This window comes from Falco cherrug, chromosome 6, assembly GCF_023634085.1.
Source record: "Falco cherrug isolate bFalChe1 chromosome 6, bFalChe1.pri, whole genome shotgun sequence".
Lineage (NCBI taxonomy): Eukaryota > Metazoa > Chordata > Aves > Falconiformes > Falconidae > Falco > Falco cherrug.
This window is the reverse complement of record NC_073702.1, coordinates 77,985,375-78,129,553: the sequence shown is the minus strand read 5'-3', so window position 1 is coordinate 78,129,553 and position 144,179 is coordinate 77,985,375. Positions and strand designations below refer to the sequence as shown.

General features: G+C 41.6%; 1 protein-coding gene across 3 annotated transcripts; it reads left to right on the top strand.

The window, feature by feature from the left end:
* The first annotated feature begins 29,424 nt into the window (after positions 1-29,424).
* Positions 29,425-121,994, top strand: PTCHD4 (patched domain containing 4). Of its 3 annotated transcripts, none has more exons than XM_027808676.2 (3): positions 29,425-29,850; positions 55,360-55,840; positions 120,361-121,994. In XM_027808676.2, the coding sequence occupies exons 1-3, from the start codon at positions 29,425-29,427 to the stop codon at positions 121,992-121,994; spliced, it is 2,541 nt and encodes an 846-aa protein (XP_027664477.1). The 3 variants fall into 3 exon arrangements, with proteins under 3 accessions (XP_027664477.1, XP_005441618.2, XP_055570432.1); XM_005441561.3 differs by having other exon boundaries at positions 29,425-30,024; XM_055714457.1 differs by lacking the exon at positions 120,361-121,994 and adding an exon at positions 89,523-89,614 and having other exon boundaries at positions 29,425-30,024.
* Positions 121,995-144,179: the final 22,185 nt, after the last annotated feature.

Sequence of the window (144,179 nt, the reverse complement as noted above, 5' to 3'; positions counted from 1 at the left end):
ACACTTCCTGAAGAAAGATGCAGATTTTCTAATCCATCCATCCAGTTAAATTGCATCCAGACTCTGAGCACCTGATGTCTCCAGCCTCAATAAACATAGTTTTGTCTTATTGACGCCTATCCAGAATTTGGGTGCAAAAGTAACTTTCCTACTGCATTGTTTTGATCATGTAATTTATTTCTGTGTATTTCTTTAATCGTGCGGTATCTTTTCTGTTGCACCAAATATAAGAAAATTCCCTTTTTCATGGTTTTACTTAGCTTTCTGTATCTAAACTTATCCTCTCTCACTTAACAGTGAGAGATCTGCTTTCAAGGCTCTGCTTCAGCCATAATGTCAACTTACAGCTTGATGTTTTATCCTTGTTTTGCTGCAGATTCTTGGGGTAAGTTCCACCAAAAAAAAAAATTAAATCTTTGGTTTAATACTAGTATTAGTATTAAATATTAGCTAATCATAGACTCATAGAACCATTTAGATTGGAAAAGACCCTTAAGATCATTGAGTCCGACTGCAAACTCAGCACTGCCAAGTCCACCTCTAAACCATATTCCTGTGTGCCACACCTACACATCTTTTGAATACCTCCAGGGATGGTGACTCAACCAGTTCCCTGGGCAGCCTGATCTAGTGCTTGACAACCCTTTTGGTGAAGAAATGTTTCCCCATACCCCAATCTAAACCTCCCCTGGTGCAATTTGAGGCTGTTTCCCCTTATCCTACATTTAAAAGAGCTAAATAGCATCATTTGTCAATAATTTGCAAGATCATGTCTTCTTTCTTCTTCATATCTTCTTGACCTTCTTTTCTGTCATGTCTAAAAACTTGATAACATTCAGATTAAGTGGGTGCTGCAAACCACTGCCTGTAACATCACCCATTTCTTTATGACTGCCTTTTTTGCTCACCTATTAGAAATTATGTGTTTAAGAAGTTTTGAAGAAGGAATTACTTTTTCTTTTATATTTGTACAGTAAGTGTAGGGACTAAAGTAAGATTTTTTTTTTAAAAAAGCATAGCTACTTAAATGCAGTCACTCAAACAATTTATAAAAGTGAACAGCTTTAAAAAAAATGTTTTGAAATAGCTAGCTCAATTCTAGCCAAGTATCAGAGTAATCTTGGGAGAGCTATCCCCTTCTTTATTGAAGATAATGACCTTCAAATAAAGGTAAATCTGAAAACTTTTGCAGTCATCCTTCTCTATAAGACTCCAAGACACACATTTTAAATGGGATCAGTGTTTACCTCTCATCTTTACTGAACTGGTAATTTACTTTATTCTAGCTTGGTTACTCTACAAAATGAAACTAATGCCTTCTAATAATGGTTGACATCGAATACTGTGCTACTTGGACATGTTTACATGATTTTTACATAAATGAATAAGTAAAGTAATGATGGCTATTAGTGCAATATTTATCATTACTTGCTGAATTGCAACTGCATAGTTTAAAGGCCATAACTTACTAGCAATGAGAATCTACACAGGTTGCACTAGCAAATATAATTTTTTCTGTGATTTTAGCTTCAGCTGCAACCTAGTGGTCAGCTGTAGTAGCTATAATTCAGTTGCCAGTAAAAGAGAGTTTTGTTAGTAGAAAACATCTGCAGCCTCACTGCTCTTCAGGGCTGTGATATTGTGATCCTGTGCCAAAACCACTCAGGCAGGGACAACTGAGTAAGGACCTATGGACCCCTCCTGCAGAGAGGTGCAGGAAGGCACAAGTGTCCCATAGGATCCCTGTCACATCTGCCAGGGCCAGGTGGGTGTTTCAGATGCACTGGTGCATCTCTAAAGGTATTAAAGCCTGATGGATGAACAGTTGTATTGAGTCTCTGGGTCATATGTGAATGTTCTTGTAGACATCTGTAATTAGATGTGAATCTAGACTGGAATACCATCCAAAATGTCTGGGCTATGTTAATGTACACTGACTGACAGGCAACAGAAAGAGGGGTATTTCCTGAAAGTGAACAAGTTCTTGTTAAGACACAGGGAATGAAATGACCTCTGGACATGCCTTGAAGGTGTTTGCTTCTAGTTGACCAGACTAAAGACATAACAGACATAAAATCTGGGGAAATTATTCCTGCCCCACCCCCCACCCCCCACCCCAAAAAAAAAACAAAACAAAAAACCAAAAACAACAAAACAAAACCAAGGAAACGGAGCTCATGATTTTTATCTAATAATATCTGACTGCTGACACAGAAAATGGATGGAAATGGGGGTCATCAGCACTGAAAGCACATGACCCTATCAGATGAGCTGCAGAAATATCTCTTAAGGGTCAGTACAGGCCAGTCTGAATAGCCTGGAGGCTGTGTTTTAGGAACATGTCTGCGTATACTGGAACCCAACATAATACACCTATGTTTGCTTCATATTGTTGAATTTCTGATATTCATGAACTGGGACTGAGCTTGAAGAGAAGCTCTTATATCCCTTCACAAGTCATTCCTGACAGATTGAAAAGGTGAAAAATCAACCTTAAGGAGCTTATTTCTGAATGTACTGTGCAGAATTGGAGGATGAGTGTGATAGCGACCCACAAGGGTGAACCTGCCAAGAGACGATAGGAACTGATACCTGAACCAACCTCCAGGAAGACAGTAAAGCTCACTTCAGAGGACAAAGTTCTTACAAAGTATAACCAACCATCCATGGTTTGTACATTTTCAATTTTCTCATTTAGTGCTTCGCAACTAGAATAAGAGAGGTGGCGCATCACCCAGATCCCAGAGTACATGCTTTCAGGACACAAATCATTCTGCTAGATTTCTGCTGTCCAAGTTAGACAGATAGTCTAAGGTGGTTGTCTGAATTTCTGCTGCAGTTAGCTCACCTTTGGGGATGGATTTATCAAAGTTGTTTTGGCACCTGCCTTCGCATGGGATGAACTCATTTCAGGAGGTGCCCATCTCTCCCCAGTGACCACGAGTGTTTCAGACCGGACATCCATTGTGTGATGGCCAAAGTCAGACTGGATGGACCATACCAGCCATGTAGAAAATTGTAGCAGCAATTGAAGTAGAGCTAAACAGCACCCTGCAGCTCCACTTTAATGAATATAGCTTGAGTTAGGAAGTGACAGGTGAGGGTAGATTCATAGTAATAAGATTTCTTCTGGCATATTTTAAACTGCACAGCCTGGCGTGGTGTAGGATCCCAGCCTTATGATGGAAGAAGGTCCCCTGTTGAGTTACTTTTCCCATTCCCAACACCCTGTACAACACCACTGCATCTGCATTCAGCCTTATTGCTCAGGCTTAAATTGGCTTTACTTAGCGACATTGATTTGAAGTGAGAATCGTGGGGGCGGGGGGAACATCCATCATCATTTTTCAAGACTTTTTGCTAATTAAATTCTGAGTTGCCAAACAGTGGGAGGGTAGTCATGGATTCTCAAGCAAAATGGAGTGGATATTGTATTGAAGCTTGGCCTGAGTTCTACCCTATCCCAAGCTACTTTTAATATTAGCTTAGGTCAGGGGTCCTCAAACTTTTTAAACAGGGGGCCGGTGCACAGACGAAGTGGCAGGCAGTCATCTGTGGCTGCTTGGTTTCTCCCCGCAACCCCCGGCGTGGGGGGTCTGTAAACACCAGGGGCCAGATTGAGGACTCTGGGGGCTGTATCTGGCCCGTGGGCCATAGTTTGAAGACCCCTGGCTTAGGTAGTCAATAAAACAGGAGTGGTATTTTCAAACAGTCTTACCTGAGCAGCCTGTTGTGATGCATGTGAGCAATTTCTTATGCCTGCCTGAACTGGAGCCATCCTGGCTGTAAGTCAGTGGCACACTGGGTGCTGGGCTGTTCCCAGCTGGTCTCTGGGAAGATGTTTGAACCCATTCAGGGCTTGTCCCATCGAACACAACCACAGCCGCCTCTTCTCTAGAAGAACTGATATGACTCAGACTGGATAAGGTTTTAGCAGATGCTTCCCTTGTTTCAATAGATTTCACAGTGTCACCTCTTATCTATGAACAAAACTGTCACAACGATTTGTTTTTGAGTAGTTAGGTTTCCACCTTCAGTTCACACAAGAAATGTGCCTGGGGCAAGATCTAGGTTTGTCACAATTTTCAGAGAGAAGAGGAGATGCTAAAAAGGACTGACCCATCAACCAGCCCTCTGTAATTTTCCTTGCATGCAGAATTATCTGTTCTAAGTTATTTTAGCTGAGAGATCACATTCAACGTGCAGAGCCAACGTTTGATTACACAGTTTATCACACCCCTGCGTTTAAATCATGAGTAACACTCCCCAGTGCTTATCATGGCCACTGTGCTGCATATAAAACCTACCAAAGCTCTTCTTCCATGAAGTGAAGAAAATCCACGTAAACATCAGCAATCAAGGTGGCAGGCCCAGCTGTGCCACTGCGCCTACCTTATATATATAATTATAGCTATAATATAGTTATAATTGCATATAACATTATACATGAAATAAGCATAATATAATATAATATGTACTTATAGCTATAATATATTTATATTATATGTGTGATCTTGTATTTATCTATGCAAGAAAGAACGTAAGCTATGAACAAAGATATAAAACTCATAGCTGTACTCTTTCTTGCATAGATAAGTACTAAGTCAGGTCTTGCTATGTATGTAGTTGAATGCAAAGAGTGTCTGCACCAGTTTTTCTATTGACTTACCTACGTAGTTCCCATATGCTCTGTTCCTGGAGGGGCAGCGTTCTGCGTTCAGTGTAATTTGCACAGGATATATGGCACGCACTGCTGTGTGCAGCAGTTCTCTCCCACAGGGATTGCATTTTGGTTATGATTTTCCCTCCAGATAGCACAGAAAACACCCTCTTTGAGATTCTCTGACTACTGCTTGTACATGGAACAGTACTGCAATGTCTATATTTTTCCCAGTGACCTCTCAGGCAGCTGCAGTCCCTTATACACCTGGATGTTCCACATTATGCAGTGTTCTCTGTAAATGGCTGGGATAAATGATAAGACTCAACTGCTTGGGGAGTAACCTAATCAACACACAAGGTCACATTCAAAAGCTTGAATGTTACTTCACAGTTAGAGCTAGGTATCAGATGGAAGGCAAGATATTAAAATATTGATGATTTTCTTCACTGGCTAGTGATCTTTTTCAGGGAAGCAGTTGCAATTGCTCAGCCAGTGTCCACGTACAAGATGCATTCTTCCACTATGTATTTTTTCTTCCCTTAAGTCAGTAAAATAAATCACAAATAAAATTTGGAAAAGTACCCTGCAGCAAAGACAAACTCAGAAGTGGTTTTTTTTCCATTATTCACGTTGTGGATTGAAATCACAAAGATAATTGGCTGCATTCTGTTTCCAACTTCCCCTATTTCCTCTCCACTGATGTCATTACGGACTGCCTAGATGCTGCAGAGCAGAATTAAGTTCACATCTCTTTAAGGCAGTAGGTACTTCCATGTGGTGGGTAGGTTGCTCAACAGGAGAGGATGAGGCTGCTTAGCAGGGTTTCAGAGGGCTGGTGATGGAAGGAGGTCCTTTCTGTCTCCTTACTGTGAAGGGCCTCATAATAAACAGAGCAAGTTTGGCAAGCTCACTTCTCCTGGGAGCTTCAGCAAATACCCTTTTTTTTTCCTTGGATCATAACACTCCAGTCTCACGCCTTATTGTGCCTTTGCTTTGAATTTTGATACTCACAAAGCTTGCATTTTCTTCACAGGTCGGTTGCTTCTCAAAGACAGACTTAATCCCAATACCTTAATACCCAATACAGTCTTAATTTTGCAGAAAGAAACTATCTGCATTCTTACCTCGCTTATTAGTTGGTTTCCCCCTGTTTGTAGTGCAGGATCAAACAAATCAAAGGTAGGGCAACATTTTTTATTATTTTTTTTTCTTTGTTACTGTTATTAAGTAAATAGTTTTTTGATACACCTTTGGCTTTTGAAAATGGAATGTGAACCTAAACTTTTTGTCTTGGACAGGAGTTATGCCGGTGTTATATAGAGGGGACTTTTTATACTCCTTAAGTGGGCACAGTTACTTGAGGTAGATCCTCTGCATAGTCTCTTAGAAGAATTTCTTAAGTGCCCTTGTGACGTGCGGAATTAGACTCTATAACTCGAAAGTTATAAAGTAGGTATGTTTATTGCGTGCAGATGCACGGGGGATCGCTCCTCCACAAGCGTGCATACCCGAAGTGACGAACCATCTCACATTTATACAATGAAACAAATGAATATTCAATTAACGCCTATACATATTCGTTACCTAAACCCCGCTTCGTATGTTAATTAGCTGATCAGTCCTTTGCCTGGAATGTGGTGGTCTTGCAGGTTTGTAGGTGATTCATGTCCTTGTGACCATCCGATCTTCTCCAGCAAGGAGACTTAGCACTTCCTCCCTCTAGATAGCATTGGAATATCTCTCATCCTTTTCTCATTCTTTTTTAAATAGCCCCTTTGTTAGAGGAAGAGGGGCAGGCGTCTCCCCGTCTCCCCTTTGTTAGTGGAAGAAGGGCAGGCGTCTCCTCAAAACTGTAGTCGTCTCCTCAGAGCTGTGTGCCTATGTGACCAGACACCGCACCCATGACCAGTCACCATACCCGCATTCCTGAGTAGACATATACAATCACAATCGATGTCCATTGTCCCCATTTCACACTATTTCGCCATATCACTTGCATGTTTATAGGTTTGTGAATTTGCTTTGGCAAATATGTTTTATTTCCCTAAAGCTCACTGTATTCCAAGAAAAATTTCTGCCACAAAGCTTCGTTACTCCAACGGTTGTCTAAAGAAGACGAATAAAAGAAAACTCAAAAAGTTAGAGCAGCTTTATTAGTTGACTCTTTTGCTCAGTCCAAAGGGCACAGTCCAAACTTTCCTGATGACTTTATTTGCCTTTGGATTAATTTCTGCCTGCAAAGTTTGGTTTTCAGGCACATTTCTGAAGCACAAGACACTGATTAAGTCACCAGCCCCAAAGAGATCTGTGCTTCAGGGGAAAGCAGTCAGAGCACAATTAAAAGATGATGTCTGGATTTGTCAAGCTTATGGAGACTTTTTGTATCAGAGTCAAGCTCCCATCTTATTATGTCAGGGCTCATCTACCTCAAATAGTCCATGATATTCCAGATATTAGGTTCTAAGTTGCTCATCTGAAATATTCTTAGTAACCATCGTCAGAAAAATAATACACTATTTGGGGATTAATCCAAATATCACTGGAGTTGCTAGGAGCTTTACTTTAAATACATTGGATTGGAGATATGCCCGATTAATCTGCTTTTAATCAGCTTGTTTTGTAGCTGATTTCATGGCCTTTTTCAGGCTGGTATGGGTTCATTCAGCCAACAATCTGCAATGGCTAGAAATTATTAATAATGGCAGCATGACAGTGACTTTGAATTACAATATCTTTTTTTCTCCATATAGCATCAGAGCTGGTTTCTCTCTGACCGTGACTATGCAGCTTCTTGTCAGCTTGAGATGTGGACACTGAACGAGCTCAGATCTGCTCACAGAAGGTGCTGCGGCATGTTGTCCTCCATCAGTATTGACTTTTAACACCAGTGGGAAAGCAAATGTTTCCACCTCAGCCTCATCCTTGGAAAGGCTCTGGAAGGACAGCCTCGTGCCATTTGCAGAGTACAACAGCCTGGGCACTTGGGCCTATTGGAGGCACAAACCCTTTGCTGTTGAAGTTCCTTATGCAGGCACAGCACATCAGGATCAGCACATTAGATGGAATCAAGATGCTCAGAAAGTCTGCCCTTGCTTATCCCTCATTAAAATAAGATGTAACATGAACTTTATTTGAATGTATTAGCATACATATATTACCGTTATTCCTTAATACTTTATCATGAGAACAGATTAATATCACTATATAGGGGGACTGAGTCTCTGTGGGATGAAATTTGCCTGTATAACACATTTACACAGGGTTGAAGCTTTCCTTGATTCTTGCTAGCATAAGGTATTTTTAATAACATTAAAATAATCTTTTTTAAAAAAATGGGTGAAGACAGAGGTGTAGTAGCACATGGTTCCTTGCCATGAAAACAGGAATAAAATTTGCAGTTTGAGAAAGTTTAATTAAAAAAAAAAAAAAGGGGGGGAGGGGGGGAAGGAAAAAGTCATTTAGGTTTAACATTTCTCAATGAAGTGACAATTCCACATTGAAAAAGTTATGAGTTACATGACAATTTATTTAAAATTTTTATCCTGCTTTTGGATCAAAACATTTGGAAAAAGAGTTTCCAAATGTGTAAATCTCAGTATTTCCCTCAGGATGGAACCTCATGATTGCTATTCAGTCACAGAGTCCAAAAAGCTATTACAAATGCTTGCAAAGACTATGTCCTCCACCAAAAAAAAAGAGAAAATGTTCTCACTTGGCTAAACTTCTTGCTCCAGGCTCAATGAATACTTGCAACAGATCCGATTTCCCAGCATTTCTTGCTTCTTTCTCCTGCAATGACCTGTATCCATGGCCCATGGTCTCAGCCTATATCCCTGATGAAGGTGTCTCCTGTGAACCTACTTTATTCTGTGAACCAGTAATGGTATTAATTCTGATTATTAAAACCAAACCCTGGTAGTTTTCTGGTAGCAACCTAATCATGCAGATTAAATATGTGTAAACTATGCTTTCCGTAGTGTTTTAGAGAGGCCTTTCAATGAGATTGAAACTATAGATTATTGCACTTGAGAAACTCATCTCAGCTTTAATCGGAGTGCTGTGCAGAGTTTATATGCTCAACCATCTTTGTCATCAGAGCTATTAACTTCTGCAGTTGCTGCTGCAGAGTTTATAGGTTCTATAGATTCATTCTTTCTTAGCCTATAGAGGTGACTATCTTTGGATAAATTTTCCTCCTCTAAGGAAACTTGTATTTTCCTCAGCAGTTTTGAAGCCATGTAAGTTCTTCAAGAGAATGTGATTTTCAATAAAGAATTAGTTTCTTCAGAGAAAGAGATTCCTGTGGCAGTCTGTATTAACAGTGATTCAATATGATTATATGTTAATTTTAGCAAAGCCACATATGCCACAGAAAAAAGTAGTTTTCGGTCAAAAATGTTAACCAGCTTTGGTATTAGCTGCAGAAATCTATCTTTCTTTTAATTTCTGAATGGTTTTCAGGTTAAACTGCTCATTCTTCCTACCATTCAAACACACTGAATCTAGGAACAGTATCTGTGCCTCCAAGAATATCAAAACACATCCCTTCTTCGTTATAAAAAAAACCCCCAAAAAACAAAACCAAAACCTCACACCTATTTATCTCTCGCTTTAGTTCCCTTTCATTTTAATAGAGCTTATTAAGCTCATTTTTTAGCAGTTGTAAAAAAAAATAATAAATCTTTCACATTCTTTGTGCCTTTTCCCAACACTTATTTCAAGCGGTGATGTTCTCTTCCCTTGGTTTTGTTTCTGTCTTACATCTTCCTGATCTTCACTTGCCATTACAAGACAAACTCATGTGATTTGTTACAGTTATGCTCATCACTAAGGTATGAAAACATATCACAGTTTAAGTTTTTGGCTAAAATACCCATATAATTTTGCATCTGATGTTTTTTGACATGTATTGATCTGTGAGATTTGGTGTTAATATGACTGTCATGCAAAAAAGTTTAGAAGAAAGCAGAGATGGTGGCCTAAAGCTAAATTGCTTTCTTGCACACCCTCCTCCACCAGCTGTGTTTTGCATTATGTATTAGGCTTCTTTTTTTTTCTTTTCTTTTTTTTAAGTGCACATAATCTTTAATGCCACTGGAAAGTTAAGGAGGAAGGAAAGGGAATATGTTTCAGTGTTGGATGGCAGCCAGCGTTTTTTTGGCAGGTCTGAGTTAAGAAAGCAAGAGTGAAGTTTTCAGAATCCTCTTTTGAAGATAGACATTTACCAAAAGGGAAAAAAAATATAAAAAATCAGATTGCCTCAGCATATTCAAAAATACCCAACATTTTTGAAGTAAAATCCTGACTCTGTTGAAATCCCTGGTGAAACTCCGACTCATTTCAATGAGGCAAAGGTATTTGTTGTAAATTCTCTGGTCTTGGAGAATTTTGGCTGATGGAAGTAATTGCAGATGATCTATTAATTTGGACAAAGGATAATCGATTAAAGAATGAAGGATTGCATAATGTTCAGCAGCCCACTGAAGGAAAAAAAAGTCTTAGCCTGAAAAAAACCAAGTATCAAGTCAGGCAGGGTTTGCTGTGCAGAGCAGGATTATCCTCACCCACCTTTGCTCTTTAAAAGTCAGGGCTCTTCTTAGAGCTTGTCACAGAGGCTGCTACTCAGCTCCAGCTTCAGACATCTACGTGTTGGCCCCCACACCTAGGTGGATTCATGAAAGCCTTTAAATTGCCATTATGCTCAGTGGGAACCTAGTCGATACTGTCAAGCAACTTGCAGAGTGATTTGACTCATGCTACACTCAATGTCATGATGCTCTTTCCAGTCCCAGGGAGGAAAATGTTACCTCTGGAGGATAATTTATTTATCCCACTGATTTTGAGACGAGATGGACTGTGCTCCCCCATGGGCCATTTGCCTCTCCCGTGACCACAGAGGGAGCCCAGAAAAACCAACTGAGATTCTGAACTGTCACGCAAAATGAAAGTATCTTGTAACAGGAGGGCTTTTGCAAATGCTTGTGGCAGGCTAACGTATCAATCAAATTGATTCCTAATCATTACAGATGTGCTACTTGACTTCACCAGCTTCTTGGCAGATAAAGGATGGTGATGGGATGATTGCCTGGGGCAAAATTTCTGGCTGGGGAAAAAAGAAAAAATATCGGAAAACCACTGGAATTGAAACTTTGAGATCAATAAAATGCTTGAGATTTCTGTGGATGAAATATAGATGAATGCATATAGCAGCCTTGAGCACCATGGTCATGTAGCATTTTGCCTTCTCCATGGAAATATGTTTTGGAGCCTTTTCCTCCCTTGGCATGGGATGTTTTTTTGACATCTGACTCCTACATTAGCATGACTCCTTAGTGTGCTTCAGAAGGGAAGGAAAACAGAAGGAATACTGTCTTAAAAATAGGAAAGCTATGAAAAATAGGACACTACAGCTTGAAAAAAGGGTTGTTTTTATATGAAATGGCTATTTGTAAAAAGACAATTCCATGAGTCTAACATTCAAAACTCTACCAGTCCCAAACTTAGGAAATGACAGGGATGTTGTTTAGAAAGCTTATGGACTTAGAACTGGAGATTAGGGGGAAAAATAAATTACCTTGTAATTGAAAAACAGGATTTTTATGTCTGTTACGGTGGCTATACCGAAGTGTTATCTGATATCCCTCACGAACTGTGCACGTTTCAGAGCTAGGCAGTACCACAAAGCCCTTTGTGCCAAACTTTCCCCTTCTGGAGCTACAGATAAGCAATTTTTAGGTGGTCAAACAAAATCTGAGGTATTGGAAACTAGAAATGGCGGAGGCAAGCATGGCAAGATTGCCATCTTTGCAGGCAGGAAGGAACATGAAACTAAAGAGAAGAGACTGTAAAGCTGCCAGATTAATACCTATAGCCTCCTTACCATGGTTGCACATTACACTAGAATTTCAGTCCCTCAGTAGGAAGCAGCTTTCTAACTAAAACTAAAAATATTGCCTCTGCTTCTAACGAACATCAAAATCCCAAAGGTAGGACTTCTGTTCTCCGGGTGAAGGCTCACAGGAAGCCTCTATGCTTGGATTATGGAGGGTGACAGGAGCAGGAAACCTAGGCTGCAGGTAAAGACTAAATAAAAGTGGTAAAACTAGAGAGGGAACAGTCTTGCAAAGCTACATGTCAGATTATGAAGAAGGTGGGAGTTGCTGTATGGGAGCTATGGTGCGTTTTATAAATTAAGTTGAACTAGTTGGTCAAAATGCTGCTACAGGCTCTTAGCATTGGAACATTTTGATCAGCTCTCTATCCTGGGAAGTAAGTCTGTGAATTTTATTAATTGACTGCAAAAGTCTCTGCGTTTCATAGGTTGTTTTTTATTATAATGTGAGAAATCATTAGTTAGGCTAACAAGAGGAGTGGTTCTTACAGGTTCTTTAAGTAGAGGAGTTATCACTACCCCTAAAACAATATGTTTGAGACATTGAGAAACCGTAGTTTCTTCCAGGAAGCACATATTTCTTGAGGTGTCAGCAAACTATAAACAGTGGCTTTTCGCTCAATCCAAAATTTGATAAGTGCATTTGAAAGATTTTTTGTTTGTTTGTTTGTCACTGGAAACACTACAAAACACTATGGCAGAATGAACATAATTTTCACGTGGGGTTGGTTTTGTCAGTAACCTTATCTAGCCACTCTTAGAGTCTTTACTTCATGAGAAGTAAATTGATACAAATTAATGCTGGGTTTTGTTTACGTTCTATTTAAAAATTTCATTACTGGGCATATGCTTAGGGTGATAATGTCCCATAAGGTGCATGGTATAACCAGGTTAGTCTCTTACTTTGTTTCCAGGCACAGTAAAATAATTACCAGCACCCACTGGGAGGCTGTGATTCTGCAGTGACAGCTTGTCCCGTGTTCTTTGCGTATGTACCAAGCCCTGCTCCAGTACCAGGAGGGAAACAGGCCTCCTGTTTATCCCGTTGCCAAGACTTTTCCCTCCAGCACCCACTCTTCTTTACCAGGTACGTGAGCTGGTGCATCCTACGAATCACCACCTGTGTGTTCCAAGATCTGCCCTACCTTGCTTCAAGCCTTCAGTGGTGTAAGGCTGGAAATACCCACAGAACTGTAAATTCAATGCCAAAATTTGCCTAAGAGATAATGTCAGTGCAGTACAGTACTGTGACAGGATAATGGTCTCCTGACACAATAAAACTGCCAAAAAGAAGCCAAGCAGTTTATAGATAATAAATGTCAAGACGGAGGTAGATGTTTATTTTCAAAGCATCACAAGCCTATTATCCTGTCAGACCATCCTGTTTCAATTTCTTTATTTCCATTATACTAAATGAATAAAGAACAGTCAGGAATGAGCTGTCTACAAGGCCAATCACAAGCCTGTTCAGCCTGACGGCTCCAGCAACTCATTAGCTCACCTCAACATATGTCCGTATTGTGGAGCTGCATTGCTCTGCATCACTGATACGTGTGCTTCAGATGAACAGAAATCCATCCGTCTCTTCCAGTAGGTGTTTGCCTCCCAGCCATAAAGTTCTCCTTGGTGTTAAATCATCTTCACTTCCATGAAGGGGGGCACAGATGGAGGAACCAAGGGGAAAAAAATTGATCCCTGCTGGCATCTGTATCAGCTTGGCAGAGATGAGCATTAAATGGGTCTTTAGAGGGGGCACATGAGGGTTGTGGTCAGTCAGGCAGGTATGTATTTGTGCAGGTACAATGGCCACAAGCTTCTAGAAGAGGATAACAGGTATCTTCATTTATGTCCGCATTGCTAATAGAGGTGGGCTGTGTAAATCCAGTGTCACCTCTTACCTTGACTTCTGTTTCCTCAGATGAGCATTATGCATTGTTCACTCATCTTTTGTTGTTGGTTGTTGTTGTTATTCAGCAGTAACTATGTGTTTTATGGAATGGACCAGTAAAAACAATCTCTGCCCCAAAAGATGTCACCGTCTGGAATTAGAAGAAATCTTTCACATTTCTGAACAGAAAAGAGACATGGAAAAGGAGTTGCTTGTGCTTTTATTTGCTGCTGCATATAACAAAATTCAGAACTGCTAGTGGGTAAGATATCATGAACAAGCCACACTGGCATGGGTCTGGAGAATGTATCTGAAAGGAAACAAGCTGGAGTATCTGAAATGGGGTGAAAACGGGGTTTCCAAAGGAGAATACACTGAGAAGTCAAGACCATCATGCAAGAAGAATGCTGTGGCGACATTTGGTCTCGCAAACATTATTTATTTTGTGTGCAGAGTTCCATTCACCAACTAAGTGAAGTCAAAAGGCCTCCAGAAAAAGAAGCATGACAAAGGAAACTCTTGGCAGCTTTCACGTGCAGAGAATACCAAGGGCACAGTATTAACCTTCACACTTCCCACTGGTCCCTTTCTTTCTCCTCCTTTACTGGTTTTCTTGAGGCTGCTCCACCTTCTCCTGAGGCAATAGCATTGCATTAACAGTTTTTACTCCTTCTTTCTTTAGGACTGAAAGAAAAACACCCAAGATAAAGATAAACTCACCAAGAGGAGAGCTCATTTGAAGATGAGCCCTAATAGCCCCTGGACAGCAGCCTGGGCTTTAACTCGTGTATTGCCTAGGAATGCCAGAACATCCAATGGTCGGTGTGTGAAAAATGCACTTCCAGGGGAAAGATTGATCTGGGAACCAAGGGAAAGTGCCAGGCTGTCCTGATGAGGCTGTTTCAGGATTATTTCATGGTAGATAGATGTAGCCCTTTGTGCCTGCTGTGAATTGCAATTGCATCTGTCCACAGAGTCTTGTTAATTAACATCAATACAGAATGGGGACAGACTTACCCAAACATTCCACAGTTCCTGCCCAGAGGGAAGCTCCCATGCCCTTCCTGACAGGGTTTTCAGCCCCATTGCAAGGAATGATGTCTTTGGTAGATGATCTGGAGGCATGATGGTAGCTGACAATGCAAATGAGCCTCATAGTCTCTAAGAAAACATTCACCTTACCTGACTTCAGCCATCTGAAGGTTAGGGATCTGGTCTGAACTGACCATCAAGGAGCCATCAATAGTCCCTGGAGACAGATAGTCACATCCAAAGGTTATTTCATCCCCATCTAACAAAAAGTTCTAAGATAAGTCTGAGACGAATCTCCTGGTGAAGACATCTTTTTGATGATTATTAAGGGACCGACCTAACTAGATGAGACTAGGCACATCTTTAAATAGCTAATGCTAGGTGAGTTGTAACCTGTCCCATAAATGAATTCCATGACTTCTTATTGCATATTATTTCAATATTGCAATACAAAATACACTGTGTAAACTGAAATCACAGGAAAAATTGATAGATAATAAAATGCTAAAAATCAATTATATCAGATGAAATGGTGGGATTTAAAATTATGTTTTTCTTTCAATAATAAGTGTCCTTAATATTTAATTTTAAATTCTGACACCTCTGTTAATCTACTTAGGATAAGCTAGAAGTGGAATATATAGCTACTGCCATTTATATAAATCATTTAAATTAAAACAATTTCAAGCAGTTCAGGGTACTTACCAAAGTTATAAAAATGTGAAACCATTTAACCTGTAAAAACCATTGAGCAAGCAGCAGGAAGTGGAATTTGTTAAAGAGCTAAATTCATGTGATTTGTCACTAAGCCCTGTGTCAGTGCCGAGTATTTTCTGTTTATACCCCTCATATAGTCAGCTTGTTTAGGTGCTGGCATGTTCAAAGTGAAGAAATCGACTGGGAATCAGAAAAGTGGGAAAATTCTTTATTCCTGTCTGGAAGGATGAGATCTGCTACTGTACTGCTATGGTAATGTCTTGTGGAGCTCTGAAGCGATCTTTTAAATTTGTTTGTACAGATTATAGTTTAACTTCATCCTAGATGCAAAACTTGTTGTTAAAAGCTCTCCAACTCCACTTATGCATCTTGGACATTTAAAAAAAAATTATTTAACTAATAAAAAAGATTTTTAAAAACCTTGGTTTCTGTACTTTAATTAAATTCCTGGATCCATGTGAAAGCCTTTTGGCACTTACTGTGTAGGGGGAGCGGAAGTTAATTACATCTTTAGAAAATAAGAAATTTGTCATTCACGCTTTTTCAGCAAAACAGAAATTAAAAAATACAGAACCTAAATAAGGTTGGACAAGAGGAAATGGCCTCAAGTTGTGCCAGGGGAGGTTTAGATTGGATAATAGGAAACATTTCTTCACTGAAAGGGTTGTCAAGCGTTGGAACAGGCTGCCCAGGGAGGTGGCTGAGTCACCATCCCTGGAGGTATTTAAGAGACACATAGATGTGGCACGTATGGACATGGTTTAGTGGTGGACTTGGCAGTGTTAACAGCTGGACTTGATGGAAGTCCAAGATGGAAAGGTCTTTTCCAACTTAAACTATTCTATGATTTTATGAGTCTGTTTTGGGTTATTCTGTGTATTTTCTTATGTAAATGCACATAAATAAAGAATATCCAATATTTGCAAAAGAGTGTCCCAGATTCTGCCAACCACTGAAGAACTGAAGACAACTATAAGAGCATATATATATATTATGAATGTTTTTTCTTTCTCTTTCTTTTTTTTTTTTTTTTTTAGGAAAAAAAGTACCATCTGGGATTTCCTTTTTTTTGGTGGTTTTTTTTTGTTTGTTTGTTTGTTAGTTTGTTTTGTGGTTTTTTTGTTGTTGTTTGTTTTGGGTTTTTTGGTTTTGTCTCTGAGGAGGGTGAGACTGGAGAAATAGGATCTGCTTCACAGCTGATGACTTTTGCATTTTGCAACCACACTCCTCCATTAGGAGGAACTTCATATCAGGGACTACTAGGAAACTTGTAGCAGACTCACAAAACCTTCCCGTGTTGGAGACTGGACCACTTCTCTAGTCAGTAAGTGCTTGTCTGTTCTCTGTGTTAGAAGGTTTCAGTGCAATATCCCACAACCTGCTTGCTGAAGTTTATTACATGCTACCCTAGTTACCAAGGACATGCAAAACACATTATTTTTTCCTTTTTTATATTTTTTTATATCTGCTTTCCATATATTTGCAGAAGACCATTACGTGCCCTTTGTTCTTTGCCTTTGCACGTGCCTACTGCAAGGAATATTTTCCTTAAAGAGAGCAGTACTGTCTGAGAAGGAAAGTAAATAAGTTAAACATGAAGGACTGAGAAGTGTGAAGAGGGAAGACAGTTTTGGATTGTGAAGGAATGTCATAAATACTTGGGAAGGGGAAGGAGTGTCATATTCTCAGAGTATCACATAACATTCCGTAAGTTGTCCTAATATGCAAAATACTTCATGATCTTGGCATGGGATTCCTAAAAGACAACCTATTTTTCTCCTTTTGGCAAGAGAAAGCCATTCACAGCAAAGAGAGGGCAATCAGGTCAGCTTATAGCAGAGCCCTGTGCAATTAGTTTACTGAAATTCTACTTCATAGTCTTTCACCATGGCACAGTGTGTAACTGGAACAGCTCAGCAAAGGTGAAAGAGGCACCTAATGGGTTGCACAGCCACTGACATTTCAGCTGGGCAACTTGACTTCACAGGAGGTAGAACCAGAAATATTTAAACAGAGATGAATTTTCTTTTGAAAAGTTTTAATTGTTGCAACTTAATTAAAAGCCATTAATACCAAACTATGAGGTTTCTGACGTAGTGAGTTGCTCAGACACTCATTTTCATTCTGATGATGACAGAATCTTGAAGTCAAATCCAACAATTACATTCAGCAAAGAACACAGGCGGAAAAATACTGATCGAAGCATCAATTCATGGTTTGTTGAGGTATTGTAGTGGAATGAAGCTGGGTTAATTAGCATTGATAATATACAGCTGTGGGCTGGCTTCAGGGGCAGTGGGTTGGCTGATGTAGATAAGGTGCAGCTGTGGCTGGTTCTGTTAAGTGGTTGAGAGCCAATGAAGACAGAGCAGATGAGGGAGAGGTGGAGAGAGGAAGAAGCAAGAGCAGAGAGAGTGTGGGGTCTGGATGAGGTGAGGAGAAGGCAGCAGAGGGATTGTATGAAGAGTATTGCTGGTATGAGATGGTAAACGTCCTTGTTGTAGCTTGATAGTTTGAAGAGTGCTGCGATAAGGTATGCTATCTCACCCTTTGCAGCGGAACCTGCTTGTCATGAAGTCAGTCTGATGTGTTTTGCAGCTGTTTCTTGGGTAAATGGTATGAGAGAAGTGGGCACTGATTCCTGAAACTTGCTATTGTATGGATCTGAATTCGCAAGGCAGAGAGGAAGAGGGCCCTATTGCAATGGCAGGGGTTTCTGCAACTTGAGGGGTACAGAGACAGTGATGATTGATGTCTGCTTTGGGGTGGGAGAAAAGGGATGGCCACACTATGAAAACACAGGACTTACCTTGTCTCCTTATGGTTTCTCATGTTGAAGGACCATTTCTGTTGCTTATACAACTGAAACAGAGGTGACCTTTCTTGGCCAATAGGTAGAAATTAAGGCTGAGGGTAGACTGGATATCATGAAACAACACTGAGATACGATCTTTAGCATCTGGTCCTTGAATCATGTTCTCTGAATTAAAACTTCAAGTATGGACCATACATTACACTGGCCAAATCAAGTTATATTTCTGGTTCATCTCTATAACTTGCGGCAACACTGAGGCTGAACTGTGTCAGGCCTTAAAGTGTAAGTTGAAGGTTTATGTGACGTCTGTCAGTGACACATCCCTTACGACATTTGGCTGTTTTGGAAACTGCCTGATTTTGTTGAAACATATCCAGATTGTGATACAGTAAACACCCTCTTTTATTAAAAAATACCTATTAATCCAGACATTCCATGTCTTAAGACACCCTCTCTTAAGGTGATTATTATCTGAGTGTACAAATGTGCATTTAGTTGAACTGCATGCATGTCTTCCTATTTCTATTATATTCTCCGGTCTCTTCAGCCCTCGCCCCGTTTGATCCCATGTGCAAGTGTAACGCTCATACTCCCTGTTTCATCACTGGCATAATACAAAATATTCAGCAATACCCGATCAAAGAAAGTATTGAAAAATCTGTCACGGTACATCCATTTGGAAAATGAACCAATCATAGTTGTTTTCAGGCAGTCATTTTCTAACCAGTTTTTCACCCGCCTTACTTCAGTTTTATCAGGATCATCTTTCTCCAATTTCTGAGAAAACAGTACGAAACAGCGTCAGCAGACATCCTAGAGTCAAATATTTAACTACTGCTTCCTACCTGTCTTGAAGCCCGCTGAAGAAGGAATTGACACTTTTATTTCCTTAACAAAATGACACCTCTGCTCATCTCTCTCTGTGAGCTTTCAGGTAGCCATTGTTTCATTATGCCTGGTTGGCTGGCTGGTCAGTATCCTTTGGCTTCCTATTCCTCCTACTCCCTTTTCTAAAATGTCCACTGTATTAGTTGTTTCCTGTCTTCCAGGACCTCATCTGACTTCTAGGAGTTCACAGACACCTGATGATAACACAGAGAAATTTTCCCATAAATTGTCCGAGAATCCAATTTAATATGTGTTCTCTACAACCTCTTCTATTTTTCGTTCTACTTTGATTTTTATTCCTTTGTTTCCGACATTCATTTTTTAGCCATCTGATTTAATTACACTTAACCTTCTTGCTGGAAATGGAAGCAAAAATGCTATTAAATATTCAAGCCTTGTTAAGGCTTTCAACAAGTAAGGCAGAGAAGCGGTTTATTAAGATACGCATCTTGGTAAAGGATGAAGATGATCCAGTCTAAGAAAATGTTAATGAGTTTGATGTATAGCAGTGTCCACTTCCTCAGGGGATGATCTGAACCATCAGAGGTTTCCCTTCCCCTGGCCAATAGGACTAGATTCTTGCGAGTGATGTGGGCTGTGAGGGAGGACTGTCCTCGTGCACAGCAGCTCTTAGAAACCCGAGGTCTTTGGCAAGGGCTAGGATTCACCACAGGCAGAAAAATCTGGTTAAAGCAGATGATTTCAGAGAACCACTAGATGCACAGGTGGAAGGGAAGAGAAGGAGGAGAGGTGGGAAGCATGTGTGTAGCAAGGTGGTCTAAGTCTGAAGCAAGAGTGTTAAAATTCCTGTGTGTAGGTGCTGTTCAGGTCAGGTCATAATTGCCTGTCGAACTTCCCACTATTCTAGCTCTCTGTGCTAGTTCTCCCATTTCAAAACTAACAGGCTCATTTGCGACTGGAGCATTTTTTCTGCAGGTGCTAACTCTCTCCTTTCCTCTGTATTCCTCTTCTCCTGTAGAAGTTGTCTGAAATTACACCCCTGGGTTTGACAAAGCTACTTAACACAATCACAAAAAAACCTAGAGAGGCTAAGTCTTAAAACACAGGGAGGTTTGCAGGCCGAGGCAACTTTCATGCCCAAGAGTATCTAGAAAGTATTTTCCAAAGGAACAGAATCCAGGGGATGTTCCAAAGGGTGGGAAGCCTGCTGATGTGTGCCAATAATTACAAATGATGAACGAGATCTCCTGAGAAAGCCAGTATAACATCAATAGCACAACCAATACAGGGGAAAAAAAGCAAAATCAATACAGAATTAATAAAGAATAAATAATAGGGAATATCATTAATTAATACAAGTCACCAAAATTTTACAGACAACATGTCTTATAAAACAAATGCAATTTAAATAGTTGATGATTTTCCAAGGCTGGCTAATTAAGGTAACAACAAAGGTATAATCTATTTAGACTTCTGCATGGCGTTTGACTTTCTTCTGCATAACATTTTGACTAAAAGATTAGCTCCACATAATATCAATAAGGCACATGTTAAGGAGATTAAGAACAGGATCATTCTCAAGCCTGCAAAAGGGTTTGTCAATGGGAAACGGTGATGGAAAGAGGATGCTCTTAGTAGGGTTCTGCATAGACTGTTGCTAGGTCTGTTGCTATCCCATATTTCTGGAAGGCAGTTTGCAGTCACCATTGGTAATATTTGCAGATAACACAGAGGCTGTCAGCATGCTAAATAATGCAGGGAATGGAGCAGCAGTGCACAGCCGTACACATCGCTCAGTGAGTGGATCCCAGACAAGGTTATGTCTCTGATGACGAGGAGGAGTGGGGAGGAGGATTCTCGGGGTTTAGCACGTGAATGGCTCAACGCGAGCAGAGGTGTGTCAGGAAGGGAACTGCAACCTCTGCAGAGAGCAAGCTAGCAAATAGGGCAGGGAGATGAGTTTTCATTGAAGGACACAATTTTTTGCCTTTCGCTGCCACCCCAACACTTGCATGTGGTTTTCCTAATGTATCTTTTCCTTAGGAGGGATCCTGCCTGCCTGAGTTGACCTCTAAGCAACACGGGGATTTTTGGCTCCTGTCAGAGCAGTCCTACAGTAAGTACCTAAGTTCCCAGGCAAGCAGTGATGACAGATGCCCAGCAGGCCTTGAAAGGAAGATCTGCTTTATCTAATTTAGGTGATTAAATGTAGGCAGGCAAGATCTCTCCTTGGAGGCCTCCAGAGTACCCTGCCTATCTCCACTGACCACCCTGGGAAATGCAGCTTATCTTTTGGAAGGAACTTGACACCGAGTCAGATAAACTGGATCGCATCCCCTGTGAAGCCACTTGGCCTATATAAATCTATAGTCTCTACTGATAACGGAATGTCTACTGTTCCCTCACAGATGTTGGCTAAGCAGCCTTTCTTGCTATTAAGTTCATTAAATTAGTGCAACAAAAATCTGATACTACACACAAGAACCATCTTTATATAGTGTGTACTACTGTGTCAAAAGTTAAGAGCGTGCAGAGTTTTCATTAAGGCCAAGACATGTCCTGAATTAAAATCACATTTTGCCAGGAATTTACGGCATGAAAACTGAATTTCCAGCTGGTGTAAATGGGGACAAAATCACTGAGTTCCTGATTTTATGGAGAAATAATGGTCCTTCTATTTTCTAAGAGTATGCTTTGCTTTTCTCTTTGCCTGTCTCTCAGTTCCAGTCATTCATAATCCACTCATCTATTTTTCTATTTTATAGCCATCCCACAGGAGTAATGTGAGACATAATCAATCAGTATTTGTAAAGCACTCGGAGGCTATCAGGTGGAAGGAAGTGTATAAATGCAAATTGTTATGATTGCTCTTACATTGCTGCCAAGGGACCTGCAAACAGAATCAGGCCCCCATATATTCAGATATACACAGACTTAGTCACATCTTGTGAAAGCAGCCAGAAGATAAAGGTGAGGTGCTGAGGAAGCGTAGGAAGATAGAAGCTTAATAAAATATAGGAAAAGATCGTTCAGGGATTGTTTATGGGTTTAAGATTGGATCTTTGCTCTGCCACAGATTTTTGCCCGGTTTTGCTTCTAGCACTGTCTACAATACTTAATTTTGGAGAATAATTAATTTGCATTGTCTATACCGGTCTACGTTGCTCATAATGTAATGACCTAGTCTTTCTGGGTTCTTCTTACAGTTAGTGTATTCTAATATAGCTTTTTATGGTACAATCCATGTGACCATTATTAGGCATCCACTTAATGATAAGTAGATCTCACATGGTAAGAGAAATCATGCCCAAGCATTTCTCTTTGCTGGTTATACATTGTCTGGGATAGACCCAGACAGCTGCCTCAGACGTAGGCACCTACATTTGATTAGGCAAATCCTATCCTATAATTCCTTCAGTCAGTAGATTGAATGGTGCCAGGGAACATTCCCAAACAATGGAATGCAATCATCTGTGTTCTTCAGTTTTTAGCATGGTGCCTGGAATGATTTGGCCCAAAACAATCAGCACTTTCCCAGCACATTCCTGAGTGTGGGTCGGGACCCAGCACCAGCCAGGGACCGTTCCGAGCCGTCGGTCTGGATGCAGCTACCCTGCTCCACAGGCTGAGATACTTTAACGCTATAGACACAGCCAGGCTGGGCCAGGTGGCCCCAGGGCTAGAACATGGGCCCTGGCACTGCTTGGTTTAGTAGGACAGTCACATCCACACCTCAACACCCACCACAACTGTGGCTGGGACCATTCAGTCATTCGCCATAATTATTTTTTTCGGGATCACCTGGTGATCCCGAGTGGACAGGAGACTTACAGCCTTGCTGGGTCTGAGCCATTTGAGTATTATCCTACAGGAACAATGTGGCAGAGACAGGAACGGCACCAGATCCCCTGCAGGTAACATTCAAATGCTTCACCCTCCTGCAGCCACTGTCCCACTGGTTTTCAGTTTATTTTTAGGGATGTTTTTTTGTTTTGTTGGTGGTGGGGTTTTGGGGGGTTTGGTCGTGGTTTGTGTGTGTGTGTGTTTTTCTTTTAAAATTCATTTTTTTCATTTTTTTTAATACTCTTTAAAAGACAGAAAGAAAGAATCTGGACTGAGACAACTTGCAGAGGCACATAACCATGTAGGTTTTACCTTCGTGAAACAGGTTTTCTGGGTCCCTATTATAAATATCTTAAGGCAATGCAGCTTTTAAGAATAATAAAGTACTTTATATTGAGACTTTTCCTATGTAATAAGTTAATAAGTTTTCATGCTCCTTTTTACCTGTTTTCGAAACCACCATGCCTTTCACGTCATGAAACAACCAACTAAACTGCTAGGTGAGATTTATTGCATACCTCTTGATTTCATGTCAGTCTAAAGAAATAAAATCTGGAAGCTGACTGCACTTTGCTCCTTCTTATCTGTTTCTGTAGCAGCTTCTCTTCCTGCATTCAGCCCTGTCCTCAGAGGACTCGCAGCAAAGGCCATCTCAGGCCATCTCTGAGAAGGCAGCCTAAGGCTGGCAAAATTATCAGAGGCGGCCTGTGATAAAGGAGAAGCAGGAAGCCTCTTTGGAGGACATCTTATGAAGGTGGTCTCTTCTACAAGACCTGTAATAATGCCTTTCTGTTCTGGACCCGCCTTTCAAAACAGAAAATAATGCTGCTGTATGGCACCACCCTCTGACTTGGGCTAAATAACACTGCTACCCTCCGTTCCCAATGAGAAGGTGAAATAACATAAGGCAAGTATCCAAGACGTTGTCAGACCAAAGACCATTTCTTTGCTTACTGGGATTCCTGTATTTAGGAGTGTCTTTTCCAGCTTCCTTTAGATCCCTAGCATTAAAAATACATTGTAGTAGCTTCCCCAGTCAGCTTGAAAACCCACAGGACAGATAAGGTCTTGGTATCAAGCCCTTAAGGGAGGACCCGGGTAGCAGGTATAATTCACAGTTCCAGAGATCTCCACCTAGAGATGGGTTGTAGCAGACAACTTTGTTTTCAAAGTACTTTTCCAAATAGGCAGGGACATGAAAATAAAGACATATGGTGATGGAAGAAACAAATATTCATTGTTAGCCTTTTACGATAGCAGGAAGCACAGTAACAAGAGCTGAAAAGACAGGGTTTAATTTTTGCAGAAGTAATAAGGAGAAACACATATGGGAGCATATTTGTTTGATTTTTTTTCACTCATCTGAGGTAGCTTCCTCAGTCATTTCCATTTTCTCCAGCTGAATCAATATTTTCTCTCTCACAAAAGAAAACAAAACCACAACTTAACCTCCCTACCCACACAAAACATATTACTTAACTGCCTGCTGCTCCCAGTTATCTTTGCAAGCTGTCTTCTTTCAGCAGTTTAATTTTTCAGTCCTTTCAAGAAATATCATACATTAGCATTACGCATTTTATGGTGCTTTTACTTGTCACGGATCTCACAGCTCCTTGCTAACACTGGAGGCTTTTATCACATAATAGTGTGAATTAGCTATATTTGCTTAGAAAATGGCAAGTATATTTTTCCAACAAAAATAAAACCACCTAAACAGCAGCAAAACATGCTTATTTCTTTCTAATAAATTTCCAAGAAGGTTTCCAATTTTTGCTGAGAAACTGGAATTTAGAAAGATTTGCAGAATTAATCACAAAAAAGGTATTTAAAATGTGTTCCTAAAAGCTTGATTTTTGAACTGACTGTTTTTGCTTTTCAAAACTAAAAAAAACTTGTTTGTTGTGCAAGAGACGAAACAATCTGCTAAATATAGAATAAAACAGTGGGTTTATGCCAAATATTTTTCAAAATCTGTTTTTCATATGTGAAAATATCAATTAATTTTATTCAACAAATATTAACCCTTTGAAAACTCTGGCTCGGCAGTCTTTACTTGTGTGAGCAGTATTTTAGCAACTTCACCAACTGCCCTGCAGCTACCTAAGGAAACAACACCTAGTTGGGAGAATAAATCTTATATAATAAAGCCGGACATTTGAAAATATAGCAATACGTAAAGGATCTGATACTTGCTTCCTCCCATGCAAGAGTTCCAAAGGCTCTTTAACATTTAATAAGATACTTTATATACTTTAATAAGATAATAAAATACTCTTTAGTATCTACTCCTTTTGTTATTACCACTGCAACACACTTGGTCTTTTCTAGCAGCCTGACTGCCCATGCTTTTCTTCAGTCTGTCTAAGGTTTTTCTGTTTAAAATCTCCAAAGTCAATGGGTGCAGGTTTCTGCTCCTACTGCACCTGACACCCTCCCTTGAAGGCACAAGGTGCCTCAGTGTTTCACACCCTCCATTTCTGCAGCTGGCAGGGTTTACTCATCTGTTTTCAAAACCACCACATAGCACAAGAACAAAACAGCAAATACAGCCACAGTAACGAGAGTCTGGGGTGTTTTTCCCCTGAAGGGTCACCCCAGGTCTTACACCCTTTCTCCGTTGCTCTCATCCCCCAGCACCATGCACAGATCCTGTCTGTCTCCACCTTTCCACCCCTGCCCTCCGTGCCTGGCTCCTGTGTAGTGCTAGCTCTGCAGTTTGAGGAAGTTCAGAACTTAAACGAGAGCTGCTAAGGGAGTTTCTCTTAAAATCCACATTTCTAAAAAACAAACTATCACACCAGAGTTTTTCTTTCCCAATTTGAAGTACAAAATCTTCTAAGTGTGTGAACGTGAACCGCTAGTTGGTCTGAAGTCTGTTTTATTTACCCTTATATTCACAGCCCCTGTGGCTATTCTGAGTTATTCCTCTGCTTTTTCACTACTTAATGTCTTTTTGTACCATTAATTTTTACTATATCCACCCAGCTATTAAACCGTAACAACTTAAAATCACTGTGTCAATAGGACTGTTTGTAGCTTCACTTTCTTGTGAATAAGCGTATGGCCATCTGTCTCTTGGGCACCCAGCTCTACCTTCAGTACCTAATCAGTGCACCTATGCCAACACCTCAAGCCCATTAATAATTCTTATTTAAGCAATCAACAGGTTTACCTGAGCTGAACACAGTCCCCAGTCCAACCACACCAGGGTAACACAGAGGGACCATTCCCTACCTGCTTTAAGGTATCTCTGCAAGTCAATGTGTATTGCTTTGACTTTCTGCTATGTGATGTTTTTTTTCCAAAACCACATCTACATTTTCCTGTGCTGTAATCCCTTTTTTTTTTTTTTTTTTTTTGTGCCAGAACATTTTTTCCCAAAGCTGTCTCTCCTTTTGTGAGTAGGCAAGAGGCAAGTCCAATTATTTTCTCCAGATACAGTTGCATTTTTTCCAAGCTGAATCTTTTTCAAATATTTGAGTGTTTCAAATCTCTCTGTGTTGTGTTATTTCTCTGGGCTCCAGGCTCTGTGAACCATCATTCAGTTCCCCCAGCTAGCATCCCTGACACGTTGGTTATTCCCCTTTAAAGAGGATTCATTGGATGACACCAGGGAGGATATATATAACAGCATATCCCAACACTGTTCTCAGAAAAGGTGCTGATGCCCTGCTTGTTTCTGAGATGTACTTCAAACTGACTCTTTACATCCTCCATGGATTTTGCCATTTGAGATGACCAACCTAATGCATTGATCACTTCATCATCCACGTTACCTGCAGGGGCACTAATGCTGAATTGCACTTTGTTACTGGGTACTCCAAGGGACAGGCAAGACCAACCGCCAGTGCCCTTTGGCAATATTGCTTTATTTTCCTGCTCAGGAAGGAGGCAGCGTGTGCTCAGTCACACCTGTCATTGTACATATTTATTTGCCCTCTCTTTGCATGGTCTGTGCTTCAGGAATGCTGTGACTGAATGCTCCACTGCAGCATCCTGGGCAGACAGAAGTTTTCCAAGCCTGGGAAAAGCTGCAGAAAAAACTGATCCTTTGCCATATATTATTCAGGCACTAGAGAAACCTGTTCCTTCTAGGGACGTACAGACTTCTTGTTCTGTGTCCTGAACAATTCCTGTGGTCAACAGGAAGATCTGGCCGGCTTCCTGGGTAATGATCAGCTCTGTTGAAGGCTTACTGGGCAAGGCCACAGCAACCAAGAGAAGTGATTGCAGCTGCCAGGCCAGGTACCAACACCATATAAGCCAGAGAAACAGTAAGTACCAAGGACACAAAGGCTCCAGGCAGAGCTTCTGCAGCCTGTGTTGAAGCCCACAGTGACAAGGTATCCCTGCCAGCACCACCCATAGCTTAGGTACGGTGACACACTCTGTCAAAGGCTATTACAAGCCTGCGTGTGTAGAAATGAGGAATCAGGTTCCGACTTCCCACTCAAGGTCTCATGTGTGTAAGTACAAAGGCTCAATAAAGCCTGTGCATTTAGACTTTATTCACTGGGAGTACTCAACCATTGGCATAAGTGCACCATAAAATAGACAAAGAGCTGTAATTTGTACCAATGGAGCTTAGCATTTCTGGGGGTTGTTGAGGCAGATTTCCACCATGGGCAATGCTTTAAAGATGAGCAAATAGGAGGCTGATGGGACCTTTTCTACTGAATTTCCCACCTTCGACCTCTCTTTCTTGTTGCCTGTAAAAGCTCCAGCTCATTTGCAAGCACCTCCAGATCAGCAGTATCTAGGCCACTAAATAGAAGCAGTCTGAGTTTGAAAGGTGTGCTGTGCTTGCAGCAGCCATTCAAATACCTAAAAATTAAACTAGTTTTACCAGGGTGGTTGTGAACCTTAGCCACTGATTTCAGTCAGGTTAGGTTTCCAACGCAATGCTCCCAGCCTCCCTGTTGCATCCCTTAGAAGAATTTCACATTTCCCCACTTCAGCAGGACCTCAGCTTCCCAGTCGGAATTGCTGTCCCTGCGACCTAACACAAGCCCTCCAAAGCCCTCAGAGAACGGGGCTGCTTCCCTGCATGTCCCCTTCAAACACGCAGGGATGTCGGAACAAAAGGGATTGCCGAATATGCTGGTTTTCTCCAAAACACTACTAATTAGTTCAAGCTGACCATAGCCAGCTCTTTGCCTAGTCCTGGATCGGACAGAGTGTGCTAACGGACAGCCTTGAGCTCCCCAGTTTCCACTCTCCTTCCTCCCGTTTTGTGAGAGTTTATTATGGAAGAACCTTGCTCTCAGGCTTTGCACAATGTCCTTGGTCCTGTCCCAAATAAATCAATTTCTGCTTGACAAAACTAGCTAAAATACAGTAGGAGTTTGGTGGAGGGGGGGGACACAGAGCAGAGATCTACATTTTTGGGGGTTTGTTTTGTGAGTTAGACTGAAGGGTTAAGTCCAAAGCTCCTGCAAAGCAAGCCTGCCTTTTCTCCTGCCTTGCCGACAAGGGGCTGTCAGGTCTGCTAGGGCTGGACGTGCTGTCCCAAGCAGTCCTGGCCGAAGCTCCTGGAGGAGCGGAGCTTGCTGCCTGGAGAGCTGGCGGGCAGCTCTCCTGCTGCAAATGCATGCATTTCTCTGCTGCTCTCCTTTGGTCCGGGGAGCTGCAGATTTTTTCTCCTCTTATGTAATGGTCTGCTGGTGTCTTTGCTTGGAAAAGCTGTTTTTCAGCTGGAGGTGTCAGGAGCCCCTGGAGTCCCCCTTCTCTTGGGTCACTGCTCAGGGAGGTGCTGGCGGCGGGGGGGAGAGGTGCCGCGCTGCCGGGCGGCAGGGGGGAGCAGTTCCGTCCCCCTTCCCTCCCCTTACCCCCAGCCTTTCCCGGAGTCACTGTCCCCCTCGTAGGAGCACGGGGCAGCTCCGCCTGGGCGACCGCGGGCTGCAGATGGAGGAAAGGGGAGAGGTGGCCATCTGGGCTGGCAGCGGTGCGGGTCCCCGGCCCCGCCATCAGCCACGGCGCGGCCGGGGCAGGGCTGGGTGCGGCGGGGGGATGCAGCAGCCGCGGGACCGGGGCACCCAGAGCGGAGCGCGGCTGCTGCCGCTGCTGCTGCTGCTGTGGGAAAGCGCTTCGCAAAGTCTCCGAGCAAAGCTCTCCCTCCTCCGGCAGCCGGCGGGGAGCAGGGCGGGGGGGGGGGGGGGGGACGACGCGGCGAGGGAGAGGCACGGTGGGGTCGGGGGGATGTTAAAATGCAGCATCATCCTCCCGCCCCGGCAAATTCCGGGCGCGTGTGTGTGTGTGTGTAGGGCGGAAAGGAGCAGCGGTGCTTTGCGGGGGGGGTGTGGGTGGGTGGGCGCTGCCGGCGCTCGGTGCACCGCCCCGAGAACCGGTGCCCGCCGCGGGGCTGCGCGGAGCGGGCACTGCAGAGCCGGCAGCGCTCCCCGTGCAACGCCTGAGCCTCGCCGCCGAAAGGGGGGCACCGGGAGGGGGGGATGCTAGTTGGCTGGGGGGGAGGGTGGAAAGAAGCGGGGGGAAGGAAAAAAAAAAAAAGCAAGGCAAGGACCCCCCCCCCTCCCCCCCTCCCTCCTCTGCCCCGTCCCTTCCACCCCCGACACACACACACACGCACACACACGCGCACACACACCCCATTGATCAATATTTGGCTGTCTTGCTGCAACTTGCTGCAGTCTTTTAAAGGAGTAGTAGAGAGAGAGGGAGAGAGAAAGGGAAACTGACAGGAAGGGGTAAGGAGCTACACATGTCACATGTGCTTTCTAAGACGGCCAGGAGCATCTGCAGGCTGGATCTGGTGGAGGATGCTGCGGCAGGTGATACACAGAGGGCTCCAGTCGTTTTTCTACAAGCTGGGCTTATTCGTGAGCAGGCATCCGGTGTTTTTCCTCACTGTGCCCGCAGTCCTGACCATCATCTTCGGCTTCAGCCTGCTCAACCGCTTCCAGCCTGACACTGACCTGGAGAGCCTGGTAGCCCCCAGCCACAGCCTGGCCAAGATCGAGAGGAGCTTAGCCAGCAGCCTTTTCTCCCTCGATCAATCCAAAAGCCAGCTGTATTCGGACTTGCACACCCCGGGGAGGTATGGCAGGGTGATTCTCCTCTCCAAACCCGGAGGCAATATTTTGCATCAGGCTGATGTGATCCTGCAGATCCACCGAGCCGTGCTGGAAATGAAGGTGAACTACAAAGGCTATAATTATACTTTTTCCCATCTGTGTGTGTTGAGAAATCAGGATAAGAAATGCGTGCTGGATGATATTATTTCAGTGCTAGAGGATCTGAGGCAGGCTGCACTCTCCAATAAGACAACAGCCAGGGTGCAAGTGAGCTATCCCAACACTAAATTAAAGGTATGCTCTTACTGCATGCTTTTGCCAATTAAAGAGGCAGCACTTCATTTCTTGTCCTAAACAGCAAAGAGAAATATAATCCTATCTATCTCTCTATATCTAAATGTGTGTGATCTGGGCTTTCCTCGGGAAGCAGCTGAAACCGGTGCCTTGCTATTGTTCTGTACGAGAAGGGAGGGTGGGGGGACTGTACGCTAACGGACCAGGAGAAGCAGGGAGTGGAGGACAGCCTCCGGACCGGGAGACCTTGCAATGCCTTGGAGGGTTCATACATCGGGGAAAAGGGACAGGAAGTCGGCGAGGGGCTGGGAGCTGGGCTTTCACGATCACCTTTTCCAGCCCCGCTGCCGTGCTGGGACAATTGATCTCCAATGTGGCCAGAAAAGGCTTTCCTCAAATGCACAGTGAGCTCCTGTATCTCCCTGCCTCTGCGAGTGCCATAGGAGCAGCAGGAGGTTTGGGCCAGGAGCGATTTCAGGTGTCCTGCTTTTTTTCCTTTACCTGCATGCAAGAAGGGGAAGGGAGGTGGAATTTTTTTTCTCTGTGTGAACATAATTAACTCTGCCACTGATGGATGAGCTGGAGTTCTGGGACAGATCCCATCAGCTAGAGGCTTCAAGAAAAGGGGAAACAAGGTAAAAGGTGAGAGAAGTTTCAGTCCTTCCAATTAAAAAAAATAAACAATTTGGCACAAATGATCCCAGGAGTATTTCCCTGGCACAAAAGCATTCATCTGCTTTCCCTCTCATCTAGAGCAATCCAGTTCACCAGGACTAACCTGCTATGGGCAAATAAAGTGCAAAGTTTGCAGGTGGCTGCTGAAAGAAGTTTCTGTGAATTACTATATCTGCTTGCTCCCCCGGGCATTGCACCAGAGGCAGGATTTATTTAACAGATTGTAACAAACTCCCCAGTGTACTAGTTACTCACGGCTCGGGTCATAAGGAAGAGGGTACGGTCCTGCTTGTAAACCAGAGAGGGTCTTTGGGGTTCCCCCTCCCCCTTTTTTCACAGAGATCCTCAAGGATGAGGGAGGTAGTGCTCTCACAAGTACCAGCCAGATCCTGAAGTTACCATTTGTTTCTTGCTGTTCATTTGCCAGGAAAAAGAAGTAAAGCCAGTCTCTGCCCCAGAAACTGAAGAGAAAACACAGATTGATTTTTATTGGTCTTTTTGCTTCAGTAAAAGGGCCAGGTGGGACAGCTGGGGGTTGGTTCTGTTGCTCTAGGTGTTAACAGTAATTGCTTTGTGCAGAGTTGTGGCTGTTTGAGTGTGTGGAAAGGAAAAGGTGTCCTTGCTGCACCTGAGTCCCGAGTGCAAGGCATGCTCAGAAACATGGGTTAGTCTGGATTAAATATCCCTGAACAGCTTCTATCTTCTAGTTCACTGTGAAGACCATCCTGCTGTTGCAGAATTAAACTGCTTTCTTCGCCTTTTGCTTATTTCTAAAGTCAAGATTCAGCTAGTGCAGTGGAAAACACTGATAAACTAGACTAACATCATTATAAACCATCTTTATACAGAAAGAGTCATTCTACTCTTTCAATCCAGATTGATTTTCTTGTGTAGAGAAACCCTAACTGATCTTGGCGAAACTAGGATGGGGTCACTTGCAATGTGTTGGTTTTTTGTTTGGTTTTTTTTTTTTTTACTAGGAAAGTGCCTATAGCTCCTCCTTTATTAGAGACAAAAGCAAAGGAAAAAAATAATATGGTCTGATTAGTGATTTATTGGAATAAAGTGATGGGTAGATAATTCACACAGAGAAAGGTTTTCCCAAAGCACTGATGTCTGATTCTCAGCACTGCCGAATACCAGCCTGGCACCTCCAATCCCCCAAGTAGCTGTTGTGTATCATCTTCTGGATGAAGGAATAAACGCTCTGAAGTATCTAGGTTTAAAGTTGGACAGAGCAGGCAGCTTTCTACCCACTTCTCAGTGAAGGGAGGCAAAGTCGCCAAAATCTGTGACTACACTTAAGAGAAAAGCTAACATTTACAACCCATTTCTGTGGATAGGGAGAGGACCTGGTGTCACTGAGAAAGAGAAACATGCTTTGCCACAATTTTTCTTTTTCTGGTACAGTAAAGACTTTTGTATGACCACGGTCAGCCCTCAACCTGGCCAGCCTTCAGCTATGGTGTGTTCTTAGAAACTCACCTCCTCTGGTCTCTTTGGCTTCAGCTGCTGGGAGTAAATTACTACTTGGTTTAGATTAATTCATTAGGTCATCTCTGCCATCTCTGTTGTCCCATCTACCAAGGGTTAGGAAGCTGTGAGCAAACATTTCTTGCTCTCCCTCAAGCTATGGCCAAAATCTTGGTTTAATGCAGGCTCCCAGGCTATTTTCTGACCTCCCTCTCTGCACATCTGAGCAAAGGCTGTAGAAACCCAGGCCTGTGTTGCATGTTTTGGGGTGTCTAGATGTGTTCAACCAAAAATATCCCAGACACTGCACCCACCAGGGTAGATCAGTTTCTGGATGTTCAGCAAAGGGACACAATTCCTGTGGCTGTAGGCTTGAGGTTTTTAAATTTCTTTTTACTTGAGTCATGGCAGAAAGGAGCTAGACCTCATGGGAATGCAAACAAGAGGGACAAATCTGCCTGCCCTTATTCCATGTGGGCCAATGTTCATCACGCTCACCAGTCCTTGACCTTGGGAGCTTCCTCAGTTAAACCATAAAGACCCTTCAGTATCTTTTAGGTTGCCTCACTTTCTCAAAGGACCCATTGCTTGACCAATACTGGTAGATTTTTCTCTGTCTTGGTCTTTTAATAATGGCCTCAGATTGAATAAAGTTCTTCTATGAACAATACGGTGGGTTGACAAGCCATGAGTTTCCAAACTGTGAAGGTGTCCCAGATGTGTTTAGTTCACAGCTGACACGAGTCAAGTGTCAACTTGTACTGGTTTGGGAACCACAGTGACAATGTTGAGCTGTCCCAACCTATCTTCTGCTCCATCATTGACAAAAACATCTTGTAGTTTTTTCTTTCCTTCAATCCTGGTGAACTGCTCTCACTTTGTCCCTCTTCTCATCTCCCGCTAGAGATCAAATTGGTTCACTCCTCTCGGGTGAGGCTGGCTGAAGCCTGGGTGTGGGTGAGCTTTTGCCAGGTCTTTCATGGGAACTTCATGGGAACCGTGCGAGCAGGCTTCAGCAAATGCTCCAATTTTGAGACAGCTGTTATTGGGCTGCAAAATGTACTGAAACTGCTTGGCTTTTGCTTAGAAAATCTGGCTGTGAAGGGTAATGACTGTTTAATCATAACTTGCTGTTGTTTTGGGAAAGCTTACAGCCTTGGATACATCTATCTTCACTGCCCCTCTAAGTCAGAAAGTCTTGGTTTCTCCGCTCATCGGAGAAGGAGCAGAGAGATGGCACTTACACTCAGAGTGCAGACTGCAGTGGGGTTTCAAATGCCTGGACTGGTTTAAAATTCACTCTGGCAACACAGGGGTCATTGTAGGCTAGTTTACTCTTCTGAAAGGCCAGGTGAACCAGGCTGTAGGAAAATGCCTTGCTCCCAATGCTTTGGGGACACTGTCTAGCCTGTTCACGGTTATTGCTATGCTACGCTGCAGTCTGCAGCCCAGCCAGAAGAGTGACTTGCCCAAGGTCATGCAGATAGACCGTGGTGGAGCAGGAAAACAATGCTGGATGTGTGAAGTCTTGATGAAGTCTTTTGAGATACGTCCTAGAGCAAGATTGCTTATGCTTTCCCTAGCCCAGGACAAAAAAGCAATATTCCTGTGCTTGGGGTCTGGACTGCACCCTAACTGTAAAGACTGGGCAAGTCTACACTGAGCACTGACCTTTAGTCATCATACTGTTAAATTGCAAGTTTTGACAAATCCCAGCATCATTTTTGTCCAAACTTCCAGGACAGTGCCTGTGCATGACTCCGCAGATAGCATGGGCACGGGTTCATTCCTTGTTGGTCTATCTGCTCCGTTCTGGGGATAGCAGTGTATCTGCTTGGATATATTGTACCTCTGCCCCCAGAGCCAGAGTATGGTCTAAGGCACATTTTTTAATTGGTATAGACAGTATTATTGATTACACGGGGTTTATTTCTTGTGTATGATCAGATATGAGGAAGGAGATTGGGTTTTGACCCTGATTTACCAATAACCCCAGCAAATTTGCTGTCCTTATCAGGAAAAAAAAATCACTACGAAGAAGGAAAATTATTTTTGGACACAGTCCTTACCTGGAGGGAAAAAAAAAGGCATGAAAGCATTTTTTTCAGGTATTTCACCTTTACTGTTTGTTTTCCTGTTTATTTACAAGTTTGTCTAAGAAAAGATAATAATTTAGAACAGATCTCTCTGAGAACAGAATGAATACAACAGTGCTTAAAATGAGCTTTTGAAAGCAGACTGCATTTTGTAATACTGCTTTCGATTAATTAAATATCAGTCATTTATGAACACTAGGCTAAATAGCAGCCAATAAAAGAGACATCTCTATTACCACATTTGTGATAAACACATCAGCTAGATATTGAATCCTTTCTTGCTTAAGTAGAAAAGTTGCTTGTATTCACTTAGCATCTTGAAACCTGTAACTGCAGATTTGCTAGGGGCCAGATTCTCAACTTTTCTCACACTAACAGAGGTACTTTTAGAGTCCTGCTCCATTTGCATTTATGAAGTCTTTCCCACTGCTCTAAGACTAATCCCTCTTTATATGCCCCTGAGGCATGGGTCAGCTCCATAGGGCAGAGAGGATAGAAAACCACAGCCCACCTACATCAGAGTAGGCATCTGCTTATCAATAATATCCACAAACTAATTATTCCTTCAGTAAAGCTGGTCCAAGTACAAGAGTTCTCTGACTCCAAGGACCAGACGCTTCCTTGGAGGCAATGTGGCTTTGCACCCATTTGGGATACCACCCGTCCCAATCCAAGCCTGTGGCTCAGGTCCTGTGAAGTGCTCTGTGGCTGGCAAAAGCTGCTAAGTTTTTGCTAAGATAAAGCAAAATAATAAAATATGAGCAGGGAGAAGATCAGAAGAAGAAGGCTGGAGACTGCAGATAGTTTTCATCTCAGCCTTCCGGATCAAGACAGGATTGGGCAGGCTGAGCTCAGAGTAGCTGCTCCATAGCACAAAAGCAAGCATAAAATGTTTGAAAGCAAGTAGCCTGTTCTGACTCACAGGTTAGAAAACTTATTTTTTGGGGAAAAAAATAATGAAAAGACCCTCTTGCTGTTCCAGCTGTGTTTCTGTGCTGTCTGACAGGACTAGGAAGGGCTCCTGAAGGGGCTGGTGGAGCTGGTGCCTGTGACCGGTTAGCTGTGCCCTTGCTAGGAGATGTCCCTGAAGCTGTCAGCTCCTGCAGACATGATTAGACAGCCTGTCTGCTCCACGTGGGCAAGAAATGAAGTGTTTCCTTGCATTTTTAGGAAAAATTCTCTGCTCCTTCCTCTGCTTAGTACATTAGGAAAGATCTTTTTCTTAGCTGTGCTAGACCAAGCATTAAGACACTCCTAGGAGGAAGGCCAGGCTATGAGCCCTGACTGCACCAGGGACAAGAAACCAGGTTAACCTGTACCAGGACAAGGTATCCCAACATAAACAAAGAGCACGAAGACTGCGGAAACCTATCAAAGCAGAAAGACAGCAGAAACCAGTCAAAGCCGGGATGAGGTTTAGGGTGCTTTTTTTGCATTGCTTCAGGCATGAACTTAACTCTCCTTATCAGTCATTGGGGTAAATTCCACTTTCACCCTACCATGGCTGTAGACAGCAGGTTCCTTGAGTGTGGGGCTCATTCCTTCACATCTAGCAGTGGAGAGCAGTGGCCATGTAGAAGACTGCAAAGAAAATATTCTCGACTGACCTCTCAGATGGCCTTGGTCAGCTGCTTCATGCCTCTTCCTTGCACCTATTCTGCTTTTTAGGTAGTCAGCACTTGCTGGAGGACATGGCCTTTTATGCAGTGCTAGGTCTTCTGGAGACCTTGCTGTGATCTGAATAATAATAAAGAAGTAACTGGAAGGTTGTTTGGGCAGAGAGAAAAGGAAGACACAACTGCAAGCCCCTTCAGTTAGTAGTGACTGCTCAAACTGCGGATATCAACCGCTTGCTAAAGGTAGAAAGTCCAGTAGCACTTTGCCATCTTCCTATAATAGCTAATTTCTGGACAGAAAATGTTTTTTTATTTCCTTTACTAAATATTTGGTGTTTCTATGTTGACATAACTTCTAATTTCAGCCATCCCTATACCTTTACAAAATGTCTTTGGAGCCCCTTACTGTACTGGCTGTGTGAGCTGTTGGAAGGCTCTGAACTTCTCTCTCTGGGTTTACAATGGATGCGTATTCTTGCTATCTGTAGCAAGAATTAAAACAAATTCAGATACCACCATGCTAGCGAGGCAAGAGGATACAACTGACAAGCCTTAGTAAAGAGGACGTGTCATCTTCCCAGCCAGAGGAAGATGCTTTTACAGAGAGGAGATCTTTAAACCAACATTAACTGATTAAATATATGTTCTGTGGCAGAAGTGAGAGGAACTTTAAGACACAATTAGATTAATAAATATGTCCAGAAAGTTCTTAATTTATTTAATGTCCTTTATGTATATGTGATTATGTATATTACATACATATCTATCTTTGTTGGTAAGCAGTGATGTAGGTAAGATTGTGCTAGACATTTTGAAAACAGTAATCTAAGAACAAAACCTGTATTAAACCTTTTCAGCCATTAAGAAATAAAAGACCCTGGTGAGGAGCTCTGCACAGTTGTTATTACAGAAGTCACGGTGGAAAAACCTGCTGACTGGTTTTCCAAGAGGAGTGAATTGAGTTAGTAAAATCACGATCTTGCATTTATACAGAAATCTTTTAATTTATGCAGACCCCACATCCATTGCACCCTCCTAGTGCAAACAGCGAGACATGCCGTGCATGGCTGGCGCTGGCGCTGAAAAGCAGCTTCAGACACAGATGAAACAAAGTCTTCAACAATGTAGGAAAGCAGGAGCTGTGTGTGATGGAAAAGAGAAGGGAAGGCAATGGGAGGCAGAAAAGGCAAGCTATAAAGTCTTTTATACCTCTGTCGCTCACTGTATTAGTCCTGTTCTCTGTTTTCCTACCTACCAAGGTGTAAGATGCTCACGTGGAGAACAGATAGTAAAGGAAGTTCTCAGCAGCGGGGCTGTGAGGCATCTGACAAAGGCAGAGAGCAGTGACAAAGCTCCTGAGCACTGCAGAGACGATCACGTGCAGTGGCACGTGCCGTTGCCCTAGGCCTGGGATTCACGGGGTGCGATTCAGCCTCACTTTTACACTGGTGAGGCCATGTGGGAGCAGGAGCTTTGCGTGAAGTGCTTGGAGATCTTTGATGACACTAGCAAGTAGTGGCAGTGGGAGGATTTCCAGCTGAAAAGAATTACTGTGGAATCAGCTCAAGGGCAAAGAGAATAATTTGTTGGTGGGCAGCTCTGGTATGGCACAGAAATTTTGTTTCTGAAGCTTTTTTTTCTCCTTAACCCTGCTCACACATCGGTGGCTAATTCCTCCACAATGCCAGTTCTACATGCCCAGCAGTGGCCTGGCACACATCAGACAGCCCTCCCACAGTCATGAGTCAGCCAGCTCAGCTCTTCTCTCTGTTTTTTGTGTTTTGGCACCAAACATGCCCTCCTCCAGTCCACTCTTGCTAGCAAACTGGTACCACAGCCAGGGAGCTGCTGGGGGGATCGTGAGCTGTGAGGCTGGCATGTAACTACTTGGCTAATATTGCAGAAAGGTTTTGGTCTGATAATGATCTATAACCAAGATGGAAAAAGTCCTTTGGCACCACAGGTGTATAATGTTTCCTGAATACATATGATGGCAAATGTTTTGGCATCTCCCAGAATAATTCTTCTTTAAAAATACCAATTGCACAAGTATTAAAGCCTGCTTGTCTGCTCTGAGGGCATCTGAGAAGGCAAAGGGCTGTTCTTCTGACCCGTCCCATGCCTCTGAGGGCAATGCACGTGGTAGAGACTTTAAGTGTAATGCAGCCCATCTACTTAGGGTACACAAGTTGGGATTAAAGATCAAGCTCCTCGTGGGCCAGTCTGCCACAATAAATGTCCTAGTGCAGTCCGTGGGACACCTGGGAGGTGCCATTGAATACCACCACAGGGATGCCCAAACACCTAACATGTATCCTCTTGCAACATATAGGGAGCGTAAACATCACCTATAGGACTGGTTTAGCGGGCACGTAAAACTTATGCCCAAGTAGGTGCCTAAGCATGACGGAAAAGTTGCCCTTGGGTAAGACAGGGTCTTGCTTTTCTTACACCTTGCATAGCTGTTTCCACCAGTGTTACACAAGTGTTGTCAGTCTGATGTTATTCTTACCACATACATGGTGCATTTTTGCGCTTGTGTCAACAGCTTCATAAAGGGTGCTACGATTCAGAGGTGGCCATGGAGCATTTTGCTGCTTCTGCGCTTAATCACATACTACCTGTGCAAAATCACGCGCTAACTGTGCTCTGTGTAGGGCCAGCCCATAAAATTTCAACTGAATCTTTTCCTATCAGAAGTTGAAATCAAAAGCATATGTGAAACAGCGTATATCCTGGCCTTAATTTTGTCTTGGAGGAAGACAAGAGGAGGGTAGATTCCCACAGTTTCATTATAACAGGACCTTAAGAAAATGCTTCCATTTTTTGTTGTTGAAATGGTTCTGTCAAAGTATTCTTTCAAAATTATTTCCAAAATATTTTGCTCTCGCAGTATACTTTATATTGGAAAATAAAGGAGAATTTTAAGAGTTACTTTAAAAGGAAATATTTTGCCATGTTCAAATTTTGGAGAAGGAGAAGTCACTCGGGTTTGAAAATCACAAAGAAATGAAGCCATCCCACCAGCTCTGCTGGGCAGGATCCTGCCTGGCTGAGGACACTACCCAGTCTCTGTGGACACAAATGTATGTATCCCCCAAACAGGGTGCTCTGGCTCTTGTTAATGCTGTTTTTCAGTGGAGACCAAGGCAGCGTTTTGATAGGCAAGGGATCCTCACTTCCAGTCTTCCAAGCAGGTTTAGTTTGTAAAACAATTTGCAGTTCATTAAGAAGAAAGATGCTGTTAGCAGTACTTCATTATGCAATGCAATCTCTTGTTTGATGGGACCTGTGACTGAAACATAAATCACCCTTTCCCTAACCATTTTCCAGGATGGTGTCTCAGAGTAGATTTTGATTCATTAACAAAATACATTAACAAATCCAGTGCTGAGCAGATGCAACATGGAAATATTCATGTGCATTTTTCTCCTTAAAAATCCATAACTCAGTTTGCTCATGTTCTTGACTCCGATCCTACTGACTAAGGTTTTATTTGCAGATAAGTACAAAACACCCTCCAAAAGAGATTGCACTAGGTAGACTTTTGGATCCAGCAGGCAAACCCACTTCTCTTCAGGATTGACTGGAAGGTGTGGCAGTAAATGCTCTACCAGCGGTGTTTCTTTGTGAACTAGCATTATTTTCCTGTCCAAAACCAATTTTCCACCTGCACATAAAAACCACGGGTCACCCAGTTGATGCACAACAGATTTATTATTGTAAATTGCACAGAAATTTGGGACACCAGCAAAGAAACGTGAATGTTTCTGTATATTTACAAACATCTCTCTGACCTTTTCTTTCCCCAGGCTTCAAGATTAGCACAAGTATTATGCTTTAAATATACACCCTAAATTAAATTTCACAAGCTCGATAAGCGTAAGAGCTCCCTTGCTCTCGTAAAGTATTGGTTGTTTTGTTTTTGAGAAGAATTTAAAGAAAAGGTATTTTTTTCTCCTAAAAGAATAAAGCTTGTATCCTTACAACTTTTACCATCTTCTTGCTCCTAGTACAAGATTTTGGAGGTGGGAGAAAGAGGAGGACATCCTTGAAGGGAAATTTGTGTTATATAAATGCCAAATACTGTAATTGCATATGTTCAGTGGTTTTTCATCAGAATAATCAACTCAAAAGGAAGGTTAAAACAGGCCATTTGTCACCACTTAACAGATCTGAACAAAGCTCCTTTAGGAATGATTCTGATACTTTTCTTGTGGAAAACCCAATTACTCTTTAAAGTAGCAAAAATTACAAGGAAAAATAAGGCAGAATAGGATATTTTTTCACTTGCATTAGAGCAGCTAAGTAAAAGGGAACCAGGACAGAGGATAGCCCAGAATGAAACTCAAAGGAACTCACATGCACCCTTCAACCGTTTGAACTGGGTCTTTCCTATAGCATCTTCAATGAGGATACAGCGGACAGAAAGAGCAACATTTCAGATGCTGTTTTGTGAATGAGCAGTTTGGGGGGTGGGATGGTGGTTTTGGTGCAGGACCACGTATTCCAGAATTCATATTCTGCTGCGACTTGGATCCTTCTCTCCCTTACATTGATTTTCCCATCACAAAGAAGTGCTGCGGTGCTGCTGGAGAATTCAGTCAGGGAGCTGTTGGAGCTTTAGGAGCAACCTCGTGCCTCTTACATGTAACATCAAGAGGTCAAAGATGCAAAAGGTTTATAAGGTCAGTCTAGCCCATTCCCTGGCCTGTGCAGGATTATGAGGAAATCCTACTAGAAAAATTAATTCAGATTGGCTTGGATGGGAAATCAGTCATGCGGGTTGGAAACCGGCTGAAAGATTTTAAACGATGATTCGTGGCAAATGATAATGTAACAAGTTTATGGAAGGCATATGGAGAATTTGTGTTAGGTCTGGTCTCATCTAACATCTCCATTAATTATTGGGAAGTAGAATTGAATTGCACAGGAATTAAATTCACAGATAATATTAAACAAGGCAGCAGCTGAGTCAGAGAATTTACACAGGCAAAACTAGAGCAGTTAGAAACCCAAACAGAAAATAAAACTATTTTCTGGAGTTTTGGTTGCATTCTGGTCTCCAAAGGGAGACCTAGGTACCTCCCTTGGAACAGATTTCTGTTAGCTGAGTTTTGCCGATGTTGAATTGAAGATGTAGTGCTGCTTAAATGATATGACCAAGGTCAAAGAGAATGTTGTTATTAAAGTTGAGATTTTGCAACCCCCCAGAAATGGCGCTTAGTTTTACTTCTGATTCTGACACTGCTTTGCAAGTATGGACATCTCACTACTCAATGTTGTCCTTCATCCTTCACCTTCTTGCGGGTCAAGTTCTGCAGGACAAAGACAGCTCTGTATGTTGAGTTTGAACAGTGCTTTGGAGGCTGTAGGTGATCAGTTAAATAATCAGTGAAGCCTTGATAGATTGCTGTTTTTTCTTAGTCCTTTCATTGCCTTTCTAGAACAAAACTGGTTGTCTTCTAGAGTCTTGAGCTGACTGTGTGGGTCTTGGATGGGCCAGCCTTGAAGTTGTTTGGCCATGTTGTGCATCACCTGATTGTTCCCTAGCACTTCAAATTCAAGTATCCTCATAACCCTAATGTCAAAAATTGGCTCCACTTTGTCCCTGTCGAATTTTGTCATTCATTAATTATATTCTGGTTGTGCCAGGGAAAAATTTTCATATCCGATAGTCCTAACAACTCAGTTGAGCTGGATAGTTACAAAATATTCAGCTGGATCATTTCTACTTTTTTTTTTTTTTTTTGTCCAACCTGAGTGTGATTGCAGACCAAGCCTCTAGGCACAGGCTGGTGATGTTTGTAATGGATTGTGAAGTCGGGCCATTTCTTCTCCCCTTCTTGACAAACATCCACAACGTCAGGGCATGTACTGCTGTGAATGGTACCTGATCTGGTCTGCAGTCAGGCTGTGACCCTGCCCTGCCACCAAGGGTCCGTGACGTAGCAGTTTGTGGATGTTCATACAGAGTCATGATGGGAATATTCATCCCACAGATGGATTTAGATGGATTTATTTTTTCTAATTTGAGCCCTTTTAGTGTTTAACATCTAATCTGAACCGGCCCCAATATGCAATCAAAGGAGAGAAGGGTGAACCTCCAGAAGCAATGTATTTCACTTTTTCTAAGCAACTGCATTAGGAGGGGATGAACTCACCCTTCAGAGGCATCATGAATAAGAGAAAGAATGTTTATATTATGCATTTACCTTTCAAATGGTTAAAATTGGGTGAGCTGAATCCCACCATGCATTTATTTCAAACCACCAAAAAAACCCCCCAACAAAACAAAAAACCAACCCAAAGTTCCATGAAACTTCCACAAGGATGGAAATACACTAAATCTGGAGGTCTTTATAGAAAAGACCTGTCAGGTGAAGCATTTCCAAATGACCTAGGGTATAACCCGCTTTTGCACTGACATGAGAAGAAACTTCTCGTAATAATTTCACAGGGAAAATCAAGGCTTTTTCTTGAGTCCACTGCAGCTGTGTCTCACACCAAATCTCTGACAGGGTTTTGGAAAACTTTTTTTGGAAATTATTATTAGGCAGTTGCAAAAGAACTAAAATACATTAATCTGAATAAGGAATTATCTTCCACTGAAGGAACCGGAATTAAATGCCATCCTCCTGCAAAATAGATTGCCAGATATTGACAGTTTATTGCAGCAGGGAGACTGAGATTTTACAGAGTACTCAGGAGACAAATGCTGAGTTTCTATCATCTGGAAGTGGTTTACCATCAGATACTCTTTGGCTTGATTTATCAGAATTTTTCCCTAAATATTTTTTTTGTTTGATATCCAAAGGTGGTTAGATACCACAAGGTCCCATCACCTACAGCACTTTTATTTTAAAACTAAAAGTCCAATCCTTCCTGTCTGCCAGAACCAAAATCTTTTCAAATAGGTTATACTTACATAAATTGAAAGATCACTTTGCACTCCAGGGGACTTTGAAAAGCCTTCTTTTTTAAACCATGTATTACATTAAAGTAACTGTAAAATGTCTATTTGGGGGGGGGGGGGGGGGAAATGTTGATGTCTTGCAGGGAAATATCTCAGATAAGTTGAAAAGGTGGTGGTTGTTGTTATTATTATTATTCTTTACAACGAATATACTACATTTCTTCAGAAGTTCTTATACACAGCAACTAAATATCCACCTTACCTAGCATCTTGAACTCATTCTTCATAATAGCACATTAACTTATAAATCTAAGCACATCTATAACCTAACTTTATGCATTTAATGAAGGTACTTAAATCAGGGTTTGTGTCACTGTGGGCTCTAGGAGGACTAAAAACCCTAAGAATGAGATTCAATCCATTGGAGATCAAATTGCCCTCCGGAGGTGCCCCCCTTTTTCTCTCCTCCTGGAGCAGGCAGCCTGGTACTCCTGGCAGTTCCACCCTGTCGAGTTTGGTTAGGCAGCCTGGGCTCAGGACCTCAGAGTTTAAATTCTGACTTTTCATGTTTTGAGCCTTGTTCTGGCTGAAAAGGCACATCCAAATCAGAAACTCTGCTTGAAGTTAATAGCTGCTGTGTACTCACACGAAAGGACAAATACTCAGCCGTGAAATACAGCCACCTTGAGGATGAAGCTGTTCAGGTGTTGCATAGCTCACACCACCACCTGACTATGGGGCTTGAGCACAGGAATTAGAGAAACCCTCTGCCAGCTGGCGGCAAGGAAGGGATTACATCTTTTTTTTTTCTTTTTTTTTTTCTTTTTTGCTTCCCATTGAGTTTGCATAAACCTGGATTATAACTCCAATCCATTTCACCACATGCCGCATGAACTGCTGCTCCTGAGCTTGGCAGGGAGGAGGTGCGGGCTGAGGAAGGAGAGGGAAGGGACCTCTCCTTTGGCAGCATCCCCAGTTCATACTGTGAAATAAAGTGACTAAAGAAACTCCAGCATCAGATGGGAAGATCTCTGGAACGTGGGCAGCTTCTCCAGTTGTGTGTTTGCACAGCACCTTGCGCAGTGGGATCCTGAGCCATGCCAGAACCTCACTGGTGACCAGTGATTATGGTCTGAACAGAGACCTCAGTGTCTGCCATACCTTGTGTGGGTTCTCCCAGGTCTCGGCAGCACAAAGGCTGCATCAAGATGAATTGATCCCAGCGTGGGATCTCTCACATGTTCATCTCTAGATGGAGGGTTTGGGCTGATGCAAAATTTTCAGGCTGTCGCACGCTATTGTTTAACACTTGTTTATCATTGCAAATATGCTCTGTGCCAGCTGAGGCAGCATGAGACATGCTCTCCCACAGTGGATGGCTAAAATAATAAAGAAACGCCAGCCTTTGTAATGATAGCAAACTTCCAGTGGAAGAGCTCTCCAGCAGTGGGAGATAATGAGAAGCCCAAAGCAGAGATGCTGCCAAGAGTTTTACTTTTTTGACTGGCATAAGAATTACCAAAAAGCTGTTAGAGAATCCCATGTGACAGCATCTTCATCTCTGTGGGCTACTGAGAACATAAGATTTTGTCATGAAGGGCACATGTTACAAGGTGATCTCGAGACAGGTTTTACAAATGCAAAAACTACCTGCTGATGGTTCATATAAGGGGGTGAAAAATCCCTTTGAACCTACTGAATTCAAAAGTACCTTCAGTGGGAGTTAGCTTTCTCATATGCAGATCCAGAACCCCAGTTTCAGTTATATTTTAATGCATAAATATAGGCCAACTTAAATGCCTCATTCCCACTCCCCCTTTCCAGATTCTGGTCCATTGTTACAATAAAAAAGGAAAAACATCTGAAATCAGACATTTTTTTGGCTCTCTCCAGCTCACAAATGGCCAAACTCATTAAAAACCAACGTATGCTGGAGGGAAGGGGGGGATGCTTCGGGGCAGAGAAATTGCTTCACGATGCCAAATTTGAGATTAAAAAAAAAAAGGTGGGAAATCTGATTATCTCTTAAAAAGGAGGAATTTTCAGCTGGAAGTGTTAAGTGTTCTTAAGTGTATCTGTTTTGCTCAGTGCCTTGTTATGTCTTATTGAGCACCACGAGAGTGGGAGCTCCTGACAGGACTTGGGTAAGAGCACAACAGTGCCTTGCGTTTGAAGGCTGGGCTTAGTTAAGCCTGCAAACTGCTTAGCTGGAACTTAGCCTTCAAACCACGCCAGCCCCCAAAATCTTGCCATGTCATGCGTGGCTCTGTCTGATTCTCCATTATTTCTTTCCTTCTTGCCTTTGAAAAAACATTATTGCAGCATTTCAGTAGTTTGGCTGCTGGTCCCTAGAGAGACCAGGAAGAGCGGAGACAAGAGAAAATTAAAGAGATGCTTGCCAAAATAAAACATAATTTAAAAAGAAAAAAGCACCCTTTTCTGTGTCATTATTGAAACTTTAGATTGTTAGAGCTTAAATGATTCCTGTGGATCCGCTTTACTCCTTGCTTTTTATTCTCTGCTGTTTATTTTTTAACATTTCCTTTAGATGGAGTAATAAAACCAGGCAAATCCAATTCCTTCTTCTTCTTGGCAGGTTTTCTTCCTTTTTTGTGTGTGTGTGAATTGGACTTCAAGCAGTGTAGGTGAAACAATTAGAAGAGGTACACAGTGGGATCCACACAAAGCAAGAGGGACTACAAACCTGTCAGTGAAAATGTGTGCTCCCTTTTTAGGATCTCCTCTTAGGGAAAATCCTTGGGTCCCATCCTCGTCCCCCCCAAACCCTTCAGCTTGCGCATTTGAAGTGCATGGGGAGGTTTTTCAAACAGTTTTATGGCTTTTTAATTCTGTTGATATGGAAAGAAGAAAAGAAAGGAGGTTTTCTTGATTTTTAGCATTTTCTGCTTTTTATTTTACTTAAGGAATTAGGTCCTTGTTTAGCCTATAGCTCCATGGACTTCAAGAAAGCTTTAAGATTAGACATTCACAAGAGGCAGAAAACATTCTGGTGCAATATTGTCTTGTTTACTTCCATCTGGAGAAAGCCATGACCCTCTTGAGATAATAAACTCTCTTGGATTTCACTAGGACACCAGAGAGCTTTAATTCATTAATCTTGCTTCCTTCTTTTTGCCAATTTCATTCAAATCCCGGCATTTGGGAGAAGGATTTCTTTGTTAAAAAATGAACAGTTGCATTCTTTCTCCCACTTCACAGCAGCTGGTTTCACTTTTTTTTTTTTTTTTTTTTTTTGTTGAAGAGCTGGAAAATCCACAATGAGACTCCCAAAGGTGTCTTCCAGCTATGTTATGGAAGACAGTGTCTTGATGTGTGATGCTTTAGAAATGCAGAGAGACTGGAAATTGGGCTAGATGGAGCACTGGCCTGCAGTGAAAAACCATTTCTTGTCTTTTTATGCTGGTTTTCATTTTATTCCTTTTCTTTGAACAGTTTTAACACTGAGCTTGAGCTGTGGATGGATTCAGAATTAATATGGAGTATTCATTAATATAAAGTATTCGTGCTAGAGTTTTCTAGAGTTTGCCAAATACGAGAGATGGTACATGTGTTCTCCATACACATGCCTGCATACGTGAGTGTGAGTGTTTAAATGCATATATCCATACATTGGGGTTCGGTGCATCTCCCTTGAGGCACTGCTGTCTCCTTAGTGATTCATTCCTACGTTTCCTTTTGGCACAAACAAAATCCTTCAGGATGTATAGTAGCTGTGCACAAGACCATGGAGACAAGCACAACTTTTTTTAGTTGAAACTGGGTATTCTTCATGGTTTAGCACCTGACAGAGCTCTAGATGGTGTCCCAGTTTGCACAGGTGAGGGGCCACAACTGTACCATGCAATGCAGGAGTGTGGATTTCCCCTCCTAAAGCCCTGTGGCACCTCCTTACAAAAGTCTTGTATAAAGCAGGATTTGAATAGATGAAAAATATAAACTCTGTTCTCCTTGGTGATGTGAAACATAGAGGTCCTGGGATAGAAAACCAGTTTTTGAGGAAATCCCCATGCCTTAGTGTGAAGCTCTTGGTTAGCAGGATCAAACTGCCAGGATCTGGAGCTGGCCTGCAAACACTGCAGGTGGGGAAATATAGCCCCATTCAAAAACCTCCAGTAATCAGGGCACTGGGGAGACCCCCAGTGCTGGGGATGGGGTTTTAATCCTCTTGAGCTGTACAGATCCCTACACACAGGTCTAGGGAAACACAGTATTGCCGTGCAGGGCTGGCAAGCCAAATGCCCAGGAGCAAAGAGATGCCAGCAGGAAGAAATAACCCATGTTCCCAGCCCGAAGTGTGACTTTTGGGGTGGAAATGCTTGAAATTTCTTGTTCTTCTGTTGGTCTGTTGCGGGGGGGCGGAGGAGGTCAGTTTAGGGTGGCTAAGCCCAGCCCTGAGTTAATGCTACTTTGCTCGATGTTACGGTGGGGCCTGGGGTCCTGCGGAGGGGCGGGAAGGAGGGATGCTGGAGGGGGATGGGAAAGCAGCAAGCGCTGAAGCAGGGACTGCAGTGCAGTGGCTCCCGAGCAGGGCTGTGTTCATCTGCTGCCACTGGCACGGCAGCACAGGGCACGGGAGACACAGCTCTGCTGTTTGCAGGAGGATGTCAAAGCAACTTTGCTCCTACCTGCCTTCTCCTGCCCTCTTTCTGGGTTGTCAGGGTGCAATAAGAACTGCTGTTTCATTACCCCTTTCCCTGTACTTTCTCCCTCCCACATCCCTCCTTTTCACATTTCCAGTCTCTTTAGGGCACCCCACTCCATTGCTCCAATTTATTTTTTTTTTTACAGTCACAACAAACTCCACTTCTATTGTATCATTGACCACTTCCTTGTCACACAACCCACCCCCCCACCCCCCAAGCACACTTCCCACCTGCTTGCTTTGTCCACAGCCATCACTCGGACAGGAACTCATTATGGATGGGCAGGGGAAACTGTTCTCATCCGCGGTGATTATTTTTACCATCATCCTTCATCCTGTGGGATTTAGGGGCCAGATGCAGCCTGATGTTTTGCCCTATGATACCAGGGCAGAGGCAGGCTGCGGAAAGCAGAGGGCTGAACCCAAGGTGACTGCCTCGAGGGCTTTTGGTCCTGGTTAGGGCAGAGCACGAACTCAGAAGACAGTATATGGTGGGGAGAGAGCTGTGGTTCTGTGCCTTCTGGAAACAAAAGGACAGAGATATTTTAAGACCTGACCTGGTAGATTTACACACCCAGGCTTGCCTATGACTTGAGAAACCCTGCTGACACAAGTCTCCTGTGGAAGGTGAACCTGTGCCACTAAACAGCAAGTTATGCTGAGCTACCGACCTCCCTGTCCTCCTGAGTAAAACCATCCCAGCAGTCCCCAGGCTGCTAGGCATCCAAAGCAAGCTGCACCCTTCGCCCCTGGATCCATCTCGTGGGGCTGGGCTGCAGCCACCACTTCACCTGTCTGAACCATCTGTGCTAAAGCCATTTCACTGCTGTGCCTGTGACCCTGCTCCTGATGGAGAGGAGAGAAGAAGGTGGCAGATAGGCTAGCCATACTGCAAAGTGACCTCCCCAGTGCTTGCAGTCCCCTTTGTGCTGTCTTTAACCCCAACGATAACATCTTCCCGCAACACCCTTCCCCACCTAGGGCAGGTGTGTAACCACAGCCAATATGGGTATTGCTCAGCAGCTTCAGGGACACCACTGTGTCCTTGGGCACACAGGTCCTGCTTAGGACAACTGAGGACAAAGCTGTGCTGGGAGTAAACTGGGCAGCAAATCTATCCCTCTTTTCTCAGAAGAACTGGGATGGGATCTGAGATAGAACAATTAGGAATATGACCTTGAGAATGAAGGGGTCAGTTGAGCAATGAGGAGCTTGAAGATAGGACAAAGAATAAAGGAGGCTTGAAAAGATGTAAAGGTGAAAGATAATCTAGGAGGGAAGGTTTGGTGTGGAGTAAGCTGGTCTGGGATGGAGAGGGTTTATCTTGTATTTTCATTCCTGAGGGATGTGCAGGGGAAGCAGAAGGCAAAGGTATGGCCTTTTCTACTTTCCTTCTGTCCTTGCTCTCTCTTGACAGAGATGCCCAGCTGAGGGTGGTGAAACACTGGCACAGGTTGCCCAGGAGAGGTGGTAGATGCCCCATCCCTGGAAACATTCAAGGTCAGCTTGGATGGGGCTCTAAGCAACCTGATCTGGTTGAAGATGTCCCTGCCCATGGCAGGGGGGTGGACTAGATGACCTTTAAAGGTCCCCCAAACCATTCTGTGATTCTGCGAAAACTGTGAAAATCAGAGTGATACTGAAGACACAAAGTAGGAAGGACCACTCAGAAATACAGCATGTCCAGCACCAGAAGCTCCTCCTCAAAGAGCTCTCTAATAACAATCACATTTTGCTATTGCACCCTTATGAATTCCTCCAAAATTTGATTTATTTGGAAGGAATAAATCTGTGTTAGGAACATTTCTCTCATTCTCTGTTATTAATCCTAGAGTATTTGAGTCTCTTGAAATACTTTTCTTCTGTTCTTGTCTCTTTTCGAATTACCAGATCAAAAACTAGAAACCCAAAGCAATAAGGGCAAGGATCACAGGCCTGGACTCATCAGAATGAGGTGCCAGGTGGTTCTGGCTGCCTTTCAGGTGTTCTGGGTATAGATCTCCCTTACTTAAAAATCACACTAGTGATCCTTGATTTTACTGGGAGGCAGCTCAAGGTCTGTATGTTTGTTAACCTGCAGGACATGCCTGTGAAGGGACTAATGTGAGCCAGGAAGGACAAGACAGCTCGGCTAGTTTTGTGTTTGCACCTGTCACTGAAGGTGGGTTAATATATCCTAACTTTTTTAGCCTGATAAAAGCTAGGAACAAGTCTTCAGTAATATTGTGGCTCTGCTGTAAACAGGGAGACAGGCAACTGCAGGGGTCATGTCTGGGTTTGACCTGTACCTTAGGATGGGGAAGGTTGTCCTATGGGTGTGCCTCGCTCTTCCCAGTGACTATAAAACAAATTTGCTTGACTGACTGGTGAGCTGAACCTCATCATTGCCAGACAGCTGGAAATAACTGAATTGGTCTTTATTGCAAGAGAGCTACAGGATTATTTCCTGGATAGCTTCTTATGGCCACCTTCATACCTTTTATTTTTGCTGAGTGAACAGACCACGTGGCCATTGCTGTGTCCCTGATCCCAGCGAACCCTCCCCCCCTCCCCCCCCCCCCCCCCCCCCCCGTGCAGTTTTACCTCAAATGCATTGCACTGGGGGCTTGCTTGCCCTGGGCTCCCTCTCCATTGCTGAGCCATACGGAATGGCTGCACCGGGACAAGCACAGCAAACAGTCTGGTGGGTGTGCAAGAGCACCTACGCAGCTCTGAGGGCAGGAGAACTGCTGTGCTGACATAAATCAGCGATACATGGGACCATTTGAAAGGCATGCTTCAGGAATTCTTGCTAATTGGTAGCTGTGCAGTAGGGAGTGACTGATATAAGGTCTCCATGGATAACTATATGAGGGACAGGGAAATCGCGGTGGTTTGGGGAGAGAAAGATCCCTCCAGAGTTTTACAGTGAGGTTGAAGGCAGGCAGGAACAACTCTATATGTTAAACCTTAAAGGAAAAGGGATTTAATTTTGTTTTTATTTTATTTTTTTTACCTTGAAAACCTTAGGTGAATTAAAGCAACTGACTTCATCCTAACCTTTGTGGATTTTAGTGTAATACTTTATTTAACCTACGTTTGGTAGAGTAGGAATGTCCTTACCACGAGGACAAACAACTGCATTGATCTTATTAAGATGTTTATCACACAATATATTTTTGATAGGCATTCCTGGTTGCCCTCTGTTGAACATTTTTAAGCTTTTAAGACAAAATAGAGTTTAACCAGGATTGCATGCTTTATCCTAACATTTCTATAATGTAGCTTGATAATTATCCATCACTCCAGTTGATAAGATGTAGCAGTTAAAGAAAAATAAAAATAGAGATGAATTTGCTGGCAAAGGTCCTGCGAATGTACTTGAATTAAAATGATCTCGCAGTAGGGCACAAGGGCTCCTCTCCTCCTTGCCAGTGATCTGAAATGACTTCTAAACCTCTCACCAGCCCTAACCTCTACTGAGCAGGGCGCTGGGAAGGCAGAAGCCATGACATCTCAAAAATATTTTAAACCCTCTGTTTTTCCCATGAGAGAGAAGTCAGTGGAGGATGGTGCCATTGGAAGCAGGGAGGAGAAGGTGTCCTGCCCAGGGCTGGCATGGCAGTGGGCAGTGACACACGGAACCCCTGGGATGGGAGCTGGGGCTGCAGCAGCCACGCTGAAATTATTAAGGAAACAGAAAAGGTCCCAGGTAATTTAGCAGTAAGGGAGTATTGCTAGTATCCCTCTGGGCTGCATGCAGAGAGATCTATGCCTACATTAGCACCAGCAAAAGATATTTAGCTCAGCAGGAGCAGCTGGTTTTGTTTAACCTGAGAGATCCCGCACTCAGCTCTGGAGCAAGCCAAACATCCCCATGACATTTACACGTCTTTTTAAGATATTAATGGTCCCAGCATCCTTCACTGACAAGCTGCTAGCCTGAAATATGGGAGGGGTTTATTCTGCACCCATCCATTCACCATTAGTGATTTTTACTGTTGAATGGACAAGGAGTTTGGGTTTTCAATCACATGCAAGGCCAGGTTTGCATAAGCACAGGCAGCAAAGTCCATCATGCTGGAGGAAAAGAAGAATAACGCTGCCCACATCTGTCATCTCTCACTCCTCTGAGAACCCTTAGTTCTCATCCTTCTCCCTTTCAAACTCTAAATCTATCAAATGACTTTAAGGCATCTAGAAAAGAGAGGGGAGTACACAAAAAACAATTTAATAATATCCATCAAATCAAAGATTTTTGCTTTGGCCCGTGTTTAAGATCAAATATCACAGGCCCCAGCCAGCAGTCTATATTTCACACCACTTTTAAAGATGCTCAGATCTGGAGAGAATTAGCTGCCATCGGGATGGGCCACGACCCTTTTTGTCCTCTGGGAGAACAGACACTGTGAAGTTTTCATTAGACATTTAAAAAAAAAAGAAAAGAGAAAAGCACATAGACACAGCCTGGGAATCTGAAGTTCAGGCTCCAGCCATGCTAGTGACCTTGCTAAAGACAGTTATCATCTTATGTTGTAGATCCTGTGGTTACACGTGGGTGTACAACCAATAACTATTGTTATTACTCGATTTTCCTGGTTTGTTTATCTGTGTATAAGGTCAAAGAGTGGTGACATATGTAGGTAAATCTGTAAAGGGATGTGTAGTCTGAAGCATGAAACCATTGTTGTGAAATTAAAAATGACATCATGTAGGTGTATACCAGGAAGGATGTGCTAATTAATAGCAGAAAGTGCTTTTTTTCATTGAAGAACTAGGCAGAATGAGAGATCTTGTTCAAAATCTGCCTGGTCTTTAGGCCTTATTTGTGCAAGTCATTGTGGCTTCATTTTGTTTCCCAAAGCTTAGGCTTAGCCCAGGAGTTTAGCTGTTCACATCTTCTTTCACCAAGGTGGTCCTGGATGACAACAGAGAACATGGGAAGGCAAATAACTCCCTGAAGCACCCATGAGACATCCAGAGGTAGTTAGGTCCCTGGCTTGGGGGCCTCTGGGAGATGCTGAAAGTCATGTTGGCAGCACTCGATCTTCATTTTCCCACACATCAGCCTCCACCTGCAAAAAGGAGGTGAAAGGCACTCTTTTTCCCCGTCTTTCTTCTGTCTATCTTGCTGAGATTGTAAGCATTGCTGTGACAGCCCTGCCTAGCACAACAGGGCCATTATCTCTCTAGAGTGTTTGGCAAAAAGTACGAGCTGTATTAGAAAAACGCCCCATTTCCCCAAATGCTGTGGTGGCAGGTTTGTGTTTGCGTGCTATAAAAGCAGTCGAGGCAAAACCTTGGGCAGATAGGAAGCAATCTGCCTTTGGAAGGAAAGGGATGGACAAAATGACCTCAAAGCAATTCAGCATCTTTGATTTCCTCGATGCCATCTGAAAGCTCGCTATTTTGCTGACATATGAGCTGGGTGCCCTATTGTACATCAGTGTAACAAATAGCCGTTATCTTCGGTTTCATGGGAGATATGGCAGAACATGATTTATTTGTGCCTGATCTGTTGCCTCTTTTGAAATGCTGCCATCGTTCGGTGCACCTTTCCAAGAGGAAGGCAGATGGTCATCACAAAGTTTCCCGTAACCTTGCCTTGTGTGCTGCATAGTGAATCAATGAAACCTGAATTACAGTCCATTGTCTGGGTCTGGAGCTGTGCTGCTAAAGTATCCTGCAGTGGCTGAAAATGTTTGAATGTCAACACTACATATATACTGAGGAGATAGGACATTTCTCCCTAAAATTTCAAAGCAGTGCCAAAGGGGATTTTTACCAAGAAGTTGCACCTGATGTGAGCAGGGACTGCATTGCTCAACCTTAATTACCAGATTGGTAACGTACCTTTTGTGTGTGTTAGCTGTGACCCCCTCCTCGGAAAGAAAAAAAAAATAAATTGGAATAATAACTCTAAACAGGATTCTAACATGAAATGCCAAAGACAAGGATTTTTTGGAGCCAGACGGCACCAGCTGCCCCTCTGCGCTTGCTGTCTCTGCTTCTATGACATTTGCAATGAGGCTTCAGGTGATTTGAGAAGCTGGCATTAGACTGCAAATCACCTTTCATGTCAGCTTGTGCCAGGATACCTTGCCAGAAGTCGTTATTTCTGTGGGAAATAACAACTGGGAATAGGGAAAAAATGAACTTCTGAAAAGCACTTTGTCACGTTCCCTGGACTGTGGCAGGCAAACGCTGAAAACAGCGTGAGCTCCTCCCCTGAAAGCGGGCCATGGGCAGAAATTTCTGTGGGGGGATTACCCCCTTTGCATACCGGAGACAAGCAAGGTGAGTATAAAAAAACATTTTCAGTGCTGTTGCTCAATTTCTGGTATTTATTTATTCTATGAGCAGACATGCCAGAAGACATCTATGTTTTGTAAAGCCTGGTACCTTGCTTCATTGATTTTTCCTTAGGATGGGATCATTACGATGAACAGATCTGACAATTTCAGATAACAACCTGTGTGCAGCACAAGTGTTTCTAGAAATGGTTAATGTTGGATGTAATAGATGTTAAAAGTGTCCCCCCTCTTCTGGCCTTTCACAGATGACTGCTTCCAAGGGTGTGTAGGGCAGAGCATCTCCCAAATTCAGGCTATAAGTCAGCTCATTCCCACAGCGGATGCATTATTTCATGTGAACTCACTGCTGCAACATGTTTTATACATTAACTGGTTGAGAATGTTCTGTTTTTATTAAATAGAAGAGGAAAGAAATCTAAAAACTTATAACCTAATTTACGGGACGGGGCAAAGTAAAATGTTATTTGGTGTGCAACAGACATTTAATCCCCAGGTTTAGAGTTTTTTGATCAAAGAGATTACTTGTGCTAGGACATTTTTATCCAATCTACTGAGTCTTCTTCCTCAGTTTGCAACTGGGTTTGATCTTCTAAATCCACACAAGCTTCCCCTGTCTTGAAAGGGGCACATCAAAGTTATTCTAGAGAACTAGAATAACCAGTGGCTTAAAAGCAAGGACCTTCCTTACAGGACCTTTCTTTCAAAATCTTTCTTAAACAACAACAACAACAACAAAACAAAAAAACCCCCAACCCAACAAAACCAAAAAAAACCCTCCACCATCTAAATGAGACCAGATAACCCTACCCCCAAAAAAATGCTCTGGTCTTGTAAACAGACACGGGCTGATCCTGAATGCACCTGATGTGTCCTTTACTAATTGTCATGGAGTTTTGTATGTCCTAGCCCATACCAAAAAAATAAGTGAGACCAGAGAAAGGTCTATGTTCTTGAAATATAAAAAACAAATCCTGAGGTGTAAGGTAGGTTCTTTTCTCTGTGCCACTGATATAAATTAATGAAATCTCAAATAAACAAATCAAAAAGTCCAATTTCAATTATATTTTTCTAGAGCCAGAGCAGCTATTAAACTTGGTGGATCGTCTACGTTGACATCTGTATACTGAGGAACCAGGCCTCATTTTCTGTACATTTTCCAACTTCTTTAAAAACATTTCCAAAGTGTCAGGAAAATCACAATTCTTCCAGAAATTGATCCTAATCTCAAACAGCTCGTAATTCAGTAGCTGGAGATTTGTCACAGTTAGAAGGCAGGGAAGCGACCCCTGCCGTGGGGTGAGGAGCCTGCATGCTACACTTCGGTCCCCGAACATCTGGGACCACAATGAGTATCTAAGCAGTCCCTGAGCTGCAACACAGCATTGCAAATGAGTCTCTAATGAGTAAGCAGTAGAGTTGTGGCAGGCAACAGGGATGCATCCCAAAGCCCACCGAAGTGAATGGCACTACTCCCGTTGACTGCAGTGGCCTTTGAGTGGAGCTCGGCATGCCTTGTGAGAGGAAGGTGGAGTTGAACGATAGCACTGTATCACCTCTTACACAACATAACCGCATGCTCGTCTTTTTTTACTTTCTCTCTCAGGATGGCAGGAGCAGTTTTATTGGCCACCAGCTCGGAGGGGTCATGGAAGTGCCAAACAGCAAGGACCAGAGAGTCAAGTCAGCCAGAGCCATCCAAATCACTTACTACCTCCAAACGTATGGCTCTGTCACCCAGGACCTCATTGGGGAGAAATGGGAGAGCGAATTCTGTAAACTGATGCACAAGATGCAGCTGGATCACCAAGATCTACAGCTCTACTCATTGGCATCCTTCAGCCTCTGGAAGGACTTCCACCAGACCAGTCTCTTGGCCAGGGGCAAGATTTTGGTGAGCCTGATGCTGATTCTCCTGACTGCTACCCTCTCGAGCTCCATGAAGGACTGCCTTCGTAGCAAACCTTTCCTGGGACTCTTGGGAGTACTCACTATCTGTATTTCCAGTGTCACTGCGGCAGGGATATTTTTCATTACTGATGGAAAATATAATTCTACTCTGTTGGGAATCCCTTTCTTCGCTATGGGTAATTATTTATCTTCATAATAATAGGATTAACAGAGTTTAATGACAGGATTGTGAATTATATCCTGGTTATAAAAGTGCAGATTTTACCTTGAGTGAAAGTAAGTCTAAGTCATTTTCATCTTGTTAAATTGATCTGTGCCTTGCCATAAAAAAAAAGAAAAAAAAAGAAAAAAAAGGAAAAAAAAAAAAGGAAAAGGAAAAAACCCAAAGCAGTAGCAACAATAAAGAGCAAATGATGCTGCTGGAATCTCAGCCAGAGTGAGAGAGGGGCAGTTTTATTGATCTCTGTTACGAAATGAAGGAGAAATTGTTATTGAAAACTAGTCAGCTCAGCACAGAAAATGGATATGTGTTGACCCGACTTTGATGGGAGGCCAGCGGAAAGAGTACGTTAAAACAGGAGGGCACTGGGGAAGGAAAGATTTTAGCATCCTTCCCGGCGAGGGCTTCTCCTCCAGCTCTGTGTGAGGGGCAGAGGGGAGCAGCTTGGTGTAAGAGTAAGATTGATGGTCCTTATCTCAGAGAGGAGATTACTGTTGTGGTGTTTGCCAGGCTGTAAGCAAAGGGGCCTGTCAGTATCTGTAGCGCATAATCCCTCGGTTTGCGGAGTCCCAGATCAGCTGCAGAGATTTCCTTTGTGTCACACCCAGGCAGGGGAAGGTGCAGAATAAGAACAAACACAAAATCCAGCTCTTTTAGCAGAATTGCTTTCATTCCTTCTGTTCCCATTTCTGTTCCAAACACTTTTTAGTGCCTCTTGTGTGGTTCATGAGTTTGCTGGGAAGGTACGTTGGAAAGAAAGAGGGAAGCACGCCTAAAACGGCTTGCTGAGGCAGCGCTGCTGGGTGCAATCACATCCCAGTTTGTCAGAGTTTCACCATATTGTGAGTCTGAACCCCAGCAATGCCTCGATGCAAAATCTCAGCAGTGGCGGGCCAAACCCAAACCCCTGTTTTTTTGATGGCAGAAAAACTTATCTGTGGACAGAACTCTGCATTTTTATGGTTAATTTCTTAAATCTCATTCATGCTTCTAGTGCTCAAACTCAAGTCCTGTGCTACAGTGAGAGATACCTAAATATGCAAAGCCATGAGCTAGAGTCAAGGTTTGGAGAAGGGTCTTGTATTTTTCTTAAAAACCTCAGCTTCTTAAGAAATGACATTTTCTTGCTCTTCCCCTTAAGAAAATTCCTGTAGGTATATGCACACACCCCCAGCTCCCTGCCTCCTGTGGTGTCTGTCCCCTGATAATGTGTTCGTGTCACTAACCAAGGGGGCTGAGCCGTAGCCTCGTCAGTCCTGCACCTCTGGAGCAGCTGGCTAAGGTGGGAAGGAGTGGCATGGGGTAGATGGTCAAGACTCCAGAAGGGAAAGGGGAGAGTGAGGTAAAAGACCCCAGGGAATTCCATGATTGGTTCAGCCTCTTTCATGCCGGTAAACAAAGCCGTGCCGAAGCCTCTAGTTCTGTCACCTGCGCTGTGAAATTGTGGCAATGGCCCCTGTCGCAGTCTGTCCCATGCCAACTCTTCAGATGCTCTGCAGGCTTTGCAGTGTAAGAGGACTTGATGGAAAGAAAGTGCTGAGAGGGGGAAGAATGCCAGCAGGAGGAGCAGAGGACATGCTGGGTTGTGACAGGGATGGATCCCAACCTGAGCAAAGTGTGCGGGCTTAGGAAAAAAAGAGATCTGTGGGGCTGAACGGAGGAAAGGATGACAGCAGGGAAAAGGAGGCTCCTGTGTGTTATCAGATCGCGGCAACCTTTTTCTTGGGTGTCAGGAGGTGTGTATCAAAGGGTAGGGGCAAACAGCACTGCCTTGCTTGTGCAGCAAGTTGAGAAAAAAGCACAAAAAATACTGACATGATGAAAGCACCTTCCCTCAATTGTTTATTCCTCTGCTAGTGTCTCTTTTTAGATGGTTGTAGGCATTGGTAGCCCATACTCTTTGCTTGGGAGTGGCAAATTTGAGACCTGTCGAGGAGCCCTAGACAGTGCCTGTAGGTGAAGCTCATCTTTGGGCTGACCTCAAAAAGCACCAGCATCCATACGGGCCAGGAGCATCAGTCCAAATGGCAGTAACACTGCGCTCAGTTTATACAATCCCTGCAGCCCCAGGGTGAGACAGGGGTGGGAGTCTGAAGGCAGAGAGGCTCGGTTTCCCGTCAGGATGGTGGTAAGCCAGGACTTTGTGTGCTGTCTCAGGAAAGTGATGTTTCTAACTTTCTGTTGTGTTTTGTGCTGTCATTCTTGTCACAGCCACTTCCAAGAGCAAAAGAAAAGAAAAAAAAAACAAAAACAAAAAAACCAAAACAAAACACCACAAAACCTCTATTAAAGTGAGATATTTGCAAGGATTGCTTCTATAACACTATACTGAATGAACTTCAAGTTGAAAAAGAAAACATTTAAGTAACCCTTCCACAGAAATTTCAGTCAAGGATCTCAGATCAAATTGGATATACCATCAGGGAACAGCTTGCAGTGCCTGGGAAGTGCTGCTGCTCAACATTAGGCAAGAGTTTTACAGTTGGGAGAACTAAAAGCCAGGGTGTGTGTCTTGCCAAAGCCATCCTGCAAAGTGCCACGTGCCTTTAGTCCCTGCAATTACCATGCCAGCTAACAAGACCTTGCTCTGCCCGTGATATACTTAGGGCCTTACAGACCCGGGCTGTGCACAGCACAGCGTTTTCTGTTAAACCTGATTTACGGCCAACAGATCTGACACCTTAGAGTAGATCCATTGAAAATCCCAAGACCGTCCTGTGGGTCAGTCCATAACTCTGGCCCATGTTGTGCCAGTGTCCCATGCTGCTAGCACAGCAGAAAGCAAATAATATATCAAACAATAATTAAGCAAATATAGATGAAAAAGTGTGCAAGATGGGGTTTCCCAGAATTACAAATGCCAGATTTGCAATTCAGCCTTCTAAAGTCAAGTTATTTAGACTAAAAAAAAAAAAGCAAAAAATAGCCAATAACAGCCAGAAGGTGCCTGCAAGTGCAATACTACGCAGAATGCACAGGCAACCTTAATTCCAGCAGCTTCTAACTTTGGAACACTTCAACCTGACATTTGCAAACTGTCCATTTAAAGTATATTTGTCTGGTCAAAATATACAGTGTCTTCTGACATTCACTTTTCAAAGGATTAATTTTAATGGAAATTCTGTGATGTTCTTCTGCAGTTTGTCCTTTTTCCTGCAGAGATGGCAGGATGCTGCTGTCTGGATGAAAGGAGTAACCCCAGACTTGAATGAATGTTTAGGTCTATCACTCCTCTTGCAGTGCAGAGCTTCTGGGGGTTTCAGTAGGTGATAAAAGACTATCTAAAAGTGAAATGTTTTATATTTTTTCTAAATTTGGACTGAATGACCTAGACATTAATTATTTACTGTAGTCCTGCTGTGAGGGAACACTCTGCTGGAATAAAGCATCTCTGATATACTGGGGGAAGAGTACTAGCTCAGATTGGCTTTTCTCTTCTTTATCCTTGAAGGTGAAAAGCTTCAGTCTTAAGGCAGGGATGAGGGCAGTGGTGAAAAATTCTGCTTGCTCTGACTCCCTCTTCATGATACCACAGTCTTCCTCTGCCTCAGGAATTTCAGTTTCCCCAGTACAGCGTCTACCACTGTGTTTTTGGATTCAGTGAGGAGCAACTCTTCAGAAAGGTCCTGTGCAAATAACGCTCTGGCTGCCAGAAGCTCCTGCAAACAGGAGCAAGAGGTGCTGATTTTTAGCTGTTCATACCCCAGACAAATGGCCAAATGTGGTGAGTTAGAGAAAAGGTGCTTCTTAGTTTCAGGGCTTCCTCCTTTAGGGACTGGACTGGACCTAGGTGTTTTGTTTGTCTTTTTTTTTTTTTTTTTTTTAAGTCAGTTTTTAGTAACCACTGTGTGAAATCAGGCTGTGGGACAGTTCTACCTTCTACCTTGCATGACTCTTCTGAGACAAATGCAAACTGCAATTTCTTCTGCACGTTTGACAACATCAGAGCTGTCACCACCAGATGAGTTTCAGATAGGGGCTAGAGGGTCCAATAATTGAGTTTCAGATTTGTTCTAGACATCAGAAATGGATACGGGTAGATGTTCACACCTGCCTTTTGTGTTTAGATTCACGATGCAATTTCAAAGGGATGTTATGTACGTGACATAATTACAGTTTCCCATGCCTAATCATCACTAATTAATACAACCAGAAGGTTAACTACATAATTGAGATATTATTGCTCCCATGATTTGCTTTTTAATGCACAGAAACCACACTGATGTCATCTGAGAGATTATGATTTAACTCAGCTGAGGATCTGACTCTATATTTTTAAATACAGGTATATTAGTTATGTCATTTTACACTGTAATTATTTTTTGCCAGTCCATGAAGTACCTCATTATACAGATTAGTGAAAATCTTATGTTAAAAATGTAACTACAGTGTAATTAGAGTCTAATCATGCTTTTTGTATCATAAAGTGTATGTGTTTCTTAGAAGGCTGGATTCGCAGTAGACATAAGAGATATTTCCTGCCCTTTTTAAGTCCAGACCATGGAGACCCCAAAATCTTCATGGGAACAATTATTTGTCATTGAGTCTTTAAAGAACGCTCAGCTCAACGGATGCCCTACAACACATTGCAATATCATTACTACTAGGACTAATAACTATACTGCTAGTAGTGGTCTGGTTAAAAGATACAAAAATGTTAGGAAGCAATAGGCTACCTGTTTCCAGCAGTAACCCCGTGCCTGATGTAAGACTGCAAGATGGATGGCAGAGTTTGTAACAGTGCAGGCTTTTCTGTTAAAATTCCCATTATCCCTTCCCCCGAGTTATTCAAATGGAAGGAGGAAGCAAGGCAAAAGCAGACAGGACTCCAGGCAGTTATTAGCATTTCAGACAGAAGCCATCTAACCTCCTTCGGATGGCAGTTGTTAAACTAATGGCTGGTGATCACCTTTAAGCAAATTTGAGATGTCACAGTATTACCATTAGTGGTAGAGCTGTGGGAAATTACAGAAAAAAGTCCTAGTGCAGATGAGGAAGTTCGGGTTTTTTTAAACCTCAGAAGGCAAATGTGAGCACTAAAGTGCATGCTATCACTAGTTCACCTGTACATGAAGTATCACAGCATTTCTAATCTTTGCTTCAAGCATTAGACTTTCTGATTACAGCTGCAACTTAGAAATATTTCTGCAGTGACTCTGGCTTTGGTTTTGGACTTTTGATGCAGCCATAAAGCAAATCCCATATGAATCTCAAGTTCTATGATCATACCCTATCTGTACGAGAAGCAGGAGAACGACCCTTTAGAGTAAAGAGACCTGCCGACATAAAATTCCACCACTCCATGCCTTAAACATAGAGCAAATCTGTCATTTTAGATGTTATGGCAGTTCATGTCCTCACTAACTCAGCAGATCACTAAGGACTTAGAAGTATCTTTGCCTTAATTAGATGGTGGCCATTCTTGACTTTTACAGTGGGAATAGCAAAAAAAAACCAAACAAAAAAACCCCCATCAACAAATAACCCCCCAAAAAACCCCAAACGAAAAAAAAAATCCACAAGACAGCAGAAGAAAAAAATGGAAATATATAAAAATGTTTAAAGTGACCTATTTCGACGGGCACACAACATAAATAATTCATATGAATGGGCCTAGGCGTTCTCCATATTTGTAAGGTTGATTTCCCCATAACCTGGTATACTCTCTAACAAGTCTATTCCCAGTTGCAGAGAGTTGTTTTTTTCATTTCTATAGGAAAGGTTAACTTCCCCAAAACAGTCTTTCCTGAATTTTGAGTAGAAGACCAAAGCCTTTCTGGGATGGTTTGCTACACTTACAACTGTGTCCTGGAGCTGTCATGCTTAGGTAGAGACAACAGGACTAGGGCTGCCCTTCTCAAACACAGGTGAGATGCAGGTATCTCTGCCTGGGTCCTTTGGGCCTTCTCGTGTCCAGCAGAAAAGGATGCATGAAGAAACACAGCAGTCTCGGTCCTAACAGGGTTTGTAGCACCTAATTTCAGATGTCCTGAGTGTTCCTCCCTTAAGTCACACAATCTGAATTTCCTTTGCAGCTAATAGAGAGAAATACACAACTCCAAAGTAATTTGGACCATCATTTAGCACATATTTGGGATGAGCTGCATTAATCTCTGCAAGGTTCTATCCATCTCTGACAAATTTAAGGTGACTCCTTAGACTTTCAACACCTATGGTTATATATATACGCTCCAAGTTTTATATATGTATGTATGCATATACACAGCATATATGCATAAACAGACCTGAATCCCTTACAGATTGAATTCTAGCACTTTTTTTCCCATAGAGAGTTACCAGAAGGTCTCTTATCAGTGCCAATCCCTTGGGGCAGTTGCTCCACCCCAGGAGGTGGGTCTGCAGGTCTGCCACTCAGTCAGTGATTCTGAGGTTCAGCTCAGGCTGAAGCATTCATCCTTGGACCATTGCCCAAGCACAGACCATCACTACCAGATCCTCCATAATGACAGAGCAAATGCAAAAGGCACTGGCTGGGTTTGTAGCTTGAGAACAGTCAGCTAACCTGTTCCTCCTTCTGACTCTAGCAGGAACTCTATTAACTCATTTATCCAAAGTGAAGTTTTGAAATACAGTTGTCTTTTATTGTTGTTGTTATTGTTATTATTATTATTAAAACAGCTTCCTCAGCTCTCCAGCTGCAGCTTACAGACTGGTAGCTGTCATTTGAGCTGCTTCTAACTTGCTGCAAGCATTTCTACAATCCTTTGAAAAAAGTGGTTTGATAAGAGAAGAGAGTATGTTTTGAGCTAAGAAGTCTAAGGCTGAAAGGAATGGTTTCTTTTGCACTTAAAAATGTATGTTTAGTATCCTTAATATACAAATTCTTCACAGATAGTAACAGACGTTTCCTTTTCTGATGCCTCACTCATTTGTCTGAACACCTCTTCCTTTCATTTTTCTGCTCTTTCATGGCAGTGCTCATTCCTATGACTGAGTTATTGAAGGTTCTTTATTGGATGCTCCTTTTCTGCGTGTTGATCTCATTTAGCAGGAGTTTCATTCTTCGTATTTAGTATGTTTTGATACACATCACATTTACATTTGGCTTATTTGGGCTGGAAAGGAGCTGCATCATGGTAGAAATGATTTAGCTCCACGTACATCATCCCTAATAGGGCAGTGACAAATCCAGCCTTGAACAGCACCATTGCTAGCAATTCCATAACCTGCCTCGACAGCTTGTTCCAGTGTTTAAACAGCCATACATTTATAAAGGTATTTCTTAATATTTTTGCTGCTGCAGGTTATGCCTATAACTTCAGAGTCTGCCTGGCCTGCCTGTGGAGTGTAATTTTTCACAGTATCTATGTATTTCCAAATACTTTTAGGATATTTCCTATGTAGGGTTGTGCTTAATTCAGCTTGGATATAATTTCCTACCAGATCTTTTTTCCCCAGATATTTTACTGTAGTTCACACGTTCCTGTGAGCTTCATCTGTACGGGAAGATTGATGGTGGCTTCTGGTCTCTGCTGGAGCACTGTGGATCTGCAGGAAAAAACGGATGTGGAATAGGCTGAAGATGTTTTTGGCATGTGGTGGGAAAATGCAATCTTGCATTGTCCTTTATTTCCTGCTGGGCAGGAAAGGTGGGCTCTGCTAGCTGGGGAAGCACAGAGCAAATGATCCAATGCTCTGTCAAGCATGCTGTCTGCTCACCTTATAGACTGTGTTCCTCTCTAGGGAAATCCAAACTTGTGCCTCTGTTTTTTAGGCAAAAATGAAAGGCAGCAAATGCATTTACTTTCTCCTATAATACATTTTGTGTGCAAACAGCCCCTGGAACTCACTGTTGCAAGATATGGTTGTGGCTCAAAATTCAGCCTGACTCAGAAAGGGTTGGATTTTCACACAGCTAGCTAAAACATCTTCATTATTTTGAATAACATTGCAACACTAAAACATAATAGTAGGGAAGAAGTATAAAAATTAATGACCATGTTCAAAAGCCCAGTTCAAAAATGAGTACAAAGAAATTTCACTTGTGAAGAATTTCTCCCGTAGCAGCCTTCTTTCAGTCTGATAATTTTCCCCTGAAGAGTTAGGGAAAGAATACAGAACTCAGTAGACCATTTGCCAAATGTTCTAAATCAATATTTATCTGATATATTCATCTGCAATATAACAAATTTTGAATAGAATTAAAGTCTTAAAGAGCCTATTGCAAATACAAAACCAACTAAAAAGACCATACTTGATATTGTATCATTTGCACATCCTTTGTGCATCTGCTAGCCAGTTGAGGTTTTAATAATTCAGTTTGATCCTTCCATTTTCAATCCTCTTTTTTCACTTCATTTCTTTCCCACGAAGGGACTTCTCTCTGGTGGGATAACTGCCTGCAATAACGTGCAGCATGCTGAAGCCACACGGGCTCAGGGCTTATCTCTCCATGGGTAGCAAATAGTAGTGGCAGCCTGTGTTATTCCAGAAGTATCTTCCATGTCCTTGAGATACACCTGTGTCACTGGCCTTCGGACAAAGGTATACTTGGGTATTACAGCTGTGACTTGCCATGCTGGACATAGCAGAGCAGGTCATGTTTCATCCACACCTGTATGACCACAAGAAGAAGCAGGACATATTATTTTGGTTGCTCAGAGCAGTAGCGAGAGCTGCAGCAGCAATAGATGTAGGCACAGGGCGGCAAGTGGTACCACCAACTGAATGAAATGGAAACCTCAGGCCCTTGCAGCTTTGGATCATTAAAGATGCTCTTTTTTTCTGGTTTTGTCCTTTAGATGCAGCCGTAAAGCAAAACCCTTATGAATCTCCTGTTCTATGATCATATTCTACCTGTACGAGGAGCAGGAGATACCCTTTGTATCTTTACCACTCTTGTACCCTTTAGAGCAACAGTGGCTATACTGTCCTCACTGTCTTGGCTGAATTTCAGCGTGGATAATTGCATTTCTATCTTTTTCAAATTCCCCCTGCTATGCAGGTTAGATACAGCACTGGCGAGCACTGGTGGCTCAGAGCACTGAGCAGGTGGTGCTCTGTTAAACAGATGCTGGTTTTTACCCAGACGTGGTTGTTTCACTGGTGGATGCACTGGCCACGTTATGTGGCTCAGCAGCTTCTAAAATCATTCTGTATTCCCCGAGAACATGTAGCTGCGTCTTGGCATGTTGTCATTGCATTTTCTTGCAGTAATCTATGGTATTTCAGCAGCAGAAAACTTTTTGCTCATACTCTATATTCTTAAAGCCCAAGGAAGAAAACTGTTTCTTTACAGCCTGATGTGACACACGCCTGCCCAACCCATACATCCCAACCCACATTCAAATGCAAATTTGCCACAGAACTTTTACACAGTAGCTCTCCCTGGCGGTACGAACCCCATTGCTGTTGATACCCTGAACATAAAGAAAACTATTTTGCTAGCATAGCCACGAAACCAATCAATACTATATCATTTTACAAACTTACCTAAATTCAGAAACTGCAGGTATGATCTACTAGAGGGAGCACTTGCATTGCTTTATAAAGAGGACCAAAAGGCAGATTACTGCACACCCGGTGAGACCCTAGTGGCTGAAAATTTCTGGGTTTCGTTAAGTTTCTAGTTGATATTTTTACTGTTACTGTTGAGAAACTATTATCCTCCACAGAGGATACAGAGCTGCAGAAGCCGAAGGCAAAGAGGTGTTCTGCATGGTGAGTGCAGAGCAACAAAACCTGTTGTCCTTCTACAGTAACTCAAACCAGTTTAGCATGCAGTTTTCATTACAGCAATTTAAACCTTCTGAAACTAGACTGGGAGCCCTGGCAATAAAAGCCTGTTTGTGCTTTTGTCTGCCAGTAGATACCACAGCAAAAAGAAACTGTGCAAAGAGCTAAATCAAAACCCTTCTAATGCACAGTCTTCTCATGGGAGCAGCTGAAAGAGAAGAGGACCCTACAGGAGAGATGCTAGCTACACTACTGAAAGCATTACCAGAAAGTGCAGTGTAGGGGCTGTACAAGAGCTGAATATAATAGGCAAAAGAAAAAAAAAAAAAAAAAAAAGTGTAAATACCTCTCCCATCACACTTCCAGTCAAATTCAAGGCATTACTTTAAGGAGTGAGAGCTGCTGGACTCACCTAGACTTCAGCTCTCTGCCAAAGCACAGCTCAGCACCTTTTGTAATCCCTTATGTGGGCCTTCAACATCTCTCCTGTCAGAGCTAAGAAACGGTAAGAACTTTATCATGCGGTTAGCCTGCTTTTAAATTAATAACCTTGGTAGGGTGTTGAGGGAGAGAAGGCTTTACTAATCATAGATACAGATGTTCTACCTCTTTCTTAGGTTATTTGAACTCAGGCTCTGAACAACACAGTTAATGAAGCAAGTCTCAAAAGATCTCTCTTACGTGGATTTTGACCTTTAATACACTTATTCTTTCCCTGAGGGGAAAGTAATAGAATCTCTTTAGGGACTATTTAAAAAAAAAGAAATTTATTATGATTGAATTCTTCTGCTCTGCCGCAATTCTTGAAACTGGCCAGGATGTGCAATCGCAATTGGTGGTCAAGGACAGACAAACAAACCCAAATGCATACATAAACATAGAACACTGGACAAAACAAGGAAAAAACAATCCATTTTCCTTATGTACAGCATAAAAGTAAAAAAACTGTGTATGTAGTAAAGAGTCATGGTTCAGTTTTCAGAGCAATGAAATCATCAAACCTCATCCACTCAGGAGCTTTGCTCACAAATTGGAAAAGATGCTTTGTCAGCTTTTAGATTGCAAGAATATTGTCAGTGGTCCAGGAGACCTTTCCTTGTCTTTCGTGACCTCTTCTACCCGACCCTGTCACATTTGCATGCTGCTTCCGTGGGACCTGACACTGTATTGCAAAACACACAGCAAACAATGCATTCCTTACAAAACTTTTTATTTTAGCTATTGATACATTTTCCTTGGAGTTTATTCAATGGTTACTTGAAAATATAAGTATCCTTAGTTTCATTAGTCAGTGACACAAATGTCCCATTTAATGTCTTTATTGGAATGCATTGCAAGGTTTTTAACTCTTAGAGGGGATGGTTTGACTTGACTTTAATAAGGAAATGTGAAGGCATCACAGAAATGTTGAAAACCAGATTTTTTTTAACCCATAAATCAGGTTCTTCCATGACTTTTCCCTTAACAGTGTGTGTAACTGGGTCCACTGATAACTTGAAGAGGCAAATGGAGTGCACAGGTCATATTGAAGGTCCCTTATCAACAAATCTATTACGAAGTTGTTAGGAACTCTTTCTGTTTTCTCATAGAGAGGACTGGTTTAACTTTACATGACAAAACAAAGATGATATTCTTCATGATGATAAACTTAGCCTAGTACCCCTCTACTGAGCTTGGTGTATTGAGAAATGGGTGAAATTAAAAGGATTTTTTAGGTCATTGAATCCAACTTCTTGTGACTGCAAAATCTTAGTCTTAGGATATTTTAAATGTGAAGCTCAGTAGGCAAGTGTCATCTCAGCTAACTTTAACCATCTAAAATTTGGGTACCTGTTCTAAATTTTAGAGTAATTTCTCATATCATTAGGACAAGGAATCTAAAAATGTCTCTGGCAAATCAGGCCAAGGCATCATCTAACTGAATACCCTATCTCTGCTAATGCCTGGTAACAGATACGTTGGAAAGAACAGCAGGACAGGTCAAGTGCCCCATTCCTAGACTATCCCTCTGGTTCATGGAGTCACAGATAATGTCTCTGCACTTAGCAACTCCTCCAGGATTTTGCTTTTTTGCCATGTGAACTCATAGTACCCAAAAGTTCAGCTTAACTCCATGTTGTGCAAAAAGTAACCTTTTTAAGATTCTCATAATTATCATTAGTTCCACTGATGACCTTAGTTCTTGTGTAGGAAGAGAGAGTGAATGTGTCTTCCCTAGAGATCTTCCTCCTATCATTCATAATTTTATAATTGCCTCCTCCATAAGGTGATCAGGTCCTATCCATTTAATCATCTGTCATATGAAGCCATGCTATATGGGTTTGGCCATGTTAGATTCCCTTTTAATGACACCTGGAACACAAATTCTCTGAAAACTCTTTGAAAAGCTGAACCCAAATACTTATAGGAATATCAAGTTCACAGAGAGAAAAACTACTACCTTGAAGACTTTACAGTTTAGGGAAAGGTAAATCTGCTCAAAGCCATGGCACCCAGCTCATGTACAACTTTTGGTATCCAACAATGTACAGAGAAATATCAATTTCTCTCTTGGAGTTCCTTAAAAAGAAGAGGAATTTTACAGAAGAAGAGGTAAACCGACGCTGTAATCTAGAAATGTAGCTGGAAGTAAATTGTTACAGCCAAGTTAAAACTTGGTTGCCGCTGTCTAGGTAGCCAAAGGCATCAAGGAGCTTAATCACAAGGAAATTGCTCAAGTCCCTCAAAGACCTTAGATTTTGTAGCCCCTGGTTAGCTTCCATAGTCAGAAAATCCAGATTGACCCTTGCTGGCATCTGGATTGGTGTGAAGTTACTGAGCCTTACCTGACCTTTACCCACTCACCTAGATTGCTGAGGAGGGACAATTAACAATTAAAAGTATCCCTCTATTGTTCTGTGACTCTGTCAGGAATTTGGGATTTGTATTTCAAAGAGTCCTCAGAGAATTGGAATGGAACGGTACAGAACTGAACAGAACAGGATAGAGCAGAACAGAACAGAATAGAGAAAATTTTCAGTTGGAAGGGACTTACAACAATGATTGAGTCCTACTGTCTGACATCAGGGCTGACCAAAAATTAAATCATGTTATTCAGGACATTTTCCAGATCCCTCTCAAACACTGACAGGTTTGGGGCCTTGACAACCTCTCTGGTAAATTTATTTCAGAGTTGGATGAATCTCTCAGGAAAGAATTGTTTCCTAATATCCAGTCTAAATCTCTTCTGGTGCAGCTTTGAACCATTCCATCAAGTCCTATCAATGGATCCCAGGGAGAAGAGCTCAGCACCTCCCTCCCCACTTCCCCCCTCGGGAAGCTGTGGGGAGCAATGAGGTCGCCTCTCTCCTTTTCTCCAAACCAGATAAACCCAGAGTCCTCAGCCACTCCTCACAGGACACTCCTTCCAGCCCTTTCACCAGCTTCATTGCCTTCCTCTGGATACGTTCAAGTACCTTCCAGTTTTCAATTCAGGTTTCACCAAAAGTCAGCAAAATTAGACAGTTATTTCTCATACATTCATTTGAAAAAGAAATAGTCTAAAAATTATGTTATCAGTCCAAATGTAGGAAACTTTTTATTTCCTGGGAAATAGAAGTGAAAACTGTTTCTAGTTTTCATAATTTTCAAGTTCTTTATTTTCCACTCTAAAACCTCATTTTATTTTTCCTCAAGAGAAATAGAGAAAAAGGGGAAGAAAAAATTCAGGTCTGAGGAAATGAAAAAAGGAGAACATCCAGGAGTTCCTTTCGCTTTTTAAATTGTAAACATGCAGGAAAGAAAATAACATTTTAGTAGATGAAAGATTTAAGTATAAAAGTTCCAATAACTTGATCTTCTAAAACCTTTATGTTAAATATGATGGCAACAGGCATTTTAACACTCTACCTAGATCAAATATTTATCTGGAAAATAATCAGTAAATATTACCCAATAAAGTGACTTTTTAAATGTTGCAATAATTATTTCCATGACATCATAGAAAATAGGTCTTATTCAATAAACCTGGTTTTTTTTCAAATTAATTTCAGGTTTACACAAGAAAAGAAATCATGTTGGTGTAGAATACTCAGACAATCGTAATTTGATTTACTCCTGCACAACTTTGTGATTAATCCCTGTATTCATACTACATTAAATCACTGTAGCTTATATTAAATGTAATAATGAAATGTTAATTTGTAAATGCACACTCCTCTTGCTGGAAAGACATAAATAATCAGGCCAAAAAAAAATATATTCTATACTATCCAATACCTTTCCCCATGTTCTGGAGTGAAAAAGAAATCAACAGTAGTAAAATTCTCTGATAATGCGAGATTTGGCAGATAAAAATAATGAAAATTCCACCCAAGCACATCGTCTAGCAGGCTTATTTTGTCAACATGTGCTTCATCACAGTTAAGTGCTAGATTATGCATCTAGAAACAAGGATTGTATTCACTTTTGCAAGATGAGCAACTGCATCCCCTGAAAGCAAAAACAATGATATCACAGGAGATAATGCACTGAATACGAATTCCCAGTGTGCTGGTGTTAACACCGGAGGATGAAATTGCAAATGCATGTTAGAGAAAGAGTAGGAAGTTGACATCGGTTAGATGAATGACTTTAGGAAGATGTTAATTGGCATTTTGAGTAGGATTCATCTGATAAAATGTAGATGACTCTTGTGTACGCAGTATCTCTGTGGCACTGTTAAGCCCTTCCTAGACTACAAAACCAGAGTCCTTCATTGGGAGAAATACAGTGTTCATGTCGTTTTCAACAGCAGCCAGTTAGTTGTATAGGGCAGGTGGAGATGGCATAACAAGATCCAGTGTCTGGAAGCTGAAGTTAAAACCACTTCATACATACCAGAATGAAGATGGAATTCTTTTACACCGAAAGCAATTAACCACTGGGACAATTTTTCACGGCTTGATGGCTTCTGCATGACTAAAAGTTTTCAGACTAGGACTGTATTTCTTTGCTTACAAGCTATACCTCAAAAACTGTGATTTTGATGCAGAAATGATAGGTTACAATGTTTTGGCGTGTGCCTATAATAGTTTTCCCTAGTCTTAAAACCTATGAAGTTTCTGTTATGGAAGAACATATTTTTTTTCCTTCTGTCTGCATGACAATCAACTTTCATCTTCTCAGCTTTATCCCACTGTTCCTATTCTATGTCCACCTTCAGGGAACTTCATATAAATGTCTTCACTCACCAAATAGTCCTACAGAATAATCTTATGTTCATATCTGTTACATATCTTTTATTTTGCAAGACCTTCATAATAAATACATCCACCCTGTTATTTTTGCATATTACACAATAGTATTTTGTAAGACTGTCACATTACAACCATCACGTCAAAAATCCAAAATCACCTCCAAAAAACTTCCTTATTAGTACATTTTGACTAGTGTCCAAGCTCCATTGACCCATTTGATATACACAAAGGTTTTCCTTTTTTCTTCATTTGTTCCAGAACATTTCTAGCTTTTAGGTTTTTCAGAGCAGCTGTGACTCATCTGGCAAACTCTTCCAGGCCCGCATGTCTTTTTACTCACACAAATCCAACAAGTGTGAAAAATACTGGAAAGCTATTATCGTTCTCATGGTTCGCTGGCTTTTGGTCACATTTTGCTTGAACTTACCTAACAGTACGACTGTGTGAAATGTTGCATCACGAGGATTTTCTCTAATCAAGCCTTACTGCATCTCTTTGCTTAGTTTCTGTTTTCCTATTACTTAACAACACTGCTTTTCCACAAACCCACCCAGTGTTTCTACCTTGGGACTAGTATAGAGTCCCAACAGAGAGCCAGAAAAATGCTCATCTCTCTATTAAACCAAGTGTTGCCTCTCAGCATAGAGATTAATTTCACCTAGTTCCCTTATCTGGTACCTTGTTAACAGTATTCCTCTTTACACTTATCTTGCCATTTGCCTAGACATAAAAGCTCGTTTCAGTGGTTAGCAACTGCTGTACTCTATCTCCTAAGATCAGCATCATGATTAGCTCTTCACATCCCGAGTCCCTTGGCACCCCTTTGATGTCTTTCCAATACAACCTGGCAGCAATTCAGTGAAGATGGTCAGAACCGTCACACTGGTACAGTCATGAGGAGGCTGAGGAGGTTTGCTTTATGAAATCCAGTGAAGGAAGAAGTCTCACTAAGAGCTGAAATTCAAACTCTTCTTGATCCCAGTTGTAGCACAAGATTTTTAACATCCTCCCTGGTTCTGTGCTAATCACAGTCTGGATTTCACAACAGTGTAAAGCCCATATGTGGTATCTCAGATTGTAACACAGGTCAGAAATAGACTAAAAGTTTTCTCCCACTGCAGCTGTCCCTTTATGGCTTTCTTTTGGTAGCTTGCATTCCTCAGATTACTGCCGGATGCTGAATTTCCAGTATAACAGATCAAGGCAATATCCAAATCATTTGGGAACCTAGCATTTTCTGGAAATCAGAAACTGCTGCTTTACACAGTCTATGTTTAGAATTACTAGCAGAAGGGAGCAATTTTTAAGGGAAATAGAAATAAAGCAGTTATGTTGCTTTTTCCTTTTTATCCCTATTATGCCAGTTTTTTACTTCTGCTGACAGTGTCCTAGAGATATTGCTGTATCATTTCCCTGCTTCTGCAGATTCATCTAATCATACATTTTTCTTCCACTTTTTTTTGCCTCCTATACCCCTGGATTCTTGTGGTCCATGTAGTTCATCAAATGTTCTTTCTTCATCCTTTCTTCCCACAACCTTACATGCCCTTGGCTCTTCGGCATCAAACTGTGGTCTTTCTTGTTTTCTCTATTTCCAGCTACAGCATTTGATTCCTATTTGCATCAAGCATATGACATGTGACCATGAGGCTCCTCTAACCTCTTTGGACATCTCTTCCTTGGTTCCCACATAATTAGGATAGCAGTGTTTCCTCACTACCTCTTCTTAGAGTCAGTAGCCTTGTAAATCCCTCTGTGCCACCTGCATGCCGCATGCACCGATAATCCCCAGGCAAGGTGACCTTGTCGAACCATAATCCATAGTCTCCTTGTTGCCTCTTTGACTATTAAAAGAACACAGTTAACAAACACAAACACAATAATCTTCCAAGTGACAACTAAGGCTTAAGCTTACCGGCATAGAATGGCAGAGGATCCAAGCAGTGAATAAGGCTAGAAGGAGAATTTGCTTCCAGTGCCATCCCAGCAACCCTGCATACGTGCTGCCCACTCACCCACATGCTAGTTTGTAGTGTCTCCCCACACCAGCTCTCAGGATCTTGGAAAACACAGCTTCTTGTGGGGGGCTGGGAGTGGTACCATGGTGAGGAGCACTGAAGGACCCGACTAGAAGGTACTTGGCTCTCAGCATCTCGGCACCTTTTCCTACATCTTTAGAAATTAACTTATTGCTCTTCAGAAAAAGTATTGGTGAAATGAGCTAGGCTACACTGCTCATCTGCCCTTTACTTTTTGGATTTCAATGGGTGAAAATCTGCCATGGGCTGCAGTAGTTATGTTGCTAATTGCCTAAGTGGGGTCTGTTCATGCTTCTTCAGGCAGAGTCCAGCTCTTATGTGTTACTTGTCTTTAAGACCTCCATCTTCACAGAATCATAGAATGCTTTGTATTAGAGGGACCTTAAAAACCATCTAGTTCCAACCCCCCTGCCATGGGCAGGGACACCTTCCAGCAGCCCAGGTTGCTCAAAGCCCTCTCCAGCCTGGCCTTGAACACTGCCAGGGATGGGGCATCCACAGCTGCTCTGGGCACCACTCTCACAGTAAAGAATTTCTTCCTAATATCTAATCTAAATCTGCCCTCTTTCACTTTAAAGCCATTGCCCCTTGTCCTGTCAGTACAGACCCTTATAAAAAGTCCCTCTGCAGTTTTCTTGTCAGCCCCCTTTAAGTATTGAAAGGCTGCAACAAGGTCTCCCCAGAGCCTGCTCTACTGCAGGCTGAACAATCCCAGCTCTTCAGTCTGCCTTCGTAGGAGAGGCACTCATGGCCCTCCTCTGGTCTTGCTCCAACAGGTCCATGCTCTTCTTATGCTGGGGCCCCAGAGCTGAACACAGTACTCCAGGTGGGGTCTCACAAAAGCTGAGTAAAGGGGGAGAATCACCTCCCTTGACCTGCTGGCCACCCTGCTTTTGGTGCAGCCCAGGACACAATTGGCCTTTTGGGCTGCCAGCACACATTGCTGGGCCATGTTGACTTTCTCATCGACCGACACCCCCAACTCCTTCTCCTCAGGGCTGCTTCATATCCATCCTCCACCCAGCCTGTATTTGTGCTTGAACTTGCCCCAACCCACACACAGGACCCTTGAAGCTGGCCTTGCTGAACTTCATGAAGGTTGCACAGGCCCACCTCTCAAGCCTGTCAAGGTGCCTCTGGATGGCATCCCTTCCCTCCAGTGTGCCAACTGCACCACCCAGCTTGGTGTTATCAGAAAACTTGCTGAGGATGCACTCAATCCCACCATCTGCATTGCCAGCACAGGTCCCAATACCAACCTGAGGAACACCACTCATCATTGGTCTCCGCTTTGACATGGAGCCATTGACCACAACTCTTTGAGTGCGACCATTGAGCCAGTTCCTTATCCACTGAGTGGTCCATCTGTCACATCCATGTCTCTCCAGTTTAGAGACAAGGATGTTGCATGGGACAATGTCAAATGTTTTGTAAGTCCAGGTAGGTGACATCAGTTGCTCTTCCCTTATCCACCAATGCTGTAACACTGTCATAGAAAGCCACCAAATTTGTCAGGCACAAATTTGCCCTCAGTGAAGCCATGTTGGCTGTCACCAATCACCTCCTTATTTCCCATGTGCCTTAGCACAGTTTCCAGGAGGATCTGCTCCATGATCTTGCCGGGCACTGGGGTGAGACTGACTGGCCTGTAGTTCCCCAAGTCTTCCTTATTTCCCTTTTTAAAAATGGGGGCTATATTTCCCCTTTTCCAGTCCATGGGAACTTCACTGGACTGCCAAGATTTCTCAGATATGATGGACAGTGGCTTAGCAACTTCATCTGCCAGCTTCCTCAGGACCTGCAGATGCACCTCACCACGTCCCGTGGACTTGTGTACCTTCAGGTTCCTTAGATGGTCTCAAACCTGATCTTCTACAGCGAGTGTTCTTCATTCTTCCAGTCCCTGCCTTTGCCTTCTGTGACTTGGGCGGTGTGGCTGGAGCACTTGGTGGTGAAGACTGAGGTAAAAATGCTGTTGAGTACCTCAGGTTTCTACATGTCCCAGGTAACCAGGTCTCCTGTTGCCTTCTGGAGAGGGCCTACATTTTTCCTAGTCTTCTTCTTATCACTGATGTACCTATAGAAGCTTTTCTTGTTGCCCTTGACATCCCTGGCCAGATTTAATTATATCAGGGCTTTAGTTTTATAATCTGATCTCTGCCTGCTTGGAAATTTTCTCTGTATTTCTCCCAGGCTACCTATCCTTGTTCCACCCTCTGTAGGCTTCCTTTCTGTGTTTGAACTTGTCCAGGAGTTCCTTGTTCATCCATGCAGGCTTCCTGGTGGTTTTGCCCCACTTCCTCTTTGTTGGAACACGTCACTCCTGAGGTCAGAGGAGGTGATCTTGAATATTAAGCAGCTTTCTTGGGCACCTCTTCCCTCCAGGGTTTTATCCCATGGTACTGTACCAAGCCTATACCTGGAGAGACCAAAGTCCAGTATCCTGAAGTGCAGAGCAGCGAGCTTGCTGTGTGCTCTCCTCACTGCTCTAAGTATCTTGTCTGGTCACAGGCAGCCAGACGCCTACAGTCAGGACCTCCATTGACTGGAAGGAGCTCTGAGGAGATCCGTGATGCCTCTACCAGGAAAGACTTGCTGGTTTAATCCTGATATGCACAGAGAAATAAAAGCATCATGAAACAGGAGAGATCTGTGTGTCAGATACTTCCAAATACTTGACTAAGATGTTTTTGTATTTTTCTGTTAGGAAAAAAAATACTGTTGGCTTTGCAGCAAGACAAAATATGTATGTGGTGTGTTGGAGAAGGGACGTTTCTACTTTACTCTCCATCAGTCTTCCCCTTTTCCAAAACTCTCCTCAATAAATCAGTGTGGAAATGGCAGAAATCATGCCCTTTTCTCCCTGGCTTCTCATTGTCATGGCTGAATTCACAGGATGAGTCTGTCAAAGTCAATGGAATTGCCTCAGAAATTAATTTGTCTGGAATAGCTTGCACCACATGTGCTGTTGGCTTCTGCTTTTATTATTTCTGTGCTCGTAGCGTGGCCCTGTTGCGTTTGATCTATTCCAGGCCCCGAGGACCCTGCAACACAAACTCACTCTGGAGACTGAGAGAAGGGAAAACAGAAAGATTCGACCAATGTCACACAGGAGACCTGGTTTTAGAAATTTAACATGGACCTTGTGTCTTCCTTGCATGGTCTGACTTTGGACTATGCCACCCAGCTGCCAGATGTCTGTTTGGGAAGGTAGCCAGGGCTTGCCATCAGCACATGATGAGAGAAGAACAAGCCACTGAAACTACTTTCTAACTTGATCCTTGCAATTGAAATAATTTATCTCACTAGAAAGCATGTATCTGTGATAGACAGATGCAACTGAACTCAGCTGAAGTCAGGCCACAAGTTCCTTGGCTAAGGAGGAATTGCTGCAGAGGTAAATGTGCACTGCACCACTGGGGTGTAGCCGTTTGCTTCATGTTTTGCCATGAACCACCACCAAAACTCTGTCAAGAGGTCTGAGACAGCTACACTAATGCTGTATATGTCTGTGCACTCTGGGACCTCCATTCAAGTGCAGCTCAGCATTTAAGGTGAAAGAGGATAAAGAAGGGAAGCAGCTTGTTCATCTGCTGGATTGCACCCAGACATGCCCACCCGATGAGCTACAAGCAAGGATATACATATCCTCTTAGGAGAGCCATAATGATATTGGGAAGGTCAGTCTTGCGGGAAATACCTCAGACACACCAGACATTGGCTGATAAAGGAGAAAAAGAGGAAAACTCCTGCTCAATGAAAAAGTAAACAAACAAGAGTATCAGCCATGGTGCCAACAGAATTGCTACAGGCTCCAGCTTCACTGGACATGCAGCAACAGCAATGGCAAATAATTTTAATAAACCCTAGCTGATACCAGCATCCTTCTGTTCAAGCAGCTAGCTGAAGTCACAGGATAATTAACCTTGTCTGGGTTATATGACCAGCAACATCCTGAAGAGGCTTGCACTGAAAGAATATATACTGTCACATATGTGAGCAGGAAAATCATATAAAAACCTTACCAGAAATTTTGCATATGGCATTTTGCAGCTAAATATGAGCATTTATAGGAATGAAATATGCCAAGGGTGAGATATAAGGCCTGAACCTTTGTAAGCGAACACTTCTGCAGTCAGAAGTGTATCCAGTGTCACAAGCAGGATAAGGCTCAGGTACATACTTTCATGGTTACCAAAGTACTAGTATACTATATAACTAACTACGGTTATCAAAGTACTATTGATTTGGTGTTTTCCTCCTTAATATACAGTTCAGATGTGATGTGCTTTCACACCAGCGAAGATGACACTAACTTCCCAGAAAACACCACAGGCAGCTTTGCACAGCTGTTCCTGTGTTATGTAGTGATTTTATGAAAAGACTCTAATTTTTTGTCTTAGTGGCTGCCAGCCCATCTGGGATGGCAAACAGCAGCCATCGTTGCAAGACTGTCAATAAGGCTTTATCCCGTTTCATCCTCCAGCATTGTAATGTATTTAGGTAAGAAAAAGCCCCAAAATTACCACCTAAATATGGATTGAAGCCAGATTTTCTCCTTTAAACATATTTTGAGTAGATAAGAAGGTTAACACCTGGAAAATTACTGACTAAGTTTTTGATCTGAGAACTGAACCTGGAACAGAATGAGCAACCATAAGCACCTTTATGCTCTTCTGCTGGTAACACCTACTTCACAGAACCATTTAGGTTGGAAAAAACATTTAAGATCAACTTAACATTTAGGTTGGAAAAAACATTTAAGGTCAACTATTAAGCCAGGACTGCCGAGTCCACCACTAAACCATGTCCCTAAGCACCACATCTACATATTTTTTTAAACACTTCCAGGAATGGTGATTCTACCACCTCCCTGGGCAGCCTGTTGCAATGCTTGACCACCCTTTCAGCAAAGACGTTTTTCCTAAGCTCCAACCTAAACCTCCCCTGGTGCAACTTGAGGCCATTTCCTCTTGTGCTATCACTTGTAGAAAACGGAACATCTATCTAATAAGGAGAAAATGTGGGGAGAAGTCATTCAGATGAAAGGGTGTCCTTGAGTGAGTGAAGAAGTTAAAGACGAGGTTAAGGAGAGAAGAAAAAAAAGAAAAAGAAAAAAATCCACCCCAAAAGAAATAACCACACATCCTGAACCTGTTATCTATTCTGGTGAAATTTTAATGACTTAAGTTTCTTCTTTATGTTAGTTAAAATATTTTTTAATATCTTTCCATAAAAATAAATTGCTACTCTGGCAGAAGAAGAGGCATTAGTGATGTATTCTCAGGAACAGCTACTACAATTACACTGTAGTTATGGTGAGACCTAACATTGCAGTTAACTTTGGGATACTTTTCATGCCTATTTTTCACCTTACTGACAGTTCACCTACGTGATGGAGTTATGGATTATTTTTTTCCTTTCTTTCATGTTCAATAAGCATAGTCTGTGGCATAGAAGCAGTAACGAAAGCAGTTTAGCCTAAAATATAATTATACAGAAAGAACTTCAAAATTACAAAATAGTTGAAATGCTATTGCCCTCTACAAGCAGTTTTATGTCATTAAGTATACAACCACAAATGTATAACTGGCAAATTTTAAGTGATCTGATACTGTACTGGTAGATCTGGTAGGAAACTGAAGCCAGATGTCTTACAAAATATTACTGGGTCTTTCTTCATCTGGCCTATCAGCCCCATGGAAGGTCTACGCTCAAAAGCTGAGGTTCACTCATCCTTATTAGTTTTAAATAGAATATTAAAAAATACAGATTAGTATTCAGTATATATTAAAATACTCAGATGAGCAAAGAGGCCATAATTTCAGCTTTAGCTTTCTGTCCTTCCAACATACCCTTAACTCCAGTATAACTAAGAACAAGCTGAAAGTAGGAATCTTTGACTTATGAATTAAAATGTGAGCCTGATAATTAATGAATTACAATAGTAGCTTTGCTATTTTGAGCCAAATGAAATAAAGAGGCTAGGGGGATTCTTTAATAACAATAAACACTGAACTAATTCCTTTTTATGCTCTGTGATCACATACAAAAGATCTAATAAAAATAATTGCATTAGATGTCCTATTTTTGGAGAACTGCATAGCTAGTGTTTAGGAAGATTCTTATTGCTCTGATTTATCTATTAATGAAGCAAAACCTAGTTAATTACCTCATTTGCATGATATTTTGCATCCACATAGATGCTGGAATGAGCACTGGGGAAAGGTTTTGCATCAATCCATTTTTAATAAGGTAATGAAGTTGGCTGGGCTGACTGCAGATCACACCAGCAGATGTTTTTCTCCTGTTGAACAGAGAGCTTTTAAACCAAGGTATGGATCAAACAGTCTTGTGACCTGAGGAAGGTAAAACCTTTCTTCCTCCACTGCCAAGGTCCTGTTACTGTACCAGAGCTGCAATGCAGCAACCTGCTTGAGGTCCCACATCATTGTCCCATGGCCATGAGTAGAGACGGTGAGCATGATATTGGAGTTTCCTATCTTTTACCTTCTTCCCTGCTTGCTCTGCTGCACCGTTGCTCTAAGGGAGGATATAACCTTGAAAACCACCAGCCAGAACTGGGTCAGTAATATTGAGGCAGAAAGCAGCAGGTGTACTGCTGCTTTTGCCTCTGTTTTACATCACACCTTCTGTGCTCCATGGTGTTTCTTCCCACTTTTTGTCTGTCACTCCTTTGTCCCCTTGTGTTAGGATGCCTTTTTTCAACCTACCTATCCTCCTGTCAGTGTGCACGTGGTGTTTCTGCACCCATGTATCTGTCAGGAGATACTGCCTCAAGAAAAAAAAAAACAAAACCCAAAAAACTTAGACAATTTTCCCTAAGGTCTTCCCAAGCCCTGTGCAGCAGAGGATCTGATTTGCCATGTAAAGATGTATACAGAAATGCATATTCCATAACATTAGCGATTTAAAACCAAGGCATCCAGTTTAAGCCAGTCAGTTGTCCAGACTGAGCCTGAGGTGGCCAGACAGGGCAGGGATTGCTTCTTCCCATCCCAAGGTGGTAGTTGGAAATAGTTTCAAATCCCCATTGATGTTCTGCTCTCTCTTTGTTGAGAGGAGAGGGAGCCAAGGACAGCGAATTTAGATTATACACCAAACTCCACATGACTGAAGTTAGGAGAGATTAATTTAATCCTTAGGGTCTTCTGTAAAACTCCCACATGCTCCATGCAAGCACAGAAAGTTCCATTAAATGCAAAACCCATGAAACAAACTAGGTCTTAAAATGCAGACATCTGCCATTGCAGAAATGAGATTTGGCAGGAAAAAGCTTTCCAAAGAACAGTCTATAGTCTTCCAGCCTCTGCTGCTTCAAGTAGCAGCTACAACATATGAGCCATTTATTACTGAAAAGAGGGAAACCTCATCTCTGGAGATAAATTACTAGTTCTGGAGACTCAGCTACAGCATAAAAGTAACAACCAGCTTAAAAAAATATTGTCCTAATTACACTGGGTCATATATTGAAATATGATAATTTGAGTGCTGAGTCACCACAAGCACTAAGGAAAGTTTCTGCTATAAAATAAAATTGTTAAAGTCTAGGTTTTGTTTTTAAAGCCATCATTGGGAGTAAGATATATAAAAACACGTGGGCATTTGATCTAATCCATGCAATTGTGCTTGATTTTAATCCACTGTTTAATACATTTGCAGTTTTCTTAAGATTATTTACCTTGGTGTCTAAAATGACTTTTAACAACTAGCATGATATTAAAGCTCAAAGAGCAAACTGAGCAGGGCAGAAAAGCTGTGGCTATCTCTGGACCTGGCAGAGAGAGGTAGATGCTTAATAAAAAGCTCATTCTGTGTATGTTAGCTATTCAAAACTTAGGCTTACCACCTAATAAGCCGTCTTGTCTCTTCATAATTGCTGGTGACAAGCAGGTACCCTAGAAAGCGATCAAGCTCACATATTTTAACTACTTAGTACAGTGAGGTGCTTATCTCTCTCCACTGACTGTTGATGGACTCTGACAACTAGTTTAGACTGGATGCATAATCAGTCCTTCAGACCTCTAAAGCCGGTGAGATGAGTCCCACCTGTGCAGTAGTTGATCTTCCATTTGCCTCCAAATTTAAAAATGCATTGTGTTTATAGCAGGCAAAGGATGTATTTTTACATCCCTTTTACCTGACATCCTACAGCACTCCATTCAAAGCTGGGGGGAAGAGGAGGGGTGGGACTTGTTTGATCCATTGTTGAGGGGGGAGTAATGAAACCACAAATCACCAAGACACTGAAATTTCTAACTTGTTGGACAAAGATAAGTGTCATTAAAAGATAGTATCTGCCTGAAAGAGCTTGCAAAAAGTATAGTTTAGTTTAATACCAACAGAAGCCAGTAGGAATCCTATTAACTTCAATTAGTATCTGCATCAAGATAGCCATAATTCAAGGAATTGTCTGTTTATGAAAAGATTTAATATTGATGTTAAATATGAAAAATTTAAAACACTCATGAACAAGAATGTGTTCAACACATACTTAATGGCTGTGCTGAATTAAGGAGTTTTGGACAGCACCGTGAAATGATCATTCCCCTGAAACAGTGTTAGAGTGTACCAGGGATATGCCTGAATTATTTACTGTTCATGCAGACTTGCTTTTATAGTCAGTGGGGAGGAGGTGGCAGCTACAAAGGGCAATTGGCCCTTTTATGGTCTCAGGAGGATACAGGGCATCTGCTGTTCCTTTGCTGCAAAGGAGAAGACTGTCCTCAGCTTAGACATCTCACCCAGGGGTACCTGTGAGGGCAGAGAATTGCCACCTCCAGCACTAAGTGCTTGTGATGACATCCAGATCATAAACATCTGACCACATTTTCCTGTTTGGATGGAGAGAGCTTCCCTCAGTGTTTTTACCTGGACATCTTCTCTGATTTTTGGCTCTGGCATAGTGTGGGCTAGATTACCCGGTGTGCCACACTATCATTCTTCTGTGACTATGCCAAGAATAGAATGAGATGTGTTTAGCTCATGCTCATGAGAATCCTCTCATGAGATGTCATGTAAACCTGATGGTACGTAATTCATAAGAGATAAAGAGACTTCCAAACATAGGCTTTAAAAAGTATTTGGCTTCATTGAAAGATGTCCTGGTAGCCTCAGTTTCCCTTGCATTGTGCAAGGGAGGACAGATGCCAACTCATAACCCAAAGAGAAATCAGATGATAGAAGTCTCAACTCAATTCTAAGGGTAATCACCAACATTCTCTTGTTTTCTGAGTGCCTCCCTGAGCTTAGTCCAATAATTGCCTGTGGGCACCGTTGAGATTTTGATCTAAATTGCCTAGTTTCCAGAAAGACTATAAAGTAGGGCTAGATCAGGGTAAAAAAAAAAAAGGAAAGTGTAACCCAGTGGATTTTGGTATGATATTAGGTTGATAATAACACAGAAACCATAATACAACATTGGGACCCAAAGTTCTGCAGCAACATTTCCATTCTCCCCACTTTAAATTCTGATGCTCTTAAGAAGCAATATAAAAATTTCCAGTTCCAAGTATCACACAAATGTGTGTTAGAGCAAGCATAAATCAGTCTCAGTCCAGTGAAGCTTACAATTAATTGAGTTCCGCTGTTTTACCCAAATATTTTTCCCTAAGCATTTTTTTTTAGCCCTGGGTGATGCACCAATGGAGTCCATTGCTTCACACAGAACAGGCTCACAGACACAAGCACATATCAACACTGTCTGTATTTGAAGCAGGTAGCATCACTACCAGGTATTGGTGACCTCCATCTTCTAACCACAATGCAGGAAAATTATACAGAAAAAACAGGCAGTAGAACAAACTGTCGGTTCCAGAATTGAATAAGGAATCAGCTGGTAACTTAAGAAACTTACTTTCAGGAAACAGATGTATAAGAACAAAAAAAAAAGCAGAAATTTATCACTTGAATCCTCCTTTTTTTTTTTTTTTAGAATATCTTCCTCTGACATCTTAAAGTTATTCTAAAAGTCACCTCTTGGAATAATAGTCCAGGCATCCCTGAGCTTAAGCTCTGCTCAAGAGCAAAGTAACGTGATTCCTCTCTAATTGCCATAAACTTAACACACTTACTGCAGCTAGATGCCAGAAGTTCTCTAATCAGGCTGGCATTCAGTTACTTTACCCAATGAGATGAGAGAATGATCTTAAAATAGAAGTAAGTATATATTTATATGTTTGTATTTCTGAGGAGAGAATTCAAGTGTCTCTTTTCATTTGCAAAAGCCTTGCGATTTTTTCTGCAGCTGAATCCGAGGTCTGGCAAAGTAGGAAAACATGCTCTCTGGGCTGATTAAACCAAGAGAATTTCACAGCCTCAGCAGATGAGAGTCGAAGGTCTGGTACAGTATTGGTGCACACTCCACTCCCAGGAGGTGGGAGAGTATTATTTCAGGTTTGCCGAGGACTGGGGTTTTTCATGAAGGGTTGGTTTGTTGCCACATTGCATTGGTCTGTGCTAAGATTTCCTTCCTCCACGAGGAAAAGCAGCTGACACCGGCAGTTTTCATTGTAGGACAGTAACAAAAGGCACCACTGGGTTTTTCTGGTGTGACCTCCCTTCCAGGGCTGACAATAGAAATTCTTACGTTTCTGGAACCAAGTAAATAAAGCAAGAAAAGAATGAAAGACAACACTTTTGTCCTCCTCATGCTGTTACTTACCTTAACTCCACTGAATTTGGTGTAAGCCCTAGATTCATGGCTCTTGTGGAAAGTGCAGCTGGAGATTTTTTTTTTTGAGATGGTACTCCCAAGTGAGTGAAAACTTCTGAAAACTGTAGGTTGAAATCTTGTTGTTCAAGTCCACTACACTGGGTCACACAGAAGGAAAATAAGCAACAGGTGGAGGAGCAGCTGGAAGTAATATGACCATGGGGAGTCAAAACAGTCATGAGGAGGGTATAGGAGCAGGGAGAAGCCCTCAGCAGCAGGTACAGTTTCTGTAAGTTCATCAGTAATTGCAGCTCTAAGGAAACCTGGCTTTTGCCAAGGGAAGAAAAAAAACCAAAACAAAACAGAGAAGGAACATGCCTAAAGAGGAAAAGGACTAAGCCAAAGGGAAAGAGAAAGTTTAAGAACTGGCCACGTTGCTCAGACAGAGATAGAAACATCTTCTAGTGATCTGGAGGTGATGACAACCAGGAACACATGTACCAGGCTCCTCACCCACCTCATAGCTTGTAACACTGACAAATAATAACCACTTGTGTAAAGAAAAAAAACTCCAAACACTTCAGTCATCACTGTTTGGATGTTTCCCTATTTCCAGCACCTGCTGGTGCAAGCGTCTCCCCTGCAGTCCTTGGGCTGTAAGAGAGCATGCCTGAGGATGCACGACATCCTAATCATATGCTGGGAAGTTTCTTTCTTTTTTCTGTTACAAGTTCATTTCTCATTCATCTCTGCTGGCACAGCATTGCACCCTGCTCCTTCAATGATTACACAGTCCTTAAACAGAAAAGCACCTCTTAAATACTTTATCACAGCATAGGGAAAAAAGAATGTGACGTTAATTACAAGCCTGAAGTTGGTATGACCAGATATTATTCCCTCCCTACTCTTCTGATATTATTTTACTTCCTTTGCTTTATTTTTCATTTTCCTCAGCGTACATTATAGAAAAATTCTTCCTTGACTGGGCTTTGAAGACAGAAGGTTGTCAGGAACTGTCTCTGAATTAGACCACCTTCAGCTCATGGTTATGTTCCTGGAAACGCATCATGCCGTCCATTAGACACCTTTCACTGAAGCGCCCTAAGGCTCCCCCAGCTCTCTCCTAACTTCATCCAAGATGCCTGCTTGCCCAAGGCATTCTCTACAGGCAAAGGGAAGGAGGGATCTCCAGCAGGTATTTCTGATCTCAGCAATCTATCTCTTCCTGTAGCATATGAAGGCGCAGACCTCAAGTGAGATCCTTTATTGCATACATAAGTGCCAGTTATATACAATCGCTCATCCACCCAAGCTCTGCCCTGGAATACACCTACATGCAGCAAAGCACCCTTGCAGCCAGTTCACACTCCACTGAGCTGTTTACTCCCTCCATGCTCAGCTGAGGAGGTCTCTTCTTCCTTGTGGGAAGCTGTGGGAGGCTTTGGGCTCCCCTCATTGCAGACAGGTGGGCACAGAACTGATGTGCAGGTGAGCTCAGAGCACCAGATTTAGTGCTAGTGGCTTCCTCACCACATTTTAAGGCACAATCACTGCAGCCTGGCACCCAGGCAATGAACAAAGCCTTTTCTCAGGAAAGGCCCTTACATCTTCCCAGTGATTATAAGGAGCACCGGTCCAACTGACTGCTAGTGTAGGCATCTCTTTATAGGTGGGACAAAGCCAAGAAGCAGAATCTAAAACTGCATGCCATATTTCATGCAGAAGCTATACAGACATTGCACCTTCCTCATCCCTTAGACTAGTGCTGATCTAAACTGCATGAGCCTTTCTTTGAAACCATGCAATGCACGAAGTTCTTGCTTGATCTGTTTTTTTTCAACATTAGCCATCACTAGTTGTCACAGCACTATCCAAACTAGCTGGCTGCAACAAGGCTTTTACCATCACATACCAGGTTGACTTCAATGAGTAGCTCCCACACCTTGCCCTGGCACAGCCACCCACCCCCCACAAGGTTTCAAAAGTTCACCTACTGTCCGTGCTTTTTCTTCAACCTCTTCAGGCCAGTCCACCCTGCTTCTTGCATCTGCTGCATCCAGATTCTTCCTTCTCAGGGCTAATCTTCCAGCCATCCTCTCCTCATCTGGGCACTCTTCTTCTCTCAGAGCCTCTCCTACATCTGAAGTGCTTTTCCTCCCTCTGCTTCTTCCAGGTCCCTCTTCATCCATGCTCCTCTTCCCTACCCCATAGACCTATTTAACTACTTTCCAGGAACCAGCCACAGCTGCACATTATCCACATCAGCCAACCCACCTCCCCTGAAGCCAGCCCACAGCTGTATATTATCAATGCTAATTAACCTGCTTTCATTCCTCCACAGTTCTACAACTAGTTACTCCATTACTAGTCACACAATATCTGGATCTTGTCTTCCTTTTTGTTACTGGAGTCTTCTTTTCATAACAATTTTCATTGTGACTTCTTCTGTCTATGATAATAATTCCGTTGAGTTTTGCTGATGGCGTTTTTGAGAGACAGTCAGATCAAGCTGAGAGAAAACAAGTTGAAAAGAGATGATCTCCTTGACAAAGAGACAGTGCCCCCACCATGCCTGGGAAACTGAAGGTGATCTCTTATTCTTCAGTCTATCCAAAACTTTATTTGCTCTATTTTTGAATTACTGAATCTTGTGTACAACTGTGAGCAATGAAGCCGAACCCTGGGAGTCTAAAATATGAGAGTAAAAACTCATCTAAGCTTTGCAGTAGACTTCTGTGATAATTGCATCCAGCATCATTCGCTACCACCAGGGAATATTCCATGATTTATCACTTTAATCTATTTCTTTGTTGCCAGTTTTTGCCAAAAGGAAAAAAAAATCTATGGATTAGCTATTTGACTGATGACAATAGGAATACTTCCAGTTAACTTTGTAGGTTTATGTTCTCTAAGATCCTGTGGTGGATCTGGTGCTATTTATCTCCCATGGAAGAATGTATAAATGCAATGGAATATACTTTGACACATCTGGTCTTGCAAGAACCATGCTTCTGCAAAATGTCTTCCTTAGTGCAAAACTGCACAAGCCTTTGGCTGTCGTATAATCAAATAACAATATTAGTAAAGGTGCAGTCTTTTATACAGTTGAGAATATTTATGTCTTTTTTTTTTTTTTTTTTTTTTTTTTTTTTTTAATTTATGCCATACTGGATACTCTGAGGAGCCAAGCAAAACTGTCACTTTTTCTGGAATGGAAAGTGGGTTGGGACTAATCATATAATCTTAGCTGGCCTTGCAATAGGAATTAATTTCTCTCTATTTAGTACTAGTGAGAATTTGCCTCATTTTTACATTGTGTTAATTGAGGAAAGAAAATTTAAGAAAACTGGTTTGCAAAAGCATGTTACTTTCTTTAAACTTCAAGATATTGGTGTTTCTCCTAAGAATAAAGCAGGCACATAAATTTATGTTGTAATTTTATAACAGATGTCTCTAGCAGATGGCACATTTTAACGAGGTTGAAAAATCCCTATGCGCTCAAAAGAAGAACAGGGAACATAACAAATATTTCGTAAGGAAGCTAAATCTACTATATTTAAAAACCAAAGGAATACTTTTCCCAGTATATACTACAAAAATATATAGACCAGTGTAGAGAGATATATACATAGGCCAACTTATCTACTGAATGTTTTTATTTTCAGGGGTCTTTAAAGCAAAATAAACCCCAGCCATTTTATATGTGCTTGAAAATAGTTTTGGGCTCCTCTAGGATGTTTCGCATGAATGTTTTATGTCCAGTTTCCACCATAGGCATGCTTGAAGAATACTGTAGAGAATTACTAAAAATGACAGTGTATTTATATTTCCTGAGAGCTGTGACAGAAAAAAAATCACCCCTTCCTGAATTTCCTTCAGGATAACCCCACCCTCGGTGCAACTTCTTTGATGACTGGAGATTTACTTTGAATAAAATGAAGCTGAACCAATGGAGCTTATTCATACCGGAGTGAATCCAAAGTAATTTAAGAAATTTTAACATATGTACTTGGGTTTAAGACAGTATAATTGAGATGGCAATTCAGAAAAGTATTTAAGCACAGACATAACTCCATCTCTGTTCACGCTTAGCTTTAAACATGCATTTAAATCCAATCACGTCAGTACATGCCCAAGTATTTTCCTGAATGGGATGCTTTCCTGAATCACAGCCTAGAGTCTAGAGTGATGTTCACATTTTATGATGTGCAGTATATTTAGGCAATGTCACACTTCACAGGCACTGAGAAATGGGAAACTTAAAGTGGTAGAGATGTTTGAGAACAACCTTACCATTTATTATATGGACTTGGCTTGTGGCTCTGTGTTTAGGGCCGTTTTGACTTCTTTTTCTAGTAAAAAAATAATTTTAATTCTTTATTTTTTTTCCAGAGAGCTTCATTTAGTTCACTAATGTATTTTGAACTCTCAGTCAGCAGATCTAGACAGCCCTGTGAAACATGGTGAGGAAAATCTTGTAGATACATGCTGTACGGCGAACAATGTACAGGGAGTTTCAAAGCTCTGTGGAATACTTTGACAATTCAAAAATGTTAACTATTGATATAGCCACTTTTGTTTCACATCCAAACATTTACAAAGCTCTCTTGAAGCCCACACTATGCCTATTCATTTTTTCTCAGGCTCTGAACTGCAAGATTTCTAATGATTAAAAATTTCAGATCTCACCCACACATCAGTCTTCATAAAGAGTCTTTTGGGAGATTAATCTCTCTAAGAAGACCAGTCATTACAGGGAACAGGATGGGGAACTTGAGATAAAAAAATCTCTTTATATCCTGTGTATTGTCTAGCATGATTAAGTCTTTGGATACTATTTTAAAATAAGTAACGCATAATTATTAACATCAAATCACTTCTCAATATTTCTCAATAGAAAGAAGTACCTATCTTAGGTACCTGGAGGGTCTCCTTTCTCTCTCCAGTGACCACAGAGAAGTGATCACTTTGAACTAGATTTCTTTCCCTTGATCATCCAGGGAAGATGACTCCCAAACACCCTTGGTGTCTATAACGTTATCTCCACTAGGAACTGATCCATTACTGCAGTAGAGGCATCTCCATTTCCAGACGCTTCTAGATTCTCTGAGACCACAAGGCAGTAGCTGAGGAAGTGTGACATAAAGTCATGCTTCGTTATGACATTTGCAAGCCAGTTTTGGGGATTTGCATTTACATTTCCTCACTTTTTCTTTCTAAAGCATAGCTGATCAGAAAATAATTTCTTGGAAGCATTCTTAGCTGAAGAATTTCTAAATGAAAGCACATGCTTTCCCCCTGGGGTAACACTTGTTTGACAAAAGCAAAAGAAAACCATTGACTCTGCTTTTCAGCAAACACTTGTTTTTATGCAAAAAACCAACACATTTTGACTGCTAGACATCTGGTGGTTTCTAGTTATCTGGAAACAGTAAAACAATTAAGACATCCCTTGAAAAACTTAACCAAAAAATGAGCTTTCTGATAGAAAATAACTTTTTCTCACTGACTCTGATATTCTAGCCTGTTCTTTATAAGCACAGCTTCTTGAAATACTGTGCAGTCTTATTCCCAATGAGATTTGCTGTGGGTGTGCAGATAATTTTGTGGAAACATATCTGCTGTGTTCACCTACATCTGTTTAGGTGCATAAGAAAAGAAAGTGGGCTGATATTTTTTCATGCTTCAGGCTCTTCGTGTTCTCTACGCCCTCACATTTCTGAACCAGTGACATTACTGGTGTCACTACCACAGCATCGCAGCTGAATACTCCTGGCTATTTTGCAATTAGATTTTTGTTTAGATCAAGGTCATAGAAGATAACTTCTTCTTTCCCCCACATTTGAATCTCTTCAAATAATGTATATTATAGTCTTTGAGTTACAAAGAACTTATGTTAATGCATTTCTAATCCTGACAGATGTCTCTGGACAATATTTTATGGCTTTTGAGAGTTAATGGTCATTGTTAAAAATTGTATCTCATGGTAATTTGAGTTCTTTCTGAATTTAGAATACTTCAGTGTGCAAGAATGTAACCTCAACAGAAAGAAAAATGAATTTATGTGAGTGGCATCCTGCCTTAGTTTCCAGTATAAACCTTCTCACCCAATACAACTAGATCTGTTTTGCAAGAGGAACACATAGTGAAATAAAAATACCTTTAAATCCAAAAAGCATGTTTTCCAAACCCATTTTTATTAAAGCTTGCGATATGTTTTGCTGACGTTATATCTGAAAGATAAATGCTTTGGGGCTTTCTTATCCCCTCTTTTAAGAAAATGCTGGCAATCCGATCCAACAGAGTGGGAAAAGGGAAAAGCACAAGAGAGGCTGCAAAAAGTTGCCTGCCTTGTGTGACAAATTGCATACAGCAGGTGGTACCATGGTATTGGTAGGACCTCCATTATCACCTCTCCTTCTCTCACACTCCAACCGCTCCAGTAAATCTGTGACCTTTTGTGATTGGAACTCATGTTGAAGCACACAACCACTATAAGATGCTGTAAAATTGTCTCCAAGCTCAACTACAGGTTTGGATCAAAGTAAATGTTTGCAGAAGATGTGAAAAATGGTGTTCCTTTGTATCTCCACCTCATCTTAGGAAAGACAGGAATGAGAAAAATAACATTCTTTCATCTCTTCTTTTCCATAGTTGCAAATCAAGCAAAGCCTGAGTTTTCTGAATTAAATTTTTCCATTTATATTTACTCTTTCTGTTCTTCTTGATGTGTGCAAGACTCTGCCGATGTTTGCTGCCCTAACAGAAAATGCCTGCTGAACATTGATTGAAAGACTTCACTTCCAGACATCTTAGTTAAGATAGATGCTGGGTTTACTACAAGGTGTACAATATTATTTTAAAGTCACCTTGGGAGAAAGTCATGTTGCACTAAGAACTTATTCTTGCACTGACAGCTTATCCTAATTCTATTTTATTTAAGAATGTATTGCAGTAAGGAAATTAATTATGCAAGCTGAAGGGGAACACCCAGGGGAAATGAAATAGAGGAGGACATTCTTTCTTAGCTTTTGAGGAAAAAAAAATGGTCCAAATGTATTAATTTTCCCTGAGCTGCAATGGTAGAGAAAAGCAGGTAGCAGTGGGGAACATTACCTATGAGTGGATAGGCTAAAGAATAATCACTTATGAAACCTGGTACCTGCTAGTGCTTTGAAAGCGACTTCCAAACATGTTCAGCTAGTGCCCATAAACCACTGAATCACTGGATCATTCCAGTCTTCTGGAAACAAAAGATCTAGTTCTTGCCTCCACAGTTGTTCAATATGTCATAAAACGGAGCATGGCAAGATAAACAAACCAGCCAACCACACTTACTTGTATTTCCTTCTTGACAACTACTGATGTAAATATTAACTTTTTATCTACTTTATCTGCTTCAGTTCTTGGTACTTTCTCAAGTCATTGTCATATATTCATCATAAATATTTTCCTCTTCTTAAGTATTACATTTACACATGGAGGATTCCCTCTCCAACATCAAGCCCATACTTCAAGTGTGATCTTCCAGGAAGAAGGATTTTATTTCTGTGAATGCTTCCTGATGGCCAAAGAATCCCCACAATTCAAGAACTGTTGAAACAATTCACTCTGGTTCCAGGTCTGGGACTGTAAACATTCCAGGACTCTTAATGCTAATCTGATAAATGTTGGAATACAATGATGTGTAAATTGGAAAGTTTCACCTGAAAGGGAAAGAATTTTATATGAGGCTTCTCCTCTAGAGGTTTACCTGATGTTGGAGAACTGGAGAGGGGCTGTGGGGTTGTATGGCACCCTGTGCAGGAGTTAGTTACACAGAATTCCATTGCCCGACAACGATAGCTGTATGAGAGCAATCACAAAGACCATTTCTTGACATTGAAGGAGAATCATGGCCCACAAGGGAGAAGAAGGTGAGAAAATGGGAAAAATTCGCCAAGGGAAGCAAAGTCAGGTATTAGATGAGATTTGCATCTTCCCCCTCTATTTTAAAGGATAACTGACAACTTTATCCATTGCAGAATACTGCAGTCTCTTTGCAGAAGAATTCACGTTTTTCAGATTCTGCCAAGGGGCCTTGTCTAAGCTTGTAAAGCTGTTAACTGTTTACCCACCCAGCAACATGCAAGCAAAACACATGAATAAAAGAAACATTTTCTCTAGGCCTTCAAGTCAGAGAGGAAATGTCACTTAGTCCAGGAAAGGTAAGTGAATATGACAAAACCCCAGAACCTCAAAAGTATTTGGATATTTTATCCCACTGATACAGTCAGGGTTTAGTTCCTGTACACCCTAGAAGTTTATGAAAGTTCAGAGGCTTTTTTATTCATAAGACACCTCTACCAATCAGTTACAAGGAGAAAAAGCATAGAATTACTGTTAATTATTTATTCTGACAGTCTGAACAAGCAACTGAATTGAGATAGTCTGGGAGTCTCTGTTGACTAATAGGGAAGAAATATTCAAGGGCTTAAAGGCAAGGAGTGAGTTGAGAGTGAGTGCTTATTAATACATGATTGAATTTACTACTCCCAGGAGAAGTTTATTAGTATCTTATAGCTCTTTGCTCTTCATCTACAGAAAAGCATGATTTGGAAAGGCCTTAGAATTGTTAGGCAGACTCAGAAACACAAAATCATTAAGACAGTAAAAAATTAGACGGAAAATCCTGAAGGAGAGCAGATAAGATGTACATCGATCATCATTCCTGCACAAAGTGTAAGCTAGAAAAACAGGAAAGAAATAAGGTAACTAAATGAAAGCCATTTTTTTAAATGAAAGGTAAAAAAGGAATTGCACAGAAGAAAATATTTATTGTCACAGAAAACCAGAAAGGCAGGAGGCTGATCTTGAGCTTGTTTTATTTGGTTTAAGTCTCTTGGTTTCAGTATTATGATGCTAACTAACTCTTGCTGAGCAGTAAAAGCTTTGTAAAAACCAAATTAGAAGGCAAAATTGAAATCATGAAACTCCCTGAAGCTGAAACTCCCCGAAGTCAGAAGAAATAAAGAGTAAGCTTTGCACGGTACAGCTGTCTGAGCTCGTTCCCTGAGCCAGTTGTTGTAGGTTCCCTTTATAATTAATGGGATGAAATATGCACTCTTGGGTCATAATTCATCTGTCCTGACTTAGAAGCCTTGCTAGGCCGAAATGAATCGTCCCCTAAAAACATTCCTCTTTCATGGACTAAAAAGACTGTCTAAACAGCTAGCTCAGCATTAGACATGTTCAGATGAACCTCACTCCTGATGTTTTGTAAAGACATTTCAAGGAAGAAAATGGTCTGTTTTATTTTAACTAGAACCTATATGTAGCATGAAAGAAAAAAAAAATTGTGTCTTGAATTCCCATTCTCTGAAGTATTTACGCATCTATTAACTACTGGAAGCAACGGCTGTATCCATACCAGTTACCAGTACCGTGCCACTGTTTATTTTTCATTCTGGAGGCCAGCTGGCATTACCTGACAACACCCATATGTTTCAGTTCTCCTAGCTTTCAAAAGAGCGTCCCTATCCAAATTTCCTATTGGGAATGGTTCCTGGCCTGTAGTACATCCTAAACTGTGCCTGGGAACTATTTGTGAGAATGCTATCTGGTCCAGACCAAACCTGTGCCAGGGACCTCTCTGACAGTCAGAAATATGGCAAATAGATTTGCAGTGCCCATGCCAGGGTGCCGTTTAATGTACTGATACAGAGGTACCCACTGAAAATTACTTTATAGCACAGATTTAAGAATTTGGGCTTCAATAACATGTAGCACACTTAGGTAATGACAGGGCCAAAAGAATACCTCAGCGCAGCATGGAACCAGCTCAGAATTATCTTGTCTCTATTTTCAATAAAATATAAAAAGATTTGTAAGCTGCAAAAGGAGGTGATAATATAGTGAGAATGAGTGACAGCTAGCACTGATAAAGGGGAATATTTGCTGGGTAACCTAAATATACATGAATATAGGAGATACAATCAATGGGAAATAGGCGTTGAAGTGATCATTGGCAAATAACTGAAGTCAAAGCAGACCAAAAGAACAGAAAATGACTACATGGCTTATTTCTGATCACTTTATGTAATGACATAAAGTAATCACAACTTAGAGTTAAGCTTACAGCTTATCTCTTAAGTCAAGAGGAAAATAAATCTGGAGTTACACAATAGTACACATTGGTACATGAGTCGTGAATGGTCCAGCCTAACAACATGTATTTCTTGACAACCCATGCTTGATCTCAGTGGGAATAAGTGGAGTAAGAATGTCACCAACCATAACACTAATAAAATATCTAGATCAATCTGAAAATACAGACTTTCAAAGAGAGTGCCAAGGTGATTGATTAAAATCAGGTTTTGGGCTCTTGGGGGACGACAGACAAGACCTGGATGCTTGGATGGTACGACCAGGCTTTCCTAGCATCACTGTAACTGTAAGTGGTACAGTAGGATTATTGGAAAAGATAAGCTTCCTCTATGGAGGAATAGTATTAGAGTAAAAATGATACTGGAAAATGAAAAAAAAAAAAAAAAAAAGATAAAAGAATTTTACTCAGGAAGAGTAGATGTTTCTGTATCTTGTGCAACATAAGTTGATTCAGCTATTTAAGCAATGTCTACTGCTGTTTGAATCATGCTAGGGGACATTACTTTGGAGACCTATGGGAAACTCATGCTTTTCTTTGATCACAGGTAGAAACCCACTAGGCCAGCTGCCCTAGGACATCTTTAATGGCATAAGACACCTACTTCTTGGTTCCCATTGTATCAACAGAGGTCAAAGGTGGGATTCAGCTGCTTACATGCAGGTATCTTGTGCTATTTAAGAAGCTCTGGGATATATCCTGTCTAGCCTCCAGCTGCCAAATCAAAAGGATGTGGAGAGTGGATATCCATGTTTCTACAACTTGATTTCATCACTAGTAAACAAACTAGTAAACTAGTTAAGAGAGCTTTTCACTTGATCAGATATATTTGTTCACTTCAGGCTGTGCTGAATACTTTTACAGATTTCACTGACTATTGAAAGGGTTTCCACAACTATGATGAGATCGTTAACACTTACCTCCCAGGTGTGTACCTACACAGCAGATACTGAAATTTAGGTACCTGAATCTGCATCTGAATCCTTCCCCTTTCTGTGAGTGTCTGAATCAACAAATGAACTCCACTTTCAGCACTCAGCTCAATTTACTAAAAGTGTGTAGCCTGTCAGACATGTTTGGATATCTTGAACACTCATGACCTGGGCACCTATGTTTAGGTGTCTGAATGGAGTCCCTAGTGATTTTGGGTAACTGTATATTGTCAGGTAAGATAAATGACTCCAAGCCATCAGTGTCTCATGAAATTTATTTTCCAAAGGTACAAAAAACCTATCTGAGATCTTGTAAACTTTAGCAAAAAATAGAACTTGCAAAGGCCAGGGCAGGCCCCAGAGGAAAAGTAGGGAAACATAATGCTTATCTTTAAATAGCAAAAAAAAAAAAAAAGAGGGATCCAGAAGCTTATAGACCAGGCAACCTGCCTGTGAAAGTCACAAAGACAGAGAAGAAGATCGCTGATCAATCAACTGCAAACACTGGCAGGATAATAAGGTGATAAGAAACCGCTAACGTTTATTTTTCAAGAACAGGTCACATCCAACCAATCTGATATCCTACTCTGATGGAGTAGAAGCATAAAATTTAATGTAAAGACATATAAAGTGATTTATTTTAGTGATTCCTGTATTCATTTTCATTTTCCCATAAATAACGGATGCCAGATCATTAGTCCCTCTTCATGAGCTTTTTATATCTTGCATGTGGCAAATGCCTCTGTTTAATGTGTAGTACATTTCCTAGGAAAATGTCATATTGTTAATTGATACCCGGCAGTAATTGTCGTACCTTGGCAAGAATGATATGAGGCATACGTACCAGAATTTGTGATGGAAGTATTGCCACCATGAGAAATTACTCATGCCCTTGAGGAATTCCCCTTTCTCAAATCACATTTCTGTATCTGTGCCTATCATGGCCAGTATTTCCCAGTTAACCACATTTTGCACTGATGCTATGAACCTGATTTCCCCGACACTTACATGGGTACTCAGAATGCCGTGATCATGAAACTACACTATTGTAAAACCGATATGGATCAGGCTCTTGATTTACAGAAACAACACTAAATTCAAAAGACCTTTTAGAGCAAAAAGAAGCTTTCAGTAAAATGACTTGCAAAGATCCAAAGTCCTTAGGATTTAATAGGAAAATCACTGACCAGTACTTTTGAAAGCCCAAGGTTTCACTCTTAATGCTTTTCTGCTAAAGGTGTGATAAGGTAAATGTCTACAGTGTTCAAGTTCCCCCCTCCCCGCCCCCCTACTATCATGGTGGACTTTTCAGTATGGACTCCTAGTCATAATATTTCATTACATGAAACCTGCACTGGGCTATAAGTTGGCTTCCAGTAAAGATTTCAGCAGCTAGGAAGATGTATAAATACTAAACTGGTGCACTCATTTTTCTCAGTATATAGATTGTCAATACTTCCTCAGCTGTTTTAGTTCTCAGGAAAATTGGTGGGGTGACATTTGTGAGGTTGAGCATAAATCTAATTTCCAAAGTGTCTAAGGGAAAACTGACAAGTGTTAATACATCTACACATGCTTACATAGCGAGATTTTAAAAAATTACTTTGAGGTAGATGGAGAAATGACTTAGATGTCTATCAGCCAGTTTAGATGTCTACATACATTTTAAATTGCCTTTTAATGTTATGAGTGCCTAAAATCTCTATGTTCTCTCCCTTACAGTTAGCAGTCTGAAAATTAAATTTCTTGACTCCCTCAACAGTCAGTGATGTGAAGCAGGTGTCCCCAGAGGACAATCTATCCCACCTATTTTAAGATCCAATTAATTATTTCTTTTTGTTCAATTAATTATTTCTTTTTGTCTAAAGAGGAAGTTCAGGTGCTTATCTTTGGCTTGGTGTCTTTGAAGAATAAACAAGAAATATCAGGTTGTACCATGTACCACCTTGCCGAGAAAACAGCTGGAGGTGGGAACTAAGGGAACATCAGGCTCATTGTTTCCAGTTTTACTTAATTATGGAATGAAAAATAAATGTGGAAAAGCTGAGCATGTAACATGTTAGAGTAGGACTGCATGTATTAAAACATTTACAATTCATGTGAAAGTTAGTGTTTACTGAGGCTTCTCTCTGACAGAGAAATATCTGTCATCTTCTTATAGTCTTCTCTCTAAATATTTCTTTGAACTTCTTTTCAAAGTTTCTTTGAAGACTATCAACTTACATTTAAGCACCTAAGGATTTTCTATAGGACAACTTCTTAATGGATTTGTAAAATTCAGGTCCAAGGTGGGAGTCTCAGTCTGAAAACCTTGCATCTAACTCTCCATCCCTTTCTTGCCAAAATGCTGAAAAAATTACTTTGACATAAAATGTTCAATTCAGCCAGAAACAAAGCACTTTTTTAGACCCTTGGGGAAAAGAGCAAAGGAAAAAAACTCCAGTATTAGCAAATGATGAAAAGTATCCCCTTCCTGTCAGCAAATCAATGGAAAAAGCATCTATACTTGCTTAAATCCAGATTCAGGGTTAATTCCCCTGTCTCCCTGAAAGCATCAATGCCCACATGATTCACAGTCCAGCAGTCTTTGCATCACCCTGCAATAGTAGCACTGGGAGTAAAGATGGTGCCTAGATAGGCACCATTAGTCTGCCCTGACAATATTTGTTGAATCAGTGATCGAATTGTCACTGGATTCAGTCCCAGATGAGTGACATAATCCCCAAACAAGACAGTCATTCTCTGTTCTCTCACTTTTTCTCATCTCACTTGGTTTCTGCATTTAAAAGGCACTTTTAAAGCCAGCTCCTAAGAGCAGCGATGGAAAGAATTATGTGTTTCTACAAAAAAAAAAAAAAAAAAAAAAAAACCCAAAACAACAACAAAAAAACCAACCCAACCATTAGCTGGTTACATTTTTACTCCATAAATTTATAGCAAACCAAAACCAAACTTTATAATAAAAGACAGCAAATACAGTGAGATATAATGGCAACAATTCAGTCCTGGATTAAAAAGGATAGAAGAAATTTCTCATTGTCCCAAATCTACTTTCAAATAAGCTTGAAATACTCCTATGGATGCTGAATACTTACAAACAGGGCTAAAGTAATTCCCCTTCATTAGCAGAAAATGAGAGGTGGATGGAAAGGACTATTGAGATATGATGGGATATTTCAAGAGCAGTGATAAAAACTGCCAAGTATAACCACAATAAAAAAGTTTGCAGCTAGCTCATTTTGATTAGCTGCATCTTCTAGTAGATATTCAAGTCAAACTATTCCTGTGAAGGTTAGAAGATGTCTCCAAGGTCTTTCTTCGAGGGATACTGGTGGTGGAGTAAATTACTGTGTGCACAAGTTCCACAGCTAACCAATGTGAAATAGCCAAAACATGACCCTTGCCTTAAGTAACTTCTATACCCGTACTTTTTAGGTTAGATTCTTCACCTTGTAACCCAAGAATTTAAAATCATTACTTACTTTGAACAAAAAAACTTGTGATTTCCATCAGAAATTTGTCATCTGTTTAAGGCAAGCTCAGGGCTAACTGACCAGCATTAAGCCTTTTGCATTTGCAGGCAAAAAGCTGGGTCACAGAAGTGCAATCATTCACTGCAAGGCTGGGACTGGGTTCCTGCCAAGCTGCAAGCACCACTGCAGTGGGGCTCACCAAGGGCCAGGGGACACTGAGACCCTTCTACCAGTGAGTAGACACTGGAGAAGAACATTACACCTGAATAAACGTGTGAAACAAAGGTTTCTTAATCTCCTATGCTAAAAGAAAGAGAAAAAGACATAAAAGGGCCAATATGAAGAGCACTTTGTTTTCTCTTCTACTTAGTCCATACCTGAAAGCCCAGGAAGCAGACAGAGAGGAGATATATGACCATACCCTGCCTTCATCTGGGCTGCTGGCAAGCCTGTTTGGACACATCAGCTCCCCTTCTGCTGTTCCAGAAGTAATAAAACCTGCCATCACTCTGCTAGTGCCAAAGGCAAAGAATTTTCTGTAGAATGGTTTGTGAGAAAATTAATTGATGACAGGCTTCTTGGCAGTTTACAACCATAACATTTGTATGATCTGCTGATGCCATGGTTTTATTCCCTGCTAATCAGATATTACTCTCTTGACTATGCAAGGGCATCTCTTCTAGTTATTGTTGGCAGGGAGAAGGCAGAACTCCTCACAGTAATAAGTCAAGTCCACAACAACTTTCTGTTCATATCAGCCCGTATTTTTACAAGGTCTCAGAACACTCCATGGAAACAACCTCAATACATAACAGCCAAAATGTGACAACCTGTCTGATCACTTCATGGTGTGGAAGTCCATCCTTGCCAGCCACCTTCCTGGCTTCGGTACAAATCTCTGCCTCACCAAATGAGCCAGCTCCTAAGAGATAATCTTGGTCTTTACACACACCTGGACTCATCCCACCTGACATAACTGAATTGTCTACATCTGAAGCTCTGTCTTCTTGAGCTCCCTCAAAGTCAATGGAAGGAGACAGATGCCTGTAAATCTCCAGACAGACAAGCTAAGTTGTCCTAGACTTGAAAGGAGAGGGGGATAATATTAGGCCTGCCTGTGACAAGCTGTGGGATGATATGCCAAGGTTAGAGGGATGGGGTCCTAACAAGGACCTACAGCTTGTTGCTCTGAGTCATACTGGGTACACCTGAAGCCTTACAGAGATGAGCCAGGGGCTCCTGAGGTAACAGGAACCTACTGGGAAACACTGGTGAAATACCTCAAAGGAATTAAGGCGTGTTCCTCCAAGGAGGTGACATAGTCAACAGCCCAGCTGAAATGCGTCCCAATGCACACAGCATGGGCCACAAACAGGAGGAGTTGGAAGCCACCACGTTGCTAGAAAGCTACTACTGAAATTTGATGAGATGAATTCCATGACTGGAGTGTGGCTATTGATGACTGCAGGCTGTTCAGAAGGGACAGGTGAGGAAGGAGGATCGAAGGGGTTGCCTTGTACATCAAGAAATTGATAGATTGTGAAGAGTTGTCTCTGAAGAATAACCATGAGCAGGTTGAAAGCTTATGGGTAAGAATTAGAGAGTGAGGCAACAAAGGGAACCTTGTGGCTGGTGTTTACTACATGCTGCCTGATCAAGGGGAATCTGCTGACAAAGCCTTCTTACTCCAGCTACAGGAGGTATCGTTCTCACAGGCTCTTATGCTGCTGGAAAAGTGGCACAGTGAGAACTGAGGCCCATGTGAACCTCATGAGGTTTAACAAGCGCAGGGTCCTGCACCTGTGTTAGGGCAACACCTGGTATCAATACACACTGGGGATAAATGGATTGAGAGCAGCCCTGCCTGGAAGGATGTGGGATACTGGTAGATGAGGAGCTGCATGTGGCCTGGCAATGTGCACTCACAGCCCAGGAAGCCAGCAGTATCCTGGGCTATGTCAAAAACAGCATGGCCAGCAGGTCAAGGGGGGGGTGATCGTTCCCTCTGCTCTGCTCTGGTGAGACACACACACACACACACACCCTGCAGTGCTGCATCCAACTCTGGGCCCCTCAGTGCACAAAAGACACGGACTTGTTGGAGCGAATCCAGAAGAGGGCCATAACAACAACCAGACAGTTGGAGCACCTCTCCTATGAGGAAAGGTTGAGAGAGTTGGGGTTGTTCAGCCGGGAGAAGAGAAGGCTCTGGGGAGACTTTATAGCAGCCTGCAATAGGGGCTGGCTTATAAGAAAGATGGGGACAAAATTTTTAGCAAGGTTGTGTTGTGATAGGACAAGGGGTAATGGTTTTAAACTAAAAAAGGGTAGATTTAGGGTAGGTATAAGGAAGAAATTTTTTATGATGAGGGTGGTGAAACACTGGAACAAGTAGCCCACAGAGATGGTAGATGCCCATCCCTGGAAATGTTCAAGGTCAGGTTGGATGGAGTTCTAAGCAACCTGATCTGGTTGAAGAAGACCCTGCCCATGGCAGGGGGGTTGGACTAGATGGCCTTTAAAGGTCCCTTCCAACCCGAACTATTCTATGATTCCTCTGGTTACTGAGGGAGCTTGGAATGATTAGACACCTCAGACAAACACCGAAAGTTACACAGGAAAGAGAGATCAGCTGAAAGAGATCTGCTCGGAGTGTTTACATGGAATATATATCCTTGGGATGACCTTCAAGCTGCATCTATACTAGCAAAATCACAGTGCCAGAGGGCAGGCAGGGCAGGACAGCTGATCCTTTGTACAGTTGCAGAGTCCTTGGCATGCTTTTGGTCAGGGACAACTCCCATATTCCTAACCAATTACCAGACATTGATTGAGAGTTGGGAACTATTTAGAGACAGCCATTCAGTCTGAAAAGAGAGATTTAGTGTTAAGATTGACCTGTTTGTGCAGCTGGCCTCCAGACCAGGGAATGATCCCTGATTTCATTTCTTCACCAGCACAGGCATAGTCATATTGAGTTCTCTATTCACTGTGGATTGTACTACCTATGGAAGCAGCTTGGAGGACTGAAGTAAGCTGGACTGCAAATAACGGGAAGTCTGAAAAGATCAGGTCAGAAACACTCCCATTTGGAAACATGTTCTGCTATGGAGCAGTTTGCAGGAAGAAGAGCTGATGACTACTGCGCTGGGACGTCCCAGTATGAAGCACAGAAGAACAGCTTCACATCACTGCACACACAGATAACTGTGACTGTGCCCCCTGCACTTCTGGGTCAGCTTCACACCTTTCCACAATCCTCCTAACCCTCCCCAAATACTTTCTCTTCTCTACCTTTTCCCATAGTACTCCAAAGTCTTCCTGAGTTCCTTAGACCCTGACACTAGAACACCCCGAGCTCTTTCCCTTATCCCTTAAAATTTTCTTTGTACCATCAGCTTCAGACACATTCTTGTTTCTCATAAATACATTTTTCCAGAAACGTCATGATTTAATGCACTCTCCATTTCTCCTCTAAGGGCAGGACTCTTTCCAAAGAGAAAAGAGGGAGCAGAAATGAGGAGCCTAGGGGAGGAAAGCAAGCCAACCCTGACACTTCATTGTCAGGGGGCTGACCTATAACCACCACAACCTGCGCTGGTGACACAGGCTAGAGCTGACAACAGCTCTTCCAGAGCAAGGTCACCTCCAGCAGTAACTGTTTTCCTATGACGCTGCCAATGGCAGAAACAGCCGCAGCAGCAAAATCAGCCATGTGTTGTCTCCACCAGGTTGAATATGACCTTTTTAAATTGTTCGTTCCCAGAATCTCTCCCAAACATCTTGTTCCAAATCCTGTCTTTAGTCCACAGACCTCCTTCCCCTGTTTTCCTGTGGAATGGTGAGTGACCCATGGCAAATGTGGTTGGCTTAGAGAAGAGCACTGTGGCTGGCAGGTATGGGCACGCTGGCCAGTCAGCAGGTGTTTGGGAACAGAGGAAGCAAGAGAAAAGCTCCTTTCCTGCTTGCCCAGGAAGGAGGCACTGGGGAAACCCGTAGCCTCTACTCAGTGAGGTGAATCCCCATCACTGAGAACAGTACCCTATAAAACTAATAAACTTTTTATATGGGTTCGGTGAGGCATTACCAGCCAAAATTGTAGCAGCTGAGATGAAGCTGTTTGGTTCACTGCTTAACCATCATTCGGGGAAGAAAAAAACCCAACCAAACAACAACATTAAAAGAAGGAGACCTCTTACATTCCGTAGACAACTTTTAAGACAGTAGAGTCGCTAATTAGAAAGAAGATAATTACTGCAATTTATCTAGAAGCATGAGAAGCACTTACAAAACAGTTAACTACCCAGAAAAATGTTCAATAAGGTAAAAGTTTTGCAGCAGAATTCACTATGAAATTGACTTTAAATTTCAGCGAGTGGCAAAGGGAAAGAGAAGGGAGAAAGAGAAAGTAATATTTGTGGCTCTTTTCTGCTCTCCTGGTAGTCTGGTTTCAGAACTGGGGGGCTTTCTTTGCAAACTAAGAGTGTAGAAAACTTCATTTTGCGCAGCTGAGGGTCAGGATTCTTACGCAGTCCTGGGACACCAGAAACTGGAGCTGTTAAGAGGAATCCTGGGTGCTGCTGCAAGTCCTGAGAAAACAAAACAGGGCTGCAGTAACCTGGTGCTAACACAGCAGAACTCTGTGTATAGTGAGAGCACAGCTACATGAAGCTTTCACCTACCCATTTAACAGGAAAATATATTGAATATTAATATGACATATGTAAAAATAAGTTTATATCTCAAAAGAGGTTTCAAAATGCAGATTATGTAGTAATTTTTTTATGGGTACACACTTGGTTACTTACTCCCTCTCTTGAAAAATACACTTTGGAAGACACAGGGTACATTTTACTAACCCCAGATAATGTTATTGTAAGAAAATGAATTTTAATACTCCTTGCTGTTACATTTTTAACTTTTTCCCTAGTGCTCTCATTTGTATTTAGCAATCTTTTAAGTTTGTACAATGCAGCTGGAGCCTTATGAATGCAAACACTATTATAGCAATCATTTATCAGCTTGAGAGATATAGGCTGAAACTAAAAATTTCTGGCTCAGCCTTGTAATGATAACTCATGACAATATATAAAATCACTTTTAGTTCTTTAAAACTGAAGGGAAACAGCAATTTGCGATGTCGTTGTTTGGATGAATGGTCAACATTCTCAGGCGCAATAATCTAAAATAAACTGATATATAGGTTCCTGTAGGAGGCAAGCAATTTTAAAATATCTTTCTAAAACAAAACATAACTTTGCATCCTGTCCCACATTTAAATTGCAGTGATTTATACATGTAGTTTGTACATTTTATATTTACTGTTATTTGCCTTTCTGAGTAAATTCAATGTACTGAGAGCACATCGTGAAATGCTACTCACAACGCTTTGCTGACAGAAAAGTAATAAAAAGAAGCATACCGTGAGATAAGTGATTCACTAAGAACCATCATCACCTTGCTTCTGGTGTAGATTATAATTTTCTTTCTTCTGAGTTTAGCAGGCAAAACACTCTTTTGATAAGAGATTAACAGGCTGCTGCTTTTCAGATTTTTTACACCTCTCAGTTAAATCTATCAAGCAATTCAGTGTGGCCTGTAGCCTGGGTTCAGGTTATCTCTGCCTTACTCCCATTGCAATGACTGACAACACAGCGTTTTACAGTGTATCAAAAGCACTAAAACCAGAAGGGCTGAAGAAGCTTGATGCAGCAGCTTCCTCGTTCTCCCTTTTTCTTTCACAGCACTGGGCTTCTTATAAGGGGTAATCTCCTGTTCGTCAGACTTTTTAGAGAAGAAGGTTAGCTGAATCAGCACATCACATGAAAAAAGAGGGAGAGATCATCTCCTGAGTTCTTATTACCATGAAAAACTGCTATTTTAATGGTCAGCGAAATAACGAATACACACAGTAAAGTTGAGTGGGGGTGACGGGCTCAGAACAGCCAAGGGTTTGAAGGTCCTAAAGCCGGCACTAGTGATATACTATTGTGTCAGTTATCCTATAAAGTAAGGCAAGCCCCTCTCCCTCCCAGTAGAGCTATAAGGTACCTTCAATTGATGTAGCCATCCCTATAAAAATATTATAAACTGAATTAGCATGTTGTGCTTTCTTCCATGTCCAAAAAGCGATAAAGACTGCCCCCACCCATGTTTATAGATACAAACATGAAAGTTAGGTGCCTCAACAGAACTAGAAAATTGAGCTTTCATACGATCCTTGTGCGTGAGTGGTGGTAGAGCAGCATCACCCTTTGGCTAAAGCCTTTGCTAGAAAACAGAACCAGGCCAGGGCTCTGACTGTCTATATGGTATTAAATTGTCTGCATGCTCCCTGACATGCTTTTGCCCTGTCCATGGCGCTTTCCCAAATAATTCCCAGGGGCAAATTAGGGTTTCGAGGTAGGCATTCTATTTCGGAGGCTAAAGGAGTAAAATAGCATAGTGATACTTACATTGCATCAGCTGCCCTCCATGACAGAAAATTAATACTAGAAATATTTAATTCATTAGAATGGATGCAGATTAAGAATCTCCAATGACCTCTGTCATCTGTCATCCCTCTGTAGAGAAAGCACTGCCTATCCAGCTGTCCTGGAGGTATTAGGAAAGTACACATTCAGACTAATTTCATGTTCAAAACTATTCACATCTGAAATTACAGATATTCAAAATAATAATGGGAAAAGGGTGGCCAGCCAGCTGGCTCACCGCTTCTGGTATCCTTAGCAAAAAGGATACCACCCCCCCCAAACCAGAAAGGTTTCTCATTTTTTTTTTTTTTTTTTTTGAGACTATGGTGAGTTTAGCCAGCATAATAATTGAGTGAAAAGCTTAATTATACCCCTCTGGGACAGGCTGCTAAAGGTCAGGTTTCAGATACATTAATGAGCTGCTAAGTGCTGCTAACAGGGAAAGGCTTTTTTTAAGTCCTGCACAAGCCAGCCCACTCATATTTCTCATGCCAACACTGGGCATATCAGATGTCTGTGGGAGTTTTGCCATGAAAAGAAAATTCATCTTGGGCTTTATTTACAACCGTTTCATCAGGTTTTATGAGAAGCAGCTTGAAGATGAGGCCATGCACCACAAAACTGGGAAAGATGTTGTTGCTCAAATTCAATCTCTTCACGGGGTCCTCTGGCCAGTGATCCAGGGGGATCAGAGCCACACAAGGAAGGAGGCAGTTGTTGTGGTAGCCCTGTCTCCTGAAAAGGTTGAAAAGCAGCAAGGAAAGCAGTCTAGGACTTGCAGAAAAAGATGTGCTATCTTCAAAATTTGGAAAGCAACATATTTTAGCAGGCGCCTATTAGTTTGCATTGCTTGCTTCTTCTGTGTCTTGGCCTAACACCCAAGGTATGAATCCCCAAAGTGTGATATATGCATATATTGGTTGATATCAGGCTTTAAGCATACAAATTGCCATACAATTCCTGTGTTACATGAGAACAGCAAGGCCTGGTCAATGCTGAGCTCTCATTGCTGAATCTTGGTGATATTTTAAAATTAGTTTTCTTTTTGCCTCAATTTCTCTGCCATAAAATTTGTGTAATACCCATAACAATCTCACAGAGGTCATGATATTCATTAATGCATGTAGTGCCTGTGGGGACTAACGCATGCGCTGCTGTGTCAACCCATGGCAAAATAATCAATTTGTAATCAGTGCTGTGTACAAATGGTGAAGGTAAATAGGATCTGAGACCATGCAGTGAATGAGGCAAGTTTTGTATCAACGCAAAGACAGGTTTGTAAATGGTGTTACTATAAGATTAAATTAGTAAAGTCAAAAACTTAAATGCCAGAATTAAGAGCTGGAAGAGTTGCACAGCTTTAATTCATTCTCCACTTGCATATGGACTTCAATGCGATCAGCCCCATGAATACATAGGGACATAAAAGCATTCAGACTGATTCAGGCTAAAGGGTTTATCTAGCTGAGCATCCTATCTCTGATTGTAGCCAATGGCAAGTGCTTTAAAAATGAGGATTTCAACAGGTCATGTGTAAAGTCATGCTTTCCCAAACACTCCCCCAGGCTCTAGCTGCTTCTTGGCTCACTGGCTTCCACCTCCAAATGTGTTGTCTGTGACTTTAATGACCCTTTCCATGCAGCTTTCCTCCACGAACATATGCAAGTCCTCCTAACTGCCTGAATGGTCCGTATTAGTGTCACAGGTTTTTGAACAATTTTGATGAGCCTAGCTGAGGGTCGTGGAGCAGCAAGCATAGCATCAATATGTTGCAGTTGTAATTTTTCAGTAGAGCTGCATAATGAAACGTAAGGAGCAGGCTTTTATTCCAGTCTTTTGGAGAAGTCCTTTCTTCTCTCTGGTTCATTTTGTTTTTCACTCTTTGTCTAATGAGATGAAACTTTGGTCCAAGGACAGGCTTTTGCCCATGCAGAGACCATTATAACCATTTGGCATCTTGGGTGAATGATTTCCTGCATCCACAGCATTCCCTGGCACTGCTGTTTGATAAATGGTATGTATGTAACCTACTCACCCTGGATCTTCAACCTGTGATCCCCAGGATAAATTCACGGGGACAAGCTGGGAATATGGGAGAGGGCTGTTGCTCCCCCAGGGCGGTACTGTGTGAGCAGCCACAGCTTGTGGATTGCAGCATAGGGCAGCAGCCACAGCGCTGCATCAGCTGCTTGGCAGCTGCCTGGGCCTTGCAGCCAGACGGGAGGATGCAGCCCCACCTGAGCGGTCCCACCGGTGGGATGAGCTGAGGCAGCGCCGTGGTGCTGCAGCGGGGCGCGGGCAGCCCAGCACTGCAGTGCACTGAACGCCTCCTGCCCGAGCGCCGTCCGGGGCTTGGCAAGGGCAGCAGAGCAGCCTTCCTCCACCTTCTTATGCAATGCAGAACCTGGGCTTTTGGGGATGGGAAAGGAAGATTCAATACCTATTTTTCAAATTGCTGAGTCAGTCCCTCGTATTTCCTGCACTCCCAGCAAACAGAAGCGAAAGGCTAACGTTGTCTCCTGCTCTGCTTCCCCATCCCTTTTCAGAAGTAAACAAGTGTCAGCAAATCCTGCACTAACAAGACTGTTAAAAATATCACCCTGCCAGCAGATAGGTTCATTCCCTTTGGTCTGGAGCTATCTCCTCGCTGCAGAAAAGGGGTGTTTTTACATCAAGTAGGTTAGATGGAAACCCCTAGTGGCCAAGTGAAAAGCAAGCATGCTATGCTCTGCACCACGGTGGCACTGGTTGGAGTAATTTCCAGATAGAAATTATCAGAGAAAGAATGGATTTGACCTGCATAATTGCTGAGATAGAAGTTAGCCCTGCTTTTGTCAGCTACAACCTGGCCCTGGGGTAGCAATGGAAAATGAACTACTTCAGCCAAGATGCAGTACTCGTGCTCTTTAATGTATTACAAACCCGACAAACCGAGGTAACCACAGGACCAGATCTTCAACCAGTGTGAAAGGATCGTGCCCCATTAGCATTTGGGGGTGTATGAGAAATAGCCGCTATCAGAGAGACTATATCCCTTTCAAAGGGAGATAAATCCCCACAAAGCTTTGTCCAGGAGAGTTTCCAGCTGTTCAAGCAAGGGGATGTTGGCTGGTCAGATGACTGACTTCACTGGGGAATGGGAAGGGGGAACTTTTTCCTGCATATTGCTTGTTACACTCTCGCATCCTGCAGATGAAACTTCAGACTGGGCAGACAAATGCATCTTGTCACTGAGAGGTAAAAGTGTGTCCCACTACTGAAAATGTTGTACACTTCCCTCATGGGTAACTCCAGAAACTTGTCCCATTTTCTTCAAATGCTCATGCACTCTTTTATTTTGCTCCAGCTTACAAATGCACCAGTAATTTTTCAGACATGTATTCTTTCACACCTTTTAGTTGCTTCTCCAACTATTTATCCTCTGCCAGAAAGTAGCAAATGACCAAACTTACCGTTTCTGTAATGATTCAAGTATAGATTATTTTTTCTGGATGCCAGGATCCACATTTGATCAAAGCATTTTCCTTTCTTGAGACTCACTAGTCCCTTATTCATCTGATTTTCTTTCAGATGTTACTGGATTATCAAATCCAGGTGATAAACAAAGTGTTCTGATCAGTGTCACAAATCCATCCTATGCTTTTAGCATAAATGATTACATAATACATTCATTAATAGCTTGATTTAAATTCATTCTCGTCTTCTATATGTCACTTAAACTCCTATCAATGAATAGCAATTTCCATATGTGCAATCCTTGTTTACAATGTTCATTAAAACGCTTAGATGAGAAACAGCAAAAAGCATTTTAATTCATTGCTAAGCACAGCAGAAAACTAAGCAGGATTCCAACATTATATACAATTTGCAAGCAGTATATGTTAGCTCAAACATAAATCTCACATAATGAGGTGTGCAGCCTGATGAGTAATCACATCCGTTGAAGCATTCTCCATGTTCAGCTCTGTTTCAATGCATTGCGGGCAGGGTGGGGGGGGAACTGCTATTTAATATTTCAGTTCCTTCTAACAAGAAGAAGAAGAGGAGCTTCTAGGCATGAACATTGCAAGATTTGACCTTAAAATGAACTCTAGCAAACAAACCTTGAATACAAAGCGGTGTCACTACGGTTCGGTTAGAAATATGTTTGTGTCTAGACTAGCAGGTCTTTGGCTCATCTCCAGTGCTCACCTGGGCTTCTACCCAGGGGTGCTATAAGTGAAGCTCTAGAAAGTCCATGTCAATATCAAACTGGATAAGATTCAAAATCAGACATGCCAAATTCATGCTAGAATTAATTATTCTTAATTCAAATCAAGATCAAGGTGTCATTATGCTGGTCTCTGTGCAAACAGGGGTAACTGTTTGCCTTGGAGAGTCTGCAAAATGAGAAACAGAAACTGATGAAAGAGTGAGGATGTGCTGAAGGGATGTGTCATGTAAGTAAATGATGACCATGCAATTTAGCCTGGTTCCCATAATTGCTTGCTCATGTTCATGTCTGGGCTGCTGTATGTTGTTTGGGACAACATTTATTTTGAGGTGAACGGGAAAATGTAGAGTGAGGGAGCTGTCAAGGACAGTGGAGCTGGTTAACTGAAGAGAGTACATAAAAGAAAGGAGACCAACAGAGCAAGTGAACTGTCGCTTTTCATCGATATTTCCAAGAGACTGGCATTAATGTAATTTACAGATTGACGTTCCTTAGAATCTTGGAAGGAAAATTAACAGAGGGACTCTGCTATGACTGCTACATCATTACACCATTTTCTTCTTCTGCAGGCTTATGTTTCTATATACACTTCTTTCTGCAACGGAAAGATTTAAGAAAACATGATGCAGACAGAAGATGGGATTAATCTCATGTAATTTTAGCAGTCCAAAAGTCAGGTTCCTTGGCTAAAAGTCTCAGTCCCTTTCTAGCATCTAGAATCCACCTCTCTCTAGGTGGAGAGAAGGGTGTTTCATTGGGAGAGTCATGCAGATAGGTTACCTTAGGCTAAAGTAGTCAATGTCTCCTGCTATAGTGACTTCAGGGAGGTCAGCTGGCTGTGGTTGAAAAATTGGCAATATTTTATGGCAGCAGTGTTAGGCTGATTCTGAGCTCTTCTGAATTGCCATTATACAGCAAACACCAGACAGAATCAAATGTTTGCCTCTTTCCTCACTGCTTTTCAGCCTCAGACGCTGACAGGGTTGCTGTCTGCCAGGCTCCACCAAAACACCCATGCGGAGACTAACATTTTTATGTTTTGGTCTCATCAGTAATTCCCAGAATTATTTAAAAGGCTTTCAAAGTGTTTATGCGAGCAGAAATAAATGCAACCATTTGGAGCACACATGAAGGCAACAGCCATAGTCTGTGTGTTTAACAGAAATGCCTCATGATGCACTACTTTTTTAACGGGGTTCACATTGTAATGGGGATACACCAAAACTTGAGGGCTGAAGGTCACTAATGTGTTCAGGCCTGCAAAGTGGCCATAGGCTGGCAGAAATATTTTTAATGAAATTGAAATATCTATTAAGCATCACTGACTTAGTTTATGGTACTTGTGATAGCTTTAAGTGTATTTGCTGTGCTTGTCCAAAGGGCTAAAATCTAGCAATATCAAAATCCCTTGTGTAGCACTGGAGATTTCCCTAAGGTCCTTGTCACTAAAAGCATGTGGTTCACCTGGCTGAGGTTTCATTGCACTTGGTTAAACACTCCTGCTACAAAACCCAGCTCTGTAAATTAGCCAATTGATTATGATAGTGATCTGTTACTTAAAATAACCCACATACTTTTCAAGGTGAAACATCACAGCAGGGTGTAAACCCCTCTGTCAGCATGTCTGCATAAATCTGTTTCACGAAAAAAATGTGTATGCTGTGGCATCACAAGCAGAATGTACCTAGAAATGATTTAATTTTTCTGCTTAGATGCTTTTTAATGTCACAAAATGCTGTGTATCAAATGAGATAAAGAATCATGTGTTTAATGAAAACAAAATTTCTGCAGGAGATTCATCAGCAGATTTTGGCTGGACTTTACATATTCCTTGCTGTAAGCTCTGTGACATTCAGAAGATGTAAATACTGTAATATCACTGATAATCCCTATGGCTCAAGGAAACTCCTCCCTTTGGACAAAGCTAGTCAAGAGTGCACAGCTTCCACAGTTAGACCCTCTATCCCCAAATCCTGAACCATCCCAGGAATCTTACTAGTAGGATGAGGTCCTACTTCACTTGCACTGAGGTTCAGGAGAAAAAGTAAACCACTGACCACTGTGAGAGTGATTTAGTCCCTCATCTGCCTCATCAGATGCCTTCAGTTACCCTAGTTACCACTAAAACAGCACACCAGCTCAGGGAAAACTAAATAAAGAAGAAATGGTCAATGATCCAAGTATGCAAACCATTTAATTACAGTCATTTTGCAGGTACCTAGAGAATATAAAATTAAAACCATTCTTTTCCTATCTATAATTTAAGTTAGTTTTAAAAAATATATTCTATCTTCCCTTCATCCTGAACCAAGGTGGGAAGCTGTACTCAGCCTTGTAGTCAAGGTCAACTTCTTACCCAGACACACTTTGCTGGGATTTACCTTTACGGAACTAAGGTACACATTTCCTTGTATATCCTAATGCTGCCCAAGGTATCACCACTCTTCAAATCCTCTTTGCCTTCTGCATCAAGGACACCAAGGATTTACTAACTCTTCATGAAGAAGTAGTTTAATCATTCTATTGCTGCTTCTCTTCTGAGATGTGGATGGTCCTTGACGACAGTGATTAATTTGCTTAATCTCTATGCTTCATTTTTCTAAATGTAAGCGGGGATACTAATAGTAGTGATTAAGCAGAACAAATGCATCCTACATGGCACTGTTGGTGAGATGCAAAGTTCCTCCTCTGTCAAAAAGTGATTGTGTAAGCCTATCTAAAACAGGGTGTATTTTCAAATCAATAAACCTTAATAAGTTCAGTTTCATAAATTTTAAGGCCAGAAGAGAATATTAGATCACAGCCTCACTTTCTGAATACTGCGGGCTGTTAAGTTTCACCTAAATAAACTGTAGTGTGTTAAAACATTTAATCAGACAGAGAATAGGTCATGTCAATACGCTACTAATGGCTGCGGCCCCTGTTATCATGGGGCATTGATTAGACAGAACAAGCACAGTTTTTCCAGGAGATAAATTGGCCTTTCTGGTGCTAAAGAAGAAAAAAAAATCTCCATGTGCTCTGTCTATTCCCAGGTGAACAAAAATGTGATTACCCCCTCAAGGAGTTATAGGTTGTTTTTATACATAAAATAATGGAAATGTTATTTCCACTAGATTCACAGCAAAGAATTTCAATGTAAAAATACACTTACTGCCCATCATTATGATTTAAAAGAAAGCTGACCTTGCATCTTCTTTATATGTTATAAGATCACAGATGTGGCTGTTAGTGAAAACTGAATATAGTACGGGGTTTCTTAGTATAGGGTTTCTTAGTGCAGAAATGTTGAGTAAAGTCATGCTATGGCACTTGCTTCTAAGTTGTTGTTTTTCTTAATTGGAGATATAGCATAGACAACAAGGATAACATCACACTGAATGTTTGAACAGCAAACCCTCCTCTTTATATCTTGACCCAAAAAAGTACAGAGTCATGCTGGTCTTCCTTCCTAGAAAGTTCACAAACCCAGCAGTAGCCAGACCCTCCTTCCAGCAGCACCTAGCGACTTCAGCCTAGGGTCTCTGTGGACACTATGGTGAGTGATAAATGCAGAACAAATTCCTATCCCAAGAAGTTGATAGGATGTGGCGGAAACAACAGATAAACGCTGAACAGGCGTGCTTTGGTTAAGACAAAACAGAAGGCAGACTGGTTTTCTTTCATGCTTAAGTAATCTTAAGCATCTTAAGTCAAAGTTAGGTACGATGGTACAAAAGTAAGAGACCTCAGGAATCTGCATAGGATCCACCTCACTGCACTAAGACAGGACTAACCTAGCACTTCCATTAACATTTATTAATATAACCTTTAGACTTGCAATAAATAAGACTTTATGACCTCCTTAGACAGTGTGTTCCAATATTTAAGGAGCCTTAGAGGAAAGCTTTGTTTTTTTCTGATATCTAACCTAAATGGGTTTTTTTCTGCAAATGAAACCAATGATTCCTTGTCCTCCTCCCAGTAGAAATGAGAAAGAATTGATTGCTGTCCTTTTCATAATAACTTTTTTCATGCTGAATGTTATTGAGCCCTCATTGGCATTCCAGTCTATATGGGGGAAAATGCCAACTCACTCAGCTTTTCTTTGTGCTTTTCATATTTCACAAACAGGCTATTGTTTGCTGCTTTAATTCCCCAAGGTGTTCACCCTAAGTTTTCCAATATATATTTTTTTATGTTTCTGTCCACAGCAGCAGGGTGGGGTGGGGGGTGAAACTATATGGTCTTTAAAGGTCCCTTCCAACCCAAATCATTCTAAGATTCTACAAAAATTTCAAAAAAAACCAGTGCTACAGTTTATGCCTCCATCACACTAGAGTAAGCAAAATTGTTGCCTCCAAATTTTTATGTTATTTCTGCTAATTCAGCTTTTTACATGTTGTAACAGAATATTTTTTACTTACTCCCTTTGAAGTTACCCATATCCTCTAAACAATCTTTTGTCTCACTTCTCCTTCACCCCTTATTCCTTATCATGCATTTCTTTAATTTGATTTCCTAACACAAAGTGTCTTGCATTTATCTTCATTAATTTCATTTGATTGATTTCTGACTGCTTCTCCAAATTTAAAGTCTTGCTCTACGGAGGGCTTGAACTCCACAGTTTAGCCTCGCACACAAATTCCACAAGTGTCCATATCATTAATGGACAATATCAAAATGAACCAGATCCAAAGATGAACCTTTGATGCAACCTCTCTTAAAATGTCCCTATGAAAATTGATAGCTTACTGGAAACAACTCTATTATGTGCACACATTCAACCAGTTGAATACATATTCCCCACCCCACATTTTCCTCTAGCTAATATTCCCTTAATTTGCTTATCAGAATACTAAGTACAATAGAATTAAAAAACTAGCTAAATCCAGTAGAGATATTAAAAGCCTTACTGAGATAGATAGCCTGCTGCCTTCCCCTTCTTCCCATTAAACTACTTACTTTTCAAAGCAAGAAATTAGATCAACTTGAGATTATTTGTTTTTGATCAATCTATATCAGATTTTTATGATCACCTTCCTATCCTCTCAGTGATGGTAAATGGATTGGCAATTACTTATTCTGTTATCTTTTGAGATAGGAACTAAGCTGATGGACATTGAATTCTGCAGGTTGTCTTCTCTCTTCTTATTGAAGGTAGAATCATTTAGGTTGGAAAAGACTTTTGAGATCATTAAGTCCAACCATTAAGTCAGCACTGCCAAGTCCATCACTAAACCATGTCTCTAAGTGCTACAGCTACATGTCTTTTAAATACCAACCACCTCGCTGGGCAGCCTGGTCCAGTGCTTGACAACCCTTTCAGTGAAGACATTTTTCATATTATCCAAACTAAACCTACACCGTTAAAACGTGAGGACATTTCCTCTTGTGCTATCACTTCTTACTTAGAGAAGAGACCAACGCCCTGCCTACAATCCCCTCTCAGGTAGGTGTAGAGAGCGATCAGGTCCCCCCTGAGCCTCCTCTTCCCCAGGCTGAACCCCCCCAGGTCCCTCAGCCGCTCCTCATCAGCCCTGTGCCCCAGCCCCTGCCCCAGCCCCCTGCCCGGCTCTGGACACGCTCCAGCCCCTCCACGTCCCCCTGCAGTGAGGGGCCCAAAGCTGAACACAGGGGTCCAGGGGCGGCCTCACCAGTGCCCAGCGCAGGGGGACGGGCACTGCCCTGCTCCTGATGGCCACACTCTTTCGGATACCAGCCAGGATGCTGATGGCCACCTGGGCCACCTGGGCACACAGCTGGCTCATGCCCAGCTGGCTGCTGACCAGCACCCCCAGGCCCTTTCCCACCAGGCACCTTCCCAGCCCCCTGCCCCCAGCCTGTAGCGCTGCCTGGGGTTGCTGTGACCCAGGGGCAGGACCTGGCACTGACCCTGGTTGAACCTCATACAGTTGGCTTCAGCCCATGGATCCAGCCTGTCCAGATCCCTCTGCAGAGCCTTCCTACCCTCCAGCAGATATACACTCCTGTCCAACTCGGTGTTGACTGCAAACTGACTGAGGGTGCACTCAATCCCCTTGTTCAGATCATCAATAAAGATATTACACAAGACTGGCCCCAGCGCTGAGCCCTGGGGAACACTGCCTGTGAAAACAGATACTGTGCTTTCTGTGTCCATTTTTCTTGGACCATCCCATCTACATTCATTCTCTGAGGTGACTGCTTGTAGTTCACAGATTGCTTTGCTTAGCTTTTAATTGATTCATTTCTCCAGACTCTTCCATATTATATCAGGTGAATAAATTTACCTGAATCAAGTGGTCTTTAATCTGTTATTTTACTCTTCTCATTTCTATCCCTATCCTTTTCAAACCTATTTTAAATACCTAGTCATAACTAACCTTTTATTTTGAAATTTGAGGCAGAAAAAGCATTATATATTTCCACCCTCTCTGCATCCTCCCTTATTTGCTCTCCTAACCTCACATGTAATGGAATAATAATTTTGTGTCATCTCTTTTTTCTTAAATAGTCATAGGCCATTGCCTGTCTGGCAAATAAAAAATTGCTGTACTTCAGTCATGTCATGTTAGTACCAAGAGAAATTTGTCAGTTTTGACCCAGAGCCAAAGACCCTGTGAACCTTCACTGCACAGTGAACTTAACTCCACTGTCAATGTTGTCAGTGACATCAGTGATGAAGCTGAAGGAATAGAATTTTATAGAGTGACTGTGCTGTCTGAATCATCAGAAATGTCAGAACATGTTCAGAAAAAAAATAGACTTGTGTCCTATTTGGGAAAGGGGAATAGACCTTCTTATCTGGGAAGAATAACAGACGTTGACTGGAAAACTTGGTATGAGTAATGATGTGGGAAAACCAGTCAGGCAAATATTTCTTCTTGTGGCAGCAAGGAAATTACTGCACTCTATTCCCCAATTCCTGTATTTCTATGATAGAGCTGAAGTTATCTGTAAAAGCAGGCAGCAGTGGCAATTTTACGTTTGTATAACAATAATAATAGTAATCATAAGAAAGTCAGTGTCAATTTTCATCCTCAAAGAAGTTACAAACATCAGTATTTTATTCCCTTAAGATACTACTTTTTTTTTTTTATTAGGAAAAAAAAAAGCCTACAGTTGAATTACAGTATTTTAACTTGCAGTATTAACAATCTTTGTGCATACACATGAGTGTATATTCTTGGTTAGTCTTTGCATACCATGTTTCACAATAAAACCCCTTTCTGTTAGTCATTACATACCTACCCTAAGATAAACGCACCCAGGTACTCATCACTGAGAATGTGATATGCTAAAATCAATAGCAACAAAAACATGGTAAAGATGCAGCTGTGAACATAACCTTATAGGTGGGGAGACAAATGAGATAAACAGTAGATAAACAGGCCAAAGTCAGCCCTCTAGAAGCCCAAGGTAGCGGTTCTTCTGGCTCCTCTCCTTACTGCTCCAAGAATCCAAAACTCTGTCCTCTCATGATTACTATGCCTGAGACATCCTCCAACCCCTACACCACCCACCAGTCCATCCCTGTTTGCAGCCTGTATAACAACAGCCTGTGAAACAATGGACCCATTTCAGTCACATCTAGAAGAGGAATAAAGATCTCAGAGACTACTCCAATCCCAGAAACTCAGTGAAAATTGATACCTGGAAAGAGGAAAAAATCCCAGATCAGTACCTCCCAGAGGAGGTAGAAGGCAGAACTTCAGCTATAGGACATGGGGGAATGGTTTTAAACTGAAAGAAGGTAGATTTAGATTAGATATTAAGAAAGAATCCTTTGCTGTGAGGGTGGTGAGGCAACAGCACAGATTGCCCAGAGCAGCTGTGGATGCCCCATCCCTGGCAGCGCTCAAGGCCAGGCTGGATGGGTCTTTGAACAACCTGCTCTAGTGGAAGGTGTCCCTGCCCATGGCAGGGGGGTTGGAACCAGATGATCTTTAAGGTTCTTTCCAATCCAAGCCATTCTATATTTCTATTCTTTATTTTATTGGCAACATTCAGATGGCAAATTAGCACATGCATATTGGACAGCCACCAAGGGAACATGCACCTAACTGTAGATGTGTGGTCAAGGAGAGGTGCCCGCAGGGTGACAAGCACTGGTATTATTCAGATGGGAGATCCCAGGATCAAAGAACACATGTACGGAACAAGTTTTATTAAAGACACTGTTCATGCCAACAGATTCACATTTTAATTAGTTCAGCCATAAAGTTTTACTAACTGAGAGTCTGAAACAAAAAAAAAAAAAAAAAAAAAAAAAAAAAAGCAAGCCCTTTCTTCATTCAGCAAGTAGTAAAGTTATAAAGCTCCTGGTAGCAGGAGGTGCATTCAGAAATGGATGAATAAAGGACCCTCAGTGCATGCAAACATGATGTCGCAAATGCAGCCTCTGGTTTTGGCAAGCCTTTTGACTAGAAGGCAAACACCTCAGAGGCTGAAATGGAAAACAATTACTCTATATGTGTCCTGTCTCCAACACCTTCTTCTCGAAAATCTATCCCTGCACTTTGTCAGGTCAACTAGATAGAGGTAGAGCAATTCTTAGTAGGACCCAATGTGGCTCCCATCATGTTGTTAAAGGCAGAAGATAAAAGTTAGAGAGGAAAGATGTTCTCAAAGTCCTAGCTAGACACTAAATTAGTGCTTCCAATGTGAGGTCCGTAGACCAAGGATTCCCTTTGTCTTAGACCACACCAGGGTACGTGGGACAGTAAGTGGAAGAGAGGAGACTGAGGTGGAAAACAGCATCTCTGCTCAGTATGATCACTCTGTCCTCAATGGAAGAGGCTTGACGGGATGGGGAGATGGGAGGAATGCCACCAGCAATAGAAACAGAAATCCTGTGCTGCTACTCAGCCCCTCAGCCTCCCTCATAAGAGAAGGGGGAAAAGCAAGTACAAGAGAAAGAAGAGGGGTGCCTAAAGTTGGAACAGACGGGGCAAGAATGAGGTCAGGAGCTGGCTTGGAAAGAGCGGTGTTATGGAAATATGGCATTCGAACAAGTTTTAAGTTGTGAAGTTCTACATTAGAGACCTTTCTCAAAAATGTCTGGAAAAGAACCATCCAAAATCAATTAGTAGATGGGGAGGGAGTGGTACAGACATCTGAGGGAGATCATTTTACTCAACTGTCCCCAAAAGAGAATGAAACACACTCACTGAGGTGCTGGAGTGTGTCCAGAGATGGGCAGCAGGTCTGGTGAGGGGTCTGGAGCACAAGTCTGATGAGGAGCAGCTGAGGGAACTGGGGGTGTTTAACCTGGGGAAGAGGAGGCTCGAGGGGGACCTTATCACTCCCCACAGCTCCCTGAGAGGATGTTGTAGCAAGGTGGGTGTTAGTCTCTTCTCCCAGATAACAAGTGACAGGACAAGAGGAAACATCTTCAAGTTGCACCAGGGGATGTTTAGATTGGAAATTAGCAAAAACATCTTCACTGAAAGGGTTGTCAAGCACTGGACCAGGCTGTCAAGCAAGGTGGTTTAGTCACCAACCCTGGAGGTATTTAAAAGACATGTAGCTGTGGTGCTTAGGGACATGGTTTAGTGGTGGGCTTGGCAGTGCTGGGTTAATGGTTGGACTCAATGATCTTAACGGTCTTTTCTAACCTAAACTATTCTATGATTCCTATACCATTCAATTAAGCCCTACCAGGACATTGACACTGGAAGTGATGACCAGCTAACCTGGTCCACACCCTGCAGGGTACTTTACACATTTGCATTAAGCATAATATAGAACTGCATCCAAGTCACTGGATTCTGCAGCTTTATTCAGCCCAAGGAGCCAATTCTTCCTGCTCAATGTCCAAAAGTGTCGGTGTACAAGACAGCTGTGCCTTCAGAACTTGAATAGACTCACCCTAAATCTACTAGGGAATTTAAGGTCCCTCCTGAACCAAGACGCTGATTCATAGGAGAGCAGCATTTCCACACAGGTTTTTTGCTAACTGGAAGACTTCTATAATATTGTATGTTTACTTTTCACTGGGGACACCGATTTGCAGTAAAACAGGTAACATTCACAGAAATTGACACTTTATCCTGTAATTTTCCCTCTCCGGAATTGCTGTCAGGAGTCTGCTTTGGGCAACATAAGCAGCTGTATGAATCCAAATAATTTTAATCAAAAGACAAACTCAATAGAATTTTTGTTCACTGTTACACACTTGATTATTTGCAAACATCCTGTTGTCATATTTCTGGTTTTGTTACAAGAAAATTACCTTCGTGCATGCTTTGTTGCATGTAATTCTCCTGCTGCAGAGAGCAAAGGCACACAGAGGCAGGAGCATCTGCAATCCGCTTCTGCTGTTTTCTCTGCTCAATAGTGTGTTTCCTTATATTTTCCAGAAGTTTTTCCAGGACTTGATCCAAAGTGCAGAGAAATTTCCACTTTCTCATCCAAACCCAAACCAAAACCATTTTTAATTTTTGACTAAATTTTTTATTTGGAAGCCACATTCTTTTGGACATGTTTTATATTGTCAGATTTTATATTTCCCCCCAACTTCAAATACTCTAATGGGAAATAAAAGAATATGTGTATATATATATTTGACACATTTATATCAATAAGTATACATAATAAATAACTTTTACTTATTACACCTTTTCTAGTAAGATTAGCTTCAACTTTATAATTCTGTCCCAAAGTTTAATAGCTGTAGACTTCCTGGTCTGTGACTGTGATGAGCAAAATGAAAGTAAGACTATGAAGGTTTAATTTATTAAAAATCATACCCCTAAAATACTTCTCAGGGTGGAATGTAAAGTAAGGACCTGTAATGGAGCACTGACCACATCTGACTTTTCTGAATGTCCTCTCGTGTGAGCTAAGGGAATTCCTTCTCACCAGGAGGAGATATGGCTAGCTGAGAGAGAGAAAGAGACAGGAGACAGAATAATGAAAAACCAACCCATATGTTTTCTAGACAATATGAACCAATGATTTAGCCAGTACTGGACTCTATCATTACCACCAGCATGCCGGCTTTCATATAGTGTGGCAACTTGTTTACTGTCACTGAGGAATTCCAATGTCACTCAGTGGGTAGAGAACCATCATACAAATTATTGTGGTTATTTGTACTTAATGGCAGTGTATTCTTTCCTTTGTTCAGCATGAAGAACCAATATGTCCCTTTCTTAGTCAGATCTACTAATTTCTCAAATAATGCCTTTATTTTGTATTCTCTGGAAGATGATGTTACTTGCTTTTGTAAATGTTTCAAACTGAATCCCTAAAACCTTGAAAGATGTAGTAGGATGCCACAAGGAATCTCAAGAATGAACCCCAGACTTGAACTCAACTTCATGTTCTCCTTTGTCCTATATATGCAGTCTGTTTGGGAACTAACTCAATGAACATTAAAATCAATGAGTGTCTTTTAAAGGGTATTTCATCACTTAATTTCTGAGCACAGAGTTCAACAGTATCAGGCTGTTAATTTAAGCACCTGCATATGAATTCTGATATGTAGCTTTAGACAGACACTTCACAATTATCTGTTTGTTTAACTAGTGACAAAATTGTAACAAAACTTAGCTGACAAAATTTTTTGACTGCTGGAGGATGAAAAACCTGGAGGACAATGGCACCCCCTTTATACATGAACATGTATATACTTTGTTTTCTCATTTCAGGTCATGGAACAAAAGGAGTGTTTGAACTTCTTTCAGGATGGCGTCGAACCAGAGAGAATCTGCCATTCAAGGACAGAGTAGCAGATGCCTACTCAGATGTCATGGTCTCCTACACAATGACAAGCTCTTTGTATTTCATAGCCTTCGGCATGGGTGCAAGCCCTTTCACCAACATTGAAGCTGTAAAAGTCTTTTGCCAGAACATGTGTGTCTCCATCCTGTTAAACTACTTCTATATCTTCTCCTTCTTTGGCTCCTGTCTGGTCTTTGCTGGCCAGTTGGAGCAGAACCGTTACCACAGCATCTTCTGCTGTAAAATCCCTTCAGCAGAATACCTGGACCGGAAACCTGTGTGGTTCCAGACCATGATGAACGACGGGCATCAGCATACTTCTCATCATGAGACCAACCCGTACCAGCATCACTTTATCCAGCATTTCCTCCGAGAGCATTACAATGAGTGGATTACCAACATCTATGTCAAGCCATTTGTGGTGATACTGTATCTCATCTATGCCTCTTTCTCCTTTATGGGGTGCTTACAGATTAATGATGGAGCCAACATTATCAACCTTCTTGCCAGTGAGTCTCCAAGCGTTTCCTATGCCCTCATACAGCAAAAGTATTTCAGCAACTACAGCCCAGTGATAGGTTTCTACATTTACGAACCTCTGGAGTACTGGAATGGCACGGTGCAAGAAGACCTAAAAACACTAAGCCAGGGGTTCAATACAGTGTCCTGGATTGAACAGTATTACCAGTACCTTCGCGTGGGTAACATCAGTGCAACCAACAAAAGTGACTTTATCAGCATCCTCCAGAGCTCCTTTTTAAAAAAGCCAGAATTCCAGCACTTCAAAAATGACATCATTTTCTCCAAAGCTGGAGATGAGAACAACATAATTGCTTCTCGTTTGTACCTGGTTGCCAGGACTAGTGAAAACACACAGAGGGAAGCGGTAGAATTGTTGGAGAAGCTAAGGCCACTGTCTCTTATACAGAGCATCAAGTTCATAGTGTTCAATCCTACTTTTGTTTTCATGGACCACTATGGTTTATCAGTAACTATGCCTGTCCTGATTTCTGGTTTTGGCATCCTGCTGGTGTTAATACTGACCTTTTTCCTGGTTATCCATCCTCTGGGAAATTTCTGGTTAATTCTCAGTGTCACCTCAATAGAACTGGGTGTCCTTGGCTTGATGACCTTATGGAATGTAGACATGGATTGCATTTCTATACTGTGCCTTATCTACACTTTGAATTTTGCCATAGATCACTGTGCACCCCTGCTTTATACATTTGTACTAGCTACTGAGCACACCCGAACTCAGTGTATAAAGAATTCACTCCAAGAGCATGGGACAGCCATTTTGCAGAACGTTTCTTCTTTTCTTATTGGGTTGGTCCCCCTTCTCTTTGTGCCTTCAAACTTGACCTTCACACTGTTCAAATGCTTGCTGCTTGCCGGCAGTTGCACACTTCTGCACTGTTTTGTTATTTTGCCCGTCTTTCTAACCTTTTTCCCACCTTCCAAAAAGCACCACAAGAAAAAGAAACGAGCCAAAAGGAAGGAACGAGAAGAGATCGAATGCATAGAGATTCAGGAGAATCCTGATCATGTTACAGCAGTCTGAAAGGATTAGAAAAAAATAATAGTATATTCTCTTTTTAAAAAAGCGTTGCACAGAGATGCAGGGAAAATAGAGCAAAGATCTCAGCTGCTTGTGCTGGCCAGGTCTGACAAGGCAAAGGAAGATCAAGAAGGGGTATTCATGACACATCAAGGTGCAAACTTTTTTTAACAAAAATAATGAAAGTAAAAATAATCTCAAATGTTTGCTTTGAATCCTCATTCTCCACCAGGGAAGAGTCTGTTGGCCATTAAGTGTTCCTGAATCTCAAACTGTAGCTCTGATGGGTATTGCTTGATCTGTTGTATGTAGTACTGAAGCAAAGGTTACAAAGAGAGTTACCATTAAGTAAACAGTAGGGGGAAAGGCAGATTTGTTTGATAAAATTGTCCATGGGGAAAAAAAATCAAATGAGAAGAGGGAACGAGACCAAAAGAGATAAAAAATGCCATGGTATTTTTTTCTTATTTTCTTGATCAAGTTGGTTAAGATGAAACCTATGCACGTGGGAAGTAAATGTTTAAAACAATCTAAGCCAAAGTACTTCCCCGTTCTAGTATACCATGTATATCTGTAACACCACAATTAGAGTGTTATTGTGAATATGGATGGCAAAGCTACACTGCTAAGGGATAGAGGTACTGTTTATAGAGAAGAAGAAAGAATCATAGCCATTTGGGAATTTAACATTTAGTTTCTTTAAATGTGACACACGACCTTTATCTCCAGGTCACAGCTGGTAATTAATACCATACATAGATTCCGGTATTTCTGAATCGTGAAATTCCCCTTGATCTGACAGATCTCACGAAACTAACCCAGGCCATTACCGCTGCAGCAGTATTTGCAGTTCCTGAAGTGTAACACATTTGAATTGTGATTTCTCAGTGTTGACATTAAATACTGAATATTAATCAAGCAGGCACTTTAAACATAATGATGGATTGCGTATCACAGGCACAACGCGATCGTGTAACAGCTGAGTCAGCTCTGGAGCACCCGCATCGTGTTATCATTATATATTTGGTCCAACAGGCAAAGGGATATGTTTGCTGGTCCCTGCAATATGCTGCAAGAAGTGGGATTTTCCCCTTCTTTAAGCAAAATGTCAGTCAAATACTTGCCACAGACACACAAAAAAAAGAGCTTGTTAGGGTTTGCACAGGGCTGAATCAACCCCTAGTTGTAAAAAGACAGATCGGTCCCCTGTGGGAAGGGGAGGGGAAGGCGAAATGTCTTTGTTATTAATATTCCTAAATATTTGAGTGTTGATCATCTGCAACATAAAGCTTTGTTATGGCCATTGAAATTTCATGGGAGAGTGCCGTAATTTCGCAGTTACAATGTGACACTAGAAATCGTACTGTAAAGAGCTATGAATGGCTGTCTCTGCTTTGTAAACTATACAGCTTAGTAGCCCAAGAGAAGGGTTGAAAACAGGTCTAGCCATTTCGGTTTGCTCTTGGCCCAGTTCTGCACTGGAGCTTGCCATGTCCATCTCTCCTTTCAGTATTTTAAAAGGGCTTGCTTTCTACTCTCTGGAATATGGAATAGCATCACCTACATGAGCAATGTCTTCCTGAATATATAGTATCCATGAGGACACTATGTAAAGATATCACTATATGAAGTGTTTATGTCTACTTTGTATTATTTGTGGGTACCTTTAAAAGATGTCTGGAAGCTGTTTGCCTTCCAAAATGTGTATACATGTCTATTTGTGGCTGGTTAACTCAGTCTCAAAACTGCAGAGTTTGCTAATGAGGGTGTGTACATATGTTTTACTACAAAGCTCTCTGCAAGAAGTCGATTCTTTATTATGTGACATGTCTCACCTCTTCCTACTGTTTCTGGTTAGGGGGAGTCAGAAAAAAATCACCTGCAGTACAAAAAGCCATTTGAATGCCAGTTCTAACGTTCATTAGCTGCTTCTATTTCCAAGGAATGCAGTTTCACCTCTTCTCTATACTTTCTGTACTTTGCCATTACCATTTGCCAAAAATGACCTCTGTGTTTTAGGAGTGGTCAAAGCTGTTGACTGTTCAAGGAACCTTTTGTGTGCAACAGGTCTTGGGTAAAGATGAACTTTTTAGATAAGCAAAGCTTCCAAAGTTTGAACCCAGATCTAAACTTCAGGTGTAGCTAGATCAAGGTTACTGCTTTGACCCAAGATATGCAAGGGCCAACTGTAAAACTGAGATCTAAATAGCTTAGTAAGATTTCAGAGCGGGGATGTTTTAGTGTGGGGTTATGGCTTAGATGTGTCTCTGGTTGGGAAGTACTTACTGACCTTGATTTGCATCTTGAATACATTGTGCAATATCCATCCTTTTTAGAACAGTTGGATATGAATGTCAGGCTTTCCATACCTATTTTTACATCTCCTCCACTGTCCATGCAAAACCTGGACTGTTTACAGCACTGTGACCCTTGGGTATCACTTCAAGAGGTGTCACAGAGGAAGTTGCTCGTCTTCTTTTGTACTGCCCAGATGTATCCCAGGGATCTCTGTCATGCCTTGTATTGAAGAAAGTAGCATTTTCAAAAGCCATCAAAGCCAGGACTCATCTAATCTACCTTTGGACATTGACAATGTAGATATTTATATCTGAACTTCCTTTATGGCCGTAGGAGAGGGACAGACACTTCTGACCCATTTTACAGGTTACATTAGGAGTAAATGAGTCACACCTTCAAAAAATGCATATTTCTGTCCATCGGTGATAAAGGAAGCTCAGCAACATTAGCTGAGACAAACACAGGCAATGCAGACTCACCCAGATTGGGTGGGATCAGCCCCACTTACAATTACCAAATATGAAATGAAAAAGGAAAGAAAAAAAATTTAGAATTTTGCCTCCCAAGCATCTGTTTTAAGGATAAATCCCAGGAGTAACTGCACAAATTTTGTTGGGTTTGTGAGGCTTTTACACAGAACAGATCGTTCAAAAATTGCCACTGGAATTCCCTTAGCAGAGAATGGTAAGCTAAGACATCAGAAGACGTCAACATTGAAGGTGGGCTCACACAAATGAGCTAGAGTTTGATGAGATGTCGAACTAGCTTCTCTGGCAATATCATGCATGGGCAGTAGCACTTGTATATACTAAACATGAGATATATAGAATACACTCTGGGACTAGAAGGGGTTTTTTATTTCTGTGTCAATGTGGAAGCAGAGCAGAAAACAAACCAGATCTTCCATGGATGTAGCTTTATTACTTTATTTATCAACCATTTTCCAGATCCACCAAGGAAGGCCATTGCAGCTGTTGCTCCTGCAGATACGACAGTCTCTGTGGAGCAAGGAAAACTTTCATCTCAAGACAAACAAACAAACAAAAATATTATTTTCTTCTATAATTCAGTTCACACTGGAATTATTTGGGGATGAGGATTCCATGTTTTTTAATTCCTTCTCCTCTTTTTGCTTATTGCTTTCAGTCCCTTTCAAAAAATTCTACCCTTCTCTGCAGCACCTGTTCAGCTCAACCGGAGCTACATTAGCACCTGTGAAGAAAGGACATAGCCCATGCAAAGCAATTTGATACTCTGATACATGATGCATATTGGATGTTCATTGCACACTTTTTTTCCAGCTACCACAAGTCCCCTGGGACATTGTACCTATTCCTTTAATGCCTGGTTTTATATATGGTCTGCATAAGCTGTCAAGAACCCTGTCTGCATTTCCTGCTTGGTTTGGTTTCATCCCTCAAGGTATATTGGTTTAAATTCATTGTTGAGATAACTCTGTTGAAGTCAACAGATTTATTGCCATGATATATCTGGCTTTGCATGCTTGCCATCTGGTAAGAAGTGAAGTCATGACGAATGAACTGCTTACATTGTTGATGTGCTTGTTGTACAATATATCTGTCTATACAGCCATTGTTGCATGCTGCATTCAGGAGGCTGCAGTGAAGGTATATTTTCTTTCTGTAATATTTTTCTTTACACTTTCCCATGCAGGCTATTTTTACCTTAATTAATCTATTCCTCTGTCTTTTTTATTAGAGTTGAGTTTTCACCTCTGTAGTCCAGTACTTGATGTTTCATAAATTTACTACCTAACAAAGCAACACACTCTTTATGGCCAAGATAGGTATGGATGCATGGCACCTTGCATGTATAAATTAGAGATTATCTTCAGGGTTATTGTTCTCAGCCTTTTACTTCAAACAATTCCTATTTAGGATGTAATCTGCCACATGCTAATATCTATTTGAGTTCATTTGAACAGCTCTAGGTTTTAAATTGTCTCCAGTAGGAAGGAAAAGAACTGGGCAGGGGGGGAAGAAATATGCAGTAAAGTAGTTGTGTAATCAGTGTTCTTTTCTCCCAAAAGGCTTTCACTCCTCTACTCTTAATTAAGTCACACTGAGTAGTGACTCTACCATAATTAAGATTTATTTCAATGGAGTTATTCTATATTTCACTATGACAAGAGCTTGGCTTATTGTCTTTATGCAAGTACCATGCTAAGTCTCTTTGATTAATTTCTCTGTAATTATAAACTTTAAGATGTTCTTTTTCATTGCAACACTAGTTTTTTGAGTACCTCAAGCTCTCATTTGATGTCCTAGGAAACACTGAAAGGAAGCAAAGTTAGGCAGTTAGTGAGCAAGAGACACATTGTAGTGTTGGGGGAAAGGGATTCTTCACAAACAGGTAGCTTATCCTGCTGCGTTATTTAAAACCAACAAGGCTTTAAATAAAAAATTCTGTTCAGGCTATCTCAGAAGATTAAGGTGAAGTGGAAACGAAGTGAAACATTGTTTAGAGGGTGCTGTAATGATATTATAGACAGTTAAAACTTTGATTCTTCTTCCATACTATCTTACACAAGCAAGAACAGGGAAGGAAACTAAATATGGGAAGAATCCATCACCTAAAATGCTTCTTCTCACTGCAGTTTTGCATAAAGCGATGTCACAGACCAAGTAAGTGTAGATTGTGCTTCTTGGCATGAGCCCCTCCATGACCTGTTTTCCATGTACAGCAAGAAAGGGATCCTGTCTTGGTTTCACAGACCCTTGGGGAGGAGATTCAGAGCTGGTGAAGAGGCGTGAATGAGAGCTAAAAGGTGCACACCACGCTGCACACACAGGTGTTGCACGCCCCCCATTGTTTGCTTTCTGCCTTCTTATGAGCAGCAACACACCATCACCTCCTGGAGGTACTAGATGTACCTGCCTGGTACTGAGTGTCTGCATTCATGGCTTCCCCAGAATTTGGGATCACAGCAGCTCACAGTCATACACCTCTGACCAAGAAGACTTTAGGGATTTTTTCAGAAGTGTTCTTTGAGAGATCCCCATTTACCACTACAGAGCCCCACAAATCACGTCACCTGCCCAGCACTGGAGAGGTGCAATTGTTTCTTCTGACACATCAGTCAAGTAGGAGAAACTTTTCTGAAAGCTTTTCCTTTTAATTTTCAAGGTCTTCTCCTCCCCAGCTGTTTCTACCTCCTTCATGGCTAAAAAGAAAAGGATCCATTGTGAAACCTGGATGTTCATCCTACCCATATTGGTGCAAAATGCCATTGCTTAACCACAAGGTTGAGATGGGTTGTGGGTTTTCAGGCCAAATGTAGGGATCTGGCCTTCTTGCCCAGACAGGCAATCAAAATCCTGCTGAAAACAAGTAAATGTGAAGCAGTTCTGAAATTCATCTTTCCTTGCTTGTTTTGTTTCCTCTCTGACATACTGATGTGCCCACAACACTATTCTCATTTTCTTCCTGCTTCCTCATTAAAGAAAATAAAGTTTCTCTTTCCCGTACCCTGAGGCTATCTTTCCTTTACAGCTCAACTGATTTTGTACTTTAATCTTCTGTGTGTGCTCTCAACCTCTTCAAAATTTTCCTATTTATTTTTGAAAACCCTAAGAGCATAACCCTGTTGAAATAAATGGAAGATGCTTGGATGCATCAAAGTGCATCTGGTACAGAACCACCTAATTTATAACAGCACCCAAATAACGAAAAACTTTCTTCAGACAGAAAAGTGTCTGTAAGAAAACTCAGAAAATAATTAAGCCTAAATTTCCATTTTTCTGCACTTTTTATCTCATAATCTACTCTTTCTGGTTCTTTTTACTGCAATCATTCCTCTTTCCAGCATGCTTTTATCATAGAAATGACTAGCTTTTTGCTGCTTTTGTGTCTCAGCAACAAAAATAAACGGTCATTTCTTCACACCCTCAAAAAGAAAATACTGCCCCTGTTTGGAACATTTTGTGCCAAGTTTCTGTTCAGAGCACATTTTCCAGGCTGAATTATACAAGCCTCTGGAAACAAGAATTCTAGTGGAAATGCTGATACAGCCTTAACTAGAGAAAACTTATCGGTACCTCAACGGTGTTGTGCTTAACTTCACCCCCTCTGCATCAGCCTGCTGGATACTCCAGGCAGTATTTCTAACACAGGTTGACAGCGGTCTCCCCATTAATTACTTGCAACACCACTATTTTGGCAGTAGCAGCTGTATGGTTCTCCTGAGCACACCTCAGAGTCCATCCTGCTTATGTGCTAAAATCATGAATGGATTAGCACAGATTTTGCTGGAGAAGGGATGTTTCCCAAGGTAAGGCAGCGTGGCAGCCTTCTCCTTTAAGATTGCTTCTCAGTTTCCCAGCTGTATATTGGATGTCGCCCTGAGTTCCTCTGTAAAGGACAAACAGTATCACTTTTCTTTCAACAAGCCACTTGAGAATAGGACATGAAATGTTTTAGGTTTAGTCATGGAGAGAAATTTTTTACATGGCAATTTGAATAGACGTATTAATTGAATAGAGAATTAAAGCCTCCAGGAATAGAAAAATCTTGGTCCAAAGCATTATTTTTTTTTTTTTTTCTTTTTTTCTGTTTCTTTTGCAATTCTGGCATGATACTTCTCTAATCTTATTTCCTTTCATCAGTAAGGACTGAATTTTTTTCTCATTTATCACACTGAAGTTAATCCCTGACCTACGAAAACATCCTATCTGCCAGAAGCAGACTTTCTTTTGGGGGAAACCTCACTGGTTTCAACTCCGCCTCCAGGGAGATTTTGCAGCATCTGGCACAGCAGCAGTGTTAGAATGTACCTATTCAAACACAGGTCCTCATTCCCAATGTGTAGACCCAAACACTAAATATGTAAGATTTGTGGGGGGGGTGATTTTGCCTCTACTGAAAGAGAAGAACGAGGCAGTTGGAAAATTTGGTTCTGTGGCCAGGGCAGCTTTGTACCATAATGTGGAAAAACAAAGAGTGACCAGGGTACCAGGCTAGCTGCAGTTATTGTACCTATGTGAGAAATTCAGAGAGCACTCATCTAGCTGTGAAAGCCTAAACAGTGACAGTATCTAGCCCTGAACAAGAATTCATTCTCTTCTCACTACCTCGGAGAGCCACGTGTATAGAAATTGCAGCTGAACAGCACCGTGAAATCTGACCAAAGTCCTGGGCAGGATAAAGTCAGCTGAAGCACAGAACTGGGTGCAACCACTTAAGGGCAAGGCAGTTACTGTTAGAGGTGATTCTAGGTTTTGTAATGACAAAGGTACTGGAATTTAATCTTCAAAACTATTAAATACCTAGGGAAGTCCCTGGCACAATTTTGGTCCAGAAATCCAGCTCTTTCCCCAGCAATTCCTGGGCACAGTCTGGGTACTGGCATGGCCTAGGGACCATTCGCAGCAGGCAGCTTGTTTACAGTCACCTGGGTTTTACACTGCAGGAATGTTTAATAGTTATGGACATCGACAGACCACATCAGCCTCCTTTGGGTCACGGAGCAATCCTAGCATTGCTTGGTTTGCTAGCAAAGTTAAAATTTCAGACACCCATGCAGCCTATGTTCATACTGGTATTTTACTTCTGAAGATCATAATCTGGCAAAGCACTCAAGTAAATTATTTAGTTCAATCAAATTCTTATGTCTCATGGACTGGGACACCTTTAAATTTAACCATGTGTTTAAGTATTGAGCTAAATAAGGATGCACTTACCTCTGTGCTTCAAGTTAAATATGAGCTTTGCAGAAAAAGAGGCCTTAAAAGAAAAAGGCTTTTCCCCATAACATACTAAATCCTACAATTATAATAGCCATTTCACAATATGTAGAAAGACTGTGCCAAGCACATATATTTTTCAGGGTTTCAATTTCCCTGATGCGAGACATCTCAGGGACATTTTAGTGATTTGTTACAGTCATACAACAAGAACAAAACCTTGCTGAGCAATTTTCCTGGAAAAATAACAACTTATTTGACTCAGAATGAAAATATAGTATTTTATGGTGTTAAAGCTCATTTCTAAAAGAAAAAAATGAAACCTTTCATTTAATGTAACTCATTACTTCTTTGAAGAGATATGCTGAAGAAGTGCTGGATGTGTCTCTATTACGGATAAGAGAGGAATTGCTTGATCAGCTTTGCCAATTAAAAAAAAAAAAAAAGGCTTTATGCCTAGTGTAAAACTTGCCATGACATCACCTGTTGCATTTTAATTAAATTAAATGTGAATGGTGACAGGAACGGGGCAGAAGTGGAGAATCACACTATACATGTCCTTGGGCTGCATCTTGTGAGCAATGTTTATGTACACTAGGAAAAGAAACCAAGTCGCTACTCCTGCAAAAACAGATGCAATTGCCAAGCCATAAACATTGTGAATAATCCCATTGGCTTCAGTAGAGCCGTCAGCATGTATATAACTACATGCCCGTAAGTCTTTGACAGTCTGAGGACTGGGATAACCAGATATTCTAATCTGAAAAGGAGACAGAGGGTCTTAAGCCAGACACTTCCTGAACATCCTTAAAAAGGTTCAGTTTACTGATCTGTTTTTTACCAAGAACAATGATTTTTTTAAAAACTTTGCCCTAAAATATAAGCTCAATAGAAACACAGACACTATAAGCATTTAAAAGCCTGATGACAAGTAGTGTCTTTTCATGAAATAAGCCTTCTGTTGATGTCTGTAGCCAATACTTTATGCAAGTACATGACCAGATGGAAAGGGACATGTAAAAATCAGATATCAAAGGCTTCCCCTCTTAAGCTATAGCCAAAGGAGAGAAACAGGTACTGCAACCATCTAGCTCAGCTACTGTAGGACAAGGGCCCTTGCACGCATCTGACCGCAGCTACCAGAGCCGGGGAACCGCCTGGGATAACTCGTTCATACACTTGACAGCACCCATCTGAAGTGGGGTCAGACTAATCCCTCCAAGGCATCTCTGTTCATTGTAACTGCAACGAAAATCGAAAATGTTAAGAAATAATTTTGGGGTGATGCATAATAATCAGTTTGACTGTTCACTTCGCTCGTTGCAGGGTTAGAGGGGTTATTAGGGCTCCACGACAGCATCCCAGTGACTGGAGCATTACCAACAGTGCAGCTGTGAGCCGCCAAAAGTTACTGCAAAAAGGACTGCATGAAGCAAGTACTGTAGGGAAGATGAAGGCCATTTTTCCAACTGTTACTTACATCCATTTGCACTCTATTTTAATGTAATGCTTGTTCTTTTTTTTTTTTTTTTTTTTTTTTGAGCTTGTAATGGTCAGCTTTTCTATCTCCCTTTAAGTTGCAGAATTTGCTTAACCTTTTTTCTTTTTTTTTTTTTGTATGAATTTAGCATCAGGTGTTTAATTACTGGGATTTCTCAGGTGTAGGCAACTTTACAATGCTACAAATAAACACCGTAATCAATATTGATTTTCCTCCCTCGTAAGGCTCCCTTGTTGCTGAAAACTGTTAATATTTTTCAAGATTGTGCCATGACCATATTTGTATAACAGCCTTTTACTAAGCTTGAAATTCTATACCAAATACTTATGTCTTTGAAAGACTGAAATCTTCAATAAAATATATTACTCTTAAATATTAGAATTTTCCCTTTCTTTAAGAGAAAGATATTCTCTATTAATGCACGTTACAGGATCATTTTGTCAGGCACCTGTTAACTTACATTCATTTGTAGAGGAATTGAACAGGGTTTTTATTTAAGAGCAAATGTGGAGCTAAGACCTTGGGTAGCACCAGGAACTGGCACCTCCTTCTTCACCAGAGGTGCAGGGCATTTCAGGGTTTGGGAAAGTGGCTCAGAGTCAGGGAATTGGCAATACTGAGCTGGCATATGGTCCCTCACTTAATTTTCAGCTGCCCTGAAGCTATGGTAAATGCTACCAAATGTTTAAGTTTCCCAGAGAGAGCTGACTAGATAATGGTCTCTATAGGACAGAATCCAGTTCCTTTCTTCACCAACCACTCATACCAACAGCTCCTTTCTCACTAAGCTGTCCCTCACCTTCACATTCAGGCTTCTCTCCTCCACAACCCTGGCAGCTCTCAGCTCCTCTTCCCACAGTGGTAGAGTTGGGATGTCAAGCCTTTCCAATGCACAGGCATAGGGCATGGTTTTCTCAGGATTTCTCTGACAATGTCTGGGAAGCCCAAAGGAACCTGCCCACGCTGTGCTCAGCACTGCCCCACAGCTATAAGATCTGCCCCCACCTCTGTGCTATCACTTTTCTTGGTCTTTATGGTGGTGGTACTATCATGAGCATCTTTCGTGCCCTAGAGTAAATAGTAAGCTTAGAAGGACACATTAAATCACATATTTCACATTCATTCACATTTCTCCCATCAAGTGCAACTGGTAACCTTTGGGTTTTGCCTTGAAGTCTCTGGCTGTATCCGGTCCTTGGTACCCTGTCTAGAAGGAACCTACTGGACTAAGAGTCTATCCTTACCCATGGACCTGTTTTCCCTTCAAATAAAAAGGAGAGGATGGTGCAGGATCAGATGGAACAACCTTGTCAGTCATACTGGAGAGGTCATCTGACCCAGGATGCAGGCCTGTCCATCTTTGTCAGGCTATGTTCCACAGTTACACTTGTTTTCCATTTCTAAATCAATCACCATTTCCCCAGGCGAGTTTTCCAACTATTGGACCCAAAAGGCACTGAAAAAAGAACACTATTAAAAAACTACCTCTGCTAGTTGTTGCTGAGGAAACTCTCTTTGGTGAAAGTGGCTAGTTGTCATCTCACGTGGTGATCGTAGCTCTGTTTCGTCTTTGAGCTGCAAACATCTCCACCGCTAAACTCAGGTAATATCGAGTGCAAAAAACAAATGCCAATAGAATAATACTGAAGATGTTCAGCAGAACTCCAAGAAGCATGAAATTACTTCAGTTGAAATATTTTTTGTCATCAAAATTGTGCAGCTCATGTTGCAAATCACTAGCAATACTACAGCAATTTACCAACTTCTGCCTAGAAATTCAGGACTATCAAACACTGCAACATGCACAATGGATATTCAGCTGTAGCAACAGATCAGTGCTGGTCCCATGTCAGATGCCCTCTTTTCAATCCACTGTGCAGGTTCTTCTGGAAATCAAGATAATTAGCTTATCAGAATGGTTCCTGCATGTAACAGACAAGAATCTCAGCTGATATAAGTCAGCCTGAATGGTATAGCTGCAAGTGAAGCACACTTCCTCACTCATTGAGGTCTTTGTCCTCAAGTTTCTGTGTCTGACTTCATGTGGTTGTATCAGAAATGTTTAACCAACCAATTTGCTAACATTGCCATAAGAGTTTCTTCCTTTTTCTTCCAGTTCTTTTTTTGTTTTAACTAATCTGGTGTAAAGTACACGATTTTCCCCATTATTCTTCCAACAGATTTTTTTTGAAGTGAAAACATAAAAGAGTTTTGCTTGATTGTATCATAGCTACTTACACTTGGGACTAGATGGTCACACCAGCCAAGATGAGTGAAGCAGAGAGCTACTGTTGCCTCAGAGGCTCTGGCTTTGCATGAAACCAGAAAAAGTCAACAGTATTTCATCTGCCCTGAACTAGGGCAGCTAGTTCTAGGTGCTGCCAATTCTACTTGTGTTGATTCTCTGCTAGTGTCATTTCCATGAGGGATGATGCAGATTTGACCCACAGTGACAGCAGTAGCCTAGAGAATTAAAGTGCTTTTTTCACTGTTTTCTAAGGAATGGCTAGTCCAGAAAGTTCATAGATTGCTATGATTAAGAAAAGGTAGCAGAGAACTGTGGCATGGAATTCTCTTCTTCATTGCTGAGGATATAGAAAAGTTTGCCAAAGTTCTCTGTGCGTATTCCAAATGAAAAAATTAGTCTCATTTCAACCAGCAAGCCCTTAAACTCTGCTGAGGTCCAAGAAACAAAGGTAGTGTACACCTGGCTATAAGAGAGATACCCCAAAGGTTCAGGACTGCATTCATAGCAGCCATAACATGATGAGGGCTTGTGCAAATATATTTGCTATAAGAATTAGAGAAAAGTTTGTCCCGGTTTCAGCTGGGATAGAGTTAACTTTCTCCCCAGTAGCTGGCCCAGCGCTGTGTTTTGGACTGAGCATGAGAACCACGCTGATAACACAGGGATGGCTCAGTTGTTGCTCAGTCGTGCTCACCCTAAGCCAAGGGCTTTCCAGTTCCCCACGCTCTGCCAGCGAGGGGGGGCACAAGGGGCCGGGAGGGAGCAGAGCCAGGACAGCTGCCCCGAGCTGGCCAAAGGGATATTCCATAGACAGACCGTCACGGTCAGTATATAAACTGGGGGAGCTGGGCGGGAGGGGCTGATCGCTGCTCGGGGACTGGCTGGGCATCGCTCAGCAGATGATGGGCAACTGTATTGGGCATCAGTTATACCTCTTTGATTTTATTGCTCTCTTTTTTTTCTTTTTGTTATTGCCTTTTTCAATACAAGTTATATTATTTTACTTTATTTCAATTATTAAAGTGTTTTTAGCTCAACCCAGGAGTTTTACTTTTTTCCAGTTCTCCTCCCCATCCCATTGGGGTGCAGGGGAGTGAGTACACAACCGTTGCGGTACTTAGTTGCTGGCTGGGGTTAAGCCACAACAACACTCAATACAAATTTTGCAAACAAATATCACTTCCAGAAGCTTTCTGGCCATGGAAATTTTCTCTTCCTCCCTAGTTGGGTCTGGTCTGGGAAAATTTAACAATAAAGACAAATTGATGTCAAGAAAACTGCCTTTCTGTCTTTCAGTGGCAGGTCTGACCTGCTGTCTGCAGGATCTTTTGTTTGTAGCTGGTCCCTATAAAGAAGCAGCAATTACTGTTCTAATAGATAAAGTCACTTAGCTGAAGATATTGGGGTTTTGCTATTTTAGCTTATATTGGTACTTATACTGCCCTCCAGTGATAAAGACAGTTGTTCCAACCTATAGACTTATCTTTTGTAACAGCGTACTTCTAGTCTTTGCTCAATTCATACTGAAAACTGCAGTTCTCATTTCAGAATTTATCCAGGTTTTGTCTAAAAATAACAATAATATAGTTCCATTTATCTTTATTTGTATTTTTTTAAAAAACTAAAAGTAAATGCAAATCAATTCTTTGTGAGAAACAAAAGGTAACATGGATTTGAACATGAAAAAAAAAATAGATAATTTTGGACCTACTAAAGTTAAACTGCCACCAATTTCAAATAATTACTTTTTTTAATAGAGATTGACTTTTTAGTTTTAATTCTGCCAAAAAGATATCTATTCTCATTGTTGTTATTCCTGAAAATAACTGCCTTGTACTCTCAACATTAGATTTGTATGGATTTTGGTGGTGTGTTGATTGATGGGCTTCAGATCTCTTCTGAGTTGTTGATTCTCTCCCATGCACATCAGAAATCAGTGTATAGTGTGAAATACGGGTGGTATTTTCATGGCAGCATACAGAGAAATGATGCAGTAGTTGTGAGCATTTGAATTTTCTACGAGCTCATGGCATGCAACAAAACCATGTACATGGTCCTGCAGCCTAAAGGTTTGGCATAGTTTCTTTTCAGCAGACGAAATGTTTCAGAAATATTGTTGGTGGTGCTGCTATAAGAAATGTATCATCTGCAAGGAGCTGACCTATATCCTGGCTGATTTTGGGTGCATGTAGAAGCAACAGAAATAGGGAAAGAGGTTAGCGTATTTTACTCTGCCCACCTCATTCATGATCACATTTAGATTTCTAGCTGTAATCTGCATTTGACTTGGGAACGCTGCAGTTGTGCTGATGGCTATTTCTCCATTTCTCCTTTAAAAGAATACAACTACTTCGTGTTTTTTCCTAAGATGCATCGCAGAGATATGACTGCAGCTCGTACAGACACAGCTGAGTTTTAGAGTATGGGATGTAAACAAAACAGTTCTGAGAAGCCAAGTAAATACCTGAGTCACTGACTTGTGCAGAAACACCTGTTGCCCCCATTGTCAGTAGTAACTATGCTATTGCTGTTAAAACTTCATTAAACTGTGGCTCTCACACGCATTGCACGTCCCGGTTTCGGCTGGGTGGTACTTAGTTGCCAGCTGGGGTTAAACTGTGACACTGCAGCAGTAGGGTTTTGTGCAGTGGTTGGCAGGACAGGACAGGTCAGTACTGCCCTGGTCTGAATCTGAAGCAAGTGGCCTGATCTTCCTTCACTGAAGTCTGTGAGAAGCAGCCACTGAATTTGTTAGGTGTAAGATCAATCCAGGCTAAGCAGGTTTTCAACCACAATGCAATGATCAGTGTGAGGTGGTGTGACCACAAAATGCCATTATATGGAAAGACTGCGGTGGTAATTCTACCAATCCTTTTGGTCTAACTTTCCTGCAACAGTATAGAACAAGAGCTTGAACAGGACTGTGTGACATCCAGGCAGAAAAATTTGCTGTACAGATCACAGTCATTCAAACACTTAATATCTGAAAAGGTTTGCAGGGTAACATCAGGGCTTGCTGGATTTAGGTCTGTTTTTCAGCAGCCAGTTCAAGAAACGATTTTATGTTAACAGATGATGTGCCTGGAGGTAGCACTGAAGAACAGGCCTAGGATAGGAAAAATAAAGACCTAATAGCATACTAGCAGCTTTTACATTCTTCACACAAGTGGAGCTGCCCTCCTAATCATCTCAATCTGGGCCAGGTTAATTGGAGCCTTCCCAGCCATGAGTCAGTCTCACACGTTTTCTGCATCTTTGCTAATTAAGAGAATTTTCACCTTTTATACTTCCTTTAGTATTCACAGCAGTTTGCCATGGGGTAATTATAATCATTGAGTGATAGCTTTAGAATTTCATGTCTGTGATGACATTTCATCACATTAAATTGGAATCCCATAATGCTTCTTGAACCGTGATTGACAAGGAGGTCGTCTCTATTCTGGATGTTATCCACTTCTTTTGTGCTTTTATTGGGCGTCTACTACATTTTCATTCAGAACGATTGCAATCTCCTTCACTCTTCAGCTGAAGAGATTGGAAACCCAGCTGGTTCTTGAGAAGGGAACACAGAAATACTGAGTTCAAGATCCAGGGCATGAGCCCTTTACTTTCACCCTATACATGCTCTTGTTGGTGTGATTTGGGAGAACTGGATACCAGAGTACTGAGAGGCTGGAAGGAAAGAGCCAAGGCAATCATTGCTCCTCCATTTCCAGATCCATGGCATTTTAAGAGCTTAATCACTGATGTGGTGTGCAAAGCCTTCAGTCCCCTTGGGCTGAAGGAGCAAGTAGAGCAGCTCAGTCTCTCGAAGCAGTTGTTACTTCTTGCAATCAGTGCCGTATCACAGCTTACAGCAGCTTTTTCCCTGCACTCCGTAGAAAGCTCCTGCAGCTGCTCTCAGGGGCTTCCCAGCACTGCTGCTTCCCTGGAGTAACTCTTCATAGTTATCAAAACTTGATGCCAAGGTCCTGAAACATCTTCTTTACTGCATGGCCAATTGGTTTGCTGCTTATGACTTTAGCCGCAATGACTTGGCCTTAGATACAAGTTTGACAAAGCTGGAAATAGCCAAATCAGGGCATAAAGTAGAACAACACTGACTAATATAAGCATAGTTTACCTAGACTCATCCTACGCTGTGCAAGGGAATATATTTACTGAATCCACAATCAGTGCAAACTTAGAGCCTTGCAGAGAGTCCTTGTATGCTGAGTAGTGCTGCAATGATGAGAAAGCAGCTTTGCAAGCATAGATACAAAGCTGTGTCAGCATGGCACAGTGCTGGAGCTCATCACTCCTGCTCAGAAATAAGACTATCATGTGAGCAACATCACACCAATACAACTATGTCATTTTCCAAACCAAACTAGTATCTTTAGGCAGATCCTCTACAACTAGCACTGGTATCTGTAACCCAGCATAGCTTTACAAGTGTAAATATTCCCAGTTTTGCTCATATCTTTCAAGCACAGACTCACATCTCACTGGTGTCTGTGGGAGAGAAGCATGGGCTTAACAGCTTTGTTCATTTTGTTCATGGAGGATTTGGGGAGTTTATTGAACTGTAAGTAGCTGGATATTTAATTCCTTCTGAGGCAGCAATAAAGACCAGTTGCAAATGGGATTTGCTTTGTTCTTTTTTGAGGAAAAAAACCTGTAAAGCTAAAAATGAAATTTAGCAATGCAAAGAAGCAATCACATCATAGCCATGCTGCTGTTTTTCTTGGCTTCTTGTTAGAAGACTAGATGTTTCTGGGTACAGATGATAAAATTGAAGAAATAACTCAGAACAAATCAGAATTTGTTGAAGTGCCTTCCTTTCAGTTCAGGTGATGCTAGAGCCTGTTTTACTGGACTTTCAGACAGACTTGAAAACTTGTATCTAAGGGGTTTTCTTCCTAAGGAAATAATGTCAAAGATAATGACTGAGTAACTACGACTATACATTTGAAGCTTATGACTTATAAATGATCATATACATCAGGCTCATATTTCTTCTATCTGCAGATAAGGTGAATATGGCTCATATCTCTCTGCCTCTGTTCTGTTGAACTGTACATATCACAGTCTGTTCTAAGTAGTTGGGAAAATAGGCTCCCTTGAGTGTGTGTGTGGACCAGCTCAAATTTTACCTGACTTGCTTAGTTCCTTCTGTGCCAACAGGCCATGTGATTTTGGGAAGCCAATGCTTTCTTGTGTCAGCTCAAAGTCATGATAGGAATTATTAAGGAACAATTATTTATGTTTGAAGGTAATGGTGTCAGCAGAAACAAGTTTGAACAAATCCCTGAAAAATACTGCTAAGCATCTGTTCTCATAGGACTAGTCAATAAAATATGCACCTGTGAAAATACAGAACTGCTACTCTAGAAAACCTCTCCAGGGTCTAGCATTTTCAGAAAAGAGGATTTCAGAGTTATGCAGCATTTTCTTCCAAAGATGCTTGCAAATATCTCTCAAAAAATGGCTGGAAGTTCACAGTCTTCATCATTTTCTCAGAGTACATCTTAAAAGAGAGCATCTCCGAAGGAGTCCACAGCCCTCAGAATATTAGTAAATCTACAACTGCAAAAGGCAAGGGAAAACTCACTCCCTTTCTACATATATAATGTCTAACACCAGTCAACAAAAAGATTAATAGAAATTGAGAGGAGTAGATCTATCTTTAGAGCTTCAGGGCTTTTTTTCTTCCTCTTCCTAGTAATTATCCAAATTTTGGAGGTTGCAGTCATTTCTGTTGGCAGGAGGAATTGATAAAGAATTCAGCTATTTCTTCAGTGTCCTCCTCTTTCACCTATGAGGCATGTGACAGACACTGCCTCCCAGCAGGAGGAAGCAGCTTCTCTGGCTCACAAAGTCCCCTCTTTTCCCCCAGTTCAAACCAAGACATTTCCCATCACCATTTTTCAGACCCATGCTCCCAGTCTGGCTGTAGTCTTGGTTTATATCTCCACTTTCCTGGTGCCTTCTACAGACTTCCTATCTGTCTTTCCCTCCTACACAGAGGTTCAAACACCCCAAACCAGTCAAGTCACCCCTTCCCACATAACCCCTGTGCTCTCTGGAAAATGTCACAGGCTTGTGATGGATGGAGATGTATAGGTTGTTTCAACTCCCTAGCTCAGTAGGTGAGCTGCATACTTCATTTTACTGTCTCAGCCTTCTTTTCCCCTTTCCCCCAAGGCATATCCTATGTGATCAGTTATGAAATATGACTGGAAGTAAGAAAGGCAACACTAAGAGCATCTCTTACAGTACGTGATATGGTTAGTAATGCTTAGGCTCATTCACAACATTGTCCTTGGCTTTTAGGTCAACAGAGAGCAGGGCTTGACCTCTGAGAGCTCTGAATGACACTAAATTCAAGTTTTGATATTTACAGGCAGTTCAGAGATGCATCTGGGAGGTACTGTGCTACATCCACCAGGCAAAATAATTAGTCTTTCATTGAAATCAGCTTTCCTGCTAACAGCAATGATTTGGCTATTGCTGTAAATTAGGGTTAAAACTGTGATCATAAAAATGCAGTTGCACTGGTACATATTTCCCATCCATATTTAGCTGCAGAGATGAGGCAACTTTCTAAATGAAAGGGTATCCATTTCTGTCTATAACATGCTGGAACATTAAAAATCTTCCCCAAATCAATTTGTACAGAGATGGAATACAAATAAGGGTGACTTCATAATTCTTTCTGACATCCTTATAATGGAAAAGCCTCAAAACAAAAAGAGTATAATTGGTAACAACTGACAGCTTGGTAGGATATGATTTTTGTGTACTTCTGTACATTATTATTTTCTCATTTTTCAAGCATTTAATTCACCCCCTGGCATTCAGACATAGGTGGTCCTTCTTTCTTTAAGACTTTATTGGGACATTTAACAACAAGGCTCATAAACAGCACAGTTTTTCCATGGCATCTTGGCCATCCTGTTATAAATAGCTCATCTCCTTAGCATAAATTTGCACTTATCTTCTCAATTAGACAAGTTTCTATTTTTAATTTTTCTGAGGAATTCCCAGAGGAATAATTCTCTGAAGTTTGCAGAAGTGTAAGGGATCTCCTGCTCATAAAGCCTAACAAGCTGTCCCTTGACAGCTGGTTCCTGTAAATGTGATTCATGTGTTGACTTGCTAAAAATAGTTGTGGCTGAACCAAAATAGAAGTTGTAATGTAACAGAACCCCCCTTGAAATACTGCCAAAAGTATAAGCAACCTCCATAAAAGACTAATGACCCAAGGTGGCCAATATCTACAAAAGTCAGGAAATTAGGTAGATTTTTTTAAGAGATACCTAAAGAAGGTGCTCAGCTCCCATTGGGGCTTACTGCTTAGCTTTTAAAAATCTAGCAGAAACATACTTTTATCATTCTAAAGTCTTTGAAAAGCCTGGCTGCAGAGCACCTTTGAGATTGCCTCATTAGTGGAGCACCCCAGACTGAGAGCTTCAAGAAGCCCAGTTTTCAGAGCTTATACTTTCACCACTTTTGTACCCAGTAAGGGCTATCTAATCAAGGACTTAAAAATCCTTAGATATGCTTGAATATCTTGGCCATTTTAGTGTTAATGGGAGAACCCCAAAAATGTGAAATTGCCTAGAAATAAAACGGAAATAGACCAAATTAGTCTGACTGCTTTTGAAGAGTGTGTTGCAGAAGGAAATGGGAAGCAATGCCAGTGGAAAATGCATTAATTTTTCAAAATTCATTCCTTTTTAATAATGTAAGGTATAGGTTCCACTACTGAGGTAGGTAAAGTCAGCTTAAAGAGGCTTTTTAAAAAATCTTGGTGGAATTCCATTGATGTCTCAGCCCTCTACCTTGACTTAATGGGAAGGAAAAGCTCAATCCTGTTCCCTAGATCCAGACACAGACTCACTGAAGTCAGTCACATTATGTAGAGCTCTACCCAATCCGACCCACTTCCATGATCAGCTACTCAGAAACAGTAGGTCTGTACTCTGGAAGATAAATCCCAGCAAAAACATTAAACCTGATTACATTGCAGCCTAACTGCTCAAAATGAAAATGCTTTGGCAAATGGATAGAACATGTCTATGGAAATTGCATGTAAGTGGAGCAAAGGCAAGGGGCATGCAGAGTTGAGGAGGAATTAAATTCTCTTTACAAAAGCCCCTCTTGTGTTAGCTAAAGCAGAGAACCCCTACAAACACAGGGTTTTTAATATTCAGGTAGCAAGGTAGCACGTTACCCTCCTCCTCTCTGTTCTGCAGGTGGCCTGCACTGTCCTGACATGTCTCAGGTCATCAGGAATTGTTTCAGAGATCTCACGGATGACATAAAAGCTCCCAGCATGCAGGCATGAACTTTGGATTACACCTTGAAATTACGGAGTCACTTACCTGCGAAGTGAATCGCAACCATACTGGCATTTAGAGCATTCCCAAGTTGATGAAGTCTGGGCCTGGGGATTTGGTTTCACTCACTGCAGAATTTGGGATTAGGTGTAAAACTGTGCCCTCATATGATCTGTGCCTCTGACTTCTAAGTTTGTGAGCAATTGGATCTGAATGTTTGACGTCAAAATCTGAAAGCCACATAAAAAAGAACAGAACAAAGAATGTCAAGTCACTGAATACCTTTTAGCTGAGCAAGCCAAGAAATGGAGTAAATTTTTCAGTGACCTGAAACTCAATAAAGTTTAAGCAGAACAAAGCAAAATAGCTTACTTTTTTATTAGATAAAGCAAAAGAGAAAAACTAGTTCTACGCCAACAGCCACTATCAAGAATGTATTTTTCCATCATACACAAAAATATTTGAAAAGTGAGGGGACTGTGCAGACCACAGGGACCTCAGAAATCTGACGACACAATAAATACATCGACAGGCTCATCAGGAATGGCAGAGAGAAAACTTCTGATGTGGTGTACTGCTCTTGGTTTATGTCCAGATAATATTAGTTTCTTTAAGATCAATAGGAACAAAAGAATTCAAAAGTTCTAGAATGTGTGAAGAGCCAGATCTGATGCTTTGGATGACAGCATATCAGAAATTTCCTTCTTTTTATGTGATCTTAGTAGTTGTGAAAACTGATGGACTGACAGTCTAGAAACATGATGCCTTGATGTACCCAGAGCAGAGAGAAAGCGTGAAATGCTAGATAATGCAGTATCTAATGCTAGATAAAGAGTGTATTGAAGAGGTGAAGGAAGATACAGTAGATAGCAACAGAATAAGAGGGCATTGTTAGACTGTGAATCTTCATGAGCAGCTTCTTGAAGGAGTTGTACAAGTTGTGCTGAGTACACCAAATTATTTTGTCCTGTGAGAGATTACGCCTTTTTGAAAGGTATTCATGTGCTCCTCAACATGCACATCCCTCTGCTTTTGCACATTGCCCATGGCGCCACATTTGCATGAACTCTTTTGCATGGCTGTAAGCAGAGTATGAATACTCTGCTTAACTCTGAAACAGAGTTCTCCTCAACAAAGCGGGTTTGCCTTGGTAGCTGTCAAAAACTTTTTTTTTTCTGCAAAGAAGGGTACAGTCATTTATCTGCTGGCAGTGCAAACGTCTCTTGCCCTGAGAGGGGTGTGTAAATGTCTTGCATGTGTATTTGCACAGTCAAGGCCAATCCTTTGTGTAAAGAAGTGCCAAGAGCCAAGTTTTTAATTTATTGCAGGTATGTCTTACATCACGTTGCACTCAGCAACACAACCTACGAAGTTTTCTCTGTGCAAAGTTTGAACAAAGATCGCATACTGAATAGCGTGGCCACAGGTGGGAAGACTCTTTGGCTGAGCTGTTGTCAAGTTCTCGAGGCAACAGTGGAGTTTCTGCTCTAGCCAAGGTTCTTAACCATGAGCAGAGCCGATAAGATTTCCCAAATTACATGCAGGAACCCATCTCCTCCACATCAGCTGAGCTTTAAACCCCATTTGCTGATGATTTTTACTGCATTGTAAGAGTTATTGTACAAATTTGTACCATGTATTGGCCAGGCTCTACAGCCAAACGGCACATCTTGTGAGATGCCAAGGTGGTGTATCTATAAATCCCCTGTAAGAAAGGGGTCACAGGAGCATTGGATCCCAGGTGAATCTTGTTGGTATTGTGGGAAAGGTAGCCAGTCAGGATACTGAAACTATCATGCCTAAGAGGAGGCAGTGTGACATGAGAGGGAAATATAGTTTAGTGTCCCAAGGACAAGAACTGAATTCCAGTAAGTTCAACAAACTGCAACAAAATATTGTGAGGCAGAAATATTAAAATGTTGCATCTCATTTCAAACACACCAAAATTTATAGCATTTTATACATTTATAAACATTTATAAACCCGCATCTTTCAGGATTTAAAAACAAAAATAATGATAATAATTACTGCATAGTAAATAACAATAGCAATACTAAAATCCAACTGCTCACTCAATTTGTAAGAAAGCAAGTTTTGATAAGACAGCATTTTCCA

Bases quoted from the DNA above. Each gene is read 5' to 3' on its own strand.
- PTCHD4 (XM_005441561.3), top strand. From the start codon at position 29,425: ATGTGCTTTCTAAGACGGCCAGGAGCATCTGCAGGCTGGATCTGGTGG. The intron at 30,025-55,359 runs GTATGCTCTTAC...TTTCTCTCTCAG, and splicing joins ATCCCAACACTAAATTAAAG to GATGGCAGGAGCAGTTTTAT. The intron at 55,841-120,360 runs GTAATTATTTAT...TTCTCATTTCAG, and splicing joins AATCCCTTTCTTCGCTATGG to GTCATGGAACAAAAGGAGTG.